This window comes from Pollachius pollachius (assembly GCF_949987615.1).
Source record: "Pollachius pollachius genome assembly, chromosome: 9".
Taxonomy (NCBI): domain Eukaryota; kingdom Metazoa; phylum Chordata; class Actinopteri; order Gadiformes; family Gadidae; genus Pollachius; species Pollachius pollachius.
The window spans coordinates 10,837,895-10,959,790 of record NC_136942.1 but is presented as its reverse complement, the minus strand read 5'-3'; the positions used below and the strand labels follow the sequence as shown (position 1 = coordinate 10,959,790).

The 121,896-nt window shown below is 46.3% G+C and overlaps 4 protein-coding genes across 5 annotated transcripts; 3 read left to right on the top strand and 1 right to left on the bottom strand.

The window, feature by feature from the left end:
- The first annotated feature begins 3,964 nt into the window (after positions 1-3,964).
- On the top strand, positions 3,965-14,668 carry ferry3 (FERRY endosomal RAB5 effector complex subunit 3). Of its 2 annotated transcripts, none has more exons than XM_079742605.1 (14): positions 3,965-4,131; positions 4,266-4,454; positions 4,721-4,866; positions 5,132-5,313; positions 6,821-6,920; positions 7,135-7,259; positions 7,788-7,891; positions 8,179-8,376; positions 10,019-10,147; positions 10,438-10,506; positions 10,731-10,933; positions 12,643-12,700; positions 12,894-12,961; positions 13,507-14,668. In XM_079742605.1, exons 2-14 carry the CDS (start codon positions 4,274-4,276, stop codon positions 13,597-13,599), a joined length of 1,656 nt encoding a protein of 551 aa, XP_079598731.1. In that variant the 5' UTR covers positions 3,965-4,131; positions 4,266-4,273; the 3' UTR covers positions 13,600-14,668. The 2 variants fall into 2 exon arrangements, with proteins under 2 accessions (XP_079598731.1, XP_079598732.1); XM_079742606.1 differs by having other exon boundaries at positions 4,263-4,454.
- A 2,423-nt stretch (positions 14,669-17,091) lies between these two features.
- LOC307080513 (solute carrier family 45 member 3) lies at positions 17,092-42,639 on the top strand. The gene is made up of 6 exons (XM_079743240.1): positions 17,092-17,193; positions 30,390-30,683; positions 34,275-34,465; positions 35,774-36,446; positions 39,201-39,466; positions 39,886-42,639. Exons 2-6 carry the CDS (start codon positions 30,536-30,538, stop codon positions 40,315-40,317), a joined length of 1,710 nt encoding a protein of 569 aa, XP_079599366.1. The 5' UTR covers positions 17,092-17,193; positions 30,390-30,535; the 3' UTR covers positions 40,318-42,639.
- Positions 42,640-43,885: 1,246 nt separating this feature from the next.
- On the top strand, positions 43,886-46,293 carry fgf6a (fibroblast growth factor 6a; the record flags this gene model as incomplete). The annotated part of the gene is made up of 3 exons (XM_079742996.1): positions 43,886-44,264; positions 44,623-44,726; positions 46,117-46,293. 3 exons carry the CDS (start codon positions 43,886-43,888, stop codon positions 46,291-46,293), a joined length of 660 nt encoding a protein of 219 aa, XP_079599122.1.
- A 52,434-nt stretch (positions 46,294-98,727) lies between these two features.
- LOC307081114 (hydroperoxide isomerase ALOXE3-like) lies at positions 98,728-117,399 on the bottom strand. Its single transcript, XM_079744157.1, has 15 exons — positions 117,317-117,399; positions 109,503-109,658; positions 108,695-108,896; positions 108,460-108,541; positions 108,152-108,271; positions 107,717-107,820; positions 104,530-104,702; positions 103,852-103,995; positions 103,104-103,307; positions 102,722-102,808; positions 102,445-102,611; positions 102,026-102,147; positions 101,171-101,271; positions 100,335-100,505; positions 98,728-100,028 (listed from the first exon to the last, which is right to left on the bottom strand). Exons 1-15 carry the CDS (start codon positions 117,374-117,376, stop codon positions 99,849-99,851), a joined length of 2,073 nt encoding a protein of 690 aa, XP_079600283.1. The 5' UTR covers positions 117,377-117,399; the 3' UTR covers positions 98,728-99,848.
- Positions 117,400-121,896: the final 4,497 nt, after the last annotated feature.

Below are 121,896 nucleotides of genomic sequence, written 5' to 3'. Positions count from 1 at the left end.
CCCCTCATTCCAGGATTCCCTCCAAGCCCCTCCCCCAAAACACACGACTAGCACGCTAGCTTTAGCAACAGGTCCACCGTGCCTTCTGGAAGGCTTTTATTAGGCAAAATGTAATGATCGGACAGGTTTATTTCAGGCCTGAAACAACCCCAGAGACTGGATGCATATTATTTATTTTTTTTCCTTGACAAAAATGCTTCTAAAAATAAATGGTCTACCCTAGAGATAAATAATGTTATAAAGGTGCTTTAGGTCAGATTTTTTTTATGAACAAAGTGTTTATTCGTGCTTGTACAATTATATTTTTTACAACAGCTTTTTCCAAATAACAGATGAAGGAAAAACGACATAGTTCGGCAAACAAGAGAAAAACAAAAGTATGCTTCAGGCTTCAAGCTAATTTCTTGACAAGGTTACTAAACCAGTGTTGCACCCTTTCATGGTGGCCAACTAAAATAAGCAATTACAGGCGCCCATCTATGCTTTAGGTCAGATTTAAGATGTGCAATGCAACACATTGGCGGAGAAACATAAGAGTGATACAAGGTTCTCCTCTTGGCTATGGAAACACTGGAATCAATGTTTTTAATTTAATCTGTTGACCTTGTATTTGTATTGTCTTTTATATGGAACTTTGATTCTGGAATAAAGTATTCGTTCAGTCATAAGGAGGAAGGGGGTGGATTTATTGGTTGTTTATTTTTTTGAACACTGTTCTCTTCTGCTGTCTCTCTTTAGAAACTTTCATGTCTTACCGAGGGTTTGATATCGTAAAAGGTTCAAACTATAAAGAATAACTACCTTACCCTAACCCTTTTGTCATGGGTAATTAATTTACCTGCAAATTCCTTGATGAATGACGAACATAAAGACATAAAAACATCAGATTCAAATATATTTTTTAATAAATACTATAGTAGCCTACTGTGTAGCTCTATCTGTCTCTGTCTCCATGGTGACGGGCACCTGGCCCAGGGTACCGGGACCAGAACTCGTGTTCAACTCCAGTCCAGACACCCAAAGCCTGAACCATCTCAGTCCAAACAAACACAGAGTTGTCTGGCTAACATTGACAACTTTGTGTTGGTTTTAATGGCTTTAACTAACCAATAAACAATCACAAGTCATCAACGGCTTCATAATGATCCCCTCTTACATGCTTGAGCCTTAAGTCTTATTTACATGTTTGACATTTTAACCTCCTAATGCAATATGTAACTATGAGGCTGGCAAACCTTTTATATTTGTAATAAATAGTGATAAATTATCAATCCATCATTCTTCCTTTTTTCTACATTCAAACCCCATGGGGTCTGGAGTTTTGGAAATTACCAAACCAATCTAGAGCCAAGTCGAGGTCAACATAAGTAGTCCGTCTTGTAATTGTACAAATAAAGACTTTCCATTGCAGGCAAACACGTTAAAAAAGAAAACACAACTAAAAAACAATTTAGCCTCCGTGATTAAACATTTACGTAATTTCTAACCGTTTACATATTTCTAAAACGCAGTACCAGGTAGCCTACTGGATGCTGACTCAGTTAACATTTAACTTTGTAGGTGAAAGGACATGAGGTTAAAACACTGTTTTGCAGAGTCACCCTGGGCCTTCAGGAGCAGCTCCTGGACCCTCTGGGGACCATTACGACGGACCCCATGAGGACGTCAGGATCAGGAACCACGTTCTCCATAATTACTGACTCAACCCTCCATTATTAAACTCTCTCTGACTCCATGGTTCCTATCAAACATTTCAAAGTGCTTCAATCTTTCTATGGGGCACGAATCCACGGGAATCCGAGAATGAGCGCGACGGGCCGTCTGAACGGGTTCGGACCGGTTCGGTTCAGATCGTTGGTCGGATCACTCTGGTTATGACACCGGTTTGATGTTTAGATGTTCCCCGTTCCAAAGACCAACGCGTTGAACGCTGAGTTGATCTGTCAGTCCATGAAACGCCTCAACACGTCACAGTGTTTCAGCGTCAGTCTGGTTGGACCTAGACCTCGTCCTGGTCCAGGCCTAATCCTGGTCCAGGCCTAGTCGTGGTCGGCCCGCTCCGCGATGCTGGTCTTGATGGGACTGATCGGGCGGACGGAATGCAACACCTTGAGGGGGTCGTCGCAGGAGGTGATGGTATCCTTGGACACGGCGCCCGCCTGGTCCTGCTCCGAAACCTCCGGGTCCTGGGGCCCATGGGCCGGGTTCCCGGGATGGGACTCGGACCGCAGCGGGTCGGAGGGGTTCACCCGGTCAGACCTCAGCGGGACGGAGGGGTTCGCCCGCTCGGCCCGCCTCCGTCTACTCAGCAGGGGGCGCACTGGGAGATTCCTCCGCGGGGAAGAGGAGAGTAAAGGTGATACCTGATTGGTCCTCCAGGCCGGGCCGCTCCGGGTCCCGAGGGCGAACCAGAGGTCCCCGAGCAGACACGCCACCCCGGCTCCATCCTGAGTCTCATGGGGGGAAGGGAAGATCAGCATAAAGTCATTGTTTTATTTACAGTTTTATTTAAGACGGAACAGGATTCAGTTCACATGTGACCTGAACTCACCGGGCTCTGTTGATCTCTGTAATGTTCCTCACATAAAATCTGTTTGCGCCTCAAATCAAATATTGACACAAAGTTGGTCGTCTCTTGTCCTGCGATGGGATGGGTGGGGGGGGGGATTAAAAGGAGATTAAATTGATTCATAACATAACTCAAAATGATCCCCAGGAGTCATTGATTGAGTTAGGCTAGTATTTTTATTAACTTAATAAAATTCTCTAATAACCTTACCCATATCGTCGCGATGGACGCTTCTCCTGCGGGTCAGCTTGAGGAGGAACCGCCTCGTAGCGACATATCTCTCGGCTCTCTCCCCCCGGCCGGACCCACGCCGCTCGGCCGCTGCCTTCTCCCGCAGCGCCGCGGTGGAAACCAGCGGGACGTGGAGGAGCACCGCGGCCAGGACCAGAGCGAGGAGCACGGGCTGCATGGTCGGAGGGCAGGCGGTGGTTGGCTGGAGGTCTCGGTCCTAACGCTGCTGGCGGACCCACTGCACTTCTGCAGGAGGACAGGGTCCAAGAGGTCTATTTAAACACGGGTCGATAAACCGGCTCACTCATTTACCAAACTGGAGGACTACCTGTCTTTCAGAAGCCGCCGCTCTCGTATCTGGGATGCCAGAGGCCGGGGTCAGAGGTACGAGCCGCGGGAGGTCGGTGGATGTGCAGGAAGCCTGCAGGTTGTCTGGGAGGGGGGCTCAGGTGCACAGGGCCATATATGTATTAGGCCTGCTGAGATAAGAGGTAGGTATACAGCATCCAGATATTAAATAGGCTACTTAAATAGGCCTACACGTAATGTTCCTACAGAAAATAAACCAGAAAACTGTCTTAATGTAATGTCTCCACAGACATACTGGTTAGTTATTCTCGTAACATTGTAGTATGCTATGGTTTATTTCTATTTAAAAGACTGTACAAATATGAAAAAAAACATTTATACACTACAGTTCCCAAAGAAATACAGAAAAATTAAACATAAATAATAATACAAAGAATAATTTAGAAAAGAATAAGAAATAATTCACCAATTAGTTCCTGTTGGCTACTTATTTGAGCATTCAACAAGGATTGTAGTGCTATAGAAAGTGGTTTGTTAATCACCTTAAAGTTAGAATAGGTTCTCTGTCTTTGTCTTTCATTGGTGGTTGCTTCTTTATTGTTAAATTAAATAGTTATGCAAATACAATTAATGAAAACAGCATTGTAATTAAATTAAGAACTTTATTTCTTGTTTTCTACCTTTCTGATGTGTTTTCTATAATAATCGGTTGCCTTTTATAATATAATATTAAAACACTGGAGGTAGTAATGCTGATGTGTTACCGATAGAGGGAGACACACTCCAACACTGTTGGAAACCGGAAGTAAACACTTTTCGTCAGCTCCGGTTCAGTGTTTTGCTGAAATCTTATCTTGAAGCAACAATCCTGTCCTGTTCAAGCGGCCGAGACCTTTTAAATGAATGCAAACATCTAATTTGGAGTAAATTGAGGCTGGGCTGAAACGTACTGCGCTTCATAAACGGCGGTCACGTGACCGCGGGTCAGCTGACCTCAGAGTCCGCCTGGTTCCCCTCTGCAGGTAATGTTGATGTTGTCTTTTTGTTCCGTCCGCAATGAGATGAGATATTACTCTGGCCGAATATTTATTCATGCCTAAGCTCTGCGTGGTTGGTCCTCAACCAACCGCCGTCTGCGTCTGTCTGTGACCAGCAGACCCGACCATGAAGAAGAACAAGGCCAAGGCGAGCGGGGCGGTGGAGCGGGACCTTGTGTTTGGGTTCAAGGCGGGCCAGCACCAGTGTGAGCTGAAGGTTCCTCTCCAGTTCCCCGTGAAGGACAACGTCAGCGACCTGCATGGCCGCCTGATGCTGCTGCACAAGATCCCCTGCTTCGTGGAGGACGGTGAGGCCCGTGGCCAGTGCTTTTCTAACCAGTGGCCCCTCAAAGCGCTCTACAATATTACCTCACATTCACCCATTCATGCACACATTCACACACCGACGGCGGTGTCAACCACGAACCCCCTGCATTGTGAGGTAGAGCTCGGGCCGTCTGGGTGGAGGTCTGGCCTCCCTGGAGGTTCCACCAAAAGAGATCCATCTGATCTGCTCTGGTCTTAGTGTGACCGCCGTCTCCTCTCCTCTTTCCTCTCTCCTCTCCTCTCCTAGAGCTCAGGAGTTCGCTGTCGTCCTTCGTGGAGACAAACAGCATCTGGGACTACGACCGGGAGGCGGAGCAAGCCCTGAGTCGACTGAGCTCCGGGGACACGGACATCAACGGCCTCACCAGCGCCTGGGCCAAGGCCTACGCCGAGGTGGGTACCGCCGCGTACCGCAACCCCCCTCCCCCTTCATGGAGCCGCTGGATCAGTTACTGTAGGGGCCGCCGTTTAGGGACTCCATTAGACGTGTATACTGCCAGGCTAATGGAGGTTTGTGGGTTTGTACCGGTCTGTGTGTTTATGTGTGCATGTGCGTGTGTATGTCCGTGTGTGTGCATGGCTTTGTGTGTGCGCATGTGTTTCTGTGTGTGTGTGTGTGTGTATGTGCTCGTGTGTGTGTGTGTGTTTGTGCGTGCAGACGTCCCTGGAGCACGCGCGCCCCGAGGAGGCCAGCTGGGACGAGGACTTTGCGGAGGTGTACCACGAGCTGATCCACTCACCCGCCTCGGAGACGCTGCTCAACCTGGAGCACAACTACTGCCTCAGCATCGCCGAGCTCATCGGGGAGAGGGACATGGAGCTGAAGCAGCTGCAGGAGAGGTGAGGGAACCCTCACAGCTCACCCCTTCACCACCCTCACAGCTCACCCCTTCACCACCCTCACAGCTCACCCCTTCACCACCCTCACAGCTCACTCCTTCATCACCCTCACAGCTCACCCCTTCACCACCCTCACAGCTCACCCCTTCACCACCCTCACAGCTCACCCCTTCACCACCCTCACAGCTCACCCCTTCACCACCCTCACAGCTCACTCCTTCATCGCCCTCACAGCTCACCCCTTCACCACCCTCACAGCTCACCCCTTCACCACCCTCACGGCTCACCCCTTCATCACCCTCACAGCTCACCCCTTCACCACCCTCACAGATCACCCCTTCATCACCCTCACAGCTCACCCCTTCATCACCCTAACAGCTCACCCCTTCATCACCCTCACAGCTCACCCCTTCATCACCCTGAGAGCTCATCCTTTCATCACCCTGAGAGCTCACCCCTTCATCACCCTCACAGCTCACCCCTTCATCACCCTCACAGCTCACCCCTTCTTCAGGAGGTGGAGCTCACCCTCACAGCTCACCCATTCATCACCCTGAGATCTCATCCTTTCATCACCCTGAGAGCTCATCCTTTCATCACCCTGAGAGCTCACCGTTTCATCACCCTGAGAGCTCACCCCTTCCTCAAGAGCGTTAGTAGTTAACAGACCTCACCCCTTCATCAGGAGGGTTAGTCCACCCTGAGACCTGTGTGCATGGATGGGTGTATTCTGAGAGGCCACAGGTTAGAGAAGCGCTACCTGAATGGAAAGTGTAACACCCTGCTCTGTGTAACACCCTGATCTACCTAACACCCTGCTCTGTGTTACACCCTGATCTACCTAACACCCTGCTCTGTGTAACACCCTGCTCTCTGTAACACCCTGATCTACCTAACACCCTGCTCCCTGTAACACCCTGATCTACCTAACACCCTGCTCTCTGTAACACCCTGATCTACCTAACACCCTGCTCTCTGTAACACCCTGATCTACCTAACACCCTGCTCTGTGTAACACCCTGCTCTCTGTAACACCCTGATCTACCTAACACCCTGCTCCCTGTAACACCCTGATCTACCTAACACCCTGCTCTCTGTAACACCCTGATCTACCTAACACCCTGCTCTCTGTAACACCCTGATCTACCTAACACCCTGCTCTGTGTAACACCCTGATCTACCTAACACCCTGCTCTCTGTAACACCCTGCTCTCTGTAACACCCTGATCTACCTAACACCCTGCTCTCTGTAACACCCTGATCTACCTAACACCCTGCTCTCTGTAACACCCTGATCTACCTAACACCCTGCTCTCTGTAACACCCTGATCTACCTAACACCCTGCTCTCTGTAACACCCTGATCTACCTAACACCCTGCTCTCTGTAACACCCTGATCTACCTAACACCCTGCTCTCTGTAACACCCTGATCTACCCAACACCCTGCTCTCTGTGTGTAACACCTGGCTCTCTGTCCCTCTCTCTGTATCTCTCTCTGTGGTCCAGACAGGCCTCAGAGATGACCAGTGTGATGCAGGAGCTGGGAAACACTCTGAGCGACCAGGACGTCAACACCGTCGCCTCGCAGCACTTTGAAGCTCGGCAGGTCAGTCTGGGGTTCCTGAGTCTTTCTGAGCGTCTGAGTTTACCTCTTTACTCTTCCCCCTGTCCCCATGCGTTGACCTCTGACCCTGTACGTTGACTTCTGACCCTGTGTGTTGACCTCTAACCCTGTGCGTTGACCTCTGACCCCGTGTGTTGACCTCTGACCCTGTGTGCTGACCCCTGACCCCATGCATTGACCTCTGACCCGTGTCCAGGTGCTGGAGAACCGCTGGGCCAGTGAGCTGAAGCACATGTCAGAGATCCAGAAGAAGGAGTACCAGGAGTGGGTCATCAAGCTGCACCGCGACCTGCAGAGGGCCTCCAACAGCAGCCAGATCAAGTAGGTCGGGGGGAGACAGGGGAGAGACAGACTGAGGGGGAGACAGGGGGATACAACTGAGGGGGAGACAGGGGAGAGACAGACTGAGGGGGAGACAGACTGAGGGGGAGACCTGGGGGAGACAGACTGAGAAGGGAGACCGACTGAGGGGGGAGACAGACTGAGGGGGAGACCTGGGGGAGACCGACTGAGGGGGGAGACAGACTGAGGGGGAGACCGACTGAGGGGGGAGACAGACTGAGGGGGAGACCTGGGGGAGACCGACTGAGGGGGAGACAGACTGAGGGGGAGACCGACTGAGGGGGGAGACAGACTGAGGTGGGAGACAGACTGAGGGGGAACTGGGTGACGTGGGGAGATGGGGATCGTGGGAGAGAGAGGCATACCGTTGGAGAGAGACTGAGAACGTTAGAGGGAGAGAGACTTTGAGGGAGTTTACGGTGTTTCCCTTGGCGTCCCTTATGAAGTGGCCTTCTTCCTGTCTGTCTGTCTGTCTGTCTGTCTGTCTGTCTGTCTGTCTGTCCTCAGTGAGGAGATCATGATGCAGCCCAGCCAGATCGAGGACTCTGAGGCCGGGGCGCGTCTGTACGAAGAGCAGCCTCTGCTCGAGGAGAGCTTCACCATCCACCTAGGTACCGCTGTCACATGACCATCTAGGTATCGCTGTCAGATGACCACCTAGGTACATGTCCTACCTCCCAATACACCTCCCTGTTCAGAACACCTAGGTACCACCAGTCCTACCTCCCAATGCACCTCCCTGTTCTTACACCTTCCTGTCGTACCTGTTCAGAACACCAACTTCCATACGTTCACCATGTCCACCTGTCCTCTCTCCTACCTTGTGCGTGTGTGTAACTAGTGTGCGTAACGTGTGCGTAACGTATGTGCATTGTGTACCCCACCCCCCACCCCCCAGGAGCCCAGCTGAAGACGATGCACAATCTCCGTCTTCTGCGCGCTGACGTCCTGGACTTCTGTAAGCACGGGCGCCACGGCCGGGGCGGGGTCAAGCTGCGGCGGCTGCAGACGGCGCTGTCGCTGTACTCCTCCTCGCTGTGCGGCCTGGTGCTGCTGGTCGACAACAGGGTCAACTCCTACAGCGGCATCAAGAGAGGTCAGAGGTCACCGGGGTCAGGAGGAGGAGGACTTTAGCCCTTTGTTTCATAGTGGGAGTTTGAAAACTGGAGTCACAACAACTTTTACGTTATCATTGTGCTACTAGAAAGAAGTGAGGCCTCGTGGGTGGGGTGAGTCCTCTTGGGTGGGGTTAGTCCTCTTGGGTGGGGTTAGTCGTCGTAGGTGGAGTTAGTCCTCTTGGGTGGGGTTAGTCCTCGTAGGTTGGGGTTAGTCCTCTTGGGTGGGGTTAGTCCTCGTGGGTGGGGTGAGTCCTCGTAGGTGGAGTTAGTCCTCTTGGGTGGGGTTAGTCCTTGTGGGTTGGGTTAGTCCTTGTGGGTTGGGTGAGTCCTCTTGGGTGGGGTGAGTCCTCTTGGGTGGGGTTAGTCCTTCTGGGTGGGGTTAGTCCTTCTGGGTTGGGGTTAGTCCTTCTGGGTAGGGTTAGTCCTCATAGGTTGTGACATCCATCTGGGTTGTGTTAATGGGTTGGGTTAGTCCTTGTGGGTGGGGTTAGTCCTTGTGGGTGGGGTTAGTCCTTGTGGGTGGGGTTAGTCCTTGTGGGTGGGGTTAGTCCTTCTGGGTGGGGTGAGTCCTCTTGGGTGGGGTTAGTCCTCTTGGGTGGGGTTAGTCGTCGTAGGTGGAGTTAGTCCTCTTGGGTGGGGTTAGTCCTCGTAGGTTGGGGTTAGTCCTCTTGGGTGGGGTTAGTCCTCGTGGGTGGGGTGAGTCCTCGTAGGTGGAGTTAGTCCTCTTGGGTGGGGTTAGTCCTTGTGGGTTGGGTTAGTCCTTGTGGGTTGGGTGAGTCCTCTTGGGTGGGGTGAGTCCTCTTGGGTGGGGTTAGTCCTTCTGGGTGGGGTTAGTCCTTCTGGGTGGGGTTAGTCCTTCTGGGTGGGGTTAGTCCTCATAGGTTGTGACATCCCTCTGGGTTGTGTTAATGGGTTGGGTTAGTCCTTGTGGGTGGGGTTAGTCCTTGTGGGTGGGGTTAGTCCTTGTGGGTGGGGTTAGTCCTTGTGGGTGGGGTTAGTCCTTCTGGGTGGGGTGAGTCCTCTTGGGTGGGGTTAGTCCTCTTGGGTGGGGTTAGTCGTCGTAGGTGGAGTTAGTCCTCTTGGGTGGGGTTAGTCCTCGTAGGTTGGGGTTAGTCCTCTTGGGTGGGGTTAGTCCTCGTGGGTGGGGTGAGTCCTCGTAGGTGGAGTTAGTCCTCTTGGGTGGGGTTAGTCCTTGTGGGTTGGGTTAGTCCTTGTGGGTTGGGTGAGTCCTCTTGGGTGGGGTGAGTCCTCTTGGGTGGGGTTAGTCCTTCTGGGTGGGGTTAGTCCTTCTGGGTGGGGTTAGTCCTTCTGGGTGGGGTTAGTCCTCATAGGTTGTGACATCCCTCTGGGTTGTGTTAATGGGTTGGGTTAGTCCTTGTGGGTGGGGTTAGTCCTTGTGGGTGGGGTTAGTCCTTGTGGGTGGGGTTAGTCCTTCTGGGTGGGGTTAGTCCTTGTGGATGGGGTAAGTCCTTCTGGGTGGGGTTAGTCCTTCTGGGTGGGGTTAGTCCTTGTGGGTTGGGTGAGTCCTCGTGGGTGGGGTTAGTACTCGTGGGTGGGGTTTGTCCTTCTGGGTGGGGTTAGTCCTTCTGGGTGGTGTTAATCCTTGTGCTTCCTCCCCAGACTTCGCAACGGTGGCGGTGGAGTGCACAGACTTCCACTTCCCTCGGGTGGAGGAGCAGCTGGAGGTGGTGCAGCAGGTGGCGCTGTACGCCCGCGCCCAGCGCAGCAGCAAACAGAGGGAAAACCCAGGTGGAAACACCACCGCTAGTAACACCAACTCTACTCTGTAGTAACAACACGTCTACTCTGTAGTAACACCACCTCTTCTCTGTAGTGACACCACCTCTAGTAACACCACCTCTACTCTGTAGTAACACCACCTCTTCTCTGTAGTGACACCACCTCTAGTAACACCACCTCTACTCTGTAGTAACACCACCTCTTCTCTGTAATGACACCACCTCTAGTAACACCCCCTCAAGCAACACCACCTCTTCTCTACACTCTATGCTGATGTATCCTTCTTCTTCTCCTCTCAGAGGTCAACAGGAACGGCGCCGAGGACAAGAACAAACATCTGGAGCGGAACCCGTCCAACATCGTACCAGGTGGAACATCCACCTTAATTATCATTAATTTATCACAGAGCAGAGTGCAATAAACACTGCCCACCAAGGGCAGTACAGGAACAAGTCACCATGATGATGAACTCATACCAGGAAGTCATGACATCATATTTGCTGGATCCTCTCTCTCCCTCTCGCTCTCTCGCTCTCTCTCTCTCTCTCTCTCTCTCTGGCTATCTCTCTCTCTCTCTCTCCTCGACTCCCAGGTGAGTTCTACGTCTCCCGCCACTCCAACCTGTCGGAGGTGCACGTGGTGTTCCACCTGTGTGTGGACGACCATGTGCGCCTGGGCAACATCACAGCCCGGGACCCCGCCATCATGGGTCTGAGGAACCTCCTGAAGGTCTGCTGCACCCACGACATCACCACCATCACCATCCCCCTGCTGCTGGCCCACAGCATGTCAGAGGTACACACACACACACACACACACACACACACACACACACACACACACACACACACACACACACACACACACACACACACACACACACACACACACACACACACACACACACACACACCGTACACACAGGGTGCGATTTGTGAAAAAACCAGAGGGGGGGATAATTTTGAGAAACATTTTAAAGTGTTTCAAAATGAAGACGGACCCTGTGTATTTTGGTTGTTAATTATTACGATGTAATGGTGAAAATACTTTGGGTGGGGGGGATAATTTTTATCCCCACCGAGGATAAAAATAATTCAGCAGAGGGTAGGACGTGTAAACCAGAGGGGGGGATAATCCCCACCATCCCCACCGGCAAATCGCACCCTGCGTACACACACACGTGTGTATGTGAACAAGATGTGTTCACATATTTGAACGAGTTCAATACTGTAGCTGGTTCAGACCGCAGGGGGGAGTTTGTAGCTCATCAGAGCAGGCACACGCTGCAGCAGACACTGAGCCGTGGTCAGATGTATTCCTGGGGGTTGGAGGACTGCTGAGGGACAGAGGACATGTTGGACTACGCCAGCTCCTCCTCCCGCCTGGTGAGGAGGACGAAGGGCTTGGTCAGTTCAGCGCATCTTCATCGTAGCGAGAGGAGAGTTCCTCTGGCAGCGAGCCCCAGCACCAGGCGTGGCGGGGTAGGGCAGGGAGGTAGAGCGAGGACTGGGAAGAGAAGAAAAAAAAACCAAACCGCTGCACCACACAGACCCGTCGGCGGTCTAATGTGACGTTGGTATGGCCACCACCTAGTGCCAACCTACCCATCCCTGAGGCAAAGAGGACAGATCTGCACTAGGTGCAGCGTACCAATCACAGGAAGGAGAGATTTGTGTTCCGTCTCGTTTACATTAATGTTTACATTAGGGCGTTAAGCAGAAGCTTTTATCCAAAGCGATTTACAATAAGTGCATTTGTCAGAAGAAAGAGAAAAAACAACTATATAGCTGTCGGAACAGTAAGGATGTTCATAGAATCAAGTGCCAAGCAGTAACATTCACTAGGTTCACCCATTCCCTGCATACAACAAAGATAGCTAGTATAAGACGCTACACAATGCTGAGTACTATTGTTAAGTTAGAGGACGTACAACATACAGGGGGTGTAAGTCAGGGTTTCTTCCTTTAGCGTTCCTTTGCCCTTTAGAGTGTTAAGGGTTTGGGGGGATTGGGGGGGGGGGGGGGGGGGGGGTACAGTGTGAGGCCCTTTGAGACTGTAACTGTGATTAAGGGCTATACTAATAACATCGACCTGAATGGACATTTTTACATGGAGAGACCAGAGTGTGGTCTCCCTGGCTACTGGTTTGAGAGGAACCTGTTTCTAGTCGTCAGTGTGTCCCAGTGGAAGTGAGAGGAGCCTTTTTGGGCGGCGGTGGTAGAACTTCAGGAAGCTCCAGCCGGAGGTTGTGGTGAGTACCACGTTGACAACACTGGAAACTGTCATTAAGTGGTCAGGTGGTGTGCTGTGCCCCGATTGGTTGACGTGGTCAGGAAGTAGAAAATGCCAAGGAATCTCAGGAAACAGCTGGCAGACAGAGAGTGAAAACAAACTCCAACCCTGTTTGCCAGACCAGACTCAACAATGGAGCTACACAAACCACATGGGGACCTGATTGAGATGTTTTCTGATCTTCCCCTCTTCTCCTCCTACTTGCTGTGCAGGAGATGACCATCCCATGGTGTCTGAAGAGAGCCGAGTTGGTCTTTAAGTGTGTCAAAGGTAAAGAGACAAACTCAAACAAACCTTATAATATTACCCCCACACGACAACACATTAACACGCCATAGCACCAACACTGCTGCAGTAGTAAAGAACTTATGTTAAGTTCTCTAACTTTATTGAGGCTACTGGGGCAGGGCTGAGAAATGATGGTTCTCAGCCCTGCTTGTAATCCTCCTGTCTCCGCCCGCAGGCTTCATGATGGAGATGGTCTCGTGGGACGGTGGGATCTCCCGCACCGTCCAGTTCCTGGTGCCCAAGGTGAGTGGTTCTCACCTGGAAGTCCTGAGTCTAAACCGGGACGTCTACCTTCTGGTTTGACAATCTGTCAGGATAGTCACCCTGGTCCTAACTGGTCACGAGACTAGGGTCATGGTCGTCACAGCCTCTAAGGGTTAGCAGGGTTGCGGCGCTGCATCGATGCCACACTCAACCGCCACGCATTCCCCAAGGTAACTGATCACCGCTCTGCCTCAAAGGCCGGGGTAGAGGGTCAGAGGTCATCACCACAACACTACGTCTCCTGAACCACAACACCGGATTAAATTTCACTCTCTGGTCTTGGTTTTTGAAGGAGGAAACCAAAAGACTCATCTTGAGAAGGGCCCTACTGATAGGGGTGGGGGAGCTGTGAGGTTATTGAATATTGAAGGGGAAGTAATTAAACGACTGAATTAGGATTAAAGTTGTTCAAAGGCTGGTTGTTCAAAGACAGAAACACCTGCGTCTGCGAGGTGTTTCTGTGGTTCTGTGTTTTTGGAGATGGGATGACCTCTGACCTTCCTCTCTCCTTCTGTTGTCCACAGGCCATCTCTGATGAGATGTTCTACCAGCTCAGCAACATGCTGCCTCAGATCTTCAGAGTGTCCTCCCCCCTGACGCTCACCTCCAAGCACTGAGGAACCAACAATCCCCGGAGGAACAACCACCCAACACCACCTCTGGAGGAACCACCACCCAACACCACCTCTGGAGGAACCACCACCCCAACACCACCTCTGGAGGAACCACCACCCCAGCACCACCTCTGGAGGAACCACCACCCCAACACTACCTCTAGAGGAATCCCCACCCAACACTACCTCTAGAGGAATCCCCACCCAACACTACCTCTAGAGGAACCACCACCCAACACCACCTCTAGAGGAACCACAAACCTGGAGGACCCACCACCCAACACCACCTCTAGAGGAACCACCACCTCCAGAGGAACCATAATCCTGGTGGAACCACCATCCAACACCACACACAGCCTTGCGTGCGCTGAAGGTCTTATCTCTAGTCCAGACTTCACAGGTCTGGCTCCTGGCACTCGGTGGTCAATCAAAATGTGGGACGCGCCCCAGAGAGGAACCGACCAGTCATCCAGCACCACCGGGGGAACAAGATCCACCCCTCTGGGGACCAATTAGCACAGAGAACCAGACTCTCGCCACCGGGGGGATATCAGTGGTCAGCGGATGGAGGAGGGGAGAGATCTGTGTGGATTTTCAGTGTCAGTCCTGATGTTTCAGGACTTCAGCACCACAATGTTTCAGGGTTCCCACCTCCAACAAAACCAGTAAATGCAATTACAATTATTTAGAAACATATGAGACAGAATGTTTCCAGAACAGTTGTCATGACAGTTGTGACTCATTATCTCTGATAAACATGCATAGATTGTATGCAAGCTGCCCATGGCACAAGACTTGTGTGTGATGTGTTTTCTCTTTCATCATTTTTAATTCAAATGTTTTTAATGTGATTGTGACATCTTCTGTGAACTTGGCATTTGTTGTGTTTGTTGGAGTGTTAACCAATCCAATCCAATACTAATCCACTGTTGTTATGCTCCTGGAACAGATGTGTTCGTAAATATGTTGTCCCGAGCTGTAAATTCTCTGATCAGGGTTTGAGAACACATTTCCTCTGTCCCGCTCATAAACTCTCCCCCCTGCAGTGTTTTCAATAAATCTGACGCTTGGTTTGCCGTTGCTGGGTGCAGTAATGACCTTTATGTCAATCATTTATAGAGCTTGCCTCGCAGCACCAGCATTATGTTGTTTGACTGGTTTACGATGAAAAATGTTGTTTAGTTTTACTGTCGGGCGTTGGTGGTGGTAATGGAGGGTTTGGAGTGGCACCTTAAATCTCTTTTTAAATGAGTTTCCTTCTACTTTGAAACATGGATGAGCTGAGGGCGTCGGGTGTTGGAGGCTAACCTCCTGGGGGGACTTCTACTTTGAAAACAGGCTTTCTCAATGCTGGCCTCTTATAGTTGTTGAGTGCAGCTTGGTGGACGATCGATCCTTCAGCAGGTGGGCGGGGTTCCTGTATCTCCCCCCCCCCCCCCCCCCAGCAGACCCCTGGCCTACAGTCTTTGAATAAATAAATACAGGCCTCTGCTTTGATTTCAGAGGGAGGAAAGACCAGTCTGATGGAGGATTTGATGTCAGGCCTCCTGATTGGACACAGAAGATTTCAGTTCTGCTGATTTCATGTGGAGAAGATAAGACTTGTGTCTAATGGAGTTATTCTGGTTAACCACACAGATTAACCATCTGAAGATAATCCCACATGGCAGAGCGGTCTCTGGAGGGGTCCGTCGCGGATCAGACCCATTAGGACGGACCTAGTCCAGAACAAGAACTAAGGGGGGAGAAACGATTCATACAGGAGGAAACTGATTCCATTGGAATGTGCGTCACCTGAGACCGGCCTGGGAAACACGATTCAGACTGATCTCCAATCTGCAACCAGGGAAGAGCCTGTTGATGATCACCACAGACCAGGAGGAACTGAGAGGAAAACTGATCCCAAATTGGCAACTAGTGAAGAAGACTAGTGATGGACCATCAGAGGACTAGACTCGTGATGGACCATCAATAGACTAGTGATGGACCATCAGAGGACTAGTGTTGGACCATCAGTGATGGACCATCAGAGGACTAGTGATGGACCATCAATAGACTGTGATGGACCATCAGAGGACTAGACTAGAGATGGACCATCAATAGACTAGTGATGGACCATCAGAGGACTACACTAGTGATGGACCATCAATAGATTAGTGATGGACCATCAATAGATTAATGATGGACCATCAATAGACTAGTGATAGCCCCCACCCCCCTTAGACATAATGCAGAAGCCTAGAGACGAGTCCGCCAGTTGTTTACAGTCGGTTGTCCTCAGAGTTCCCACAATGCACCAACTGTTTTTCTCAGGAACCGTGAGTCACTGGTCTTAGACAGCAGGGCCTTACAGGACGCTTCCGGTGACCATGTGAACATCGCCTTCTGGTCCCAGACACCACCCTCTGGTCTGACACTATCCTCTGGTCCCAGACACCACCCTCTGGTCTGACACTATCCTCTGGTCCCAGACACCACCCTCTGGTCTGACCCTATCCTCTGGTCCCAGACACCACCCTCTGGTCTGACACTATCCTCTGGTCCCAGACACCACCCTCTGGTCTGACACTATCCTCTGGTCCCAGACACCACCCTCTGGTCTGACACTATCCTCTGGTCCCAGACACCACCCTCTGGTCTGACACTATCCTCTGGTCCCAGACACCACCCTCTGGTCTGACCCTATCCTCTGGTCCCAGACACCACCCTCTGGTCTGACACTATCCTCTGGTCCCAGACAACACCCTGTGGTCTCCTACACCACCCTAGACCAACCTCTTCTCTCAGACAACACCCTCTGGTCTGACACACCGTCTGATCTCATACACCACTCTCTGGGAACACCTTCCCCTCCTGTTGGAGCAATGATCGGTTCAAATGTAAAGATTTAGGACTGCCATATAATGGTTTTATTAAAAAAGGATAAACAAACTAATTAGATCTAATTATGTAAATGAATTATCATACAAATGTTAATGTTCTGTAAACAAACAATGATGCATTATCACTCCCATTTAATATATATATACTATAAATGCATTTAAACCGAGTCTATACAACAATTTTATGTATATAGCATTTAGTTATCGAGCTTGACGTTATGTTTTGTAGTCTTTATGACCATCTCGTCGACAGCGCGTCCCCACATTCCGCGCCGCGGCTGTCGCCTCTCCGTACAGTTCAGCTTTCCGCCAAACGCCGAGAGAGGATTCTGAGTTGTAGCGTTATTCCGGTCTACCGCAACTCACTTCCGATTAGCAGCGTACGCCAGTTAACAACCATAACGACAAGAAGATGATGTATGGCGTTTGACAACTAACTGGATAAATAACTAATTGAACACGTAACGGAAACGGATTGCTCTCTACTAAAACGCCCGCCCTTTCTCTCGCTTCTCGTCGTTAACACCGGAAGTCCCGCCCTCTGCCTCTCCAATAACACTCATTTGGAGCATCCCTTCCCACGAGGTATCTGCCACCCCTCCTCCCGTCCCGTCCCGGGCGGACAGTCCTGCCTACAAGTAGTTGGCCAACAGCGGGTACACCGAGCAGAACCACCACGTCCCCGTCGCATGGATTCCTTGAAGCCGATCACACGGTAGGTCTTCCCGGTTACTTCTCTCTAGTTTGCGGCTCTGTGTTGTAGTTGTGTGTTGTGGTTCAGTGTGGCGGTTGTGTTGTACTTGATGCCGTGCTGGCGTGTTTTCGGAGACGGACGGCCGAACTCAGAGCGACCGCGGGTCTTAAAACGTCTTGGATCGCTTTGTGAGGACGAGTCGTGTCCCCATATACATCGCGGTGTGTATCCCGACTCAACCCGCGTGTGCGCGCGCGCGTGTATGTGTGTGACTACACGATGTGAAAGATAGTCGTGATACACTGAGCCACGTTAGACGTGTGTGCGTGTGTGTGTGTGTGTGCGCGCAATGTTAGTTGTGTCGTCTCTGAAATCAAAGCCCTCAGCGGAGGAACTGTTCCTCCTGTGAAGAGTTCTCCTGTGGGACGGCTCCCCGCTGTGCCGTGCGGTACTGGTCCTGCTCCACCAGTAGGGTAGCGCGGTGGGGACCCAGTCGCACTGGCTCCTGACATGTGTACGGGGGGAGGTTGGTCTCTGGAAGTTGGTCCAAACTCCTCAGGTCGCTGAACACCCCCCCCCCCCCCCCCCCCCCCTCCGCCGACCAGAGAGACGAGATGGTGGTCTTCTGTTTCTGGAGATCATCTCATTGGACTTCTTATTTTAACTCGTACGAATCTCTTCTTTTTTATTTCGACATTGTCGAAGTCTTTTATTATGTTGTTATGAAATTCGAAAAAATACATGACAAAGTATTGGTCGTCATTAGAAATGTTTTCAGATGTTTCCTCTAACTTTTACATTAATACAAAATAACCAGCGAAGCTTTAAATGCGCCGGGTTCAGAGACAGTTCACCATGCACAGACGTCTCACCGAGGTCCAGTAGTCCAAACCTCTCCTCTCAGCAGTGTGGCTCATTATGTTTTACCGGGAAATCGGATCCTCCAGAAAGCTGTGTTCAGAGGGAAGAGGACCAGAGGTCAGAGGCTAAAGCACCCACCACAGAGGGACCTTTGATGCTCCACGGTCATGACTCTGGCCTCGCACAACGCACGCCCTCCTCCTCCGTCCCTCTGAAGTGGTATTCATCCACGCTGAATAATGCCTTGTCTCTCACTCTCTCTCTCGCTCTCTCTCTCTTCTCTTTCTCATTTTTTTTACACGATCAATCCAAGTTTTGTCAATTCCAAACTGTAATGGCATTATTTGCGGGGACACAAGTAATTCTTTATGTGTGTTTCGTACATTAAAAAAAAGGCCCACACGCTTATTTCTGTCCCTTCTCAGTTTCTGGGAACTGCTGTGTTTCTGCACCCTGAGACCTGGGGTCTCTGACCCGTCGAAGGAGTCAGGAGTCAGCCTGCATCCCCTCTCCAACACAGGGTGTGGGAGAGGGGTGGAGAGACCTCCTTCACTAGTGGCTTTCCTCTGGTTTGGGATACGTCTCAGTGGAAATCGCAGAACTCCTCCACTGGCTGAGCGGTGGTTTGAGATGCTGCTGTGATATCTCTGGTCTCTGCGTGTTCACGGTTTATATTGGCCCTGTGTGGAATATGCATGACGAGGCTTTCTGGTTAGGTTGAAACTCTGAATGCCTTTCCTCCCGGACCGGTTTTATCTGTAAAGTAGACGTGTCTTATCTCAATAAGATATCACGTCTAATGTCTTCTAATCTTAAAACGTCAGGATCTCTTCCACTATCATTCGTTGTCCTTCTTCAGTCTTCTCTGATTGGATATTTCATATGAAACGATGTCCAAACTGTAGTCTCCATAAATGTTCGGCCAATGGCAGAAGAGTTTAAACGTCATCGACGGCTAGTAACAAAGTTACTAGTTGATAGTTTGAATCTGGGGTAACGGCAACACCACACCGGTAAGAACGCCGTCGCACCCAGATGGACTGTCTGAACGGGTAACAGGAGACACTCGTTACCATGGAAACTAAGCAGCAGGGAGGGAGATGTTTTATCGATTCGTTGTCTGGACGTACAACTGACATTCATGACCGGTCTGGATTATCTACCACCCACAAAACCGCCTGGATTAGTTTGATATCCGCTGTGCTGAGGACAGAACCAGACACCCTCAGCCTCCTCCTCTTCACCCCCCTGGGTGCTCCAGGATTAACCGTGATGCTCGAGCTCAGTGTTGCCAGATCAGGCCAGATTCGCACAGCCAGGGTTGCCAGATTGGGTGAAAAATCTGTCCCAATCTGGCAACACTGCTGCCGGTATGGATAATAACGGTTCAAAGGGGAACCTGAGGGGTTCTGAAGCCTGGACAGAAAGTGTGGGTGACCCCCCCCCCCCGCCCCAGTAGAGGTAGGGGGCTGGGGGTCAGGGTGTCCTGATCCTCCCCCTGGAGTCTCCTCGCCAGACTACCAGATGTCTGGTCCCAGGCCGGGCTAATCTGCCTCCAGGCACCAAGCTCCTTATAGACCTTTAACTACGGTCACATGACTGGGGTCACCTGACTGGTCACCTGACGGAGGTCACATGACCGGGGTCACCTGACGGCGGTCACATGACCGGGGTCACCTTCTGCTCCTCAGTCACTCAATCTGTCTGGGCTGGCCCTCTGGGTGTCTCTCCCCCTCATACCTGTGTTCCTCCTCACCCCTGACCCCGACCCCTCCTCTGAGGAGCTGGATTAGGGTTCAGAGTGTACCCGGCGCGGTGTGTCTCCGCGGTAACCCGTTGGGCGTGGTAAGGGGTGTGGTCAGAGGCCTCTGTGCTAAGCTGTGTCTTGTCTGCGGCATTGTTTCCTGGAGCCGCCGCGGGCCGGAACAATCCCCGGTATGCGGCTGTACAATGGCTCTCTCTCCGGGCCCTCCTGGCCCCTGGCTGACGCTGGCTCCGCCAGGGGCCCCTCAGATCAGGGTCAGCAGGACACTCTCAGTTCAGCAGAACACTCTCTCAGTTCAGCAGAACACTCTCTCAGTTCAGCAGAACACTCTCTCAGTTCCACTCCTGCTGGGGCAGAGCTCTGATTGGTGAGGCTCGAAGGCCCATTGTCTGATTGGTCAGGTTGTCGGTCAGGTGAGCAGCACCGCTCTGAACAGGAGCCTCCAGGTGACGACAGGCAGCCAATAGTTGGAGAACATAGGGGAGGAGGGCAGGAAGAGGGATCTCTCATTGGGTCCGATCAAACAACATCCCACTCACAGTTGTGTGGGGGGCGGTGGTAGTTAGGGTGGTGGGGGGCTAACTTAGGGTGTTGGTGGCGGTGGTGGTTAGGGTGGTGGGGGGCTGGGGTGTTGGTGATGTTGGTTAGGTGGTGGGGGTGGTGGTGGTGGTTGTGTCGGTGGTGGTGTCGTTTGGCAGGAGGTTCTCCCCCATGTGGTGCTGCTGTGGTTGGTAGGGGCCCTGCGGGGGGGTGTCAGTGGTGAACCGCAGAGTGAAGCCCCCCCCCCCTCTCCCCCCAGCACTAATCACTGATCAGAGGTGGTGTTATCTAGACCACTCGGCTGAGGACTGAGAGAAGGTGGAGCTCAGAGAGCGTCGGGAGGTGATCTCCACCCTTACTGTTCGCTTGACCGAGGATTTTAATCTAGGTCAAACGAAACCGTTTCCTGTAGCTCCTCCCCTTACGGTCGGACGCTTTGCACATGATTGACACCGCCGGGGGGGGGGGGGGCTCGGAGGGGCCGTTCTCTCACTTCTCTCATTCGGATCAGGCAGCCAATCAGAGGCTTGAGGGCGCTTGCGGTCCAGGACTGGGAGAACCGGACTGGAGGGGAACAGGGTTCCTCTGTGGAATGCAGAATCAGGTCTGTGGCCCCCAGGTCCCAGCAGGGGGGGTCGGGGGCTCCGGGAGACTCGGAGGCACAAAGTGTTCCCCCGCCCCCCCCCCGCGGAGGCGGGGTCGGAGGTCGCCGCTGCTCCCCTGTAATAGAGCGACTGTAGCCAGCTGGGCCTGGGAACATGGCCGCCAATCCTCTAATGACGCCCCCCCCAACAGACACACTTCAGCAATACGATTAGATGACGCCGACCCCCACCCACCCCGTTCACCACATCACAAACTGCTCGTCTGTTGGTTCGTTATTTGTTCTGATAAATTGTCACAATTAGCTTTTCCAGTCAAAGTGTGTGTGTGTGTGTGTGTGTGTGTGTGTGTGTGTGTGTGTGTGTGTGTGTGTGTTCCGTTGGGCCAAGGTGTGGGGGTGCACCGGCTCAGAACCCAAGGAAACAAGCGCACCCATCTGCTCATCTCCGTCTCAGGCCTTTACTGCGAACTTTGAATGCACTCCGACGACACAGCGGACGCTGGGGGGTTCATAGCTGACACACCTGGGCTCACCTGGAGTCACCTGGAGTCACCTGGTGTCACCTTGAGTTCCAGCCGATGGCAGTCGACTGCCAATGAATTATCAGTATTTTGAAAAGGAAAGAAGTACCTTTGTACCTTTTGTGTCGGTTAAGCCTTTTCCTTTGTACTTCTAAACAATATCTGCAGTATCTGGGAACGCGTGGGGCGACACTGTGGTTAAGTCTCTCTCTCTGACTGTGTCCCCCAGTCTCGGTGTGTCCCCATGGCTTCTCTCTCGGTCTCTGTCTCTGTCCCCCCCCCCATGGCTTGTATCTCTCCCTCCCCCACTCAGAAACGTGTAACTGCAGAAGGCCACCTTGTGGTCATTAACGACTGAATGAATGAATGAATGTGGAAACGACGGATGCTTGAGTGAATCAGTGCGTTGCGTCGGGGGGCCTGCGGCGGGAGACGGGGGCCATAGCATGTTGAAGGAGGATTCTGGTGTTGTGGTTTCTTTGAAGCGGGGGTGAACACATGACACCAGAGTTGGGCTCTTTCATGTGGGCAGAAAGAGAAGCTGGGCGGGGCTTTGATACACGACGCCTCCGCGACCGCCATTCAGCCTGAATGAGGAGGGAGCGGGGGGCAGGGGGGCTTTGATGTCCCGTTCAGCCGCGCTATTGTCTGGTGACAACCGGTCGAGACACGGAGCTAGGGGGGCTAAGCCTGGGATGGCTTCCTGACTCACTCACTCACTCACTCACTCACTCACTCACTCACTCACTCACTCACTCACTCACTCACTCACTCACTCACTCACTCACACTATTTATGACCGGTCTCTCTACTGTTTATCCCCTACCTGTGAGTCCAGGCCAAGCTGCTGCTTGTGGGGTAAAGGGTAGGGAGGTTTGACCTGGGTTAATCTTACGGCTTCTCCACCCAAAAAACGGCAGTTCCACTTAATACTGGGAGTGCTGGCAAGCTGAGTCTGTGTACTGGGAGCAGGAGAGGAGGTGATGTTTGGTCCTGATTACACAGTGCTTGGCTTTCCAGAATCACAGGGTGTGGAGGGTGGGACTTTAGGGTTAGACTGTACGTGAGTGATCTGAAGGCTGACAACAGAACAGCTCAGGTCTGAGGGACCCTTCTACGTCAAACTCGGCCAGCACTAGTAAGCTAAAGAAGGTTTCAAATCACCACTGTTAAGACCGGCCGCTCGAGAAATGAATATTAAAAGCTCCTTCTGAAAGCTTCATCCACTTAGTGGAATAGTGTTCTTCGGTAGAATATCCGTAACGGAACAGGTCTCTCTTCCCCCTGGGTCTCTACCCCCTGGGTCTCTACCCCCCTGGGTCTCTACCTGGATCTCTACCCCCCTGGGTCTCTACCCCCTGAGTCACCAACCCCCTGGGTCAGTACCTGGGTCGCTACCCCCTGGTCTCCATCCCCTGGGTTTCTACCCCCTGGGTTTCTACCCCCTGGGTCTCTACCCCCTGGGTCTCTACCCCCTAAGTCACCAACCCCCTAGGTCAGTACCTGGGTCGCTACCCCCCTGGGTCTCTACCCACTGGGTCTCTACCCCCTGGGTCTCTACCCCCTGGGTTTCTACCCCCTGGGTTTCTACCCCCTGGATCTCTACCCTCTGGGTCTCTACCCCCCCTGGGTCTCTACCTGGGTCTCTACCTGAGTCTCTACCTGAGTCTCTACCTGAGTCTCTACCTGGGTCTCTACCTGGGTCTCTACCTGGGTCTCCACCTGGGTCTCCACCTGGGTCTCTACCTGGGTCTCCACCTGGGTCTCTACCTGGGTCGGCACCCCCTTTGTATCTACCTGGGTCTGTAGCCCCCTGGGTCTCTACCCCCTGGGTCTTTAGCCCCTGGGTCTCCACTCCATTCATTGGCCTCTACTTTTGGTCTGCATCTGTCTAATCAGTGGGTGTCATCGGCCGAAGTCACCAAAATACATAAGTGCTGTCGGATGTATTCTGGTGATGGTGATGTAATGACGTGTTGGAAGAATTCCCGATAAGGGAACCTTGTGGGTAGCTCTGTGTCTGAGAGGCAGCCACAAGCTGGAGCCCAGACCAGTTCCTGTGTGACGGAAGAGGAACCCTAAACCACGCTCAACCACGACTTTCCACGGTGAACCGGAGTTCAACCTGCTCCTTAACATCTGCTCCTCCGGGGTGGTATGGACCATCACCAGCCCGCTGCTGATGAGAACCTCCAATCAGAGGCACCAGAAGAGCCCCCCACCACCCACCGGCTCCTCCTGGGCCCTCAGAGCCCACCTCCATCAATGGTCCTCTGTGGGGGAACCCGTGAGGCCTGTGTTGTGTTCTCCGTCATAATGGTGGCCTGTTCCATTCCGAGCAACGCAACTCGTGTCCTGCAGAAGACGAGGACACCACGACGAGCGCTGTTAATCCGCTGCTTGTTCTCGCTGTGCGCAGAGGGAACAGCCCTCTCCTTTCAACTGGCCGCTGTGTCTGAGGCGGTGTCTGTGTTGCCCCGACCGGAGCCCAACAATGCCTCTGTGTGTCGGCCGCCGAGCCCAGCCTCTCCATCACTGCTGCGGAGCCCAGGACCGAGACATGGGACCGGTGGTGGTCGACTGATGTGCCTCCTTACATCATGCTTCACTCACAACTTGACGTGAAATTAAGTGAAGACGCTTAATGTTATACGTAGTACAACGTTAAGACCACAGCAGGAAGTGATGTCAGGAGGTGTTGAGCCACAGGCTCTTTAAAATCAGCCCCAGTGGAAGTGGACTTTGAATGCCCTCATCACGTTGGTGATTGTTTGTTGTGAGCTGGACGTCCGGAACACTTGGCCCCACCCCCAAAATCCTGTATTCCATGCATCAGTGGTGCGTGTAAACGGGTGTGTCGGTCATATTTGCATTGCACGGGTTTACTTAAAGGTTAATGTGTAACGGGAGCGATTAATCAGCTGATCAGTGATCAATACTGAGGCGGACGTTTAGCTGATATGGGACCGATCGCTGCTCACTTGGTTACCATGGTGTTTATCTGCTCACCTGGTTACCATGTTTTCTATCTACTGGTTACACGGTGTCTATCTGCTTGATACCATGGTGTCTATCTACTCACCTGATCCCGGGTTCTGTTTGAGGAAAAGTCTTCTGGGTCTTCTGGTCGTGGGTTCTGTTTGAGGAGCGGTCTTCTGTTTGAGGACTAGTTCTTTAAAAAGAACGCTAAGCACCAGTCAGACCACTTCAATCTGAGGGGGATTTGAGGGAATGGATGATGATATTGTGTGTGTGTGTGTGTGTGTGTGTGTGTGTGTGTCTAGTAATGTTGGTTTGACAGGAACAGAACTATTGTTCTTAAACTGCTCTTAAATCTTAAAGCACAGATCTCCACTAATCTGGTTTGACGGGGGGATGGCTGGCTATGTTGTTAAGATACAAAGACTAGTGGCTTCCTTTGCATTTCTCTGTTCTGCCGAGAGAGAGAGAGAGAGAGAGAGAGAGAGAGAGAGAGAGAGAGAGAGAGAGAGAGAGAGAGAGAGAGAGAGAGAGAGAGAGAGAGAGAGAGAGAGAGAGAGAGAGAGAGAGAGAGAGAGAGAGAGAGAGAGAGAGAGAGAGAGAGAGAGAGAGAGAGAGAGAGAGAGCTCAGTATCGAGCTGCGTTATCAGTATCACTGACCCACAATGCACCAGAGGCCCCTACTGGCTATTGTTACGCTCTATTGAACGCTCTATTGTCAACAATCTATTGTTGAGTTGTGTTAGCCCCGCCCATCTCTTGTTTAACACACACACACACACACACACACACACACACACACACACACACACACACACACACACACACACACACACACACACACTGTGTGATATGGAGTCTCTGGGACCAGGTCATTAATAGTTATGTCTTAATGATTATTGGTAAGTATTGTGTAGAGCAGAACCTGTAGCTGTGTGAGTGGTCGCTAGCGGAGCACTACACACTTGAGATTGGGTCGTAGCCGTCGAGGTATTATTAGCATCTCCAGAAATACGACAAGGAGGTCAGGTGATCTCCTGCCTATCTCTTTCTCTGTCTCCCTCACTATCTCTGTCTGTCTCTGTCTTTGTCTGTCTAGCTCTAAATGTCTCTCTGTCTTTCTCTGTCTCTGTCTCTGGGGGGGGGTCTGGAGAGCGGTTGGTCCAGCTGGTCTGCTCACCAGCGGCTGCAGACAAGATAGCCCACTGTAGCCTTTAGATTGTAGCGTTTAGCCTGCAGATAGCCCACTGTAGCCTTTAGCCTGCAGATAGCACACTGTAACCTGTACCCTGTAGCTTTTAGCCTGTTGCCTTCAGCCTGTAGATAGCACACTGAGCCTGTAGCCTTTAGCCTGTAGATAGCACATTGTAGCCTGTAGCCTTTAGCCTGTAACTAGAACACTGTAGCCTGTAGCCTTTAGCCTGTAGCTAGCACACTGAGCCTGTAGCCCCGCCCCTCCCCTGTGTTAAATCAAAGCCTAATTGATCTTCCCACTCCTCCAGTGGATCCAGTTACTCTGCAGCATAATGCGCACAAAGCCTGTTGTGTTCCCAGGAGCCGGGTCTGAGTCATGTCGCGGGGGGAAGGGGTCCCCTGGGGGGGCTCAGCCGTCATCACAGAGCTGACCTTCCGGCTCAGTAAAGGGGGGAGGACAGGGGGTCTCCCTCGGCCGCCCCCCCCAGAGGGCTCTCGACCAGGGCTATGGTGGGTCTGTAGTGAGGTGAGGGTCCCAGAAGTAAGTCGGGCGTCCCAGTATAACTTGTAGGAACGGGCAGACGGGTCTGCAGGTCGATGAGGAGGAGAGGGGAGGACTTTTAGCACGGAACCGCAGGGGGCATTGTGTGTGTGTGTGTGTGTGTGTGTGTGTGTGTGTGTGTGTGTGTGTGTGTGTGTGTGTGTGTGTGTGTGTGTGTGTGTGTGTGTGTGTGTGGAGGTTTGGCATGGAGCCAAATCAGATGGAAGTCGACGCAGGCCTTCAGAGAGACGCCTAAAGGCCATCGGGGAGAGGTCAAAGGGCCTCGTGAGAATGAAGATTAGAGGGCAAGCTTTGAACACGCACGCAACTCCGCGCGCGCACACACACACACACACACACACACACACACACACACACACACACACACACACACACACACACACACACACACACACACACACACACACACACACACACACACACACACACACACACACACACACAGAAGTCTGTTCTTCCAGGCCCACGCTCTCAGGCTGGAAGTGACATCATCAGAAAGGGACGCGCTAGTTTATGCATGTCCGGTATCACAGGTGGAGGGTTAGGGTCCGTTAAAGTAAGCACACTAGACTACAGTAAACCACCATGGTGAATACTATAGTGTACTGTAGAATAGTCACCATGGGAGGGGTGGGGATTCTCCAACGGGGTGTGACGGTTGTGGCACGGTCCTACAGCCCCTTGAGCAAGGTAGAACTGGAGGAAGAATGGCTAGCTCCTATTGCCCAAGGGAACGTGGGCAGCGCTGGCACCCCTGCTGAGGAGAACACGACCCGCTGGCTGATCTCAGTCCATAACTCACACCTGAGGTGAGAAGAACAAGAGGAAGAATCCTCTCACTGGTTTACCAATCACAGCAAGACTAATTGAGAGCCCTACCTTACCTGTGTATCTTATAGACTCACTACACACACACACACACACACACACACACACACACAGTAGAGGCTGTGATTAGCTGTGTATCTTATAGACTGACTGAGTTGTGCTCTGCTGTGAGCAGTGTGCCGACAGCCACCAGATGAGCTCTCGCTCCTCATGTAAATATAGACGCGTGTTCCCGCTTCAGACGCGCGGTCCTCACGCCTCGGCGAGGCCGCCGCCGTGATGTCATGATTTAACGGGATTGGAGAGCCTCCTGGAGCTCTTGAGAAACCAAGAGCCAGCGACGTCCGTCCAACTGGGACGCACTGGGGGTTCTGCTGTGTTGATTAAAGCCCCACACCTCTTGATTGAGTGACATCACAGCCAGTTTATTAAAGAAGACATTTCATACAGAGGTACCGAACATGGGGAGGAGTAACTCGTATCTATAAATACATCTTGTTAAGGGATTAACCCTTCATAATTTAAATCTATGAAGAACAATGAAGGGTTGTGTTTGTTTAAGTTTTAAATGGTGCGTGTAGGTCTGCTCGATTATGTGAAAAATCATAATCACGATTTTTTTTTTGATTCCCTGTGTAGCTCAAAGTGGTAGAGCAAGGCATTAACACTGCCAGGGTTAGGGGTTTGATTCCCATTGATGGCATGGCAGACGGTTGGAAATAACCCTTTGGATAAAAGGGTCTTACTAGTTATGCACAAGTCATATTATATTGTCCTGGGGTTCATTACCTGATTCATAAGTACATCTGGACAAGGTTCTGTTCATACTGATGGTATGTACGGAACCATGACGCCTGGGATGTTCTGGGAGGCTGTATGGAGAAGACGCGGTCGACAGCTGCGCCCGAGACTTCTTGGGATAGAACTGGACGTTCTTCTGCCCCAGCTGTTCGCAGATCAGATGATACGGTCTTGAGGTTGTGTAGTATCAGGCTGTGTAGTATCGGGGCTGTGTAGTCCTGCAGTCCAGACTCTGGACCTCGCTACGGCATCCTTATTTATTCAGTGACATCGTTTTATTAACGCGCCTCCTCCAGAAAACTGAATTCCTGAATTCCAGAGGTTTCAATTCCAGATTCCTAAGATTGGGTAACTATATATATATATATATATATATATATATATATATATATATATATACTGTAATTTAGCTTGGGCGTGTATCCTCACAGCCTAATGTGTTGCACAGCAGGGTTAGAGTTGGACTTACAATTGATACTAAGTCCCTGTTCTGGAACCTGGAGGTCTTGGTGGTTCCTGGTGAGCGAACTTGAGTCGAGTTCAGGTCTAGGATTGAGCTTTTCAGACCTGCTTTTTGGACCTGGTCCTGGGTCTGCTGGACTCGCATCTCTGGTCCGTCTGCTGGTGAACTGCTGAGGCTCTGGTCCTGCACCAGAAAACCAGTTGAGGGATCTCTCAAAGTTGGACATGAATTCCGGCTTGATTTTTTTGGATTTGTTTTGGATCCCGAGGAGCTGAGCGTTATCGTGGCAGTGTGGTTGACTGAGCGTGGCAGGAGTCTGACTAATGTGTTCTCACAGCAGATGTTAAAACCAACCCCTGTCAAACACTGGATATGTGACTAATCACGGCACAAATGAATCACACTGGGAATATCGGTCTCCAGTCTCCCCCTATCTCCCCTGAAGATCAGACCATGGGCTATTAGGACCCGCTGTGCTCTGTAGTCTCGCTGAACGATGTGAGCCGTATAGTCTGTTGATGAATAAGCAGATTTCTAAGGCAGCGTCTCGTCTCCCCATCGGTGTTCTCAGTGTTTCAGCTCAAAGAGCACATGGGAACCAGACGATAGCAGCGTTCTCCGGCCGTCCGGACGTCTAGCCCCGGCGTGGGGGCGAGGTCCGGTCTGCTGTCCAGCTGCTGCGGGCTCCAGGGTGGTGGAACATCTGAGCCTCTGGTCCGTAGCGTCTGGCCTGGAGCCACTAAATCCCAGGTGTCGTGACCTTTCATTAGCCCTTCTGGTGAACTTCAGCGACCTTTCATTGACCTTTTGTGGTGCCCCAAAGTAAGCAGCTGTGTACACACATTATACAGGTATCAGGGGGCGGGATGATTCAACATCTGGCCGGGCTCCTTGGGCAGTAGAACCGTTCCCTGGTGAAACTACTCAGAGTCATTGAGGTGTTGCTTATACTTCAGGGCTTCAGTCTCATTGGGTGTGGACCTTATTTACCTGTCGGCCATGTTGGTTGGTAGGGTGGGAACAACTTCTACAAACTTAATAGAACACTTCATAGAAGTTCTTACTGCGACCTGGGTAGACCATTGATTGACTTTCAAAGAGTTCTGATTCTAGAATGTTTACCCAACCAGCGAACTAATATGACCGCCAGGTCAACGATGGCTATTGGTTCAAAATTCCCTTTTATCAAAGAGTTGGTCAGATGTCCAAGTGCTACATGATACATGATAGTTTGACCCTCTAGTGTTTTAGTGTCACACAACACCAGGATGTTCTAGAACGATGAAGGCCCCTTTATTGAGTAGTTAAAAGTGTCACCTTCCTCCTCCATCTTGGTAATGTTACTGCTAATGGGCACTGGAGACATTTAATCGATAAATCCTGATTGATTATTTCTCGTGACCCTCTTCCATTAAACCTGGTAACTGTCGTCCACACATTGCTCGTCAATAACACACAGCCCGCTCTTGTTGTGGTTGTTGATCCATCAACTTTTCTGCTGTTTGTTTGTTTGTTAATGCAGATAAACTATAGGCTTACATTGACTTGTTTTGACATGTAGTATTGTTTTATTCAAGCTATATTACAGCAATTGTATCTCAACGTGGAAACGTCCTTCAGTGTTTAAACCTCTTGTCCGTTGACCCTGAGCTGAGGGGAGGAATTAGAAAATGGATATTTTTCTTCTCCTCCATTTGGCCCTTCATTCCTCTTAAAACCGCACGTTATGCCTTTAACCGTTTCCATGGCGACGTCAGTGAGACCACGCTGGGGAAGTCCGGTGTTTCTTTTAGTGCCTGTGCATAGTGTCCCCTGATTACCTTTTTTAATTTTATTTTTTGCATTCTTTTAACTCCTACAGTCATTGTCTTTTTGCCTTAGGCCATTTCTTTGTTTATTGCGCTTCAAAACTTTCTTGTGAAGCACTTTGGTGCTGCTCAGCCGTCTGTAAATGCGCTATAAAAATAAAAATTGACCTGACATGACCTGACTGTGTGGTCGGACACCTTCAGAATGGACCGTAATGGGGCAACGATGGAATATGAATCTAAAAGCCGCCGCCTCCTCCTCCTCCTCCTCCTCCTCCTCCTCCTCCTCAGGTCCAGCATGCCAGTAGCAAGATGGACCCACCTGGTCAACTGAGACGACCTGGTGACACCGCTGCCCTCTCTCCCAGGTGGCTTCCCCATCCACCCCGGACCCCCATCAGACTCCGCCCCCGGCCACAAGCGCCGGTCCGGTCAGGATGCCGGGATGGCGTTCCCGCTGGCGTCTGGTCCTGCTCAACGCGCTGACCTGCGGTCTGGAGATCTGCCTGGCGGCCGGCATCACCTACGCCCCCCCACTGCTGCTGGAGGCCGGCGTGCAGGAGAGATACATGACAATGGTTCTAGGTAGGTCCTGTAGGCTAGAACCGTTCCTAGGTAGGTCCTCTAGACTAGACCAGGTCCTAGGAAGGTCCTCTAAGTCCTCTCTTCTAGACCTCAGTCCCCTAGACCTCGGTCCTCATCTAGACTTGGTCCTAGGTCGGTCCTGGACCCAGACTAGTGACCCGCCCTAGGGGTTGGGTGAAGTTCTCTCTGGCTGGGGAGCGAGGTCGCTGTTAAGGCTGCAGGGCCATGAGGATCGAACCTAGTGCCTTTCAGCTGTGAGACTTAACAACACACACACACACACACACACACACACACACACACACACACACACACACACACACACACACACACACACACACACACACACACACACACACACACACACACACACACACACGCACACTTTGGTTGTTGTACTGGCACGTCTTTAAGAGTTAATGGGAAAAGGGGTAGAAAGTTGTGTACTAGTGGGAGATGAATGTACTCGCATCCTAACAGGACTAGGGTTAAGGTATATAATAAAATTCTTTATTTCAGACCCCGGGGGATCCATAAGGTAGTTAAGGTTGGTAAGTCATTGGTTCCAGGCTAACCAAAGGACATTGTGGGGCCGAAGGGAGAAGGAGCAGACCCTTACAGTTCTGAGAGATCGGCTTCCATCATCGCCATCTCTCATTTATTATTTGCATGAAATTGACCAGAGCTGTTCCGACCAAATCCATCCGGACTGCATTCCCGGTCCCAGACAGCGTTGTTCCTGAGGTAGAGGAGCCGTAGAGAAGACGATGAAGAGGGGCACATGACTCAAGTTATGTGAGTTATTTAAGGAATGTGCCCCCTGCCACTGGTTCACAGTCTGACCCTAAGAGGTCTGGAGCATCTGCCCCATCAGGGGGTCTGGCTAATGAGACCAGGAGGAGTCCCTCTGGGCTGGATATGGGTTCTCTCCTTCTCTAGACCTCAGTCCTCCTCTAGACCTCAGTCCTCTCCTCTAGACCTCAGTCCTCCTCTAGACCTCAGTCCTCTCCTCTAGACCTCAGTCCTCCTCTAGACCTCAGTCCTCCTCTAGACCTCAGTCCTCTCCTCTAGACCTCAGTCCTCCTCTAGACCTCAGTCCTCCTCTCCTCTAGACCTCAGTCCTCTCCTCTAGACCTCAGTCCTCTCCTCTAGACCTCAGTCCTCCTCTAGACCTCAGTCCTCCTCTAGACCTCAGTCCTCTCCTCTAGACCTCAGTCCTCCTCTAGACCTCAGTCCTCCTCTAGACCTCAGTCCTCTCCTCTAGACCTCAGTCCTCTCCTCTAGACCTCAGTCCTCCTCTCCTCTAGACCTCAGTCCTCTCCTCTAGACCTCAGTCCTCTCCTCTAGACCTCAGTCCTCCTCTAGACCTCAGTCCTCTCCTCTAGACCTCAGTCCTCTCCTCTAGACCTCAGTCCTCTCCTCTAGACCTCAGTCCTCTCCTCTAGACCTCAGTCCTCTCCTCTAGACCTCAGTCCTCCTCTAGACCTCAGTCCTCCTCTCAGTCTTCTAATCTAGACCTCAGTCTCTAGACACTAGACCCATGTAAGTCTCTAATCCAGACTTGTAATGTCTGGATTAGATAATGTCATGTTCTTGGGTTAGCCACCAGAGAGTGGAAGTGAGTAAATTTTGAGAAGTGTTTTTTGTTAACGCGGTTCTTGTTAATCCTAAACGCTGGCTGGGGGAGGGGGAGCAGAGAGCTCTGGTTTTAGTTCCCCCCTCAGCGAGTGTGAAGAACCAACATGGCCACTGGGTGAATTATGTCAACACTTTGGGTTTCAGCTCGTTAACAGTTTGTCATCATAGCGTGTGTGACAGAAATGGATTGCTTCCTGCGAGTTACATCGTGTGCACCTTCACAACACGAAGAACAGGAAGACTTACAACTTTATACGTTTTAATTTGAATTTAGAAGAACCTCAGTTCAACAGTTTCTCTTTCTGTTTATTTTACTTCATTGCAAAGACACTCCCACTGCCCATGAGTCGAGATTCAGCAGATTCAAGGTAGAATAGGCTACTTGGAGGAACTACCAGAGTCCGCTAGATTGTGGCCCCTTCCGACAGGCAGAAGGCCCTTTCTGCGGCTCATCATCATATTAATGTCTATAAACTACAGAGGACCAACGGCCCCCAGAGAGGATTAATGAATCAGGTTCAGAAGAGGCGTCTCTCACCTGCTGCAGTGTAGTTGAGGGAGGGAGGAGGGAGGGAGACGGAGACGGAGACGGATACGGGGCACTGGGAAGATTAAAGCTGCAGCGCTGGCTTCTCAGATTGCGCGTCTGGTGGCTATCTCACTGCCATTAGCTGGCCCACCGGGCCTCAGCGGTTACTCTCCTTCTCCAGTGTCCTATCATGTTCCTCTCATCCTGCTCTCTCTGTCACACTCTCTCGCTCGCTCCCTCGCTCTCTTTGTCTCTCTCTCTCTGTCTGTGTGTGTGTGTGTGTGTGTGTGTGTGTGTGTGTGTGTCAGAGAGCAAGTGGTGGGAGGAGGAGATGAGTTGTGTGGTGTTTGTGGTGGTGCTCTTGTTGGCCGGCTGCTGTTCTCAGCCTGCCCACAGGACACCAGCAGTAGTCCCACTCTGAGGGCTAACTCTCATGGTCCGTGTGAAACTGAGCTCAGGGATTTTGCCCAATTTCCTTTTTAATTAGAGGCGGACATCTGGGGGGAAGGAGAGATTAGATACGGTGTGTTTGAGGGACGGGGCTGAGGTCTGGGGAAACTAGATTAGATAAGGGAACCCTTATCTTAACACAGTTTACCCTGTCGAGGTTTACCCTGTTTACTGTCGGACTGGTTTATACCTTTTTGGTTTGGACTCTAAAGACTCGTTAAGACTCTAATCCAACACAGGGCCAGTCGTTATGGAGCACATTCAAATCACACCCCATTCTCTAATTGAACTACTTTCAAATCTCAACAGAAACATGGAGGACCGCTCATAATCTGTCAGACTGAACGACAACACTGAGTGTTGGAGCGCATGTTAGTGTAGGATGAGATTGTATGCTGGTGTGTGTTGGTTTATGTTTATTGTGTTGAGCTCCTATAACGTCCAGTGTTGGACACTCAGTGTTGTCGTTGAGTCCGATAGATTATGAGTGGTCCTCCATGTTTCTGTTGAGATTTGAAAGTAAAGTTTAATTAGAGAATGGGGTGTGATTTGAATGTGCTCCATAACGACTGGCCCTGTGTTGGATTAGAGTCTTAACGAGTCTTTAGAGTCCAAACCAAAAAGGTATAAACCAGTCCAAACCAACCCAAAAGTTCTTTAGACCTCTGATCCCAGTGCAGCAATAAGGAGGTGATTGTGACACCCGGTACACCTGAGCCACTGCTTCTGAACCATGATCAGGAGAGGAGGAGGAATGGCCTTCACGATGAGTGTCAGTGACGGGGGAGAGTCAGACAGGAAGGATGGACCTTACAGGATCAACAGACCAGGATAACAATATACAAACATATCAACCCCCTCTGCTCACCCTCTCCTCCATAACTCCCTGTGTGTGTGTGTGTGTGTGTGTGTGTGTGTGTGTGTGTGTGTGTGTGTGTGTGTGTGTGTGTGTGTGTGTGTGTGTGTGTGTGCAGGGGTCGGGCCGGTGCTGGGCCTGCTGTTCATCCCTCTGATTGGCTCTGCCAGCGACCAATGCAACAGCAGCTACGGGCGGCGCCGGCCCTTCCTGTGGCTCCTCTCCCTGGGGGTCCTGCTGGCGCTGCTCATCATCCCCCACGCTGACCTGCTGGCCGCCCGCCTGGCCTGGGGGAGCCACAACCTGCAGGTACGGGTCACCCCGGTCCGAACCGGATCAACCTGGTCCGGACAGGTCCCCTTACTGGGAGTCCAAACACCAGAGCGTGTGCTCGGAAATATAGATATAAATATCGATTAAATTGATTATATCTAAATATAGATAGATTATATCTAAATAGAGTATATCTAAATATAGATTATATCTAAATATAGATTGTTATATATAAATATGGATTATATAGATTACACATAAATATATAGATTGATTATATAGATTAAATATAAATATATAAATGTAGATTATATAATGTATGAATTCATTGGTTTAAATGTAATCAAATCTATAGACTGAAGTATACAATATATGTCTGTGTTTATGCGATGTATAGGATATATTGAATAACTGACTTAATATGGGATTGAATAAGTGGGACTGGGGATAAGGGACTGAATAAGTGTGTATGTGACGTATAGGCTGTATAAAGAGTAAGGGGCCGTGTGTATGTGACGTATAGGCTGTATAAAGAGTAAGGGGCCGTAGGTATGTGACGTATAGGCTGTATAAAGAGTAAGGGGCCGTGTGTATGTGACGTATAGGCTGTATAAAGAGTAAGGGGCCGTGTGTATGTGAAGAATAGGCTGTATACAGAGTAAGGGACCGTAGGTATGTGACGTATAGGCTGTATAAAGAGTAAGGGGCCGTGTGTATGTGAAGAATAGGCTGTACACAGAGTAAGGGGCCGTTTGTATGTGACGTATAGGCTGTATACAGAGTAAGGGGCCGTGGGTATGTGACGTATAGGCTGTATAAAGAGTAAGGCGCCGTGTGTATGTGAAGAATAGGCTGTATACAGAGTAAGGGGCCGTTTGTATGTGACGTATAGGCTGTATAAAGAGTAAGGGGCCGTGTGTATGTGAAGAATAGGCTGTATACAGAGTAAGGGGCCGTGGGTATGTGACGTATAGGCTGTATACAGAGTAAGGGGCCGTGGGTATGTGAAGAATAGGCTGTATACAGAGTAAGGGGCCGTGGGTATGTGAAGAATAAGCTGTATACAGCGTAAGGGGCCGTGGGTATGTGACGTATAGGCTGTATACAGAGTAAGGGGCCGTGGGTATGTGAAGAATAGGCTGTATACAGAGTAAGGGGCCGTGGGTATGTGACGTATAGGCTGTATACAGAGTAAGGGGCCGTGGGTATGTGACGTATAGGCTGTATATAGAGTAAGGGGCCGTGGGTATGTGACGTATAGGCTGTATATAGAGTAAGGGACCGTGGGTATGTGATATATATGCTGTATAAAGAGTAAGTGTTGACGTGAGCTCTCGGTCCCAGGTGGGGTTCCTGATCTTCGGCGTGGTGCTGCTGGACTTCTGCGGCCAGGTGTGCTTCACACCGCTGGAGGCGCTGCTGTCGGATCTGTATCGCGACCAGGAGGACCTGGCCTTCTCCATGTTCTCCTTCATGGTGAGCCTGGGCGGCTGCGTGGGCTACCTGCTGCCCGCGCTGGACTGGAGCCGCGGCCTGCTGTCCGTGTACCTGGGGGGCCAGGCCGACTGCCTCTTCGCCATCCTCATCCTCATCTTCGTCTGCAGCGTGCTGGTCACCATGAAGGCATCGGAGGAACCGGCCTGCTCGGGGGCCGGGGCCGGGGGCGGGGCGGGGGAGGGGCTCCTGGAGGCCGGGGGGGGCGGCGGGCCCCTGGAGGCGGGGCCTCGCAGCGGGGCCCCGCGGTCCTGCTGCTACGTGGTGAAGTGTAAGCTGCGGGTGCTGCGCTCGCTGCCGCTGCTGTGCTTGCTGAGGCCCTGCGTCGCCATGACGCCGGCGCTCTACCGCAGCTACTGCCACGTGCCGGCCGTGATGCGGCGGCTCTGCGCGGCGCAGCTCTGCAGCTGGGTGGCCGTCATGAGCTTCATGCTCTTCTACACCGACTTCGTGGGCGAGGGGCTGTACCAGGGGGAGCCCAGCGCACCGCCTGGGACGGCCGCCCGCGAGAGATACGATGAAGGTAGGGGGAGAGAGGGAGAGGCACAGACAGACAGACAGACAGACAGACAGACACAGACACACACACTGACACACACACTGACACACACACAGACACACAGATGGATACAGTGGCTTATTAGTTAACTGATATTTTGAGTTCTTTAACTCTTGGTGGCGCCGCAGACTTTTGATCAGCAGGAAGGAAGTGATTGAGCATCTGGTTTGTCTGTGATGTTGGTGGGTCGGTGCCGCCATGTTTGACCCTGATCCAGTGTTGATTAGGCAGCCATTATCACTCCTCCTCCAAACCCTTCGACGACCAGCAGCCTGGGTCTTTGTCACACGTGAGAGGGAGGCTGATGACATTGGTGCTGTCACAAACCTCATACTGCTCAGTTAAATACAGACTCTGTGTTCTCACACGTCCTCCCTGAGTCCTCACACATTGCCTTCAGACCCAGTGTTGGAGGACAGCTGAATGTGAAGTTATGGGGAAAATAAAACCACTTCCTCATGAGCCTGAGAGTCTGACAGGGCAGTCAGAACAGGGCGGCCAAAACTGGTCTGGCTCATCTGAGTCCTTACTATTTATAATTGTGATCTATGTTTTTTCTGTGTGTGTTGTATTCCTTTAAGTGACTGTGTCTGTACTGGCCTCTACTAGACTCCACCGCCTCTGGCTCCTACTGTCTTTACTGCACTTATATTCTGCTGTCCTCGACTGCATTCTACTGACTCCTACTACACTCTACTGGTCTCTACTGGTATCGAATTGCCTCTACTGGTCTTTATTGAACTCTACTGTCTCAACTGTCCTCTACTGTCTGCTGTCTTCTACTAGCCTCCACGGAAACCTACTAACTCTAACTGGCCTCTGCTGTCTTCTGCTGTCTTCTACTGTTCTCATCTGTTCTTTAATGTCCTCTACTGTGCTCTATAATGGCCTATTGTCGTAAACAATTAGCACTCTCTGGCTAGCTCAGTCGAGTAGACACAAACAGTTAGCACTCTGCTAGCTCAGTGGAGTAGACCCAAACAGTTAGCACTCTGCTAGCTCAGTGGAGTAGACCCAAACAGTTAGCACTCTGCTAGCTCAGTGGGGTACACCTAAACAGTTAGTACTCTGCTAGCTCAGTGGGGTACACCCAAACAGTTAGCACTCTGCTAGCTCAGTGGGGTACACCCGAACAGTTAGCACTCTGCTAGCTCAGTGGGGTACACCTAAACAGTTAGCACTCTGCTAGCTCAGTGGGGTACACCCAAACAGTTAGCACTCTGCTAGCTCAGTGGGGTACACCCAAACAGTTAGCACTCTGCTAGCTCAGTGGAGTAGACCCAAACAGTTAGCACTCTGCTAGCTCAGTGGGGTACACCCAAACAGTTAGCACTCTGCTAGCTCAGTGGAGTAGACCCAAACAGTTAGCACTCTGCTAGCTCAGTGGGGTACACCCAAACAGTTAGCACTCTGCTAGCTCAGTGGGGTACACCCAAACAGTTAGCACTCTGCTAGCTCAGTGGAGTAGACCCAAACAGTTAGCACTCTGCTAGCTCAGTGGGGTACACCCAAACAGTTAGCACTCTGCTAGCTCAGTGGAGTAGACCCAAACAGTTAGCACTCTGCTAGCTCAGTGGAGTCGCTAAACTCACTGGATTTCTTTGTGTTTATGAACTCCAGCCTAAAGTATCTCCAACTTTATCCCAGAGCCCATAATGCAGCCCTGTTCTACAGTACATCTACCTCTATTTACCAAGCTGTGCTTTGTGTACATTCCGCTTGACGTCTGCGTGTGGCAGAGCCAATGGCTTTGTGATTGGCTGTTCATAGTGAACTAATGATGATATTAGTAAATACTCCTGATCCGAGGACATCTTGAGAGGATTAAACTGTCAACAGGGCTGGGAGCTGGAGGTGCCAACATCAGAGTCATACTGAAATGCCTCGCCTCACTCAGGCCGTGGACTTGCTTAACTTGCTGTGTTTTATTCAACATTTCAGCAGATGTTTTCCACAAACAGAATCCTGCTCAGTACCGTAGCATGCAGAGTATCCTAGCATGCTAGGAACCTTCACATACATGTGGACCTCTTTAGAGGCAGGACAAACACAAGAACTAGATAGGAGAGGTTGTTCTAGATTTGACCCCAGAACCTTTGTGATGGGGTTGAACCTTGTTCCCTCCTGCTGGGAGGTTAGCGATGCTAACCACTGAGCCACCTACAGGATACTCTGAATTTGGGTGGTTTTTGTTAGGAACTATTATTTTAAATCCCTATTCTTTCTCCCTTGCATGTGAATCAACCAAAGACAATTTTACCTCCATCTCCCTGTCTTTATTGACCCAAGCTGTTGTGCTGGGGTCAAGCAATTTAGTCCACCCTGGTTGTTTTAAAACATGCTTCATAAATAAATGACCTAAACCTCAGCTTACATTTAGCAGACGGTTTTATTCAAAGCGACTTACAACCATTCATACACACATCGACACCACCAGAGTCAACCATGCAAGGCGAAACCAGCTCGTCGGGACCAGTTAAGGTGAGGTGCCTTGCTCAGGGACAGTTCGACACTAAGTTAGGAGGAGCCAGGGATCGAACTAGCACCCTTCCCGTTACCAGCCAACCCGCTCTACCTCCTGAGCTAAGCCTACCGCCCGTTTCCCCTGCAGGCATCCGCATGGGCAGCCTTGGTCTGTTCCTCCACCTCCACCTCCAGTAAACCTCTGTCTCCTTGCAGTCCTCCACCTCCACCTCTACTAAACCTGGTTCTCTGCAGGTATCCGCATGGGCAGCCTGGGTCTGTTCCTGCAGTGTGCCACCTCCACCTTCTTCTCGCTGGTGATGAGCCGGCTGGTGCGGCGGCTGGGCTCGCGCTGGGTCTACCTGAGCAGCATGGCGAGCTTCACGCTCTCCGCCGCCGTCATATGTGTCTCCAACAGCGTGCTGCTGGTCACGCTGATGTCGGCACTCACGGGCTACGCCTACGCCACGCTGCAGACGCTGCCCTACACCCTCACCTGCCACTACCACAAGGAGAAGGAGGTGAGCCACGCCCGGCAGCTGACCACAGCTCAGAGGTCACCTGGACTCTGCATAGCCTCCCCCCTTACCCCCACACACACACCCTCTTACACACTTATTGTATGGTGTACGTCCGGACACATAAAAATATAACTTTGTGTGGCATCTTATCCTAGCTATCTCTGTTGTATACGGGGAATGGATTAATTTAGTGATTGTTAGTGCTTGGCACTTGGTTCTATGAACTTCCTTACTGTACCGATATATTGTTGTTTGTGTAATATGCTTTGGATAAATGGGTCCTGTTGTGACGGATCAGAGAGCAGAACGGTTCCCAGTTCCCGTTCTGAGCTCAGTCCCTCCCTAGTGTCAGTCCCTGGTTGTGTTTCAGTCCCCGGTTCCCCTGAGCGGCCCCTGACTATCTGCTCTCTCTCTCCCAGCTCTACATGGCGAAGAGGAACCCCAAGAGCGTCCACACGAACGGCGTGAAGCGGGACCCCCCCCACGGGACCGCCAGCTACGCGGAGGCGGGGCTTAACGGACACGCCTACTTCGGCCCGGGCGGCTCCGACTTCTACACCAGCCCAAGCGGCCAGAACGGCTCGTCCAAGGGTCCGGCCGTGGCAGGGGGGGCGGAGCCGGAGGAGAGGGAGGGGGGTGGGGGCTTCGAGAAGCGCGGGGTGGGGCTGGACTTCGCCATCCTGGACAGCACCTTCCTGCTGTCACAGGTTTTCCCCACGCTCTTCATGGGGCTGATCGTGCAGCTGGTGCAGTCGGTCACCGCCTACATGGCGTGCTCCGTGGTGTTCGGCTGCCTGGCCGTCGGCCTGGCCAACCGCATCGTCTTCGAGCAGCGCGACCTCAAGACCTGAGGCCTGATGCCGCGGAGCCCGACCCATGGCCACCCCGATGGAATCGTCTCTGGTTCTCCTGTGATTCCACTTGACGCGCCCCCCTGCCCCCAACCCACCCTTGGGGTGGGGCCATGAGGCTGCCCCGTCAGCGAGGGCTTGGTTCAGTGTGTGTGTGTTTGTGTGTGTGGGAGACTGTGTGTATCCGCTCGCCAGCCTTTAGCTGGGGGGGATAGTCAACAGTCACTGTTTCCTCTGGTTTCCACGGGGATGGACTGTCAGACCAACGCCCCCTAGTGGTGTCCTCACAGAATGAATCCTGCTGAATTCCATAGAAAAGAGTTCTCAAAGAACGCCCCCTACTTGCGGATCTTAGTAGAACATGTAGTTCTGTCGGAACGCCCCCTATTGGCGTGTCACAGTAGAACGAGTAGTTCTCAAGGCAGCCGGCCCTTATCTCAAGGTACTTTGATGGTGTTTGCGGTGCCAGTAACCTTCATCTCTGCCCACCATCCTCTTCCTCAGGTACACACACACACACTTACTGTAAAAAGGAGACTGGACACATACGAAGTCTGCATGTCAGACATACACACACACACACACACACGTGCAATAACACACACATATACATATACTCTGTATGTTTTAAGATTTATTTGGTAATGAATTTTAACCATGTATCAACAAATCACCACTCAATGTGCCATAGCTAGTTTAACACACGCTGGCTGACGCTGCCCCTCCATTTTGTGCTGGCTACCAGCAGCTTCACTGGAGTTCTCTGTCTGATAGAAACTCCACTAAAAGTGCACTTTGCCAATGAAACCAATCCACTCCTAAAAGATCTCCCCCTCACATCATAGAACCACGTCAGACCGTCTGTCGACACGCTCGTCCCCCCAGCTCCTCGTTCGGCCTGTGTGACCTGCTGCTGTACATAGTGTTTTTACTCTTATTTATATCCCTATGGGAAGATCTGATGCAACCTGTGTGAGGTTATGGACTGCCTTAGCATCTCGCTCTCAACACAATGCTTCCGCTACGGACATTGGTCTCAGGTTACTGCTTAGTGTCCTAACTCTACTACGACAATCCAGGGTAAGGAGCTCGGCTCTGCTGCTCAGGCTAATCCGCTAATCGTTAGCTGACCCCTGACCTCGGCCGAGGTGTTTTGATGGAAGACCAAAGGGAGTGACCTCTAAGGGGTGTACTCTAAGGGCGTGTCCTCTAAGGGTTGCACTCCGTTCCACTGGTAGGGCTCTTCAGGGAGAGGGTTTTCATTTGAAGGCTAACATAATTAATAATTAAGATGTGTGTTAAGGCTAACATTAAGATGATATTTTATTAATCCCTGACATGACACTCGGGTCAGGACGATTGAAACAGGACTAGAGGTGGGTCTTTGTGCCAAGTGGTTCAACTCCCAACCCCGTCTGTATTAACCTGCTGGGATGCTGAGCCAGCCAGCCAATCAGAAACTCTGGCTGGTCAGTGTGTCCAAGAGACTGGAGACTGGGAGATAAAGCAGGAAAAAATGAAGACTACCACGTGGGATTTAATCCAGCCTCCCGTGACAGTATGACAACGAGTTGTGCGTCCTTACGATAACGAGTTGTGCGTCTGTACTATAACGAGTTGTGCGTCTGTTTGCAATGACCGACCAACCTGTTGGCCAGGTTCACTTCAAGTGCCTCTAAACCTTTTCCAAAATGTAAAAATGTATTTATTTATTATACTTAAATAAACCCATAAGCACATGGCCTTAGCGCTGTCTGGCCATATGCGAGTACAATGGTCAATTTTGTAAAAAGGTGAGAAAGATACATTATTTGTATGAATGGGGTCTAGAAGCATCCAGAGATATAATTTATTTTAATATCATATTACAACATTACCCTCTTATGTCGGCATCAGCATCATCACCTGTCAGCCAATCACAGCCAAACATAAGTTCTCATGCCCAACGGCCGTGTGCCGTTGGGCTATTTGTTGAACTTTTCCTATTATTATGTTTATAATTTCATTCAGAGATATTGATGGTCTAAAAAATTATTAACAAAATGGTCTGTAATATTGCTTTACGTTATTCGTTTATAACCACTTTTTCCTTTCAGAAATCTAAAACATTGTTTGGGAGTCTACTAGATTATTTGGAGTTACTTGTTGGCCCGTAAATCGCTTGTTCCCATCTTCTTGATTTGTTTCAACTAAGTGCCCAGTTTATTACTATTGAACCTGAACCTTTGGAATACAATAGGTCTACAATAACCATATTTTTACGTTTTTTATTCAGACCCTTTGTTAATCTATCATTTTTGAATTGTGGTGAATTTATGCAGTTACGAAATAGATTTTATACTCAATAAACGAACTGCATTATATCCTCTTTGACTCATGATGTAATGGAACCAAAATGTCCACTGTAGTGTTCTGTACAGATACACAGTATGAAGCTTATCATCCAGCTCTGTTAGGAGTCCTCAGGCGCTGAATCCTTATTGTACCGACAGCTTTATATTGTTTTTTCACTTTCTTACGACAAATGTAGTTGTGGTAAGTCGCTGTGGATAAAAGCGTCTGCTAAATGCCCGAAATGTAGATGTAAATGTAGGTCAACGCTGACCTCTAGTGGACGACCGGAGAACTGCGCGATCCGTTGACGCAACGCTGTCAAGAGCGCACTGACGTTCGGCGCGCCTCCGCTGCTGTTGGCGGTCGGATGATATGACGGGCTTTCATGTCAAGTCGAATGGCGTGCTCAAGCTAAGGGACGTATCTCGTTTCATGGCAGCGGGCTATCCGGTGCTATCCTTGATGTATTTTAAGCTATCGATGCGCGCCCTCTCTGGGTCACCAGTTACAATCTGAAACACAATCCGGTTAAGAAGAGGTTCTTATTATCCGAGAGGGAAGCGCGGAGCGGCGGGGACGATTGGCCTGTTTCTACACCTTCCTTCTAAATAAGGACGCGGCCGGCCGCCAGACACGTGACCACCTTCCCAAATTGGAAGCCACCGAAGTGAACCCCCTCCACCCATCCCCATCCCCAACCACCACCACCCCCCCCCCCCCCCACACACACACACACACACACTACCCAATCAGATGTCTCGGTTTTCAGCAGCAGCAGGCGAAGTGACATGACGTTCTCGTGAATCCCACGCACTAGTACCCCCCCTCCCCCCTCCCCGAGATGGTTGAATCGTGGGGGAGATGCGGTCCGTGTGACGTCACGTCGAGATGCTATCAGGCCCACAGCTTGATGAGGTGAGAGGGGCACGTGGTAGGAGGCCCGTGCAGCCCCCGGAAAAACCGCGCGGGAGAGAAGGTGAGAGGGAGAGGGAGCGAGCAAGAGAGGGCACAGAGTTGCACAACATGGTCATCTCCACCACCACCTCCACCACCTCCACCGTCGCGTCTCCTCTCCGTCCGCAGCAGCACGAGCTCTTCCGTTTCATGCCGGGAGCCCCGTCGCTCCGCGCGCCCAAAATACTCCTCCGCCGGCATGCCGACGCGGGAAGAAAAACAAGAGGCGCGGTATTTTTAGGGTCATTAATTCTGACCACGTGCCCCGAAGGTAAACCGGATGGCAATTGCGCAAAGGCTCCTCGTCACCAGTATGTCCCGCGATGCTGGCGCGGGCCGAAGGACGTCGATTGCCGCGGGGATGGTTCTCCTGTGGCTCGCGCTGGGGTCGCTGTCGGCCTCGGACTCGAACCCGCGAACTCCGGGCGGCGGCGGGAGGACCAACGCGAGCCTGCTGGAGCAGCGGTGGCAGCGGCTGTTCTCCCGACCCGTGCCGGGGAGGCTGTACCCCGGGGAGCGGGAGCAGCGGCGCTGGGAGAGCGACTACCTGCTGGGCATCAAGCGGGTCCGCCGGCTCTATTGCAACGTGGGCATCGGGTTCCACCTGCAGGTGCGGCCCGACGGCTCGGTCAACGGCGTCCACCGCGAGAACCTCCACAGTGAGTCCGCCTCCTGAACCCCCGCCACGTCCTGGTGTGTGTGTGTGTGTGTGTGTGTGTGTGTGTGTGTGTGTGTGTGTGTGTGTGTGCAACTGTCCCCAGAAACCATGACAACACACGTGGAAGTTCACGGGCCCTGACGGCGCTCTGACGCGTGCCTCTACTAGCTTTGAATATGAAAAATAATGAATAATATACTAATAAAAATTGTAGTAACTACTATTGTGGAATCATCGTGGTTTTTGGAGGTTCAAGAGGCTCCCATCAAGTCCCGTCCACGGGCACGGACAGCACGATGCTGTCGTAAACATTGCCATCGTTGTGACGTCGGTGTGCTGATGTCACGGGTGTGTTTCAGGTCTGATCGAGATCTCCACCGTGGACCGCGGCGTGGTGAGCCTGTTCGGAGTGCAGAGCCGGCTGTTCGTGGCCATGAACCGTCGCGGCCGCTTGTACGGAACGGTAGGTGCGCTCACGCTGTGCGATAGTGTCAGCGTGTTTGTGCACGGTACATATTTCGTTTTATTTCTTGTTGGTAACTCATTTAGTTAATAGTCAGTTATAACTATTGTAAAAGAATAACAAGGTGTTGTACATATAAGTGTCTCTCTTCATCCTCTGGAAGTTAAATCCCCGTTGTCCATTCAATCATTAGGCTAAGAAATGTGTGAAAGGGACTAAATGCACAGAAAACTAATGGCTGGTTCAGACTACACGATTCTCAGATATTCCTCCACGATTTAACATGTCACACTATACGATCACAGAGCCAGGTAATCGGGCCTTGTCTCGTCGGAAGACTGGCCACACTACAAGATTCGAGGGTGCGATGCTCTCGTGAATGATACTTTGTATCATTCACGTTTGCAAGATATTTAGAAAATCTAAGGTTTAGAACTGACATAAATGATTTTTACATTTTTGTCATAAAGGTTCCAGTAGTTTTTATATCTGCTCAATGCAGCAACTCCTCACAGTAGTTGCGTTGCACGTGACATGAGCGATACAAAGTACAACACCGTAGCCTAGCAACAGAGCGTCAACAATGGATCCCGAGTACCTAGCACTAGGCATTAAGCTGGCGGTTTGAGGTTGTATCCCTTCACCCTATCGTGAACGTGCTGCCACATTTCAACCAAAGTTGTCTCCATTATGTTGTTCTATTTTCTCTCGTTTTCTTTATTAGCATTCTTCTTCTTGCTATTGATCGTATTCATTTTTGTAGTAGTTACTGTGTACTCAAAGTTGTGCAGTGAAGTCAGTTGGTAAACACTGCGTGAGCTCCAGCTGTTCGTGGGGTTCCCTCACTCAACTGATGGCGGGGTTCCCTCATGTCAACAATAGATATCATGCAATTCCCCAAAAAATTCTGACATGCCAAACTTTTCGTTGTGGGGTTTTCGTCGCAGATCGCGAGCATGTCACATTACAAGACCTTGTCTCGTCGCCGACCTTTCAAAATCGTGTACGACTCGCAAATTTGTCTGCGACGAACGAATCGGGGCAAAATCGGGCTGAAATCGTGTAGTCTGAACCAGCCATTAGACTTTGAGTGCAGAATACACTTCAGATAGGGCTCAGGGACTCATTCACCGCTCACATGCGGTCTCTGGCTGTCTGTCTATCACTCTTTTCTCTGTGTATCTCTCACCCTTTCCCTTGCTGTCTCTCTCACTCTTTTCTCTGTCTATATCTCACCCTTTCTCTGGCTGTCGGTCTCTCACTCCTTTCTCTCTGTCTTTCTCTCACACTTTCCCTGGCTGTCTCTGTCTCTCAGACTTTGCCCTGGCTGTCCGTCTCTCACCCTTGTGTCCATCTGTTTGTCTCTCACCCTTGTGTCTCACCCTCTCAGACGGTGTTCCACGGAGAGTGTATGTTCAAGGAGAGCCTGCTGGCTAACAACTACAACGCCTATGAAAGTGTGTCTCACCCAACCTCCTACATTGCCCTCACCAAGCACGGCCGCGTCAAGAGGGGCAACCGGGCCACCACCGCCATGACCGTCACCCACTTCCTGCCTCGCATATGACCCACGCCGGGACACCACTGGACACCACCCTGTTGGCACTCTGTTGGTCGCCTGGGGCCGTTTCTCAGGTAACCTGGAGCCGTTTCCCAGGTAACGGGGAGAAGGCACCGTGTCGAAGTACGTTAACACAAAAAATCCCAGTTGGGAGTGTGACGGAGGAACGCCACTTTAGTACGTGATGGAGTAGTATGTATTCAGACTTCCTTCGTATGTCCGGGTGCTCTGTTCCCTCGTGTTGGGACTGACGAGGGGGAGAGGGTGAGGTCCCTCGGTCCAGGAAGAGGTGGTCTGGTTCCTCCCCAAGGCCCCGTGTCTGAAGAACGTCCGGAGAAACATGCATGCGTTTGTTTTGACTGGAGGAGACGCCCTGTTGACCTAAAAGCAAAAGGTCAACGTTTGGTTCTGCATTCAGGGCTCGCCTGTAGGGTTCCGTCCTTTGTTGTTGTTGACGATTTGTCGTTGTTGGCGATTTGCCGTTGTTGTTGTTGTTTCTGCCCGAGGGCGGCGAGAGCTGGCCAACATGGCGCTGACCTATTTCTTTGTTTGTCATGAGGCCCTCCTTAGCCTTCCTCCCTCTACCCTCCCCTAGCATGGGAGACGCAGAGCCCAGGTCAGAAATAGGACCCCCCCCCCCCCCCCCCCCCCCCATCGAGGGGCCTCCCAGGTCCTCAGCTGATGTCACCATTACCCGACTGAAGTGAGCTAGGCCTGCGGCTCCTCTAGCAGAATCAAAGCGACCCCCCGTGTGGATTGGTTGGCGTTGCAGAGGGCTCCTCCTCCAGACGAAACACAGGCTGCTTAACGAGCACATTAAAGCAGCTGTAGGCAACATTGAGTTGTAACGGGAGATCAGAAGAGAGCAAGAATTCTTAGCTAAACATCCATAAAAAACTCCTCCCTTTCCAAGTTTCTCAACCATTGAAAAGATTTGCATTCATCACACTTATTTGTGATCGACAGGCAGGATTGCGCCCTGAACCAATCAGGGAAGAGATGCCCTGATTGGTCAGAAATTAGCCAGGAGTGATAATCAAAATGGTCTCTCAGAGGCAGATGCACTCAAAACCAAACAGATATTCCTTTAGCGCATTTCACTCACTATTAGCTGATGGATGGTCAGGTATTCTGACCTAAATTTCCCTCAAAGAATACCTCTTAAATCCTCCCTACAGCACCTTTAACCTCTTATTTGCTGATATGCCCGGTCACACTAAAGCGTGTAGGTCCGATTTGCTGTTATGGAGTAACACCTTCCAAAGCAACCAGCCCAGTGTTCTGGTCACTCCTGCTCAGTCGCTGTGTCATAGGTCACTCCTCTCAGTCGCTGTGTCGTAGGTCACTCCTCTCAGTCGCTGTGTCATAGGTCACTCCTCTCAGTCGCTGTGTCGTAGGTCACTCCTCTCAGTCGCTGTGTCATAGGTCACTCCTCTCAGTCGCTGTGTCGTAGGTCACTCCTCTCAGTCGCTGTGTCATAGGTCACTCCTCTCAGTCGCTGTGTCATAGGTCACTCCTCTCAGTCGCTGTGTCAAAGGTCACTCCTCTCAGTCGCTGGGTCATAGGTCACTCCTCTCAGTCGCTGGGTCATAGGTCACTCCTCTCAGTCGCTGGGTCATAGGTCAATCCTCTCAGTCGATGTGTCATAGGTCACTCCTCTCAGTCGCTGTGTGGGCAGTGTTTCGAATGGCTTCGCTCTTTAAATCCTGTGGTTTTACACGGTGGAGACACAGGGATGTTGCAACCCTTAAACATCTGAGGTCAGTGGACACAAGGATGTTGCAACCCTTAAACACCCTGAGGTCAGCGGGGACAGGGATGTAGCGAGCCCTTAAACACCCTGAGGTCAGCGGGGACAGGGATGTAGCGAGACCTTACACACCTGAGGTCAGCGGGGACAGGGATGTAGCAAGCCCTTAAACACCTGAGGTCAGCGGGGACAGGGATGTAGCGAGCAGAAATCTCAGCAGTAATTTGTGAGTCCCATTTTTTATTTTTAATCATTTGTATTTTATTTCCCTTGCATAATCCTTCTTAATGCTATTTGCTTGCTATATGGAATGCTCAAACCTTTTAGCTGTCAACAGTTAAGCATGTTATATACCTCATCTACTAACTTTCTAAGTCTTTTAGAAAGTTGCAGTCTCAGCTCAGAAGTGATGCATGTGATTGTTCACTTTAAGAGTTTATAGATGGATTGGATGTCACTTCCAAACATGCAATATTCTAGGTTAGCGTGAGCGGATGTGTGACGTTGAACGGTGTTTGAACTTGATTTATTTGTGTTTGTTTTGCCAAAGAAAGATGGAATGTCTTTGGATCCACTTACCTTGGGACAGGAATAACAGCGGTGGTTTCAAAGTGATTACGGCATTCTCGTCTGGACGGGTTAGCTGGTCGGATCTCCAGCATGCTCAAGCTACGGGGTGCACAACAGGTGGCCTCATAGACATAGGAGGATGAAAGAGGATGTAGCAAAATACTTAGTCAGATATATTCAAACACTTCCAGGAATGGCGGAGGGAGAGACTGAAAACTGTGTTGCACAACTCTTAAAATAGGAGTGAATACCACAATGACGTCTGATGTCATTGTCCAGGAAACGATGCACATCCAGGGATCGGTTCTGTTGGACAATGTGGAATCATGCTTGATGAAAATGATTTTCCATTCATGATCACGAGAGAAGAAAAATCCCCAATGTGATTTGTAATAATGTGTGGGCAATATGGTTTCTGGGTCATGCTGTAATATGTTATAATGTTATGTGTACAGAAAATAAATCAAAAGGTTGTGGACGTTACAAAAGACACAAAAGGACAATGGAGAGATACAGGGGTTTTCTTCCAATATGTAGTGGTATATCAGTACATTCTGCTGAGAAAACCAACAGCTAGTGTGGTTGAGGCTGATACTTTATTATTTTTAAAAACCTGTCAATTTTGGAGGAAAAGGTTTTTATAAAGAGCTGGTTTGACTCCACCTTCAGTCAGTTCTATCAATGATCTGTTCAGCTGCCAGTTTGGCTCCTTTGTGGTAACACCTGGACTGGAACACTTCAGACTGGGGTCTGCGTGTGTGCCCACAGCCGTGGTTTTTTTTACTGGGTTTTCTATTCCTGCACTGGGAGAGGCAGTCAGAAGCCCTCCTTGCATATACCTCACCTTCTGCCTTAGTTGGGATTATTAAGATGATTGTAAATTAGTTTGAAACAACAGACTTCTCCATCCTTCTTCATCATTTGGTCTTGAAAACAAAAGATTACGATGAAGAGTATGAAATAGTATATTATAAATGTTTTTCTTTATTTTTGTACGTATGTGCTGTGCACAACTGTAAACTGTATTCCTTATATAAAAATAAATATGTTTTGTAAAAGGTGCTGTGTTTGTTTTCTACTGGCACTGCATTTGTACTCATTTTTGCGCAGATATATTGGATAGGAGTACATTTGAAGAATAAAAACGGATAAGATTGACCACTAGGGGTCGCCCTGGCCCCACCTTGTTCGCAAACTCCCCTGACCTACCGTTCCTCTTCCTGGCTGCCACTCACGATCACAGCGATCGGGTCCAAAGGATCCTCTGCATCCTCTCCCCGTTCCTCACTGTCCTCGGTCTCACGTATCTATCACTCTTATACACTCTTGTTATTTTACTTTCTTTATTTTATTTTATTGTATTTTCTACTCTCACTTGCACTGTCGAGGAGAGCCTAGAACACTGAAATTTCACTACCAGCAAAGACTGCTACTGCATGTTTGTTGTGCATTTGACAAAATAAAAACCTTGAACTTGAACGTCCTCCGGTCCTGGCTCCTGGAGCAGTCCACAGTCATCTGGATTGAGTATGGGCCCTTCTCCCAAACATGCTGATTCCTTTCCACAAGGGCTGAGTCCAAACTGGGTCGGGACTCCGATTTTATCTATGCATATGTTACAGAGGAAATTGACATGCCTTATTATTATTATTATTATTATTATTATTATTATTATATTTATTTGTATTCACATATTTTATTTCGAAGGTACATATTTATTTATTTAATTCAACCATAATATCTAACTTTGTTTTTTTATTATAAATGTGTTATTATTCTTTTTTCTGGCGCCATCCGGTGTCGTCGCAGCGTACTTCCGCTCTCTCGTCAGTTGACGTCTCACCAACCCCTTGAATTGAAGTAGCCTAATTCATGAACAAAATCGATTTAGGTACATAATGTTTCAATGTTTGTTGTAAATATGTGGTATGTTAATGCTACAGTTTTCTTGGGTGTTTCGCTGCTTTTCACTGATTTTTATGACGCCGTATTAGGGACATGCATGATATATTTTTACCATGACGAGATAAATGTCGAAATGTCGACATTATTCTCGACATTTCAACAATAAAGTTGAAATATCATGTCGACTTTATTCTCGAAATGTCGAGATTAATGTCGACAAGGCCATTAAATCATATGGAGAGAGCGAGACCTTATTCAGACTTAGCCTGGCTAACGTCAGACCTCATCTCAATCTACATTGAGAAGAGGTCTGGGAACCACACATTAATTTTTTCGTATTTGAGGCGTGGTTTACGATTGCCCGGAGCCGTTTATTAGGCGCTACGAATGTCTATCACAGGCATCTCCAAACCGCGGTCCGGGGCGGACCAAGCGACGGTCCTATCCGGACCCATGACCAATTTAAAATAATCCGTTTTTTTTGTTTTTTTTTAATATATATATATATTTATATTTCACTATACAAAGCATGATTATACGGAGCCCCGGATATGTCATGGGGAAAAAAATAAATAAATTGTGGCCACGAATTATTAATTCGTTCCCACGAAATAGGTAATTTGTGGCCACGAAATAGGTAATTTGTGGTCACGAAATATTAATTCGTTCCCACGAAATAGTAATTTGTGGTCACGAAATATGTAGCCTATAGTCTAACGTGCACTGGACAGCTGGGTGAGCAAATCAAGCGCAAATAGAAGCCTGTCGTGTCGTGATGCCCAAGGTGAGTGTCTTTTCTTGTCCTGTTCTTGTCTTCTTGATATGCCCTACAGTTATTTAGGCTAATTAGGTTTGTGTTTAATACTTTATTACAACGGTAACGTTAGCTACCGTCTCACCCGACTTACAAACTTCGTTGCCATACTACCGCTTAGCCTACTACACGGCGTTCTGTTGTGCAATGTGCGGTGGTAACACATCGGAGCTGCAGCCCTGCACAGACATCAGGAGCACACTTTTCAAGTAGAGCTCTCAGCTCAATAGCCTAACTGAGCGAGGTATGCTGAGCATAAAGGCGGTCATCCCTATGTTCCCCGGGTCCTATGTTCCCCGCTTTTCCCAAAAAGGGTCCTATGTTCCCCGATATGTATGTGACCGGGGAACATAGGACCCTTTTTCAGAAAAAGGGTCCTATGTTCCCCGCAATCAATCTTTACGGTAGACTCTCAGCCAGTGTTTCCGCCAGAAAATCAAGCCCGACCCGACCCGAGCACGTTCTGTCCGAGCCCGGCCCGACATTAACTGTAATTATGAGCCCGAGCCCGATTTCAACCCGACATTTTTTTAATACATGTGTAACTTTGTACACAACTTAGGCCTAGTCTGCTAAATATAAATGTAAGGAATAATGTACAGTACGCCGGTCATTATCGGGAAAATAATCCCAGACAGGGCGAACAGGACACCAACGTGCAGCGGAGGTGTCTTGCTTCGCCCTGAAGGGGCTTATTTTCGATAATGACCGGCGACGTTCTACACATCATCCCGCTTATTACACAGCTACTTGCCAATCTTGCTAACGGTTGGCCCAGCTAATCTAAAATGTTTGTTCAACAATTCGTTTTATAGACTTCAAACATCCGAGTAGTTGCAACGGTGATTGACGTGAAAATGTGACATATAGCTAAAACCTTATCCGTATTGTCTTATTAAAATTACGTGATGATCATAAATAAAGTCATCTATGATCACAGCCAATATGCTATCAACAATACAGTAGCCTAACGGTGGAATGGAGTGTTATGGTGACACTCAGTGTCATGACGACACCCAGTGTCATCCTCCGGAAAGTGGTGGTGAATTACAGCAGATAAATAGTTCACTATATTATTAATCAGTCTCTGCAGTGAGATGTGATACAATTCCTTAAAACTATTTTGTTTCCTGTTATGCGGTTGGTCCTGGATAGAACACTGATTAGAAAATTGATCAGTCTATCACAGCCTACTGATAATAAAACCATTTCACTTTGATTTATCAAAGATTAAAGTAATTTCATGGACAGTAGGCTATCAGATGCTGTTCTTCAGTAGCCTAGGATGATGTTTAAATCTGCTGAATCAACCTCAGAGCTCAACAATGTGCATCTGTCTTTAAAAAATAATTGAGAGTGAGTTGATTGGTAAATTACATTTACACTGTATCCTACTTTATTCATCCCTAGGAGGGGAATTCAAATTAGCCCAGTAGCTCACACGACAATGAATCAAAAAAGAAAGAAAGATGGAGCAGGGCCGCCAGTATTTGCAGCAACAGTATTCATAGATTGAGAATCTGGAAAATCTATTCGTTTTTAAGGCTGTTTAACTATTGATTTTACTTTCCTGTGTTTTACAGGTCAACTATGGATACTCCACTGCAAGAATTCTTGAAGGAGCGCAAATTGCAAGATGTGATTCAGAAACTTGAAGATGAAAATGTACGCCACACCAGCTGCTGTCTTTGCTCTCTCTCTCTCTCTCTCTCTCTCTCTCTCTGTCTCTGTCTCTGTCTCTGTCTTTCTGTGTGTGTGTATTTTTATTATAAGATTAATATTGACTATTACTATTATATTTTAATGTAGTCAATACATCATTAATACATTAAAAAGTCAAGTGTGTTTACACAGCAATTTAAAATAATTTTCAGTCATCTTAAATTGGAAAAATATCATTTCATATCATTATCATATGTAAATGTTATCAAAAGTACGTCAAATGAAAAACAAACGACGTGAATACCTAAACCCTTTATAGGTCTTAATTTCCTTTAAATATCAATTGACATTCTATATTATGCATGTGGATGTATTAATGCATTTATTTATTGATTGGAGTATCTTCCATTTTTTCCAGATTGATGAAACTGTCATTCCATTAATGACAGACAGTGACCTGGCAAAGTACATCCCCAAAGTTGGAGACAGAGTGTCCACTGTGGCTTTCTGCAGACAAGCAGCACTGTCACAAAAATCACCATCCAGGAAAGAATCCATACTTTCAAGGCTACGACAAAGACTGTCTGGAGGTGAGGGGATGCCTCCAAAAAAGAGATCATCTAAGTTGGAAGGAAATACAAATGCCAAACGTAAAGTGAGACGACTGGAGGTTGGTTGGATGGATTATGATGAGGACGAAGAAAGGTACAAACAGGTGAAGTCTGCAAATGGTGGAGGAACCAGGCATATCTCTATTGAAAAAGACGAAACAGTGGCAGATATCAATGTTATGGCTGAAAATATTTTTTTCCCCAATGGCGTTTCCAAAAAAAAAAGAAGTCTTTCAAACTATTCAACTCACAGTGAGAGCTCACAGATACATATTAATGTGTCTAATACAGTAGATGAGCTGTATAACAAAAGCAAGTTGAAAATGCTAAGACTTTATCTGTGCACCAAAATGAAAATGGGACAGCAGCCCCCAGTAGGAGTGGAGGATGATCACACAACAAGCCAGCCCTCAGAAGTAGATCGCACTGACCAGAATCAAGCTGTTGAGTATCTGTTGGTGGAGAACAGAAATTCTGAATCAACACACCACCATGTTGTTAATGGTGGAGCTTCCACGAGTGGATATTTGGAATTGGACGAGACATTACCATGGGATGGTCTGCTAACTCTGGGCGAAGGCGAAGATTCCCATGCAGTTTTTTTTTTAGGTGAGGGCAGGCTGGATGTAACTGAAGATGAACCAAACCTTGAAACAGCCATTCCAGAAAAGGAAGATGATGCACCTTCTGAAACAGTGGATCAGTCACTGTCTGCTCCAGTGCTTGCAAGGGAGGCAGATGTTTCAGCCCAAGCACTTTCTGAACCACAATCTTCTCCTGTAACACTGATTGTAAGAAGAGGTCACTGTCTCACTGACATGATCAATGCCTTCAAGGACCCCAAAATTGTGGCATCTGAGGTCTGCATCAAAATGCGTTTACCAAATGGAGAGCTTGAACAGGGGGAAGGAAGTGGTGTCTTGCGAGACTGCCTGACAGAATTTTGGATGGATTTCTATGATAGCTGCACGATGGGAGTTGAAGTGAAAGTCCCCTTCATCAGGCATGACTTTCAGCAGGAAGAATGGCAGGCTGTAGCCAGAGTGTTTGTAGTAGGGTGGAAACAAGCTGGTTACTTCCCAGTGAAACTTGCGGTACCATTTCTGGAAGAGGTGCTGTGTGGCTCGACGACCAGTAGTATCAAGGATTCTCTTTTGCTGTACGTATCACATGAGGAAAGATCTATCCTCGAGAAGGCTTTGGAGGACTTTAATTCTGTGGACACAGATGAATTACTGGATGTACTTGATGCACATGAATGTAAACAAGTCCCTACCAAGGACACTCTGCTTCCTGTTTTGTCACAAATAGGACACAAAGTAATTATTCAGGACCCAATGTATGTCATTAAGTGCTGGCGTCCTGTTATGGTTTCTGTAGCTAGTTTACTGCCACCAGAAGGACTGCATCATTTCATTGCACAAAAAAAACCAACTGCAAAAACAGTGAAGGCGCTTCTAAACTTTCCAGAGGAGATGACAGCAGCCCAATCAACAGTTTCTCGTTACCTGAAGAGGTACATTGGAGAAATTGATTGCAAGAACCTTCAGCTTTTCCTGCGGTTCTGTACAGGATCTGATGTCTTGGATAAGGCCATACTAATTGTGTTCATAGAAACCACAGATTTCCTCCGCAGACCACAGTCCCACACATGCGGATGTGTACTGAAGCTGCCCATTGGTTACTACAGCTATCCAGATTTTCGCAGTGAATTTAACAACATTCTCACAAGCTCAATGTGGGTAATGGATGTGGTGTAGATTGATTACAGTTGGCAACCCCAGAATATGAGCCTTGTATAGTGTTCTCAAGGTGTTTGAAATGCAAGTGAATTGTTTACACAAATTGTTAAAACTCCAAAGATGTTTACCTCATTTATCTTGTAACATCAAGATAAATGAGGTATCAGGTGTTCTTATCCTGCATAATCAAGTTGATTGATTTATATTATTATTACAGTTGCAGTTGTTTATAGCAACCCCAGAATGTGATACTTGAGTGGTGTTCTCAAGGTGTTTAAAATGTATTGAGCTGTTTACACAATTCTTTTGTAACTATAAGTAGCCAGTAGTTTGAAAGCTGTTCTTATCCTATTACGTACAAATTACGTTTTAAAAAGATCATTAAACCATTCAAGTTTGTTACAACATGTTGACGTCTTCTCTGTTCCATTCCGTACATCTTTAAGAACCTGTATGAGGATATTTGCACATATGCTGCATATATACATCATATATGCGCATATATGGTAATATGCTGCATATATATATAGCATATACAGTTATATTACACATCACTTTCTTAAAGGTAGGGTAGGTGATTTTTTTACTGAAATATTTGGCAAAAATGTCATAATAGCTAGTAAGCTTTAGGCGAGTTGCTCTGAGAATATCTGATCATTACCTTGCTCTCCCCTGTCTCTGTGTGCCCCCCCCCCCCCCCAAAGAATTGCCACCGCTCATGTACACTTTGACCAATCAGAGCGAGGCTCCGATTCTCCGTTCTTATTGGCTGTGGGACTGTCCGTCACCTTGGCACCGACGTTCGCGCGTTCCTGCGTTAGCGTTCACGAGCCTAGCAGTCTGACAGTTTTGCACTACTACGGCGGACAACAACTGAGTAGCAATGTCTTCATCAACGGTCCATAAATTCCCCATTCCCCGGATACCATTTATTATGTAGTTATCAGCACTAATGTTTAATTACTTCGGAATCGGACGTGGCGTTTCGTCTTCCTATCAATGTATCTGAATTCACATGAACGCACATAACTGACGTTCGGAGGGAGGAGCTACAGCAGGTAGCGTGGCAGGGAGGGACCAGAGAGCACGCAACGGAATCGCAACGGAATCTGAACGGCTGTTCTATTTCATGTAGGCTACGCCGTCTAGGCTTCGCCTTATGGGCTTGTCCCGTGCGCGTGCTCGCGCGCACTGAAAATTTCAACTATGCACCAATCAACGTGGGCACCGCCCACATTCCCACAGCACCGTGTCTATATAAGGCGGTGCCAACCGCCGTTCGTCCTCCATTTTCTGCCAAGCGGGCCTGTAAGCTGACCGCTCTGTCTGTCAGCCCGAGCTGCTTGTTGCTTAACGAGGACAGCTCCTTTGCGCTGCTCAGACCTAATCCTGCGTTCCTCCCTAAGAACATTAATAGTTCTTTCCGGTCGAGAGATATTGTGCTTAAGGCTTTTCACCCCCCGCCTCATTCTAGTGATGCGGAGGCGGAGTTGCATCTCCTGTGCCCTGTGCGGGCGCTGGATATGTACGTGAAACGCTCGGCCGCGTTCCGCTCCACACAACAGTTGTTTGTGTGTTATAGCGACGCTAGCAGGGGCCGCGCTCTCTCTAAACAGCGGTTTTCACGCTGGATTTGTGAGGGTGTTTGCTTAGCCTACGCTCAGCAAGGCTTAGCGCCTCCATTGGGCGTTAGAGCTCACTCGACACGGGGCGTGGCCGCTTCAACGGCTCTGCTCAGAGGCGTTCCGGTGGAGGACATTTGCGCAGCTGCGTCTTGGTCTTCCCCCGGACCCTTTGTTCGTTTCTACATGCTAGACATGTCCAGGGGTTCACTCGGTAACTCTGTGTTGGAGTCCGGTGCCCCTTCTACGGCTTAAGAACAAAGGCATGTTCTTTTAAGCGGCATCGTTGAGATTCCTCTCGCCGGACGGCAAGTTGGACTTGACTGGCAGTGTTTCCCTCCCACCGTTTTTTTTCAAATGAAAAGCAGAGAGGAGGGGTACCTATCAGCTCGCCGATTGGCGAGTTGGTTTCGCCTGCCAGTATGACGCTCCCGCAGTTTCTTAGCTAAGGAACGGACGAGAGAGGCTCCTTATTGGAGAGTCGACTCTGGCACTTCCCTTCTCTTTTCATGGGTTCCATGAAGGACGGATTGGGGCCGGGGTCTTTGCAGACTCACTTTTTTCTCTTGATCATCGCCTTGCTTGATCTAGGAGGAATTAGTTTTTTATTAAGCTGTTGTGTTTTGCACATACTCGGCTTTTTTGAGTCTTATGTGCCCTGGTGACTTAAGTTTCTTGACTGGGGTCCAGCAGGAGTACATTGATTGGGCTCCGCTCGTTGCTTCACCTTAGCCCATAAGGCGAAGCCTAGACGGCGTAGCCTACATGAAATAGAACGATAGTTATGATATTATAACTCTAGTTCTATGATTGTAGGCGTAGCCGTCTAGTTTCCCACCTGCTGTACCCTCCAAATGCTGAAAGAATAGCGTGGAGGACGAACGGCGGTTGGCACCGCCTTATATAGACACGGTGCCGTGGGAATGTGGGCGGTGCCCACGTTGATTGGTGCATAGTTGAAATTTTCAGTGCGCGCGAGCACGCGCACGGGACAAGCCCATAAGGCGAAGCCTAGACGGCTACGCCTACAATCATAGAACTAGAGTTATAATATCATAACTCGTTTTCTCCAAAATCGCATACCCTGCCTTTAATGTGTTGTGATTTGTTAGGGAGGACATAATACTTGATCAAACATTGCATTTATTTAATCTCTTCCACTGTGATTAAAACAGACACACAGGAAACAAAGGGCATTGATGATGCAACCATCAAAATAAGACTTAAGATAATTGCACAAATATGAAAAGTATGTGCAATATGCCATGTAGTAAAGTACTGTACATGTACATGAGTTTTGTATGCTTTTGTCCACTCAAATTGGCCCAAATAACTGTGGACGAACTGTGTCCCTCAGCTGAATATATAAATCAACAGCATGGGACATGGTAGACGGGAACTCCAAGCCTGATTCTTCCATTATTATTGTGCACAAATCAAACAAATCCACGTCACATGGGGCTGAACTTAAAAATGTGCAGCTATGGTTACATGCAGTCAGATCTTCAGTTAGTGGAACAAGACAGTTTTCTGCACCCCAAAGGTGAGGGGCCATGTACATGACATCAGGTATACCACTTGGCACGTTGGGGTTCTTGGAGGGCCTTATACGGTGAGCATTCCAAACACCCTGGATGTCATTTAATAGCTCCTGTTGAAGGAACAAGAATAATTTAGACATAGCCTAGCTGAAACACTGTGCATTTTTAAACAGTGACCTTTGCATAGAACAATGCAATAAAAGTTGATTAAATTGCGTTGTGGTGTGTCTTATTTTCACAACAGTTTAAAGAATGAATAGCTACACACTGTATATTAAATAAACATAAACTCAGTGACTTAAATATGTATTTGGCCTAACGTTATAAGGTAGTGTTGTGGCACCCTGATCATTTTAATCAGTTTATTTATTTGTGTAGACAGACACACCTGATTCAGGCTGGACTAAGATAACCACCTTAGTTCTTTATCAGTGGTCCAGCCACAACAGAGTAGCAAAGTAGTTTCCGTCTGGGCTACAACTAAAAGTGTTAGCTATGTGTCTATCTGTTTGTGTTTTCAGACTGCTGTAAACAATAAATTGTGTAACATACAGTTTCTGTGTTTCTTGCTGTGATCATAATATAGGCTATTTACCTGAATAATTGGCATGAAACAGAACTGTGACAGAGCTTTGTCAACGAAATCCCCGGAGAAGAATCCCTCGTCCTTCAGTTCTCCTAAAGCCCTGATCCATGGTTCGATTCCTTCTTTTCTCATCACTCCCCACCAGCTCTCAATTCTCTGATTTGCAGTACTTGCCCCTGTGACATAGCTTCTCTCCGCTGCTCTATCATCCACGTCATCTCTCCGTAGATACCGTTGAATGTCTCTGACAACCACGTTCTCAGTGCCCATGTCAGTCCGTACAAGCCTGGGACAGCCCCCACAGCGCTCCAGTGTCTCCACAAAGTACCCCCCGATGACTTTCGGATTGTTGTTGGTGAGAGCGGCCCGCAGCCACATGACTTTGCGTGAGAACCCGTCAATGCAGCCATTAATGCACATCCCGTATGGCTTTAGTTTGTCATATGAGTCTATGTGCCACACAAAGTTAGGTCCCTGAGCAAAATATTGCCTCCTCGAGAGACGTCTGGTCCGTCGAAGTTGTGAACCAACGGGGTCCAGCAGAGAGAGGAGGATCCTGACGTCTTCTTTTCGGATACGAATTCCGTGTTGTATACACTTTGTATACATCCACCGATAACCGTGATCCTTTCCAGAGCCTTGCAGTTGGTCAACAATGAAATCTATCCCGGCGTCCAAGTCGTACCTACGCCGGTGCAGCGACCTGGCTCTTAATAGTCTGTGGAGATGCCTCTCGCTAATAATGAATCCCTCGAATGCCAGGCTTTTCAAAATGTCTTTGTATGTCATTCCCAGCCTAAAATAGCACTCTATCATACTATCCCTGTCCATTGTGTGACAGCGACTGTTCCTGTTCGAGGAGTTGCCCTTGATTTGCTCATCCAGCTGTCCAGTGCACAGGCTAGCCTACCTATTTCGTGGCCACAAATTACTATTTCGTGGGAACGAATTAATATTTCGTGGCCACAAATTACCTATTTCGTGGCCACGAATTACCTATTTCGTGGGAACGAATTAATATTTCGTGGCCACAACTTTTTTTTTTTTCCCCCATGACATATCCGGGGCTCCGTATTACTAGGTTAATAAAGACATTTCTCACTGAAATGCAAATTGAAAGGCAGAATAGTCCGTAGTACAGTATAAAAACAGCAAAAAGTAATGATCTTCACAGAGCGAAGATCAGCTGCCTTGGCCCTATATAATTCATTACTGCTGCCAGGGGCAATGCAATAAGATGATCCTCCTGTAGACCTGGTTGTTTGCTTTTCCGTAGCCATTTCAGCGAGCCTCAGAGCCTGACTCATTACCTGCTATTGGCTGCTAGAGCCACAGAGTAGGAGTAGGTTAACATGCCGGTGACGTAGCTGATTGTTGAAATCCAACATGGCGGCGCCCTGTAACACTTTCAGCGTACAATTTAATCCCTTTTAGCAAGTTCAGCCATTTTTTGTTATTCAGTCCCTCCAAAAAAACGCAATTATGCGATCGCATAATTCAACGCATAATCAGCCAAAGTCCGCATATTCATGCGGGGGTCGCATTTTTTCAAATATGCCGCACTTTCACCGCATAAATTGCCGATTTCCGCGCAAAATATGCGGGGCTTACATGATTTCATAATCCCCGCATTTTCGTTGCAAAAAAGTCACATATATCTTTACATTACATTACATTTTGTCTTTAAGAAGGTTGTCTCATATCTAGCTGTGGTGTGGTGAGTCTATGCGGGGCTTGCATGATTTCATAATCCCCGCATTTTCGTTGCAAAAAAGTCACATATATCTTTACATTACATTACATTTTGTCTTTAAGAAGGTTGTCTCATATCTAGCTGTGGTGTGGTGAGTCTTGGTGAGTCTGGTGAGTCTTGAAGGTAAGAATTCTAGTGTTTGGCATTGCAATTGGTTGTACTAACTTTATCCCTAGTTTCTGCAGTGTTGGTTTTTGCTGTGTTGTTGTTGATAGTAAGGTCGTTGAGTCTAGTTTTGGTCACAAGGTGTGAACAATAGGCTTGATTGACTGGGCGGAGCTAAGGCTGCCTATTTAGCTAAGTCAGGAAGCTGACAAACTCAGTTACATTACATTTTGTCTTTAAGAAGGTTGTCTCATATCTAGCTGTGGTGAGTCTTGAAGGTAAGAATTCTAGTGTTTTGCATTGCAATTGGTTGTACTAACTTTAACCCTAGTTTCTGCAGTGTTGGTTTTTGCTGTGTTGTTGATAGTAAGGTCGTTGAGTCTAGTTTCGGTCACAAGGTGTGAACAATAGGCTTGATTGACTGGGCGGAGCTAAGGCTGCCTATTTAGCAAAGTCAGGAAGCTGACAAACTCAGTTACATTACATTTTGTCTTTAAGAAGGTTGTCTCATATCTAGCTATGATGAGTCTTAAACCAGTGGGAATTGGGACCATTTGGAATGTTTCAGCCCTACAGGATCAACCCCTTTAATAATCCAAATAGACCTTTCAATACAAGAATGAACATTATTATTCAGAAGAGGAAAATAATGGAAGTGGAACAAGAAAGCAGCAATCTGACATTGGCAAAAGCTTTTTATGAATGTTGCCTTTATATATACTGGCACACTACACATATCTGAGCTGCTGTTGCCCAGGAAGCCCTTGGTGAAGATATCTTGGATTCATCTCTGGAGCTCTGCATCCCCAGACACCTCTGTGTCTGTAGGGTAGAAGAGTCCCAGCATAGCGCGGACAAAACTGGAAACGGATCAAAAAACTTTTCAAGCATTACAATTATAGGATGTATGTGCTCAGAAACATACCTTTAATTCTTAGCATTGTGAATTTAAATCCAAAATTTGTTTTGCTTTTAACATAAGTTTTTGTTTTAAATATCCACTTGCATTAGGAAAAAAACAAAAGCCCTTGTTTGTGCCAGATACAACAAAGGTTACTGGCATATGCAACTATATATGCATTAAGAATCCTATTCATTTTTAAATTCTTTAAAGACGGTAAACTATTAACATAGCGTAGGTAATCAACACGTCTGAGATGTCTTAGGCAACCTGTTGATGGCCGTCCATAACTTCAGTCCATCATCTCTGTGGTAAAAGTTAGGGATGTTCTGCAGTCCTCTTTCAGCAGTGTTGTCTGGCAGACATAGAGATGATTAGGTGGTTTCAGCCAGGTGTCTCCTCAACAGCTCAATTATACCCTCCAGGCCAGGGGTACTCTGAAGATTAAAGTCAATCAGCCTTCTTAACCAAAACAATGATAAAAACAATAATATAACAGCAACCACTAAAGATTCAGTGTTAAATGAGTGTTCAGTGGCTCTGTCCATTAAGGTGTTTACATGAACACTCAAAACCTAGTTGATACCCGAAGGTAACCCGATCTTAATCCGATGTTTTGATGTTAAATAATCCAGCAAAATCCACATAGACACACACATTTTTCTACTACATTTGTACATTCTGAGGTGATGTACATCAGAAAACATGACTAATGTGTTTTCCCCAATATAAAAATGTTTTAAGCTCTTCTCCTAAAACACAAGGTTCATTTTGGGACTCTATACTGTACACGTCAGCTGATCCTACCTTGTAGAGGGGGTGTACGTCTGGGAAGTGACGCATGGTAGCGACAGCAAACACCTCGGCCAACAAGTGGGTCTTCATTAGATGAGAGATGATCTGATGAATTACTGAATCTGCATTATTCACAAACATCTTCACCAGGAGCCAGTCGAGCTCTGCATCGCTGGGTAAGAAGATGGGTCATTTCTCTGATGGTTCCTGTCCCAGCTTTAGGGGAAAAGATAGGGCAACATAATACAATAGTTATGCAACTTCACAAAATCTGTCAATCGATTTCTGTGATTATGTTTATATATATATGCAAACTAAATACATTAAAGGATAACTTTAGGATTTTCCAACCTTGACCCTATACTGAATGGCAAATTAGTGAAATTACTATGTTGAAATTGGTCTAGTATCTACAGTGAGATCACGTTTGACAGGAAGTCGAACTCAAAAGCATGACTCAGAAGCAAAAAGTCGTGATAACAAGAGCTTTAGAAACTAGGGTTGGTACACAGGTTATGAGTTTGATAATCAGGCAAACAAATCTGGCAGGGAGACGCCAAAGGGCATAGTCAGGAAGAATGACCAGAAGGATTCAAAAACCAGGATCGTAAATATCACTATTAGTAATCCTGGGCCATTTGACACAGAGGAACAAAGATGAGCTGGCACAGACCAAGGGAAACACGTTGACCAATTACACTAGGAGGGAAATGATAGTGAGAAAACAATCGATAAGGTGAAAACAATCAAGGTGAGGGAGGACAATCACAGAAGAAGGAAACATAAGGGCATGGAGGGAAGAATCTAAAACGAGACGAGATGTGAGGAAGACGAGGTAAACCAGAACGATGAAGACATGAGTGAATCTGTAAAAACATTTCTTAAGGAGCAGGGCGAGACGTGACACATCGTACTAATATATGGAAAATCTAAATACAAATCCAGAAGTTGTAAACATTATTTTGTCGATGTTTCAAACTGTGAACCATCATCCCATTATCGTACGGAGCCGTGAGTTTTGTTAACTGCTTCACCCTGATAGAATATACAGTGGGGCAAAAAAGTATTTAGTCAGCCACCAATTGTGCAAGTTCTCCCACTTAAAAAGACGAGAGAGGCCTGTAATTTTCATCATAGGTAAACCTCAGCTATGAGAGATAAAATGAAAAAAAAAAAATCCAGAAAATCACATTGTCTGATTTTTTAAGAATTTATTTGCAAATTATGGTGGAAAATAAGTATTTGGTCACCTACAAACCAACAAGATTTCTGGCTGTCACAGACCTGTAACTTCTTCTTCTTTAAGAGGCTGTTTACCTGTATTAATGGCACCTGTTTGAACTCCTTATCAGTATAAAAGACACCTGTCCACAACCTCAAACAGTCACACTCCAAACTCCACTATGGCCAAGACCAAAGAGCTGTCAAAGGACACCAGAAACACAATTGTAGACCTGCACCAGGCTGGGAAGTCTGAATCTGCAATAGGTAAGCAGCTTGGTGTGAAGAAATCAACTATTGGAGCAATTATTAGGAAATGGAATACATACAAGACCACTGATAATCTCCCTCGATCTGGGGCTCCACGCAAGATCTCACCCTGTGGGGTCAAAATGATCACAAGAACGGTGAACAAAAATCCCAGAACCACACGGGGGGACCTAGTGAATGACCTCCAGAGAGCTGGGAGCAAAGTAACAAAGGCTACCATCACTAACACACTACGCCGCCTGGGACTCAAATCCTGCAGTGCCAGACGTGTGCCCCTGCTAAAGCCACTGCATGTCCTGGCCCGTTTGAAGTTTGCTAGAGAGTATTTGGATGATCCAGAACAGGATTGGGAGAATGTCATATGGTCAGATGAAACCAAAATATAACTTTTTGGTAAAAACTCAACTCGTCGTGTTTGGAGGAGAAGGAATGCTGAGTTGCATCCAAAGATCACCATACCTACAGTGAAGCATGGGGGTGGAAACATCATGCTTTGGGGCTGTTTTTCTGCCAAGGGACCAGGACGTCTGATCGGTGTGACGGAAAGAATGAATGGGGCCATGTATCGTGAGATTTTGAGTAAAAACCTCCTTCCATCAGCAAGGGCACTGAAGATGAAACGTGGCTGGGTCTTTCAGCATGACAATGACCCCAAACACACCGCCCGGGCAACGAAGGAGTGGCTTCGTAAGAAGCATTTCAAGGTCCTGGAGTGGCCTAGCCAGTCTCCAGATCTCAACCCCATAGAAAATCTTTGGAGGGAGTTGAAAGTCCATGTTGCCCAGCGAAGGCCCAAAAACATCACTTCTGTAGAGAAGATCTGCATGGAGGAATGGGCCAAAATAGCAGCAGCAGTGTGTGAAAACCTTGTAAAGACTTACAGAAAACGTTTGACCTCTGTCATTGCCAACAAAGGGCATGTAACAAAGTATTGAGATGACCTTTTGTTATTGACCAAATACTTATTTTCCACCATAATTTGCAAATAAATTCTTTAAAAATCAGACAATGTGATTTTCTGTGTTTTTTCTTTTTATTTTGTCTCTCATAGCTGAGGGATACCTATGATGAAAATTACAGGTCTCTCATCTTTTTAAGTGGGAGAACTTACACAATTGGTGGCTGACTAAATACTTTTTTGCCCCACTGTATGTATGTGTCAAAACAACAAATGCATCAAAGGGTAAATGTAGTGTATTAGGGATACTCTGATTTGATTCTCATGCTTACATTATTCGTACTGCACACAACGAAATGTAAACCCATGCATTTTGGATTGGAGTGTTTCTCAAAATATACACATATTCAGGTGTGTGTGTATATATGTGTGTGTATATATATATATATATATATATATGTGTGTGTGTGTGTGTGTGTGTGTGTGTGTGTGTGTGTGTGTGTGTGTATATATATATATATATATATATATATATATATTAGTGCTGTCAGTTTAACGCGTTATTAACGGCGTTAACGCAAACCAATTTTAACGGCGTTCATTTTTTTATCTCACGATTAACGCTCTTTTGGCTTGGCAAACGTAGTTTTTTCACTTGCTGTCTAGCAACAACTAGTCACGTTAGAAAAACTACAACACCATACCGGATCTAGCTACACCGGAAACAAAACAACAAGCACACCGCACAAACTTGTTGGGGCAAGCAAGGATATGGAGCGGGTGAAAAACTCCTTAAAAGTATGTGTGTGTGTCCAGTTCAAGGCCCATCTGGGCTGTACCACTTCGGGAGGGGCCGCTCAGCTACTCCCCTCTAGACAAAATCGACTTGGTTGCGACGTTGACAGTGTGCTTAGTGTTGCGGCTGTTGAGTGAGTGAGAGGTTGCGGGCGCACAGTTCAGGCTGCCGAACGGCGCTGCAAGGAACTTTTACAAACGCAATATTGTTATCCCGCAGTAATCAGCCCGACAGCCCCGAAACGTTAACGGCCCACCGGGAATTCTCCCGACTCTCCCCGATTACCACTCCGCCATCGTGTGTGTGTGTAGGCGTTTTTTGATAGCCTGTTAATGTGTATAGGCCTACTTGAGGTTTGTTTGAAAGTTCAGTGATTGAAACAAATAAAAGCCTGGGCTATTGAAGTTTTACGGTAGGCCTACCACTGTCATACACCTACCCGATGTCAAGTGGACCGGGTTGAATTCACTGCGGCTCTCTCTTCTCACTGTCCTTCTCAACACTCTCTGATATCATTAAAAGGCTAGCAGCACGAAATCAAGGGATATTTAGAATAGAAAAAAATGTGCTAATAATCGCGATTAACTGCGAGTTAACTATGACATTAATGCGATTAATCGCGATTAAATATTTTATATCACTTGACAGCACTAATATATATAAATATAAATTTATTTTGTTATAATGTTATAAGTAGACCATGTAGCTTTTATTCAATTATCGTTATAACAAGATCTGTATGCTAGAGCGTGCACTGCGCAGCCTCCCATTCTGAAGTCGAAAAGAATCACCCGAGTGAAATGCATCGGTTTAATATTGAATTAATTAAATATTAAAATACAGATTATATACCCTATATAAATATAAAATTATTTAGTTATAATATAAGTAGACCATGTAGCTTTTATTCAATTACCCACACAGCAAAAGGACTCCACGGCGGATCCGCCGCGGAGGTATTGCGGCTTCCGGAACGGACCCGCGAAACGGACCCGTATCGGCGTCCACTTGCCCTCAGTGACGGATCCGCTACGAAGGCGGATCGCGGATCCGCAGTGGCTCCGTGCTGCATCCGCTCCGGATCCGCGGTTAAAACCTTATCTCCGTGGCGGGTCCGTTTTGGACCCGCAAATGTATACAGACATCCGCCGCGGATCCGCAACGGACTCATAAAGATCCTGGCTCATCTGGCCCGGGTCCGTTTTGGACCCGTTTCTTATTTTCAATATCCCTTCTGTTCTTGCTGTAGGATAAAATAGGAGAAACTAAACTATAGGATAAAACTAAACTATCACTAGGCCTAGCCTAGGCTACTACAGCAATATAGGCATAAGTTTAAATATGCATTGCCTTGTATTTTTAACCTAACAATATTGTCAATAGGCATAATAACAGAAAAGGTTCAAGTCAAGACATCAATTTACTGTACAAAAGTAATCACTACTCAATAGAAATATAAAATTGACCTTTACATTTATGGAAAATTATAGGTTATAGCCTATTCTGTTGTTGTTAAGTAGTCTACGTTGGCTAGGCTACTTTACAACATTTTGTGGTCAAAGCCTAATTTAGTGCTTTATAGGCATAGGTCGGTGCAGACATAAAATGTTATCTATTAGGCTACAACATGAAATGCTGCGCTATATACAGCTAAAATATCAGAAAATGAATAACTGGTGGAAGAAGTACAAGAAGTTCAATCAAAAGATTGTTTAATTATTAATGGGAGGAGGGACACGTCTCCTCGCCGCCCGATCCGCCGCCAGGTTGAACCACCTGATGGCGTTTTTGGTGATTTACCCACCCTCGCCATCACTGACCTTGAAGTAATGGGAGGACTCTGGAATTGCCAGTCAGCGGTCAAAAAGGCAGACTCTATTTCGGCCTACGTGTCCCTCAATACTCTCCATTTCCTGGCCCTGACAGAGACCTGGATCACTCCGGAGAACTCTGCCACTCCTGCTGCCCTTTCCACTGTTTACTCATTCTCACACACCCCTAGACCTTCGGGCGAGGAGGAGGGACTGGACTCCTCATCTCTCCAATGTGGTCCTATCAGGTCCTTCAACTAGAACACTTGGCCAGATCTGCATTTGAACTCCACGCTGTCACTGTCACCCTTCCTATCAAGTTATTCATTGTGGTAATCTACCGTCCCCCTGGTCCCTTTCGTGACTTCTATGACGAAATGGATGCCCTTCTCAGCTGCTTTCCTGAAAATGGCAAACCACTCGTTATACTTGGCGACTTTAACATCCTGCCAGAGAAGTTGCACTCACCTGAATTAACCAACTTTTTTGCCACCTTTGACTTAACACTATCCCCTTCTCCTCCCACACACAGGGCAGGGAACCAGCTTGACCTGATATTCACAAGGTCCTGTGGCACCTCTGCTCTCTCTGTTACCCCACTCCCCGTGTCTGACCATCGATTTGTTGCTTTTTCTCTCCCCTTAAAGTCCTCTCCCCCCTCCTCTCTAGTCCCCACATTCTCACCACACGCCGCAACCTCAAAACTCTCTCTCCCTCTACGTTTGCCTCAACTGTTCTGTCTTCACTACCTTCTATTGAACAATTCTCTCAACTATCCACAGAGAAATCCTCTGACACGCTGCTATCCTCCCTCTCCTCCTCTTTGGACTCCGTCTGTCCCTTCCACTCCAGACCGGCGCGATCTTCGCCCCCCCCTCCTTGGCTGTCTGAATCTCTGCGGACACATAGAGCAGAGCTGCGGGCAGCTGAGAGGAAATGGAAGAGATCAGACTGTCCTAATGATCTATCTTACTATCTCTTTCTTCTCTCAGATTTCATCTCCACTGTGTCAACAGCCAAATCTGCCTTCTACCGGACCAAAATTAACTCCTCCGCCTCAAACCCCATTTCCTTGTTCTCCTCCCTCCTCAACCCTCCCTCCCGTCCTCCTCCTTCCTGCCTCACTGCTGATGACTTTGTTACCTATTTTACCCAGAAAGTAAAGGACATTAGCTCCTCTTTTATCACTGCCACCATCCTCCCTCCCCCCACCCCCACCTCTGCCTTTACCCAATTCATCCCTCTTACCTCAGACGAGGTCAACAGAATTATAACATCTAACCATGCCACCACCTGCCCCCTGGACACTTTCCCTTCCTCCCTCCTCCAGGCTATGTCAAACGACATCCTGCCATTTCTCACCACACTTATTAACTCCTCCCTCACTTCTGGCATTGTTCCAACGTCTTTCAAGACTGCCAGAATAAAGCCTCTCCTCAAAAAACCAACCCTTGATACCACTGACATCCAGAACTACAGACCGGTATCTCTTCTTTCATTCCTCTCTAAAACATTGGAACGTGCCGTCGCTAACCAACTGTCCTCCTATCTCTCATCTAACAACCTGCTTGACCCTCACCAGTCAGGCTTCAAAAAAGCACACTCCACTGAGACGGCTCTCCTCGTGGTGACTGAGTCCCTCCGTGCGGCCAGAGCCTCGTCCCTCTCATCGGTTCTCATTCTCCTTGACCTGTCTGCAGCATTTGACACTGTGAACCACCAGATCCTCCTTGCCACTCTCGCCGAACTTGGCATAGCTGAATCTGCCCTTTCCTGGATCACATCCTACCTGATGAATCGCACTTATCAAGTAACATGGAATGGCTCCTTGTCCAAACCTTGCACGCTTGATACAGGTGTCCCTCAAGGCTCTGTACTGGAGCGACACTCAGCTATTTCTCTCTTTTCCCTCATCTGACAAAGCCCTGATTGCAACACGCATATCTGAATGTCTGGCAGAAGTCAGCACCTGGACAACTGCCCATCACCTGAGGCTTAACCTCAACAAAACTGAGCTCCTCCTAATACCAGGGAAAGATTGCCCACACATGGACTTACTGGTCACTGTTGAGAACATCACTGTATCTCCTTCTCCAACTGCCAAAAACCTTGGTGTAGTGTTGGACAATCAGTTATGCTGCACCGCAAACATCACTGCGGTGGCCCGATCCTGCAGATTTGCACTTTACAACATCCGCAGGATCCGGCCCTTCCTCACAAGGGAAGCAGCTCAGCTTCTAGTCCAATCACTGGTCATCTCCCGCCTCGACTACTGCAACTCGCTCCTGGCTGGACTCCCTGCCTCTGCGATTAAACCCTTGCAGCGCATCCAGAATGCGGCAGCCGCCTCGTGATCAACCTACCAAAGTTCTCACATGTAACCCCCCTCTTCCGAGACCTCCACTGGCTCCCTGTAACAGCTCACATCAGATTCAAGATGATGGTACTGGCATACAAGGCAGTCGATGGAACTGCCCCTGCCTACCTCCAAGCATTAGTAAAGCCACACACCCCAGCTCGATCCCTCCGCTCAACTACCACAGCTGGACGTCTGGTACCACCATCGCTAAGAGCAAGCAAAGGTCGATCAGCGAAGTCACAACTTTTCTCTGTTTTGGGACCTCAGTGGTGGAACAAGCTCCCTACCGATGTCAGGATCTCAGAGTCGCTCACCAGCTTCCGCAAAAGACTCAAAACTCACCTGTTCAGAGTTCACCTCGACTCTGCATAGAAACCAATGCACAGCCACCATTGAATGTTGTACGTCCTGGCACTTGCACATTGCACTTATTCAAGGTACTTAATTGTGTAGCGTCTACAGTAGCTGCTATCGTTGCTTTACACGGGTAATGGGTTAGCCTAGCGATTGTAATACTTGCACTTGGTTCTATGAACATCTTTACTGTACCGACAGCGATATATTGTTTCACTTCTTATGACAAATGTACTTCTTGTAACAAATGCACTTCTTGTAAGTCGCTTTGGATAAAAGCGTCTGCTAAATGCCCTAAATGTAAATGTAATGTAAATGCATTGTATCTGTGCACACTCCTTCTGAAGCCTTTCCCTCTCTCTCTCCCTCCCTCTCTCTCTCTCCCTTTCTCTTTCTCTCGTTTCGTTCTGTGGAGCACGATAATTGTGTAGCACGTTCGTTTCAGTTTTTGAGGAGGGCTGCTTAAAAAATAAATATTGACATATATATAACTAGAGGGTGCACTGTATTGTCTGCGCATACTCTCTCTCTCTCGTCTGAAAAACGCTCCCATTCAAAATGCATTGGTTTACATTTTGTTCTGTGTAGCACGGAAAAATCAGAGAAAAGCTCCCATTCAGAATGCATTGGTTTACATTTCGTTCTGTGGAGCACGGTTATTTTTATTTATTTATTTTCGGTTTTTGAGGAGGTCAGGTTCAAAAATGGAAATATTGACACATAACTAGAGGGTGCACTGTACTATCTGCGCACATCCCTTCTGAAGTCTCTCTCTCTCTCTCTCTCTCTCTCTCTCTCTCTCTCTCTCTCTCTCTCTCTCTCTCTCTCTCTCTCTCTCTCTCTCTCTCTCTCTCTCTCTCTCTCTCTCTCTCTCTCTCTCTCTCTCTCTCTCTCTCTCTCTCTCTCGTTTTGTGGAGCACGATAATTGTCTGAGAAACGTGCGTTCTGTGGAGCACGTTCATTTCAGTTTTTGAGGAGGTCTGCTTAAAATATTGGAAATTTACATATATATAACTAGAGGGTGCACTGTACATTGTGCAAAATGCATTGGTTCACATTTCGTTCTGTGTAGCAGGGAAACATCAGAGAAACGCTCCCATTCAGAATGCATTGGTTTACATTTCGTTCTGTTTAGCATGGAAGAAGTCGGACAATTGTGCTCTGGGACACGATTCAATAGATTAACATTTGTGCGCATGAGCACGAAATCGTGTGATACCGGGTTGAATGACCGCTGTCAAGGAAAGTGGATTCTTTGCCTCTGATTCACGTCTTTCGTATCCAGTGACGGACTTGGATCAAAAAACACCCACCAGCAGCCCACGGGGCACGCGCGTGCAACTCGCAGATACAACTCGCAGATACAACTTTTCACGCACAGAAAAAACCCGCACTTTTGATAGCCCCAGTGATGGTTACTTAAACTTAAATGCGTTAATCAACTGCACCAAAACATGGACATATCAATGCACAACCCCAATGCATAAAAAATCAATAGATCTTCAGAGCCAGCCGCTCCATAATAAAAACATGTCTTACTGTCATGCAGTTAACAACTGATGGCACCATGACTGATGGCGACAGAGTTAACAAAGTACAAAGCTTGCTTTTCTAGCAACCCTGTCATCCAAATCCAAGTTCATAAGGAGTACTATCACCAGTTTTTTCTCACCCCCGACCTCGACCAACGTTGTACCCACTTCAAGCTCCACTAGTTCCTCCATCAAGAGGCCCAGTCCAAGACAAGGCACTATCTCCAATGTTACCAGGGAAGAATCTTTAAGGGCCGAGATATTGTGGGCGTTACAAGTTGCAGCCCACAATTTTCTTTTAAATCATGTGAGGATGTTAGCGAACTCTTCAGTGCAATGTTTCCAGACAGTCAGCTGGCAGCCACATTTCTGTGTGGGGAACGTAAGTGTGCTTACTTGTGTAATTTTGGATTGGCTCCTTATTTCAACCAGCAAATGTTGGCGAGAGTTGCCACACAAAGGTTGTATGTCCTTTTATTTGACGAGAGTCTGAATCATTATCTACAGACTAAACAGTTATACATCCATATAAGGATATGGGATGAGGTGAAAACCAAATTAATCGGTTCCGAATTCCTGGGCCATTCAGCGGCCAAAGTTGCTGTGGAGAATCTCAACAACATCGTCTTATCCGAGCTTAAAATACGTAACTGCAGTTTGTAAAAACAAAAACCAACAAGGTGTTTTAACAAATATCCAATAAGTAAGGAAAAAAATAACTATACCAAAATTAGCATAGCCCTAATAATCAATCATGAAAACTCATGTGTTTAGACAAGCAAATTAACCTATTTGAGTAATCAAACTGTCAGGAATCACTCATCTAGTAGATCTAACCATTTCTTTCTTGAAACAGTAATACAATTTAGTTTGGCGGTATGGTTCCCCTCTTTTCTGGTGCTCCCTGCTGCTCTGCATTTGATTGAACAGCGTTAGCTGTCCCAATAGCCGCTGTCATGTGCCCCCGCTGACAGGGGCACAGGACTAGAGGGTCCCTCAACAACTAGCTATTCCAAATAAGTAATAAATCCACTCCCACCCCACATTCCTGAGCATGCAGTGACAAGGGTTTAGTATCAAGCTAAAATGTGTTTTAGTTTGATTAGATTTCATGCCTTCAAGCATGTTGCCAGCAGCCAAGGCTCGCGTCATACCATTACCACACATCAAAAAGGGCTGAATGATGCCAGTGGGGTATACTACAAACCTTGATTTGTGGGTTTGAAAAAGAGTTTCCTTGATGCACAATGTTGTTGGTAAAAAACATATTTCTACTTAAAACAAACAATACCACAACAGTCTATTCACTTGCACAACTCAAGCCTCCCTCCAGTCTACAACCCTGGCCCTCTTAAGGAGCACCAGAATGGGTGTGGCTCAATTAACCTATGAGCCACAGCTGCAGACTATTACAGGGCTAACAGCCAGACAGGAACATGTGCGTCTTTTAAAACATGGTTTAACACAGTGAAGATGCCATTCACATCTTCACATTACCTGCCCCCTCTTTTAAGCTTGCGTGGCACCCTGGGTTCAAGATAGTTAGTAGTTCTGTGCTGAGTTCAACCAGTTTCTATTAGGTTGGTTGTAAATGCACCAGCCATTCCACCAGGGGGCAGCAGCGCTATGGTACGTATCTCCAGAGCTCGAAGAAGTAGAATGTATCGCGAGTTCTGAATGAAAGACGTTCATTGCAAGCTGTTGCCAGAAGCGGAATTTGTTTTGTGTTTTAAAGGTGAGCTGGTGTTAGTTTTGTGCATAATGATGTTATAAGTTAATAGAATGTAATATAACATGTAATGACCAGGAAAGGTTAGTTCAGACATGCCGTTTGTTTAAGGTAGACGTGATGTGTTTGGAGACTACTCATTGGCGCGAAGTAGTAGGTTAGCTGATGTTTCCCTCCAGTAAGGTCACGTGACCACGCAAGGGATCGTACTGTTATGTTGAACAAGTAGAATGTATCGCGAGTTCTGAATGAAAGACGTTCATTGCAAGCTGTTGCCAGAAACGGAATGTGTTTTGTCTTTTACAGAAAGCATGATCAAATAAATCGATTGTGAGACCAAGAAATTGACCTCATCATTGAGCCTGTTACACTTGCAAACACATTCAAGTGCAGTAGATAAAAAGGGTAAAATACTGTGCAAGTCATTTGTGCTAAATAAACAGTTCAAAAAGTCTTTTAGGTGACCTCCAATCTTCATTTCAAGATCACTCCTTCTTGGCCAAACACTGCACTTTTCACAGTACACAGCCCAGCTCTGAGACTTCCTCCATCCAGGCCTCCAGCCACCTGCAAAATCCACTCAGGCCGTTGCAGTACCAGCAGATAACTGGGCCTCCGGGCACTGGCCCTTCTGCTGGGCCGCAGACTGGTCCGCCACTGGATCTCATCAGGAAGTCCTCAGCCATTGCTGTCTTCCGCCACTACTGTTCTGTCAAGGCTTGGCAATAGCTCCCCACAAGGCTCACGTCAGCAACAAGGAGTTCCCAAGCTATTCCTCCTTCAGGCTCTGGCCAACCCCACAGGACAGCAGTTCAACTCCACCAGTGATCTCTTTTCCTAGCAGGTCTCTTCGTCTACCTGCTCACCTTTCACTGCAGTCCACCTTGAACCTCCTTGAAAAATGTTTTTTGAATGTGGGTCCCCTCCACTCGGCTAGAGGAATCATCCCACCACTGCCACTAATGTGAAAAAGATGCTTGATGCACAAGCATGTGTTATGTAAAAAACATATTTTTACTTAAAACAAACAATACCACAACAGTCGATTCACTTGCACAACTCAAGCCTCCCTCCAGTCTAGAACTCTGGCCCTCTTAAGGAGCACCAGAATGGGTGAAGCTCAATGAACCTATGAGCTACAGCTGCAGACTATTACAGGGCTAACAGCCAGACAGGAACATGTGCATCTTTTAAAACATGGTTTAACACAGTGAAGATGCCATTCACATCTTCACAGTGGGTTAATGAGGTATGTTGCGCTCAAAGCCTGGGTTAGCTCTGACACGAAAGTCGCTCTCTTTTAGCGTCGCTGTGTCACCATGGCTGCCAACCAAACCTGGTCGGGAGGAGGTTATCAGCTAAGACTTTCTGGTTAGATCGGCTACTTAAAGCTAAGCACAGCTTCCTAGTCCCTCTTTTGACAATGGCGTCACCATTTGTGGGTGTTCCCGTGGACCTCGTAGATCGCTATTTGATCGTCTACAAAGAAGCGGTACACTTAGTGTTGCGCAGTGTCTTTGTGTTTCACTGCGATTCTTTGCAACAGGTACATATTTGCATGCAGTTGGTGATGCAGAAAATCTTATCAAAAATAAGATGTGCCGTGCTATCCGCAAGGTTAGAGCTGCCCTCAATACATTTCTAAATATGTTTGTGGTGTTTCCTAGCATTTATGTGTAGCTTAAAATGTCCCAATTCCTATCTCATATGGAACACTAAAGGTTATGAATTATGGCCAGTGTTGTGAATTATACACTTTTGCATTTGTAACATTCTACAGTTCTCTAATCCAGCAGTCCCCAACCACCGGGCCGCGGGACATTCCTAACCGGGCCGTAGGTTCGTAGGCTACGACATGAGTAAAAAAATAATAAAAAAAAGAAAAATTCATGCAAAATGCATGCATACCTAATAAACTCAATTTACTTCGCAATACTGTCACTTTTTTACATGCCATAAGTCTATATGCAGTTGTTAGATTGCATATAACATGTTTGCAGTTTTGGCTAGGTCTTAACTTCTTTTCTTAGGCATAACTGTCTGTCTGTCCCGCCCCCAACACGTATTGGCTTCAGTGGCTGCACAGCCTAAGCTGCGCAGCTAACTTCACGTGTTCAGTTCAACAGTAGTGTCACACTACGTTAGCTAAACTGCGAAAATGAGCAACTCAAAACAGACGTGTTTAGAAAGTTTCTTTGGAAGGGGTAGCGGGGGAAAAAGACCCACTGACGATAATGAGCAAGAAACTGCAAAGAAAAAGAAAGGGTCTTTCAATAGAAAGTATGACGAGTCGTACCTAAAATATGGGTTTATAGAGACCGGTGAGTCACATGCACCAAGTCCGTTATGTGTGGTGTGTGGTGATACGTTGTCGAACGAAGCTATGAAACCGTCAAAGCTTATTCGACATTTAGAATCCAAGCATACTACACTTAAAGACAAACCCCTTGACTTCTTCAAGCGTAAAAAACGTGAGCAAGAATCAAAAAAAATAGTGCTTAAAACAACCACATCTGTGAACGTGGCTGCGCTAAAAGCCTCATACATAGTGGCTAGTCGCATTGCTAAGTGTAAGAAGCCCTTTACTATTGGGGAAGAGCTAATTCTGCCTTCTGCAAAAGATGTGCAATGAACTCTTTGGGGAGGCTGCAGCAAAAAAGATAGGCTCGGTACCTCTTTCAGCCAGCACCGTCCATAGGCGAATTGATGATATAGCGGAGGATATTGAAGCACAGTTGTTGGAGAGGGTGAATTGTAGGGCTAGTTATTTTCATCGTCATCGCGATATGAACATGCGCGGTTAACACATCGGAAAAGATGCCTGAAACGCGATGAATAAAAATCATTTTATTTACACGCGCCATGTATTCACACCCAGCATGCGAACATTTGACCTATCAGATGGAGCCCTGGATACATGCGCCATGCATTCACACCATTTGGCCAATCAGATGAAGCAACAGCTAGCCGTCGGCGCCGGCAGCGTCCCCGGGTCCTATGTTCCCCCGGGTCCTATGTGTTCCGGAGCCACCCTCAAATTAATTGGTGTTAGTTTTGTGGCGACTGCGAGGCTATGTAACACGATGGCGGAGAAAGGAGAGAATAGCGAGGAAAATGTGGTTGACGAAGACCTTGTGGTGAAAAAGAACTGCACTTCTGCAATTTGGAGTTATTTTGGATTCCGTAGCGACGACGTGTTACAAACACAGGTACTGTGTAAAACATGCCGAACAGCTGTGGCAACTTCCAGAGGAAACACAACAAACCTCCATCACCACCTGCAACACAACCATAAAGAACTACACGAACAATTCAAAGCTAGCCAAACCACAAAACCAAAAACGTTGAGTAGCAGCAAATCTAAAACCTTGCAACAGTCCATTTCTCAGAGTTTTGCATGCGTGACTCCTTACGAGAAAACATCCAAACGCCACGGAGAAATAACAGAGGCCATAACTCGTTATTTGGCTAAGGAAATGATGCCTATAAACACAGTGACCAAAGATGGTTTTGTGAGTCTGATAAGGAAACTGGACCGAAGATACAGCATTCCATCACGCAATTATTTTTCCCAAGTCGCCATTCCAAAAATGTACGACACATGCAGGAAGACAGTGGAATCGGAACTGGGTCAAATTGAACACTACGCCTGTACCACAGATCTTTGGTCCAGTCGAACGACAGAGCCCTACATCAGCCTCACTGTACACTTCCTGGATCAAGACTTTGAACTGAAAACGCGATGTCTACAGACAGCCTACTTCCCCGGAGAACACACTGGGGAAACATTGCGTGTGGACTACGTGAGGCTTTGACCAGCTGGAATTTGCGGGAAGAGCTGCTAGCTTGCATCACCACCGACAACGGGTCAAACGTTGTGAAGGCCACCGAACTCAACCACTGGGTCAGACTTCAGTGTTTTGGTCACAGGCTGCATCTTGCCATCGGTAAGTGTAAATTAATACATTTGCTTTACGTGGCATTATTGTTATCTATTGCCGTCTTATTTTGTAATATTATTGTTTTATTATTGTTTTTGTTATTTATTGTTATTATTTTATATTGTTTTTTGTTTTTTGAGAACCTCTGTGTCTATTGTTTTGTAACCTATTGATTTTGAGCTCATGCCTACAAGTTAAACTACTACTACATGCCACATAATGGTAGTCTGTCTAGTCCCTGAATCATTACTTTGTAATTACTGTAGTTAACTAGTATGTAGTCCCTGAATTATTACTTTGTAATAATTGTAGTTAATTATGCAGTCTCTGAATTATTTCTTTGTAATTATTACAAAATTGTTAGATTTTGCAGTTAGGCTACAATGATTACTGGTAGGTTTTAATATTTTTTTCATGTGTTTTCCTGTCTTTCCAGAAAATGCTGTTAAAGATGACAGCCGCATTGCCCGTGCTGCTGGGCTTTGTAAAAAATTGGTGGGACATTTCTCCCACAGCTGGAAGCAGAAGATGGCACTGAAAGAAGCACAACAGGAGCACAACCTCCCAGAGCACTCACTCATCACAGAATGCCCAACTAGGTGGGGCTCGAGGCAAAAGATGATGGAGAGGATCTTGGAGCAGCGGCAAGCCATATCTAATGTCCTCTCGGCAGACCGAAAAACACGGCATCTGGTTCCCTCCTGGCAGGACCTGGATGTACTGGAGTCTGTAAACCTGGCATTACACCCTTTGCAAGTATTTACTGATGCTCTTTCCGGGGAAAGCTATGTGAGTGTTTCATATGTGAAACCAGTCCTTCATCTCTTGAATACATCAGTTCTTGCAGAAAAGGAAGATGACACCAATTTAACCAAGACCATTAAAGTGAAAATCCTGGATTACATGAATACAAAGTATGTTGACCCAGCAACACAAGAACTTCTGGACACTGCATCCTTCATGGACCCCAGGTTCAAGGTCAGCTACATCAGCAGCGAAAAATTCAGCTATTCAGCACATCAGGGAATGTGGTAACATGTCCACGTGCATGTTTGAAACCCAGCAAAGTCAACATGCTGGTTTTCTTGGCCAAGAACTTGCCCTAAAGAATAACTTGCCATAAGGGGTAGATTTTTTTTTTCCTGATTGTATCTTGATTTAGTTATTTCAATTTTCCCCCGCATACTATAGATCCTTGCACCTTGTTGGGCGGAGTCGAGGGCCTTGATGATTGTAATGGGAGACATTAGTTATTTTAAATTCCCATGCCCATGTTTAATTTATATTTATTTAATTATTTAAGTTGTTTTCCCCCAGATATTTTTTTATTTCAAGAGTTCAATGTTTTTGTTCAGTTTAGAAGAAAATATTTTAAATAGAGCAGGGGAAATTAAACTTCGTTGGGTGTTCATGTTGTGCACTTTGTTCAATAAAAGTTAAATAAAATAATTTATTTCATTTCTTTATTCAGTGGGCATAGGCTATTCAATGTTTGGGGTCTATGTTAGCAGTGTACCTATTAAAGCAGAAAGACAGGAACTGTATAGCTAATATGCACACTTATATTTATTATATATTTGTTTATTTATCGCAAGTCATATCTCATCGCAATATTGAACAATGGTATCGCACATCGCAGATTTTCCTCATATCGTGCAGGCCTAGTGAATTGTTCACCGTGGTATGCGATCCAGGTCGATGAGTCCACTGATGTGGAAAACAGGGCAATTCTGCTTTTTTTTGTACGGTACAGTTTTGAGGACGATTTGCAGGAGGATTTGTTGTGTGTGCTGTCACTTCCAACGAACACCACAGCTGCAGAATTATTCCGGGCTTTGGATGGTTATGTGTCAGGAAAATTAGTCTGGTCTTTCTGTATTGGCGTTTGCACTGATGGGGCTGCAGCCATGACTGGACGGCTGTCCGGTTTCACTGCAAGGGTTAGAGAGGTTGCACCTGACTGCGAGCCCACACACTGTCATTCACAGGGAATTGCTGGCTAGCCGAAAAATGTTACCCGAGTTAAATGGGGTATTAAATGATGTAGTTAAAATAATCAACCACATAAAAGCACACACACTCAACTCTCGTTTACTTGAACAGCTCTGTGAAGAAGTGGACGCAGAGCACAAACGCCTTCTCTTGCACGCAGATGTCAGATGGCTGTCAAGGGGCAGGTCATTGGCCAGAGTGTTTGAGTTGCGAGAGCCGCTGCAGAGGTTTCTTACAGAAAAAAAGTCACCATTGGCAGCACATTTTAGTGATGAGCACTGGGTGTCCAAACTGGCTTACCTGTGTGACATATTCGGATTGCTTAATGAGCTCAACCTGACACTCCAGGGGAGAATGACGACTGTCTTTAAACTGGCAGATAAAGTTGCTGCATTTAAAGCCAAGCTTGATTTGTGGGGACGACGAGTGGACAGGGGAGTATTCGATATGTTCCAAACATTAGTGGGGATTTTGGGAGTGACTGAGGCAGGGCCCATTCTCTCGCAGCTGGTGCGCGATCACCTTGTTGCGCTTTCAAATGAATTCGAACGTTACTTCCCATCCTCCAAAGATCCACGGCGAACAAATGAGTGGATCCGCAACCCATTTGTCAATGTCCCGAATCACTTCTCAGTGCAGGAGGAAGATCAATTGATCGAAATAGCTAATGATGGTGGTCTTAAAAATGTGTTTGAGCAAACCTCTCTGGCGGGTTTTTGGATCAAACCAAAGCGGAGTATCCCGAGATATCCGTAAAAGCGCTGAAAACGTTGCTTCCATTTCCCACCACGTACCTATGCGAGGCCGGGTTTTCGGCAATGACTGCCACTAAAACAAAATTGCGCAATCGATTGGACATTTCAAAAACGCTAAGGGTGTCGCTGTCTTCCATCACCCCCAGATGGAACCTTCTTGTTGCAGGGAAACAAGCACAGGGCTCCCACTGATTAAAATGAATTGTAGCCTATTCTGTGGCCTCACAAACGCGTGTTAAGTTCCCTTACTGACATTTTGTATTGTGCATGTTTACACTTGATAGATGTTACTTCAAGTTTAGTTCAATATATTTATGTTCATAGTTGTTCATTTTTCACTTGTTCAAGTTCACGTTCTTTTTTAAGAGTTTGTTACCTCTCATGTTCATAAATAACTGGAACTAGTTATTTTAAATGAATGCATGCACAACACTAAATGAAAATATCAACAAATTGGCAACTCCTGCGCAACATAATCCAACCCCCCCCCCCCCAGGCCCCGCCCCGCCCCGCCGGTCCGTGAATTTTTTTGGAGAATCAAACCGGTCCTTGGTGCTGAAAAGGTTGGGGACCCCTGCTCTAATCCATTTATAGGATCCCCAAAACTCCCCAAGGTGCAATTGACTGTACACATGTCCCCATCAATGCACCTTAAGGAGAACATCAGGCTGACTTTGTGAACAGAGAGTACTCAATTTACCCTTACTCTCTGTTTTTAACTGAAAGGACACAGAGAGTAAGGGTAAATGGAGTACTCTCTAGCCAACTCTGCTCCTCTACTGGTTCACCACAGGGATGTGTGCTGTCACCCTTACTTTTCATCCTGTACACCAACATGTGTCAAAGTAAATATGAAAACAGGACCATAATTAAGTATGCAGATGACTGTGTTATTTTAAGTCTCCTCCAGAAAAATTACACTAGTCATGGCCCGATAATTGAGGATTTTGTGAAGTTGTGTGAGGAGTCACATCTTCAATTAAACATATCTAAAACAAAAGATATGATCATTGATTTTAGAAAACATGCTTCCCCTGCTGATGTCACAACAATAAAAACACAACCAGTGCAATATGTGGATTCATATAAATACCTTGGAACAACAATTGATTTTAAACTGAATTTAAAGAAAATTGTATTGATGTGTGTAAAAAGGGTCACCAGCGTCTTCCCTGTCTGAAAGAAACTGTTCTTCTTCCATGTGGATAAAACCATAATGACCTTGTTTTATCATGCTTTTATCGAATCAATTGTATCATTTTCTTTGGTTTCATGGTCCAGTAAGCTAATTGGAGAATCTCAGCTGAACCCGGCCTCCCAGTACACTAGAAAGGTACAGCGAATAACCAACTCTATTTTATGGCCGTTTGCATCCTTTGCACAACTCGTTTCAGCTTCTCCCTACTGGAAAAAGGTTTTCAGTCCCAAGGTCTAAAACCAAGCGTTTTAAAAACAGTTTTGTTCCAGCTGCAATCACACTGATGAACAAGCTGTAGAAACTGCTACATTTGCACAACATTTATTTGTATGAATTATTTATTTATTTGTTGATTTTAAGATCATTTTATCAGGTTTTTTACTATATCTGAATTATGTTGGTTAGTTTTAAGTGTCCAAATTTGGATTAGAACTGGAGCACTTTAATTGTTTTACCTATGTAACTGTCCCACTTGTGTTTGTGTGTATGTGATGTCGTAAACAGTTCAACGGAAGCTCACTTTTAAACTGCGAAACAAGTTTACCCACGGGTACAAATAAAGTAACCTGAACCTGAACCTGAACTCAGAGCATAGATGGGTGTAAAAGGCATGATGATGGACAGGTGAGATTTGAACCCCGGTCGCTGGCGTTCGGGTCTTATGTTAATCAGATTCATTTTACACCGGATTTCTCCTTTAACATCGCAGAGGAAAGCCCCTAAAAGCGGTCTACTGTCCAGACGCCTGATGGAGTCCGAACGTAGAGCCGCTGCCTCCCACCATCCCCAAACAGCACGCCACTCTGTGGGATAGACATGTGTCTGTGCCTCACTGAGCTGCGGATGTTACCAACATAACCTCTGCCTGTCGGCCATGACAGTCTCCAGCCAGACAACGTGGAAAACGCCGTCGTCATCGCCACGTCGCAGGGGACCAGACCGCAGAATGACCGACCTGTTATATCTTTCTTTCCTCACATAATGTGATACATATGTTATATATATAAATTATGGAAAGTTATAAAGTCAAACTTGGCACACCCATGTGTAGCATTGTCGCCCTCCCTTCAGCCCAGTGGTTGTAGTGTGGTGTAGTATAGCCTGTGTTCGTCCGCATCTATGCTGCGACCCCGTGTGCTTCATGAGCGGACAGGGGACTTGTCGTACGTTGCTGGATGTGCGGCCTCGTGTACCAGTACCCTAGACCTGACATTTCCCCCTCTTCTCCCTACAATCGGTTCGCAGTAAGGAGAAGGAGGAGTTGCTCGTGGTACGTTCCTCTACTGCCCTGTCGCTTCGGCCTGCCCTGCAGTGGTATTCTCCACTTGCAGACAAGCCAGACATGACACACGTTAGGAAGGTGTGAGGGGCCAGACAGCTTTAATAAGCTGTCTGCTCTTCCCGTGGCAAGAGCGACGCTTTTATCGGATAACATGCTGATGTGGGGACCTCAGCATGGTTTTCCATCACACACACAATGTGTGAAGGCGCCCTCCCTTCAGCCTAGTGGTCGTAGTGTGGCGTAGTGTAGCCCGGGTTCGTCCGCCTCAATGCGGCAACCCCGTGTGCTTCATGAGCGGGCTAGGGACTTTCACACGTTGCCGCGCGTGCGTCCTCGTGTACCAGTCCCCTAGACCCCGACATTTCCCCCCTTTCTTCCTACCATCGGTTCGCTGTAAGGAGAAGGCGGAGTTGCTCGTGGCACGTTCCTCTATCGCTCGGTCTCTTCGGCCAGCCTCCGCTTGCAGACGAGCTGGACATCGCACACGTTGTGAAGGTGGGAGGGACCAGACAGCTTTAATCAGATGTCTGCTTGCCCTCTTTGCTATGTGCTTTGGCAAGAGCGTTTCTCCCTATAGTCGGTTCGCTGTAAGGAGAAGGCGGAGTTGCTCGTGGTAGCCTACGTTCCTCTGATGCCCTGTCGCTTCAGGTACAGTCATTTCATGGTGGATGCCTTGAGCCTTAAAATAATCTTCAAACTCCTTTGATGTGTACTTACCACCATTGTCTGATCTCAGCCTTGTGACGCTCTGCCCACACTCATTTGAGAATGTTTTCTCAAATTCCTTGAATTTGTTTAGCACCTCATTCTTCTGTTTCAGAAAGTATACCTTGCAGCATCTGGAGTAGTCAACGATGAATGTCACAAAATATTTTGCTCCACCTATAGACTCAGTCTGCATGGGACCGCAGACGTCACTATGAATCAGCTGCATCTTGCGTTTGGAACGGATTGTTCCAATCGACTTGAATGGCTTTTTAGTCAGCTTGCCTTCCACACATCCTTCACAGAAAGGAACATCTTCCTCTGCAGAGAAGTCCACTCCGTTCACCAGATCTTTTAGTTCCTTCAGCTTGGTGGTGTGACCCAGGCGCTGGTGCCACAGGCTGGCTGCTAATGGTGCACTATGACAGACAGACTTCCTTCAACATCCAGCTGATATAGCCCGTCAGCTCTTTGTGTTCCCATTCCTTGAAGAGTTCCATCTTTTCCACGTATGTAGCAGCGAGTCTTCCTGAACTGCACTGTATTTCCTTTTTTAGTAGCAGCTCCCACTGAGAATAGATTTCCAGTTAGCTTTGGAACATACAGCACATCATACATTGTCACATTTGCATCACTCATTTTGAAGCTCATTTTCATTTTAACAGTTCCAATTCCTAGGGCGTCAACCACCCTGCCGTCACCAAGTTTCACAGACTGTGCTTTTGTGAATTGCTGGTGGGAAGACCAGCATCAGGGAAGAGGTCGCCAGCATGCTGCAGATGGGGGTCATCGAGGAGTCCCACAGCGCTTGGTCCAGCCCGGTGGTTCTGGTACCCAAGCCAGACGGGACTTATAGGTTCTGCAATGACTTCCCCAAACTGAATGAAGTGTCAGCATTTGACGCATACCCCATGCCCCGGGTGGACGAATTGATAGAGCGACTAGGCCCGGCCAGGTTCATATCCGCCCTTGACCTCACCAAGGGATATTGGCAGGTCCCCCTCACCCAGAGGGCCCGGGAGAAGAAGGCGTTCGCCACACCCGATGGGCTCTACCAGTATACTGTCCTCCCGTTCAGGAAGCATGGGGCACCTGCGACGTTCCAGAGGATGATGGACCGGGTCCTACGGCCCCACAGGGAGTACGCCGCCACATACATCGATGACATCGTGATACATAGCAGCACCTGGGCCCTGCATCTGCACCACCTCCGAGCCGTTCTGGGAGCGCTCCGAACAGCCGGCCTCACAGCCAACCCAGAAAAGTGCCACCTGGGCCTGGAAGAGGCCTCCTATCTGGGCTATCGAGTAGGGAGGGGCAGTGTAAAACCCCAAGACGGAAAGGTGCAGACCATCCGGACCTGGCCCAGACCGCAAACCAAGAAGCAAGTGAAGTCTTTTCTGGGACTCGTTGGCTATTACCAACGATTCATCCCCAACTTCGCCACACTGGCCAGCCCCCTCCACGAGCTAACACGTAGGGCTCTAGCCGACCCAGTGGCCTGGACGGACGAGATCGAGGACGCCTTCTCGCGCCTACGACAAGCCCTATGCACCGAGCCACTGCTGATCACCCCCGACTTCAATCTCCCCTTCGTGGTTCAGACCGACGCGTCTGAGGTGGGACTGGGAGCGGTTCTGTCCCAGGTCCGGTCAGGAGAAGAGCACCCCGTATTTTTCATCAGCCGGAAACTCCTGGCCAGCGAGAGGGCATACTCCACCGTAGAGAAGGAGGCGCTGGCGATCAAGTGGGCCCTGGAGAAACTCCGTTATTACCTCCTCGGACACCACTTTACCCTCATCACCGACCACGCACCCCTGAAGTGGATGGCAACGGCCAAAGACACCAACGCCAGGGTGACACGGTGGTTCCTAGCCATACAGGACTACCACTTCCAGGTTGTCCATCGACCAGGCGGGCTCACGCCAATGCAGACGCCCTATCCCGGAGGGACGCCTGCCTAGGTCTCACAAGAGGAACCCCGGGCTTGCTGCTGAGGGTGGGGGTATGTGGCAACCCCACGCCAGCGGACTGGGAGGAAACCAGTCAACGCACGGAACAGCGCCCCCTCCATGGACAAGTAGTGCAAGGGAGATACATCCCTTCCAACACGGCTGGAACCGCCCTGCAATCAAGCAGGCACAGACGATCAGGGGGAGTGAGATCACCTGGGGAAGGTGGCGGCAGGAGGGTATTAAAGGCCGAGCACACGGCAGTCAAGAGAGGAGACGCAGAGGTGAGACCGACATGCTGTTGCCCTGACTTTTGGAATACTTTCCCCCAGGAATAGCAGAAGGACGCCGGGAGCAGCATCCACGCCGGACACCAGGACGGGCCCAGCCGGAGACCCTACCCCCCCTTTCCCCATAGAGGAAGTCACCTCAGTTGATTTATGATTTTCCTTATTCCCCTGAGCGGTCCTCCAATAAAAACCCTCGTTCCGACACCAGGCTTGCGCATCCTTTATTGGGGAACCCAGCCCCCGACCACTGGGGTTGCCACAGGAGGCTAATGTAGCTAACAATAAACAACAACGCCAATTTCATGACACAATCACAAAGACGAACAGAAACGCTTTGAATGCTCCGAGACCGGAACTGACATCAAACGTGCAATTCGGAAGGCTGGCGTCCGAGGATTCAGGAACACACCATTAGGTCTTTGTGACTGGGGTCCAGCAGGAGTACATTGATTGGGCCCCGCTCGCGGCTTCACCTTAGCCCATAAGGCGAAGCCTAGACTGCGTAACCTACATGAAATAGAATGATAGTTATGTTATAACTCTAGTTCTATGATTGTAGGCATAGCCGTTTAGTTTCCCACCTGCTGTTCCCTCCAATTGCTGAAAGAATAGCGTGGAGGATGGACACTGCTCTGCGCCGGCTTATATACACGGTGTCGTGGGGAATGTGGGCGGTGCTCACGTTGATTGGTGCATAGCTGAAATGTTCAGCTTTAATACAAATGAGGAGGAGAGAGGCGGGTCAAGGAGGAGGGCGGGGTGTGGCCCTGAGCAGCTTGTGCCACGGTACCATGCGCTCTGTTTACAGTGGATGTAATGCAATGGTGAGGCGCACAGACTTTGGCCGTGTTCTGTAAATATTCTAGAACACTCCGGTCGCTCCTGCGGGAGTCCTAGAGCTCTATATCTAAATAATATCATATAATACATAGATATCTATATCATATAATACATATTATCACGGCCAAAAGCTGTGTGCGCCTCTAGACGATATTATGAATCACAAACGACTGCGTCGGGTTCTCTGACGTCTCTGTTTCTTCCACTTCCACATTAATCTGAAGTAGACTGAACCACAACATGGAGGAGAAAGGGATTGTTGCAAGGCGGTTGTCTCCCGCCGGAGCCTCGGCAGCGGTCAGCTCTTATGTACCACCGCCTCCTGCAGCGCCGAGACGGTGGTCCCTCAGCAGCGGGCAGCGGGCACACACACACATGTGGCATTCGCACGGTCGTAGCTCATTGTCTCATTTGCCGGCCAAATTCTCTAGGCGGGCAAGGCAGAGAAAGGGGAGGAGCTTGGCCCCTTATGACGACATATGGGGCCACATTCCAATTCAGCGCGCCTGAGCTTCAATTTTTTCAAAGGCGAGCAGGATACCTAGTGCTCGTTTTACACCGAACGCAAGTTTTAGCCACTGGGGGATAGGCAAGCTAGGGGAACTCATATTAATGTTAGAAAACCTCATAAAGTGAGATTTTCATGCCATGGGACCTTTAAAGTGAATTCCCAAAATATAGAATAAAGCAGGTTGGACGTTGCTTTTGCATTTTGAAACAATTATCTCTATTGGGATAATGGCAAACAATTTTGCATTTGGCATAGTTATTTTTTAAACATTATGCAGAATCTTTTCACTTACGAATTTACTCGATCCCGATCATGGCCTTATTATGTGCAACTGTGTTGCCCCTAGCTGCTATCTGATTCTTGAACTCCTCATAGGAGTTCATTATGACTATCTGTTAGGGCTGCTCGATTATGGAAAAAATCATAATCACGATTATTTTGGTCAATATCGAAATCACGGTTATTCAAACGATTATTTTTGAGTTTGAAAACATGATGTATTTATTCAGCATGTCTCTCCCAAAAATTTGATTAAACGCCCAGCCCTACTATTATCTGTTCCTCTTGAGTGAAATATACTGCTCTTGATCTACTCATTGTTGGAAGGCCAGCCTCTTTTTTTCCAGACCACATTTAACTGCCCTGGTTACCCATGGCTTATTGTTTGGATACATTTTTACAGTTTTGCTAGGAATGATCATGTCTTTACGGAGCACAGCATAAGAGCAACACACATCTGTCAGTTCCTCAAGATTGTGTACTTAAAAGTGTACTTAAAAGTGTCCACGTCTGTGCAGTCAAAGCATTCCTGAAAGCAAAGTGTAGAGTCTTCGGTCCACACTTTCACATCTCCTTCTTTAAAACAGATTTATAAATTGGCAGTAAATGCACACAGTGATGATCCGCTGAGCCCAGCGGGGGGAGTGAGACCGATTTGTATGCATTTCTAATTGACCCGTAGCAGAGATCCAGTATCTTGTTCCGTCTGGTTGGGCAGGAATGATACTGGTGGAAATTTGGCAAGGTCTTTTTGAGCGACACTTAATCAAAATCTCCAATAATAATGATTGGCGCATCGGGTGAGATGGACTGCATTCCTGCACCAAATCAAAAATAGTGCTGCAAGCGAACACAGCATTTGCCTTGGGATGAATGTGAAAATCAAACAATGAAAAAATCTACCAAACACAAATTTCCTTACTTTTTGTGCCTAGTTTATATATATATATTGTGTGTGTTCAGGGCGAGGATGGCTTGTGTGTATGCACAGGAGAGGGGTTATGTTTATGTGTGTTTGCATGCATGGACTTGCGCATTAGCTTCGCATTCCGTGCGTGCAAGTGCAAGCAGAAGGGGGGGCATCTTTGGCTGCCAGCAGCGCAGAACGTCCTTATTGTGTGTGTGTGTGTGTGTGTGTGTGTGTGTGTGTGTGTGTGTGTGTGTGTGTGTGTGTGTGTGTGTGTGTGTGTGTGTGTTGGAGACAGACAGGGAGCTGGTCCGTGTCCAGGAGTTGTCGCCTGAGAAGGCAGACAAGGTGATCTGGCTCCACACCAGAGTCCACACCAGCAGAGCCAAAGGTGAGACCTCACCCCACCCGCACACCCCATCCTCTTTGTCTATCCCTGTTTCTTGTTTTCTTCCTCAGCCCGTTGACCTCAGCATCCCTATTAAAGCCTGTTTTATAGTTTCTGTGTGCAAGGCAAAAATGTCATCACGGCCCCTCGCACACAGATCATCACGGGCAATTTGTGGCACGCCTCCGAAATTGTCCAATGTCGAGACCAAAAGACGACTATAATTGCCATGGCCATCCGCTCGCTTCATGAAGGCCGCATCATGCTGGCTATCATGGCCGCTTTAGACCCAGTCGGGCCCCAGAACGGATACCTGCCGCCTTCCTAAATCCTGCGCTGTCAAGCTCCGCCCAGTCGGGCTGCCCTCTGGCCAGGATGTAAAATGGTTTCTAGAGAAATCACTTTATTTTGACAGATCAGTGGTAGGCATCTGAAACAGAAACCGGCTCTCCCTGAAAACGGTGAATGCAAAATAAACTGCATGCTGATGCGATAGAGGAGAAGGAGACAGCTGTGTTTGTGATGCTAACTTTGTGTATCAAGGAAGAAATGTATACTAATTGTCTCGTTTCCGTAAACGACACCGTCCTCCTGACCGCTAATTGGAACATTTAGGGTTGTGTATTCATGAAATGCGAGTAATTTAAACGATAGAAGTCCTATTTGCTGACACACAAAAATGACACATTATTCATTTAAATAAACAGTTCAAAATACCTATTCTCTTAGTTTAGTAGTGGATGCCGTCCAACTTTACTTCATGAATGTTTTGACAAGTCTGTCTGTCTTATTTCTTTACACATTTCTCCTCGCTCTTCTTTTTTAATTAGATTTTATACCACACCATTCAAAACGTTGTTTATATTTTCTGGGATAAAGTGTTAAATATTAATGTCTCACTCTTGAATCTTTAGTCTCGTGATTTGGAAAGTGAGTAGGCCTACAACTCATGTTATTGTCCTAATTCCGAACATAATCAAATCAAATAGCGTGAAAAAGTATGCTTCATGCTCAACGATTCAACTCTCAGCCTTGAAGAAGTATAATAACCGCTGTGCTTTCCTTCCCCTTGAATTGTATTCAAACGTATTGTATTACATATGAGGTTGATCGTTTTAGTACTTTTCTTATTTTTGGTTTAATTTGGGTCATCATGAACAAATGTACATATGTATTCCCATATGCTTACTCTTAGGGAGATAGAACGTATTTACATGGCGAATCATGCTCTGAATACTAAGGGCATCATCTCAGGCAAGAACATTTAAATGTCCAGTATCTTCAGTGTTGTGCCTGAACGCGTTCACTGAACGAAAGTTCATGAACTCGTTCATATTTTGGGCGAACGTGAACTGAAACTGTATTACTGTATTACTGCCTGATGAACGTTACTGTGAACTCGTTCATTCTGGTGTCAGTGAACGGCACGCTCACTCGGTTTAAATGGGGGGGTTATTTCTCTATCAACACGGCGGATGCGCGCGCAGATCACCTTGTTGTTTGACCGGTTGCCATGGTAATCTCCGTGCGGTTCATTTGCAGTTGAGGTGTTGCCAGCTTACTGTTACATTAAACTGTAATCAGAAAAGGTGGTTATATGCTATAGACCCTATAGTACCTGTCATATAAAGGCTGGGACGAATTTCATATTATAAATATGTACACTTTATTTTGAAAGTATAGACCAGCGCGATTCCCATTGAAACAAATGGCACGGTGATTATTCTTCGAAACGAGAGCTGTTCAATTGTGGAAAATGAATTAAACTGTAATCAGACAACGCGGTTATATGCTATAGACCCTAGTGTATCTGAGATATAAAGGCTGAGACGAATTTCGAATTATAAATATGTACAATCCATAACGTTAGCTCTCTCTGGCTCATAGCTCAGCGGACTAGAATATCTCATAGAATCATTGCTTGTTGGCCGGAAACGGAAAGGGGGTTGTTCACGTTTGGTTTTAGTCTTTTCGCTCGGTTCTCCGTCTCATCAGTAGGGCTAGAACCGAGCGAAAAGACTACAACCAAACGTGAACACTCCCCCCTTTCCGTTTCCGGCCAACGAATAATGAGTCTTCCAACAGAAATCAATGGGAATTACAAAATGGGCTAAATGTGCAATAAAACACGATAGAAACCGTATTTCGCTACGATACTTGATTCAACCACTCTATATCATCCTAGACAAACCACAAAGGGGGCTCAATGTTCAAAATACCAGAAAAAACGAAAAGCTCACAGCAACATATTGAAAAAAAGAACTATGAACTAGTTCATTTTTTGGAACTGTGAACTTAGTTAAAAATTTTGAATTATGAACGTTTAACTGAACTAGTTCATTTTAAGATTTGTGAACTGAACTTTGAACTAGTTCACGAAGAAAGTGAACTTTCCCAACACTGAGTATCTTCTTATGGAATATGCATGTAGATTGAACTCCAGGTATGATTACAGGTGAACCTGTCATTGTCTGTGTAACTTATTTTTTAATGGGAACCAAAATGCACATGCTCACCGCTTCTGATGAGCCCTGATATATTGTGCTCTGTGTCTCTGTGTATCCTGGGAATTGTGGTTGTCAGTTGACAAAAGGGGCTTTTGTCAACTTGTTTTGTTGTTAGGTTAAGTGGGGTTAACGGGTTTGGGTTCTTTATTGGTTGTGTGTTAATTGTGTGTAGTTCCATTGTTGTGTGATCGCGACCATTAGTGAGAGTGTTTTGTGTGTTGGTCAACTGTGTCGTGTTTCTGTTACGTTCGTTGGTCGTTAATAAAGGCAGTCCGTAGTCGTGTGGTGTGTGGGGCACGGAACTGCATAATTTATTGAACCTGCGCTCCCGTCTGTTTGTGTCATGTTAAAGTAGGACAGATTGTGTGACATATTTCTCCCGTGCACGAGGAAGCCATAGGATTCCGATTTTTTATTGTGTAGAGTGTAGTACTGAGCTGCCAGCGTTTTAGAGGGAGGCATGCGGCTGAAAACGTTTCCAAAATGTATGATGTTCTTAAAATACATAATTCAGGACAAAATCTCATTTATTGTGATAGTGCCTCAAACATGAAGGCATTCACCCTCTTACATGTTGTGTTAAGGGGACAGGACGAGAGGACCCAAACGCTTGACACGGGGAGGCAGAGACGGGGTGAAAAGGGAATGGGGTTTATAGGGACAAGGGATAACGACAAGCCGGGGATAGGTAAGCGGTGGTCAGGCAGGCGAGGGTTCGGTAACAGGCGGGCAGGCAGGGGCTCGGCGGTAGGCGGGTAGTCAGGCAGGCGAGGATTCGTCAACGGGTAAGCAGGGTGACGGACGGAGAACTACAGAAGAGGGTTACTGGGGAAACTGGCTGAACTTAGTTTAACGCTGGTAGGACCGGTACTGACTGAAGTGTAGTAAACGACGAACTGGCGCCGGCTGATTGGAGATCCCCGGCTGAAGTAGGGAACGGCGATTGCAGATTGCAGACAGGTGTGTTGGGAGAGTGAGGACCAGTGGCGCCAAGCGGCCACTAGATGGGGGTGTTGGACCGTGTAGCAGGACGTGGCGTAACATGTTGGCAGTGAAGAGGAGGAGGAGCAGGATGACGCTTCGGATTTTGAGGTACTGTATGTCGAAGAGGATATGTCACACTTCCCACCAGAGAGAAGCCCATGATTTGGTCATAGCCTGCAGCTTGTTGTTTGTGACGCCACGAATGAGGCTGGCTCCATAAAAAATCGACTGGGCAAGGTCCAAAAACTTTTTTCTTCCACACTTGCTACTGTCATCCTAGAGGGAGGACACAAACTTCAGCCTGCAAATTCAAATACCACCAGCTGGAATAGCCAGTTAAAATTTCTGAGATCTGTTCTCAATCTTCCTAGTGATGTACTTAAAAGGGTAACCTCTAGCTTTGTGATGTTTGAAGTTTGAAGACATGGAATGCTTCCAGGTGGCTGCCACACTTGATCCACTCTTTAAATTGGACTGGTGCATAGATGAGGAGCAGATAATGACAAAAATCTCACTGCAAAAGTTGGGTCTGCCTCTCCAAAAGGGAAAGCAATTGAGAATAGAAACAAAAGAAACGGCCAAGACTCTTTTCCTACATGGAAAGTCAATTGTCTGTCTTTCCAGCTGACACAGCCTCACATGAGGTCCCTGTGTACTTGGGTACCCCTTGTCTTTCAGAGGATACTGATCCTTTAGTCTATTGGAGAGAAAACCAAAGTCGTTTCCCTGTCCTAGCTCAACTTGCATGTAAATATCTTGCCCTGCCTGCTTCCTCTGCACCTGTAGAGAGAGTTTTTAGTGTTGCAGGAAAGATCTTCAGACCAGAATGGTGCAGACTCAATGATGAGACGTGTGAGGATCTATTGAGAATTAGATGCAATAGTGTTGCTCAGATAGTTTTGTATCAGAATAAATGATATTTGGATTTACCATGACTTTGTGTAATTTAATTACTTTGAAATGAAAATATTATTGGGTCAAAACTAATTAATGCATTTATGTTATTAAAATGATCAAACTAATCAAGTCAACAAATAACATTGCATTGATAAAGTAATCAAAATACAGTATCACAAATCACATTGATAATGGCTAATTTATAGCAGTCAATCACATTTCGAAAGTAACCTTCCTAATTCTGAATATATATATAAGATTCAACACATACTTTTTGTGTTTGACTGGAATTTCATTGAATTGCCATGAATTTAATTCCACTTCCTGTAATTCAACATCCTGTGGGGGAGGAGCCAATTCAATTCCTATTCCAATTCCTGAATTGAATTGAGGCCATTCTAAAATTCTGAATTTTGCACAAGCCTGGTGTGCGGCTCTCCGCGGGGGTCCAACGACCACGGGAGAGGCGTATGCCGCTTTGCTGACTTGTTCGCCGACAGCGACCCTTTGTGGCCGATGACCGAAATACAAGGTAGAGACATGATAGTGTGTGGTCACATAAACATTGATTAGTTTTCAAAAAGACATGCATGAAAATTCGTGCGTGCAAAAAAATATGAAAAGTATTGTATTTATGTATTTATTACAAATACATAAATACAATACATACACAATACAGAGAGCGAGAGAGACTTGCAAATTCAAAAGTAAAAATAGTGCATCTTTGACATACAAGTTTGAATTAAGATGAACTGATAAGGCAACTTTAGCAATCTGAATGTACGGGGAGGGAGGAAGCCCTTACATTGTCATCATACTGGGCCAGGGTGTTGCTGGTGAGCGGGCCTTAAGGAAGGAGACGGACTGCCTCATCCGTTGGCTGCACGGAGGGGGGTTCGAGTCCCGCCGGACGTAGGTCTGAGCGGGGGGCTGTGGTTCGACCTCCCTGCCACCTCCCACTGCTCCTCTTTCCACTGGAGGAGGAGGAGTAAGATGAGGAGGAGGAGGAGGAAGAGACTGTTCAGGCTTCTGTGGACGCACTCTGTCCCGCTGCCATGGAAAACCTCACATATTAAACCTTTGCCCACGATGTAGAAAAGTAACATGAGGCTTTCAGCCCCATAGCAGCTAAGTGATTGGTTATACAGGCACAGTTATGATGAAGTATAACTGTTATACTATTTTCATTTGGTTCATTTCATTTTTGTATCCTTTTGAAGTATATACTGTATTGCTTCACAACTGTTGGTGTATTTTCAATTCCTTTTATTCTAGTGTAGTTTAGTTAAGTTAAGTGTTTACACCTGACCTGACGAGAAGCTCAGCTTTTTGGAACCAGGTGTGAAGAGGACCTGTTGCCATAATTAACAAAATTGCAGAAACAAAGAAATGTTGCCTTAGGACTGTGGTGAGTTGCGATGGCTGGTTCGGGCCGGCTACATCTGCACTTCATCATCCAGCATGTGTGCAGTTCAAACCTTTATATAGTGATTTCAAAGGCGTGAAACCACCTGAGGGTGAATATAAGATTTGGGCTCGTACTGCTTCTTCAGTCGGCGGTTAACATCGGAACCAGTAATATGAGGTCAGAACAGTCTCATTAATAATGGATGCACAGAGAACGATTCACATGCATTTTGTGATTTATTTATAAATGACTCTTCTCACAAGTACATTTCAATGCACACACAAATGGCTATCGGTATGTATAAATGTAAAATAAATCCATAAACAAAAATAAGTTTCACAAACACATTTATGATCCACACACAAATGTGTCTTGTTTAAAAAAAATATAATATAAATCCATAAAATGTATGAATTAAAAAATATTTGCAATTTTCATAATACATTTTTTGGGATATTATTACAGTTATATACAAACGGTTAAACTTGAATTTGCAAGACGCTTTTCATTTGTGAACTTGTTTGCATTTGTGTGTGAACTGGTCTGTATTCATATGTTGATTTTTGAGATTATCCTGACGTGGCTGGATTCACGATTGCATTTTTTTCAACAAGGAACTCTCTGTAGCCAACCAGATGCCTTCCTCGTTTTAAGCCAATCACATGACAGTGAACTTCACCTCAGAGAAACACCTGCCGTAAATATTTCTGTTCATCTTATTACGTCCTTATTCCCTCCCCTTCGCACTGATTGGACCTATTGTTTAGTTTTTTTGGAAGAGGCTTTATATGGGCTCGAGGCCCGACTGATCTGCAGAGAGCAACGTGGATAAGTTGTGAAGACCCCCATGGTGACAAACTTGACGACCCCTCAGGAATCTGGCATCCCTGCATGAGGAGGATAAGCATGTATTCATATATACAAAAAATACATTTTATGATATGTAGAAGCGATATTAGATCATAATTATATTTGTTGGTCAAACACTGACTGAGATACTGCCATTTAAAGTTATAAGCTTGCCATAGTACCACCTATTGGTCAACAGTCACCCTTTTCTGACTTTATGACTCCGATGAGACAGATGCACATGAATTTCAAACTTCAAATGGCTCAGTTTATGGCCAAATAATATGGCCAAATTCACAAATGGAATAAGGTTTTCTTCCACAACTTCAGGAAAATACATTAAGGACTCATAATAGATGAGTCCTTAAATCAATTTCGGCAAAATAAACTTAACACACATATGATATGCGGTAACTGTGGTTCTATTTAATGATATACGCAATACATTATAAACATTGTTTCTTATCAGTATTGTTTGCATTATCGTTATCGACTTGTGTTCCTAATATGTATGTGTCCCCCCGTTAATATACATTGCCATGGACTGTATTATGCGTTACGTGTTTAGTTTGCATGTGTTTAAACAGATGGACGCACACACGCGCGCCCGCATTCATTAATTATTTTACACACACACGCGCGCCCGCATTCATTCATTCTTTTTAACTCACTCGCGGTAAAACAATGTTATCTCACGATCAAATACTCATCAATCCTAAAAGTTATGGCCATGTACACGATGTCTGTGTCAAGAAAATATGTGTTTGATGTACGGTGTTTGCAGATGCATTTATTTAAAAGTACAACTTATTACCGCTGTATCAGCTGTTCTTTCCCAAATAATTTACCAAGAATGTGTGGCTAGGTAGATGAGAGAAGCAAAGTGATTGCGCGAAGTGCACAAGCAACATTATGCATGCGCCCTTAAAATAGCATCTGAACAACGCGCCACTGACTTTAAACCAGGCATCTTCTGGTTTGTGGCGCGAGTGGTTTCTGAAATGGCAAAATAGCACCAGGGACCGTTTGCGCCAGAACACGCCTCCTCCTTTCGCCGAACCGCCCCTTGGGGCGCAAGATCATTCCCTAATTTACCGACTTGTGGCGCAGGGGGGGAAAGAACGCTCTGCGCCAGTTGCAAACTCGACACATGCGCCAGTGATTAAGTCAATTGCGCCGGATGTAAGATAGGGCCCTCAGAGTAGAGTCACATTGCGCACATATTTTAAGATTTGACAAAGCAGCACTGAGTTATAGAGCTGGCTTGTCCCGCCCACTTTGATGATGAGCACCTTGGGCCACATTTAAAAAAATGGGGGGGGGGGGGGGTCGCTGCGCTGTCTCCACAGAGACGACGCAGCGATATCATCATGAGCAGTTCTAACTGGAGAGAAAGTGAAACCGCGGGCTGCTGATCGTGTAAAGCATTGAACAAAGACGTTGAAAGATGCTATCTACGAGAGAGACGCAGAGGAACTGTCCTTAGGAGACTTTTGTCGGGGTAAAAAAAGCAAGTGGTCAGCAAAAGAAAGAATATGATGGCGTTTTTGCACTAAATAGTTAATCGCGTTCGTAGCCTACACTCAGACTGAACTCATTCTTGCATGCGGGTGTCTTCATTCATAAAAAAATAAAACGCCAATCTTTGTAGAGAGATTTCTATGGGCAAAAGCTGTTGTTATATTTTTATTTATTTTGTAAAGCGCATTGTAGGCCTATTGCTTTTGGGCCGATACTGCGCCCATTCCTTGATTGTTGTGCCGCAGCACTCAAAACAATTAATTTCGTTCAAATGTTCTTCCAATCCACTCCAATAGTGGTCCTGCATTGAGTTTAAATCCAACTCCAACGAATAAATGGTCCAGCTTTAAGTTTCATAGAATATTTATACATTCCCAGGGCATGTTAAATGAGTGCATGCCCCGCCACTCGTAACACACTTGTAAAATGCAGTAGTCAATTGATGGAATGGGTTATTTCATACATCATCCCAACCAAAATTTGGAATTAATCAAATAAATTACAGATAAATAATACTGAAATGGCTACTTTTTGGTTGAACACATTTGAACGAAATATTTATGATCCCCCAATGTTGACCTGAAGTTGGCGCCACTGATCGGTAGACTAACGGAATGGCGGTAGGCCTACTAAAAGGTGTCTGAATGGGGGCATGTTGGAATGGCCACATGTAACCATAACAACGGTTATAGCTAACGTGTACTATGGACAGTACGGGACCGGGACGGAGTAAGGCCGTGACGTACAAGTGGTTATGTGCTGTGTCCTGACTGGCTGAAGAGAAATAGCTACGTCGTTGGGTTGTAAAACTGGACCTGACGATTTGACATGTTCAATCTCTGGCGACTCCTTGCGACTCCTTGCAACGCGCGACAACGACCAGTTCACACCGCTGCAACTTTTCCCCTGCGACGTTCCAAAACAGTCTCGTTGCAAGTCGTTGCGAGGCGAATCTTTGGTCTGAACTGGGCTTAAAGGCTATTGGCTTAAGCAACGCCAGTAGATGCATATACTTTCCCCTGAACTTTTAAACGTTGCAAACGTGCAAAAAAATAATTATATATTTATGTGGCATTCAGTCCAATGCTTAAAATGTATCTGTGGCATTCAGTAGGCCAATGCTGTGCTAAAGTGTGTAAAGTATGACCAAGTGTTTATTTCTGTTCAATAGATCTTTATCAATCCCCTGTAGGAGAAATGTGTTAATGTTTGTCCCTATAAAACAATAATGGGAAAAAAATAAATACAAAACATGATTACTAAGTAAGTCAAACCGTCCAATCTGAAGGCTCTACTTAACCACTCCCCCTCATCACTTCCACCAATGCAAAGCGAACAGAGCTGGGTAGAGGAGGGCATAGCCTAACTAGTTTGTGAACGACCCAGAGAAACGCAACCTAAATTCAATGTGAACATGTATGAGGCTTTAATAAAATCCCGGACGATTTTGAAATTCTGCCACACATTTTTTTAAAAGTGTCTCAAAAAGAGGGCATGTCCGGGCAAAAGAGGACGTCTGGTTACCCTACGTACGGGAAACCCATTTGATTCCTACCTGTTCCACTGTTAAATAGCGGCCCAAATTGGTGGGCGCTATCCTGGTAATTTCTCTGCATGAGAAATACGAAGTGTGGCGTGTGAGCGTGTGTATGGGTTGAATTGCGTGTGTCTCACGCCAAATGTGTGAGACTTCAGAGCCCTGTGACTGTGTTAACCATTAACAGTAGTCTGAGTAGCATTGGAAGTCTCCAGCGAACGCTAGCAGGCTATATATTATTTAAATTATAGATATCTAGGTAATGAAAGCCTGACTATTATACAGTTTATAGGATATTAAACACCACAAGATATCCTTTTTAAGTTCATATATTTGAAATGTAAAAGATGCAAGCATATGGGTTTTATAAATACAGATTTGTTAATGGTTATGGTCGAAGCAAAGTCAAACTTTTCTTTTTAGACAATAACTGGTGACAACTTTTCAAAAGTATAGCAATTACAAGATTATAATATTATTAAAACCAAAATGTAGGCTAGGTTAGCTGTAGCCTGCTACTGAGGTTGAGCACACGCCCAGCTCGTCAATTCACCAATCAGCAGCCTGCAGAAAATATTAGTGGGCTGGCCAGAAGGGGCCTGTTAAAACCTTGGTATGGCACCTTGGTACAGCTAAACACTAATGGGAATATTAACACAATGCTTTTATAAAGCAAAATGTGTGTAAAGCGCTTGTGTACAAGAACGGACAAAAATAACTACTAGTTACAGGGGTTACCAAAGTTGGGGTCTTGACCAGAATGTGAATTGATAAATAATAATTCATCGCGCTTTCATGCGTCAACCAGCACCCGGGATAGTCGGGGGCTGGTAACATTTTACTGGGGGGGTCCTGGGCTGAACATTTGGGAATTCCCTGACTTACATTGTTTAGTAAAGAAACGTTGTTTAATAGATTACAACAAAATACAATAAAGTATCCTACGCTTCTCTGTCCAGCACATGCACATGAAAACGATGGCAGGATTATATAGGAGATTAAAAGGATGAGTCTGTTGGGAAGGGGTGGCCAGTCATTCTGCATGGCGGCCATGTCCACCCCCGGCGGCACTCCTGATCAACACCTAGGCCTATGTGGACAGTGGTGTTGCTTCACAGCCCTGAAGCTATGTTGCAATTTTGCTCGTCTTGGTTCAAACACATAGCAATATGTCTAAAGGTTTCATTGCAAAAAGTTTTTCCTTTCATACATAACCGTTTTCTTTACTCCTACTGTTTCTTGCAATTTCTTCTTTATTATTCCATTATTTATACATTTAGTCGTTGAAGGTATTAACAATGAATCAATAATTGTTGGTTAGAGTACGCAGATTCATTTTTTTGATTGAGAAGGTAAAATGCGAGAGGAAGATTTCAATATGAGGGCAAGATATACAAAGGACGCAAAGTTCCCAAATGATATCCCCACATTGATGAGCATTATCAAACAGGAATGGTACTCCTCCGGTAGCGAACATCTTTGTGGTTCTAGTCATATAGACACACTATTCTCGATCTCCGAGGGTTGCAAGTAGCAGTACGGAACTTCAAGAGCTGCGTTCCTCGTTATGATCCTTTCCTCGATGCTGGAGAGTTCCTTCTGGAAGTTCTCTATAATCTGCTTGGCCGCCGGCTCACAAAAGCGTTCCTCAGGGTAGGAACCAAGAACAACCTGAGGGAACAAGACACATTCCATAGATGGCATTCTCTCTGAGATGTTGGCGTTCATTAATATCAGACAGAAGCTGCATCTGTCTTACTGTTCAAGAAATAAGGCAAGATAATTTTTAGATGATACGCAAGGTAAGGGTAACATAATGGTTTCCCCTCAGGGAACATTAAATGAAACTTATTTGATTTAATCGTCTTCTTATTTTACATCTTCTTTTCCTCATCTTATCTTTCAAACCTTGAATGTCTCACCATTAATAGCATTGTTCTGTTCCCATTACACAATGTTCTCTACATCCCAACTTACAGAGTCCATGTATTTCTTGTATAGAACCAATGAACTGATGATGAAGGCGACCGTGTCACCAATATTTGGCAGTGTCTCCAGAATGGTATCCATGGTTACCAGTCCCTTGGTAGTTGGAGGTGCTTTTCGAAGCTGCAGAGGGGAGTTTGGGAACCAGCTGTAGTAGTCAAACTAAAACACAGAAGGAGGTTAGGATATGTCCATCAATCAGGTTAGGGTGAGGTTAAGTTTGTTAATTTGTTTATCATAAGGAACAGCATTAGCTGACACATTGATGACCCATTCCTAGGGTTAGAAGGGTAAACCTGCTGGGGCAGTGGCAGCGGGGCTTTAAAGTGGCATTACAGCCAGACGGAGGGCAATTGGCTGGCTTGAAATTCCTACCCTGCTCGGAATGTAGGACAGTTGGACAGTATCGTTTGTTTAAAGGGGCTGTTGCTTGAACCTCGTGAGCCCATCCTGATATTCAAGTTGTTGCGTTGCTGGGCTGCAATTTATTTGACCATTATGGGCGCAGCCTTATCTTTGTAATAACACATTCTAGGGATTTTCCTGCTCTCTTGCTCTTGCCATATTTGGTTGAAAGTACAGCAGAAACATGCTCCTCAGAGTAATGCCTGCTGTGCAGAATCTGTTCATCTTGTTGCGTCTTTATTCCCTCCCCTTCGCACTGATTGCACTTTAGTTTTTTTGGAAGAGGCTTTCTATGGGCCTGAGGCCCGACTGATCTGCAGAGAGCAACGTGGATAAGACCAGGATCTAGTGGAAATAACCATCAGAAAAGTCCTTCTAGTTGCACCCGGTTTAATGTCCCTGATGAAGAGAAAGATGTCTACCTGTCCACTGTTTACAGCTGCGTGTTGAGCAGATGTTGTGAAGATCACCATGGTGACAAACTTGACAACCCCTTCCACGGTGATGAAGGACTCCGGCATCCCTGCATGAGGACGTTAAGCATGTCTTCATATATACAAAATATACATTGTATGATATGTATCAGCAAAATTACATCATCATTATTATTATTAGTCAACACTGACTGTGATACTGCCAATTGAAGTTATAAGCTTGCCATAGTGCCACCTGTTGGTCAATAGTCACTCTTTTCTGCATTGCGCACATAAAGATTTGACAAAGCAACACTGAGTTATAGAGCTGGCTTGTCCCGCCCAGTTTGATGATGAGCACCTGGGGCCACATTTAAAGAATTGCTATGAATTCTGGACTCAAAATATATTTGTCAATATGCAAATTACCGCATGACGTCTTCTTGAGACTTTTATCGACTTCTGGACCTGGTGCTAGCTCAGAAGAACTTGGTTCTTCTTGGAACTAGTAGTTGTGTTGCATAAACATCACCAAAATAATAGGGCAACCGAGTCTTCAAAATAATGCAGACAGTCTTGTTATTTACCCATTCATCCACCAGGACGTCCTTGCTACATGTCCTTAGTCGTTTTGCATACTAAGTCTTCCGAAGACAGCAGAAAAACCGTCTTGGTCTTTCATTGAGGGCTATATAAGAAACGTTGTCTTCAGGCTACGCTAAGCAGAGGCAGAGTAGGGCGGGTCATGACTTTGCCTTTTTTCCATACATTTTTTTAATCGCAGCCTTTGCGATTTGAAAGGCGTCTTCTATTACATTGAGATGTCAGTTTGAATTGGATTAATCATTCAGCCCCAACACATACCTGAGCTGCTGTTGCCCAGGAAGCCCTTGGTGAAGATATCTTGGATCCATCTCTGGAGCTCTGCATCCCCAGACACCTCGTCGTCTGTAGGGTAGAAGAGTCCCAGCATAGCGCGGACAAAACTGGAAATGGATCAAAAAACTTTTCATGCATTACAATTGTAGGATGTATGTGCTCAGGAGTGGAGCTTATAATTATCCACTCGCATTAGGAAAACAACAAAAGCAGTTGTTTATGTTAGATACAACAAAGATTACTGGCATGTGCACCTATAGACCTATTAAGAATTCTATTCATTTTTAAGTTCTTTAAAGACAGTAAACTATTAACATAGCGTAGGTAATCAACATGTCTGAGATGTCTCCCTGATATCAAGACTCTTCGATTCAGTGGAGACCTATGGTGTTCTGTTAGGTAACCTGTTGATGGCCGTCCATAACTTCAGTCCATCATCTCTGTAGTAAAAGTTAGGGATGTTCTGCAGTCCTCTTTCAGCAATGTTGTCTGGCAGACATAGAGATGAGTAGGTGGTTTCAGCCAGGTGTCTCCTCAACAGCTCAATTATACCCTCCAGGCCAGGGGTACTCTGAAGATTAAAGTCAATCAGCCTTCTTAACCAAAACCAATGACAAAAACAATAATATAACAGCAACCACTAAAGATTCAGTGTTAAATGAGTGTTCAGTGAGTACGTACTCTTGCTAAAAGTCCAGTTGGCCCAAGTAGCGCACGTCGAGCTGCTGCGTTAATTTGCAGAGTGTAGCGGAAGTGGGGAGTCAATAACTATGATAAATTATGAGAAATGATGCATACAATTAATTAATGCAAAATGGCTCCGTCCATTAGTGTGTTGAACACTCAAAACCTAGTTGATACCCCAAGGTAACCCAATCTTAATCCAATGTTGTCATGCTAAATGGCCCTGCCAGCAAAATCCACAGACACAAATTTATACTCCATACACCATCGGAAAACATGACTAATTTGTTTTCCCCCAATGCAAAAATGTGTAAAGCTCCTCTCCTAAAACACAAGGTTCATTTTGGGACTCTATACTGTATACGTCAGCTGGTCCTACCTTGTAGAGGGGGTGTACGTCTGGGAAGTGACGCATGGTAGCGACAGCAAACACCTCGGCCAACAAGTGGGTCTTCATTAGATGAGAGATAATCTGATGAATTACTGAATCTGCATTTTTCACAAATATCTTCACCAGGAGCCAGTCGAGCTCTGGATCGCTGGGTAAGAAGATTGGGCATTTCTCTGATGGTTCCTGTCCCAGCTTTAGGGGAGAAGATAGGACCACACAATATAATAGTTATGCAACTTCACAATAGCAATCTGTGATTATGTTTATATGTATGCAAACTAAATACATTAAAGGATAATTTTGGGATTTGGGATTTTGGGATTTCAACTATGTTGAAATTGTTCTAGTGTCTACAATGAGATCACATTTGACAGGAAGTGGAACTCAAAACCATGACTCAAAAAGTCTGGATAACAAGACTTGTCTTTACAGGTAGAAACTAAGGTTGGTAAACTGGTTATCAGTTTGATGATCAGGTTAGCAAATCTGGCAGGGAGAAGACAAAAGGCTTAGTCAGGAAGAACAATTTGGAATTTATGATTATAAATTATTCATGAGGCTGATGATGTTTTTGCAAATATAATTGCTGCTCACAACATCAGTGTAGCTTTGCTAGTCGTATCTACCCCTCCCACTCCACACACATGGAACACCTTGTCACAGGGGGCCTGTGGAACTGTTTCATCCCTACTTTTCCTCGTACCTATTGTATCTTATTCCCTGAAGGTGTCATCACCTGAATAGCTATGGGTTTGAGTGTGCCTGCGGTGTCCAGGTACAGCAGACAGAGGGCAGCAGTGAGAGGCAGTGACTTCCCCTCCACCACGTGGGTCGGAAGACCCTCCAGTGACTTGTAGTCACACAGGAATATGTTCCCTTTCTGGATTACAAACAAACACAGGAAGATACAACAAAGAAGACACTGATAGAGTAATGGCACACACTCAACAGCTAGTAGCGCACATGTGGCCTCAAGTCAAATTATATTTCTCATCATGGTGGAGAATTCTTTTTTTTTTACTTTCAACCAGTGCTAAATATAGATCTGTAATTGTTGTTTTACTATTGCAAGTTTGTAGTTTTGAGTTATGATGCAGGTTATAGCAATCTTTGGACTATCCAGCCATCCAAATAATTCAAAAAGACTGATGTCATGGCAGAGTCATCATTCAGCACCACAGGAGACATCTTTGACACAACACTAATAACACAGGCTTGGTACCCTCCAGGGGCTCTCCCATCTAAGAACTGCTTCATACAGATGTGGATATTTGTACTTGGGTTTGAATGTCAAACATGCTTTTTGTGTGGCACTTGTGAGACATCTATAGAAACATGTAGCCCACTTGCTTTGAAGTGGGTTACCTTTCTGCGGACACCTTTGTGGGTCCGCAGTGTGCACTCCTACACAAACCTGGATCTCTTGTTGTAGGGAAGTACCAGCCTCTAGGAACGGCTGCACCATCTCTTCAGTGACGGGGAAGTTTGAGGGCAGATGGGGGCAGATTCTGATCATGGAGGGATGGACGCCGTTCAGGAACTGGTAGCCATAGAAAGCATCGTCCTTCCAGTGCTCAGCGAGATATTCTTCAGGGAGGAGGGTTACATATTAATTAAAGCACTGTAGTCTTCAATAGTATGGGATAAGTCACAATCACAATGTGTGTTTTCCCCCAATGCAAAAATGTGTTAAGCACAACTTATAATGGACGCAAATCAAATAGAAACTGAGGGTCAATGAATGTATGTGTTTCCACTCTTTACTTTGGTATGATGCCCTAACGAGTTAAAAGCCAACGGCAAAAAGGTTTCTCTTCCCTCTCTGATAAAACTACGGTCACAACGATAATGCATTCATGGATTTTATTTTATATTTAAAGCACATGCCAAATGGTCTTTCGAAAAAAAAAATCATGGCATACTTTTTTACTATACTATTTACTATGTTTATTAAGTTGAACTGCCCCAGTTGTTGCAGTTTATCGGTAAACAGTAACAGTAACAGTAAATTAAGGCCTTGTTGATGACTGCAATTGTTGACTGCAATGCAATGGCCTTCTTTGAAATTGTTATTCTAAGTATTATCGAATATTGAATAAATGTTAAGCTCCTATATCTAAAATTGTGTATCGACCACATAAGTATCCCAGAAGAGCAGTTCTCCTGCATTGACACCAAAGGTTTGGTGTCAATGCTCCCATAGGGGGCGATATCATTTGCAGTCACTTTTCTTGACCAAGCATAAAGGTTATATGGCACAATAGTTACTTTTAGTGTGTACATTTTTTTAAACTTATGCAGAAATCAAAATCCTTCAATATTCTATCAATCACAATTACACTTGAATTGGTCAGTGGCTGAAACGATTTAGGGACATAGAGGGCACCCCCCTTAGGTCGTCTGGAAAGTTTTGGGGTAAGAACCCAAAAGATGGCATCACAGTGTAAATTTGAATAAATGTTAAGCCAAGCGCTAAAGTGCAAAATCTATCTCAGTTTGTGTAAGAAGGTGGCAGGAACAAGAAACTTGCCATGCACATAGAAGACACCTCCCTTAACATCTGTCGAAAGTTTTGTGTTGATATTTCAGTGTAAATTACTCTTAGGCTTCTCTGAAGCCTAATGCACTACTTTGCCTGCAGGCTACCCAGAATCAAACATAAATGGCATGGGGGTCTGTGTCTGTCTGTCTGTGTCTGTGTTTTTGGGAGTAAAAAAAAGACCAAGAACAAAGACTTGTTGGGTCGTGAGTTATGACAGGAAATATGAGGGTCCTCCTGAGGCAAGATCCACTGGTCTATACAGCCATACTGTGTCTCTACAGTAGAGCCATAGTATGGGTGTAAAGACCAGTTGAGAACCACTGGCATATACAGCCATGTCTCTGTAGCAGTGTTGGGAACGTTACTTTAAAAAAGTAATTAGTTATAGTTACTGTCCTCTATGTCCCAAAACAAAAAGTAACTGAGATAGTAACTCAGTTAGTAACCAGGGAAAGTAACTCTTTGCGTTACTGTAAAAAAAGAGAGTTGCTATATGTCAAAGATTTTGGATTTTTCTGAGCAGTTTTCACTTGGCCTTAATGTGTTAAATGGTTGAACTGCCCATTCAAGGCCCTGATATACTTCCAACTGAATAATAATCTGCTTCGTTGCAAAGGCTGTGCACATCTGCCGAATACTACAGAAAATGCCAACTTTTCATCGGCTTGCTCCGGACTCGCCATTTCTGCTGCTTCTTCATCTAATCTGTTTGGTGTGTGCGTGTGCGTGTGTGTGTGTGTGTGTGTGTGGCGCGTGTCCTGGCTTGTGTGTAAAAACACTGGCTCCGATTGGCTACCATAAAACATGACTCTACCTTAGCCAATCATAATCGCTTATCTCGTTGTTAACCCACCCCGTCTCCTCACTAGCAGTTTGTGTTTGGAGCCAGGGGTGCGTTCGGATTACGCAGTTTATTCAATCAATTCATAGTAACGCACCGCATTTAACGTACAGTAACAGTAACGGCGTTGTAACGACGGAAACAGTAATTAGTTAGATTACTCCGTTATATCCGAAAAAATAACGGCGTTTGTTATTACAAACACTGCTCTACAGTAGAGACGTGGAATATGAAGGAGGGAAAATATCGAATGACGGTAGTGTCTGGAATGTTGATTCCAGATGGTCCAATGTTTAAACAGCTTGCCTCAGCGGATATCACTCCCTCAGAAGTCCCTCTCCCTTTCCCGGAGCATCCCCAATGTTGAAACAGCTTGCCTCAGCGGACATCACTCCCTCCCTTTACCGTCAACAGATTCGGAGCACCCCGTTTCTTAGTTGATTTAGCGACAAGCTGTAGCTGTTGCCACTCTGGAACCTATTCATGAAATGCAGTACCAAATGGCAGACGCTAATGCAGAACTCAATATGTATAAATGTTTTTGGATTGGGAACTTTAAAAAATGATATACTGGTGATGCACCCGTCGGTGATAAACTTCATTCTCCCCTTGTTTCTTTTGTATCTTTTTTTCTTCAAATATGTAATCTGATACGACGAATGTGCGCCACGCTAAATTCCTCTGCTTTATGTGAAACTAACTTGCCACATTAATGGACGAGAGAAACTTTCAATATAATTATGTCTCTAAATGGCATTACCGAAGCATTACGTATTACCAAACAATTGCATACATATTAATGTCAACATTGTAACTACAATATGACACAAAGGCTTTCTTGAAACCTATACTTTATGACAGTGCTGTCCCCTGTGGCTGGACCAAAGGTCTGAGCTTTTGAGAGAAGCTGTGGACAGTGCTCCTTTCGAGCACGGATGTCACAAAGAGCCATTGTGTTTTGCCAATACAGTACGCTCCTTATCCATATTAGTCATTTATTTTGTTTCATAAATTAACTGTAGTTTTGGCAGAATTAATTTGTCGCAATGGTAGAGTTCCAAATTGTGTCCACTTGTGCAAAACTCTAAATAAATCCAAATAAATAATGAAGGTAAGCACAGGCTTCGCCGACTTTGTTGCCTGCTTAAAATCACAACACACAACGTGTATGTTGTGAAAAGTATGGGTTTGGCCATGTGATCCAGTTGGGGACTTTACCAGCTGTTGGGGACGTCTTGAAGGTGAGTGTGTTCTTCATGGACTCCAGGCTCTCCCATGATTCCTCAGATCCAAACAGACCTTTCAGTTTGAGTTCAGCTATACTGCAGGAGGAAGCAGAGGACACTTCAGAGAGATCTACAAATAATCACAGAATCCCGATCTTGAAATTATATCGCCTTTATATTATAATTATTATATTTAGTCTGACAAATCAGACTTTAGATGAATAATCTGTTTGATAGCAGACTAGCTTAATCCGACGAGACACTTTCGTGCTCATTGTAGCTCCATGTGTTACTTTGACACAGTTCGGTTCAATTATCTGATCGAAAATAGTGATTCCTCAAAGTACACTCACCGAATAATCACAAATAGTTCACCAACATTTCCTGTACAGCTAAGGGAATTGAATCCTTATTAAACAACACTCACGCAAATTCTTTTGAAAACGTGAATTCAAGTCCTTTGGAAAACGAGAAGCGGACTTCAGATGGAAGCTCAGATTCCTCAAAATGAGTGATGTGGGTGGTCCTGTCAGCGTATACCTTCCACCTGTAGAAGACTCACCTCTTTATGCAAGGTTGACGAATAGCCATCTGAAGAATTTACTAATCCAAGTACACATTATGGCTATACAATACAACCGCATTAAAGAAAGCACTGCACTTCATTCATGAATCTCAATGTATAAACTGGAAAATTATTATTGGGCGGCCACTGGAAAAGCTGAATAGACTCACTGATAAAGTTGACTACGTTTGGCCAACTCTCTCCTTCTGTGCTCAATCAGCAAAGGATGGTAATCGTCACTCGCCTTCATTGCTGTAGTTATGCAGATAACGTACCAAGATATATTATAACATACAACAACATTGATAATAATGATACTTCCACATAAATATCAGAAGAGATCAGCCAACTGCATAAACACCCCCAGAGAGCAATCAAGGACTGAAGTGTAACTTGGTGAAAAACCTTTGGCTCCTCTGAGTTCCAGTACTTCCCCCCTGGTCAACCATCTGTGGCAGGGGAAGAGGAGGGCCTCTTCTTCTGGGGTCTCCACCACAATCTTGGAGCAGAACCACTGATTTTCTGGCAGAAAAAGATATTGAGCTTTCTCCAGCTTGATGAGCAGAAGATGGCCCAAGGGATGGGTGTTCACCATGTAGGTGCTGGTCTGTTGGACAAAACAACAACTATAGACTCTGATGTTTATTCTCGTCCGTCTCGTGTCATTTTAACAAGCCGTTCATGCAACATCTAGTATGTCATTGTTTACTTTTTCAAGCATCTTTAAAAAAGACCAGAACTGGATCATCAACATTAGGACTGGAGCCACGCTGGTGGCCCGAGGTTTTTTCTGTATTAGGGTTGACCACACAGAGCAGTGTTTTTAGAAATACAACCCCAACAGCGCCCAGTGTTTTTCTGGTATTTCTTTACTGAGCATAACGTTTATATGGCACAATAGGTTCTTTCAGTCCCATGACCCTATGTTGTGTAAGCTTCAGATGAGAGTGAAATGGAGAACGTTAAGCAGGGGTACTCTGTTGATGTAAACAGTGTAGAAACAAATGTTCCAGAAAGATACCATACAGAAATACAAAAATATATTTTAGAATCAATCCCCATGTCTTGAAAAGAATGAGGTATCACATGATATTAACGATTTACAAACTATTGACTCAGTAGACTTTTACTGCAGACCTCATAATACACCAGAGATGAATCAAAGCGTTTAAAAGCCCAGAGGAATATCACTTTTCAAACCGCAATTCCTCACCTGGTCGGAGCAGAAGTCGAGGCCATAGTTGTCCAGCTCAGTGCGCTTGCTCTCGCCATTCGTTCCCACCAAGGTAACAAACACGTGGTCATTTGTTCCCGCCAAACACATGTCCCCCGTTGTCACGTGTACTTTATACACAGCCATGATGGGAACCTGGAAGAGACCACGAATGTTACCAATCTTTTCATTGAAGGCCACTCTCTGAACTTCCTCGACACCTACCTATTACTGCCTACTCTACGGTCTATAGATCTAAAGGTAATCTCTAGGTTGGTTGTGTTTGACTCAAAAAGGCTTCGACCGAGTGTTACTGAGGAGCAAGACAGGATGTTTAGAAATTGGCTTCTGGAATTCTATTTATACTTGTGGATAAATACTTCCATTGCAAACACCCTCTTGGGCACACAGTGACACAGGGGGCTGTACTTCGACATCCCATAACTCGACTAACCCCCCAACTGGCTTGAGTGAGTTCTAGCGGTAATGATGACAATTATATCATAGTAAAATCATCCATTCATTCTATTTCATTCATGTCTTTGGTTATTGGGAGTAATGTACGATGAATTAAGTGTTAAAGTGGTAAGGTTGACATTTAAATAAATGTCAGTTAAGTCACTATCTATGAAGAATGAGGCAACACAATGGTGGTTGAGCCTATGGCCCACTGATTAAACCCCATGCATTTGCAATATGATGACTCAGGATGCTGGTGTGGGTGGCGACTTTCTTGCCATGCATTCAAATCACAAGCAGTGTGATTTGATGGTGAATTCCATCACCGAGCAGTGGTTCTGGTTGGTTGGCGCTACCGCAACAGACTTGCTATTATGTGTAGTGTTGTAATGTTTTTCTTTGGCCATTGGTGCCACCAAAGACAACGAAACGGAGATCTTGGAGATAACCACCACTTTCCCGAGACTCAATGAGAATATAGAAGAAGGAAAAAGCAGTGTGATTTCGATGCTCAATGCAATGAGTGTGTTTCAATGCAATGACAAAATGCAGTGTTTCCCCCACGTTCACACAGCAGCGGCGCGCCGCCGCTGCTGAATTTTCTCCGCCGCTGCAATAAAAATCCTTCTAATTTTTTTTTTTTTTTTACGTAGCTCCTTTTAGAAAATGTACAGCGCGTAACGTCAATTGCGCAGCACGCGGCACATCGTCACGTAACCAACATCAAAGAAAAATACACAGCGAGTGTGGCAGTTGTTGGCAGTAGGCTACCCTACACGGTTGCAAAGTTACATTGTTTCTAGCAGTAGCGAGTGAAGCGGAAGATCGAAGAAAGAAGGAAAGAGTGAGACAGACAGAGAGAGAGAGAGACAGACAGAGAGAGAGAGAGAGAAAGTAAGTTGCTAAAATGTGTCGCTACATGACCACCAGTGTTAAAAACCCTCTGAGCCCAATCATTTTATTGTATCTATAAACCGCAACCTCCGTGCCGTTTTTCCTCTAGTATTGTGTGTGTGTGTAGGCCTATATGTGTGTGTGCGTGTTGTCGCTCTTTTTGGGATAGCAACCATGTTTAGTGTTTAAGCATTAGGCAAAAATCTGTAAATAAATTGTGCAAATTATATTTGCGTTGTGGCATTTTTTGTTGAAATATTACTATACAAAAATATAAAAATCTGTAAATGAAGACACAAAATTAAAAAGAAGAAGAAAAAAAAAAAGAAGACGCAAATTTACAACACCAATAATCCCATCTACAGTAATACACAGGACTGTTTGAATAGGATTTAAGTGCATATTCTCCTCTCAAAGTGCACCAGATTCATGCATTCCAATGTAAAGGGTACAAAAACTTTCCGGCCGGGGGGGCATGCCCCCTGACCCCCTAGAGGGTTCGGGGATTACACCACCGCTGCTGAAAATCATCCTGCGGGAAACACTGAAATGTGCAGTATGATTTTTACACGTGTCACGATCCTCAATTGATAAATGTGGTATGGTGGTAACACAGCAGAAAGGGATCGAAATGACGCTTCACAAGCAGGCACCAATCCAAGAAAGAAAGGTTTATTTGATCCCAACTGTATGAATCACACTAACAAAATAATAGTGAAGGAAATAGCTTCAGGGTAGCCAAGGCCAAAACAACAACCAGAACAGGGCTCAACGCTAAGGTTTTTTTCCACTTGCCCGGTCGGGCAGTGGGTCTGAATTCTACTTGCCCGAAGTCAATTTTCACTGGCCCCAAATATAAATAGTAAAATTAATAATTTTTTTATTAGTGGTTATCAAATAACGACAAAGATTCAGGTAAATTGTTATATTTGACCTTTATTTACAATGTATGAATGCATCTGACATTGTTGGAACATTTGTATTTTTTCTTTTGAGGTTTTATCCCATATTTTAAACTTTGGCACTCGTAATATATTACATCAAAAAAATAAAATAATAATCCCCTCACACCCGACGTGCTCTCTGACCTGCTGACAGCCATCGTCCTACAACACGTTCCGCATTGAAGTTGGCAACTGCTGGCCCCTCGATGCTAATGTATAGGAGTTTCCACAGCATATCAACTGAAAGGCTGCCACGCCAGTCAGATTTTATGCGTTTCATTGCACTGAAGCCACGCTCACAAGCAGCAGTGGAGAGTGGGAGCACGAGGATTAGCTCAACCACCATCAGCAGGTTGGGGAAGCTCTGTAGCCTGTCAGGATCTTTAAAAAAGTCTGCCCATACCTTGGTTTGTTGAGCCTGGGGCAGCGCTTTTATGACCACTTTGGCACTGGGCCACTCTTGGTGTCTTGCCTGACTCCTGTCACAGCCCGCCCTATCCAGTATCTCGGCAAAGTGTTCTGTGATCACAAGTAGATGGTCCGCTCCAAAGCTGGCCAGCTCTGCCTCCTCTGTGGGCCACTCCCTTGGGTCCACCAACCTTGCAGCCACTAGAAGAATTTTGTCTGACTCCAGGCTCTTGAACCGGCTCCTCAGGCTTTGGATGACCTCGTCAAGGAGTTGGCTCTTCAATCTAACAACATAAGATGTCTTTTTAAATTTTGTTTTAAAGGCAGGGACGCAAATAAAACATTTAACACAGTAAACACAACTAAATGAGCCCTTTTATGAACAACAGGCTAATTGAACTGTTAACCATGTTCTTATTTTTTTAATTTCCTACCTGTTAAATCTATCCCTGCTCTCCTGGCTAAAGCTCTGTAGCTGAACTGCATGGAACTGGCCCTCTGCTGACTCCTGAAGAAAGGTTTCAAGGCTCTCTCCAGCTGTTGTGTGCATGCTTGTAAGCATGAGCAGTGTCGTCTCAAAGGCCTGTAAGGCCTTTGGGAGTGTAACACCGTCCTCCTGAAGCTTCAAACTTAAACTGTAATGGATTACAATGTCACCTATTTGATATGACTTACTAATACTACACTTTACTTTTCACTCAAAACTATACAGAGGAAAAAGTAATAAGTAAACTGACCAGCTCAAAACATGCAGGATATCCTGAACCAGGACCACAAACAGTAGGCGGCTGTAGTCCTTCAGGATCTGGACACACTGTTTGGCTCTCCCGATCATGTCTGCGCTGGCAGATCTAAAATAAGCACAAACAGCGTATCGTTGTTCAGTGAGAATATAACGCAGTAATGATAATACAAATTTAAGGAAAATATTGCTTCAGAAAAACAACTTGCCTCATCTCAATTGTGTTCTCCATGTGTGCCAACACAACAGGATAGTCCTTCATGAGGGTCTGAAGAGCTTTTTCAATATGTGGGAGCCACCTTGTTCCCCCCAGATTGGTCGGCTTCCAGATCTTCTGCTGGAGGACCTCACTCAGTGCTTTAAGCTCTCTCCAGGCTTTGGGCGAGTAGTGATACTGCTTATAGAGGCCTTTGAGGAGATTAGTCACCTGTATGAAGAGGACAAAATAACTATAGGCAATAAAACATTACTGTGTTAAACATACATTAATTTCAAATAAATTAATTCAGTGCTGTGACTCCTACTTTCTTCATTCTCTCATCCCCGTTTATGGCGTCCATGGCTGCCAGTTCTAGTCCATGGGCAAAGCACTGGATGTTGATGAGGTGGGGGACTTCTTCCCGGAGTAGAGTAGAGACCCCCCCCCCTCCCGCCTCCCGACCATCACTGGGGCTCCATCCGATCCGAAGCCGACTAACTGCTCCTTCCACTCTGGGAGGCCAACTTTCTGAAATACTGTAGAGAGTGACAAGTTAATGATGTATTTTTTTTAAACTACCATTTAATATATTTACATCTATTTATGTTTATGAACAAAGGTTATTTCCAATGAGTTTCAGCTTACCCGCATTAAGAGCTGCAAGGTGCCCAACTGCAGTAGCCTGCTCAAGTTCCTCGACTGCCAAAAAAAAGTTTTGGGGCTCCCCGTTTTGCAGCATTCTGACGGACACCCCCTCGAGGTCACGGGTGCTCACATCAGTGCAAGAGTCTGCCAGGACACTGAAGAACTTTTTGGCCTTTAGGATGCTCAAAAATGGTTCCCAAAGGTCATCAAATATGACCATGGCAAACCTTAAAAGAGACAAAATGGATAGCTTTCATGAATCTTACTATAATTCGATATCTGTCACTCATTTAATCCAAATTCATTCAGCCACATGTTTTTAAAATCACAGCCACACACACCTTGAACATAAGCACCATAACATAGCTCTAATCACACAATTACACAACTAGTATAGCCTATATATATATATATATATTTAAAAAATGTTTAAAAAAAAAACGCAGATCCGGAATTTCAAAATAAAAGGGGGACAGCAGCAGCTCTAAACTGCTCCGCTGGGTTAATGAGGAGCCCTGGCTCAAACGTAGAAATACAGATATAAATAAATTCAAAACGGGCCCATTTGGATGTAGCCTCAAAAACCATGATCAAAAGTGGGCTGTAGCTATGCATTTCATAACAAGGTTGCTTCTCACAGTTTATTTTTGCTGCGAATTTGACTGACTTATAACAATAGAGCAACTTTACATAAGGTTGATAAATTAACAACTTACTGTCGGCGAGCCATGTCAGTGTTGTACTGTGTACCCAGCCCAACCCCGTTCTTCTGTTGAAGAGTACTCACACTGGGGTACACGGTAAATGGTTGTCCGGTCTTCGTGCCGTGATAAGCTGTGGTTATCAGCTTTGTGATAACCACACTTGCCTCCGCGTTGATGCTGCTTGCTCTTATCGTGACACTCAAGCATCTGCTTTCTGAAAGATGACGTTCCTTTAAAAAACGAACCGCTTTTATCCGCCGTTGACGGGAACTTAAGGCAAACCTCGCAGAACATAGTTGGTGATTCCTCCACATCCTTGAGTATAACCCAGGGGACCTCCTTCTTCCAGGATGCTTGAAAAGTTCGCTTACGCTTGAGCTCGTACGCAGCCATCTCCTAGCTCTTCATCAACTGACTGCGGCGGGCCCACTACCTGCCGGGAGTCTCGCGATCTCGATTTTGATTGGCCGAAGCCACATTCAAATAAAATGAAATAGTACACCTAGCATTACAAGCATTATCCGACGAGGCCAAGGGGAGGGGGCAACATAATAACTTTATCGATGATGATCGTCAAAAATTTTTTTTCTGATTTTTTATTTATTTATTTATTTTTGCTTCGAGTCCTCCACTTGCCCGAACGGGCAAGCGGGTTGTCATACGTGGCGCTTTACTTGCCCCGGGACGTCGGGCAAACCCTATTGTTGAGCCCTGCTTCATATATTTGAATATATGTACTGTAAGGCATTCTGGCCAGGCTCACTTGTTGTTTTGATGCTGTGAGGAGACTGACGTGCTGCAGTGTCCTGTGTACTAATGCTGCTGCATTATTTGTGCATTTATTTCATGCAGAAATAAATACGCCACTATCGCCACAGTTAGGCTAAAGTGAAACACTGAGTCCCCGTGTCCTACTCCATACCACAACACACAACGCAGAGCCAGACCGGCTACACTAGCCCTGTTGGAAAGCAAGACGAGAGAGGGCACATACTCTTGTGCTGGCACACGCTTGTTTGACCTGATGCTGATTGGATACAGGAACCAGTCGTGAGCCGTAACAACAAGATTGAAAACGCACACTTGAGTGAAAACGTACTCACTGGTAATTTGGCTTCATACAAATTAAAGAGGAAAATCCAACACACTATGCATTGGGTATTACTCTTTTGTAAAAAAAAAAAATATATATTTACTGGAAAAATCGTATCTCTCACTTTTTCCGATAAGAATTTGAACGAGGCTTGTTTGGTCTAAAGGGTTTTTAATTTATCATCAATAGAGGGCTGTGAAAATGAGCTTCTCGACTCTGGTAATGTTTGGTATTGTCATAACAAACATTACCAGATGGGTCAATGCGTGTGTGCGTGCTGATCAGTTACATGTCGCGGGGAGTGTCAGACGTATACGTGAAAAGGAGGGGCTGCCTTTTCACAAGGGCACAAAATGACATGAGGATTAATTTCTTCATTCAGTTCCTGTCATGGGCAATTCGTGCACTCTGAGGTAGGCATGTGAAATGATTGGACTGGTTTATTAAAAGCCTGTGACAGAAAGCTGTTTTTTTTATTGGTCAGAGCATTTGATTTATTGATTGCTGTTAGGATGTTAAGAGGATTTTAAGAAATATGACAATAAAGGAACGCTGGTCATGTTTCGCAAACTCGTGGAAATGGTGTTGATGCTGCAGCCCTTTCTTCCCTATATGCACAGGGCCGTAGCCAGGGTTTGAAAAAGATTCAAGTCTAAACTGAATTAAGAAACGTAACTGCGTTGACACCAAATGTCACAGTTCATACACAAGTTTGATCGCGTGAAAACTTCAAAACAGTTGTGTGTTTTGAAGATTGTTGGAGGAGGAGGGGGTCTCTTGTGAACAACAACGTTCCTTTCCACCAATTCATTCTCAGCTATGGCCGAGATTACCACCATTGCGAGTCTTAACTTGCTGTAGAAGTGCCGGAGTGGTCGGAGAACCCAACGCCGTTCCATTTTAGACCGCTCCCGGCTCATTTTGGATCAGGGAATCGCTCTTCACTGATTCGTTTGGGTAGTCCATCTTGCCTGTCAATCACAGGTGTGTAAAATGCAACACTTCTCAATGGCGGAGAAATGTTCTATGGGCGGGGGAAGCGAGGCAAGGGGACCGTTTTGGGTTGTTCAGTTTCATACCGCTTTCTCTTCGGCTCTTTTCGACTCGGACCTTTTCGTATCACTATTTTAAATCCCATTCCACGGTGCAGGCGGTTTCCAAACAAACTCAAAAAAGGAAATGTTCTTTATAATATGCTTTAAGTGTGTCATTAGGACACCTAATATAGGCATGTGTTAAATCGGTGGCTTCTTGGTAGGTCTTGAGACGGTCGTTACGCACCCCTGACTCCCCCTCAAACGGGGGTTATCTCTATTTACACCACCGTGCCTATTCTGCATGTCCTGTTCCACATGTTGGTGCTTGGTGCTCTTGCCAAATGATCTTACAAGCCAAGTCCTGCAGCCCTATCGCAGAGATAGGTGATACAATGGTGATGATCCTGATGCGACACATCACTGCCAAAGTTCGCGAGCAAAGATTACAGTGAACTAAACGCAGGGTTTTAGTGTTGTAGGCCCCTAGTTGGTTGAGTTCATTCTGAACTATTTAGTATCAAACTGCAACTAATGATTGTTTTCATTAAGGATTATTCTGCTAATTATTTTCTCAATTAATTGATTGATTATTTTTAGAAATTCAGAAACTAGTGAGAAATGCCGTCACAGTTATTTTACCCAGAGATAAAAATGCCATAAATCCCGGTTGGACCAACCTGGATCCTTACCTGTCCTGGTGGCTCTGCTCTAGTCTTCCTCCGCTTTCCATGATCTGGTGGGGTCGTCATGACGGATCGGTCCTCACTCTTAAGACTGTAGAGCCCCTTCTGACTGAGTCTCCTTTCACAGCCGACGCTAACCTCGCCCCTAACCACCCCCCTTCCCGCACCGCAAAGGGTGATGTATAAACCAGTGATATAAGAGATTTACACAAGATGAGTTGTTTACTCAGTGTGTGAACAGCTGCAAATAAGGAAATGGCAATCCTCTCCCACATAAATAAAGTAAGATAAATATAAGAAGTAAGGAAATGGAAAGTAGGCCTATTAATACAATAAAGGTAGGATAACGAACATAGTCAAAATAATAATCATACTAAAATAATAAATTAAATAACAATATCGTAACAATTTAAAGGCCTGTTACATTTCCACATAAAAATATCTACAAACTAATAAACCTATGTTATATATTTTGTCGAGTTGTGTACCTATTTTATTATCCAGAATTGTTTCCAACAATGTCTGCGGTAGTACACAATGGAAACCATGATAAACAATTTATTTTAAATCAGTGTAATCTGTATTATATAGGCTACAGTCAATGCTAAATCAGGTTAATCTTTATTATATTGTCTATGTTAAATCAGGTTAATCTTCATTATAAACAGTCTATGTTAAATCAGGTTAATCTTTATTTTATAGGCCTATGTTAAATCAGGTTAATCTTTATAGTCTATGTTAAATCAGGTTAATCTTTATTATATAGTCTATGTTAAATCAGGTTAATCTTTATTATATAGTCTATGTTAAATCAGGTTAATCTTTATTATATTGTCCATGTTAAATCAGGTTAATCTTTATTATACAGTCTATGTTAAATCAGGTTAATCTTTATTATATAGTCTATGTTAAATCAGGTTAATCTTTATCATATTGTCTATGTTAAATCAGGTTAATCTTCATTATAAACAGTCTATGTTAAATCAGGTTAATCTTTATAGTCTATGTTAAATCAGGTTAATCTTTATTATATAGTCTATGTTAAATCAGGTTAATCTTTATTATATAGTCTATGTTAAATCAGGTTAATCTTTATTATATAGTCTATGTTAAATCAGGTTAATCTTTATTATATAGTCTATGTGCGTTACACCCACCCTCGATTTTGACGCACCTCCTGAAGCTCAATCTGGACAAGACTGAGATGCTCTTTCTTCCAGGGAAGGCATCTCCTATCCACCTCTCCATCAATGTCGAAAACTCTGTGGGGGCTGTGACTCGCTCTGCAGATTCATGCTCCACAACATCAGGAGGACACGTCCGTTCCTCACCCAGAAGGCCGTTCTGGTCCAGGCTCACGTCTAGATCACTGCGATCTTCTGGTTGGTCTGCACCACTCTTCCTCTGCAGCTCATCCAGAATGCAGCGACTTGACTGATCTTCAACCTGCTCAAGTCCTCCCACACCTCTCCCTTTCTTACTCGCCTACAGTACGGGGAACAGCTCCAGTCCATCCATAGGACAGGGTGAAATTCTACACCCCAGCCCAGTGGTTGTCAAATGGGGATACGTTTACCCCTAGTGGTACTTTGGAGCCCTCAGAAAATTAAAACAATTAAATCAAAAACATAAGGGGGTAAAAAATCTTAGAGGTCGGACACTCGTAGAAAAAGTTACAAAAACACTGCCCCAGGCTGTCCCCTAGGGTCCAGCCCCACCTGCATCAAGGACAGGGGTAAACCACACATCCCAGCCCGCTCCACAAAATCGGTGCTTTTGTTGAGCTTGTATTTCCTGAAACCAAGCCCATGTTCCGCTGCAGGCTGAAAATGTGTTCATTCATTCACCTGTCTGAACACATTTGTTCAGACAGGTGAATGCACCTGTATGAATAATCAAAATGTCAGGAATCCCCCATGTAGTAGATACAACCATTTCCTTCATTAAAATGTAATGCATTTAGTCTGTCTGTATGGTAACCCTCTTTTGTGGTGCTCCCTTCTTAAAGCATGACACACAGATGTCAGATACAGAATACCAACAGCACACCAACATTAGATCACAGGGACTGTACAATCCCCCAGATTGCACACTGATATTTCATCCCGTAGTGTCGGTTTCATACAAGACAAAGCAGAAACATAGCAGGTGGGGGCCTGGGTGGTGGTGGACGAAATCCAGCTCAGCACACTTAAATCCACTCCCACTCCACATTCCCATGGCGGGGCATGTAGTAACGGGCCACTGCATTTGGCAATTGGCGAAAATAAAAGACCCATTGACCTTCCTGCTGGAGTCATTTCTTCATGTGTGCTGAGGAAGTTTACACTTAATACCAGTGGCGGTTCTAGATTTGAATTATGTCCGTTCCATTTGGGAAGACGCAGAGGTGAACTTTCCCCCCGCGCCCCCCTCCCCTTTCTCACACAGCTTCTGTGCAAGGCACCTTCTCAGAGCCGGAGGGGGCGCCAATATGCAGTGGCGGATTTAGCAAATTTGGAGCCCGAGGCGAATATATGTATGGGGCCCACCTCATCCGATCATTAAAAGAGAACAGAGAAAAAAAATGTACAGACGGTATGGTGGATAGGCAGGTAAAGCTAATCTACCTGAGTAAAGTCTCCTCAGAACACAAACACACACACACACATGCACGCACGCACGCGCACACACACACACACACACACACACACACACACACACACACACACACACACATTATATAAGCAATGTCAGAGACAGTTTTTAATTTTAAAGCCTACAAATGTGATGGGATTTCAAATTAATAATTTCGTTTTTAACTCTTTGTTGTATTTTGTGCAAAAAATTAACGAGCAGTCTAAGTAAACCGGACTACGCATGTAGGCCTACATCAGAATTTTGTTAGAAAAAGCCGAAGATATGTATGGGGCCCACCTCATCCGATCTTTAGAAGAGAACGGAGAAAAAAGTAAATGTACAGACTGAATGGTGGATAGGCAGGTAAAGCTAATCTATGCTGAAGTAAAGGTTGGTGATTAGAAAAAAAAACTTCCCCTTTAAACCCTGCAAACACTTCTTTACTCCAAAATAAAGATGGAAAGCAGAGAACACACAAAGTGTATCACCACACAAACTAATAGTCACGACGGAACCCAAAAGAAAATAATGTTTCAGATAACCCCTGTCTTTGCCAGAAAGCCAGGAAAACCAGCACTTTTTTTTCAAGATCAAATCAATATCAATATAATCAGCAAGACAATTAGTTAGGGTAAACCCCCACAAACAGTCATATACTTAGCAAAACATCACAAACAGCCATATGCTTAGCAAATATTGCCAAGATGAATAATTAGGGGTCCGAGCAGCGAATCTGCTTGGCCCCTATTGTTTCTGTAACGTTTTTTTTTTCCCTCAAATTCTGTAGCCTATACCGTAAGTTGAAAACTCTTGAAATCTTCAGGTATGGTTACCAATAAACCCCAATTTGTGGTACTCCACCCAAAGGTGGAGCTATTGTAAAAAATCATGAATTACGCTTATTTCTCCTCACCAGATTGACCTGGACTCAAAATTCTTTCAGAATATTAATCTCTAGAATCAGACGCATTTATAAAATCCATGCCCTAAAAATATATCCTTTTCCACAATTTCATATTAAAGCCAAATGTCCACAGTCTCAACCCATTTTGCCTAAATGACCATTTTGTTATTGTATAACTACCATACGGCTATCATTAGGTGGATACCATTTACAGTGCAAATTTTCAGATCTGTACTCTTAAGAAAGCCCTTTATTCTGTTGTGAAATGTGTGCTTGGAGTTTTCTTGATGTGTGCTTATCAATCGACATTTTCACAATATGAATGAGGCTTCATGCAGTTCAGGCATGTCACTGGCTCAACGGGATAATGCCGTGTACTGGTGATCCTTGGGTTGAGAGTTCAAATCCTGATTAGAGCATTATGAACAAGCAGAAGTTGCCATTCTGTCATTGCCACTCATTTAAGAAACACAACATTGAACAGCACCTGGAAATCAACATTCTGGCTCATTACTTTCCAAGAATCTGACTGCCAAGACACCGTATGGCATTAAGGGGAACTTCTTCGTTAACCATTTTTCCTTCATAATTAATTCTGTCATATTTATATTTCTTCCATTAGTGTTCTTGACTGCCAATGTTTAATTTCCCCAGAATTTCAAAGATTTTTCAGGTATTTTCTTTTAAGAAAGCCCTTAATTCACTTGAGAAATGTGTGCTTGGAGTTTTCTGGATGTTATATGCTTATCAATAGACATTTTGACCATGTGAATGAGGCTGCAGTTCAGGTTTATTAGTGGCTCAATGGGATAATGCCTTGTACAGGTGATCCTTAGGTTGAACAAGCTGAACATGACATTTGGCCATTGCTTTGCAGCTCACTTGAAAGCCAAGGCACAGTATTGCATTAAGTGGAACATCTTCATCAACATCTTTCCTTCATAATTATATGACATATTTATATATCTTCCATTAGTGTGTTCTTGACTTTTAATTTTGCTCGGACCCCGTTAATCACCACTTGCGGTTCTATTTGACCTTGTATGTGTGAGTGAGGTTGCAA

What these genes read in the sequence shown, in the direction of transcription:
- LOC307081114 (XM_079744157.1), bottom strand. Translation starts at nt 117,376, where the DNA reads ATGACGACCCCACCAGATCATGGAAAGCGGAGGAAGACTAGAGCAGAG. An exon ending in GGAACTCAGAGGAGCCAAAG is followed by an intron (nt 108,542 to 108,694) that starts GTTTTTCACCAA and finishes GCATAACTACAG; the next exon opens with CAATGAAGGCGAGTGACGAT. An exon ending in CAGCTGTAAACAGTGGACAG is followed by an intron (nt 100,506 to 101,170) that starts GTAGACATCTTT and finishes TCTGTGTTTTAG; the next exon opens with TTTGACTACTACAGCTGGTT.
- LOC307080513 (XM_079743240.1), top strand. Translation starts at nt 30,536, where the DNA reads ATGCCGGGATGGCGTTCCCGCTGGCGTCTGGTCCTGCTCAACGCGCTG. An exon ending in ATACATGACAATGGTTCTAG is followed by an intron (nt 30,684 to 34,274) that starts GTAGGTCCTGTA and finishes GTGTGTGTGCAG; the next exon opens with GGGTCGGGCCGGTGCTGGGC. An exon ending in CCGCGAGAGATACGATGAAG is followed by an intron (nt 36,447 to 39,200) that starts GTAGGGGGAGAG and finishes GGTTCTCTGCAG; the next exon opens with GTATCCGCATGGGCAGCCTG.
- ferry3 (XM_079742605.1), top strand. Translation starts at nt 4,274, where the DNA reads ATGAAGAAGAACAAGGCCAAGGCGAGCGGGGCGGTGGAGCGGGACCTT. An exon ending in AGCACTTTGAAGCTCGGCAG is followed by an intron (nt 6,921 to 7,134) that starts GTCAGTCTGGGG and finishes ACCCGTGTCCAG; the next exon opens with GTGCTGGAGAACCGCTGGGC. An exon ending in GAGCTTCACCATCCACCTAG is followed by an intron (nt 7,892 to 8,178) that starts GTACCGCTGTCA and finishes CCCACCCCCCAG; the next exon opens with GAGCCCAGCTGAAGACGATG.